This window comes from Rhinatrema bivittatum, chromosome 12 (assembly GCF_901001135.1).
Source record: "Rhinatrema bivittatum chromosome 12, aRhiBiv1.1, whole genome shotgun sequence".
Taxonomy (NCBI): domain Eukaryota; kingdom Metazoa; phylum Chordata; class Amphibia; order Gymnophiona; family Rhinatrematidae; genus Rhinatrema; species Rhinatrema bivittatum.
Genome location: NC_042626.1, coordinates 30,151,123 through 30,276,677, shown reverse-complemented (window position 1 = coordinate 30,276,677; position 125,555 = coordinate 30,151,123). Strand labels below are relative to the sequence as shown.

The 125,555-nt window shown below is 44.7% G+C and overlaps 1 protein-coding gene across 1 annotated transcript; it reads left to right on the top strand.

The window, feature by feature from the left end:
* The first annotated feature begins 34,515 nt into the window (after positions 1 to 34,515).
* On the top strand, positions 34,516 to 118,858 carry SIK2 (salt inducible kinase 2). Its single transcript, XM_029572825.1, is given in 17 exon segments — positions 34,516 to 34,708; positions 34,710 to 34,808; positions 48,861 to 48,977; positions 51,846 to 51,909; positions 75,806 to 75,967; positions 88,476 to 88,600; positions 91,715 to 91,838; positions 93,586 to 93,806; positions 97,379 to 97,531; positions 103,333 to 103,497; positions 110,057 to 110,176; positions 110,178 to 110,301; positions 111,479 to 111,763; positions 112,682 to 112,833; positions 113,964 to 114,059; positions 115,488 to 115,579; positions 116,712 to 118,858. Coding segments are annotated over 17 exon segments (2,706 nt in total). The 5' UTR covers positions 34,516 to 34,672; the 3' UTR covers positions 117,283 to 118,858.
* Positions 118,859 to 125,555: the final 6,697 nt, after the last annotated feature.

Sequence of the window (125,555 nt, the reverse complement as noted above, 5' to 3'; positions counted from 1 at the left end):
TGCAAGTTCTATGCTCTTAGGGTTTCTCTGTCTGTGTCTACTTTTTCACGACAAATTGTTCCTGACCCATTGTCCTGTGCTCAATGCTTTCTTTAATGTCGTTGTCCAGCTGAGGTTGCCACAAAGGGGAAGCTGGAGCTGAGGATCTGCAGCTATCTAATGGTTAACAGTGGCTTTCAGAAATCGGCCTTTAGATTTATTCATGTTTCTGTTGGCTGACCTTACATTAGCTGAGTCAACTGTGCGCATACATCAGCAAACTGAGCTGGTTACCTACTGTGTGTACTTAAGAGTTAATGTGCAACCTGTCCAGGAGATTATCTAACCTTTAGAAGCCTTTCTGGTGACCAAGGACACTGGACACAAAGAGACAGAGCAGTGCTTGGAAAATAAGCTTACAGGACAGCAGGTTTTTATGCCTTTACGGCCCCACACCACTTTATTCATGTTTATACGTAATTATGTTTAGGGTCTCAAGTCAGCCCCCTTTGTACTACAAAGGTTTGTGCCTGCCCTGGAAAAGCTGATTTGCATTCGCTCAAAACGTTTGCTCCAGATCCCCTCTCAATGAGTCCTCGTTGTAAATTTCCATCGGTATAATAATAGCCAGAGTGAGGAGATTTCACGCCAGTATGGTGCCTCTTGTGGGCAATGTTTGTGTAGTTTGCAGACCAGGATGCCTTGGGAATGCTTGGGATGGATAGAATGGCATGGTCGATGCTTGAATGATAATGATAAATAGGTAGGTTGGATTGACAGAAGTGGAAAGGATTAGGATAGGGTGAGAAAGTTGAGTTTGGATGGGATGAAGATAGGGTGGGAAAGCTGGGTTGAGGAGAAGGATACAGATAGGATGTGGTATGAGGGGATTATGTTATGAAGGGTTAGGAAGGAATGGTAAAACCGAATTGGGCTGCGATGGGTCCAAGTTCATATGGTCATGAGCAGTACTGAAGGCTTTTCTTTCCATTTCTACGTTAGCTAGCCTTCATTCTAAAGTATTTTACTTCCACGAAAATATTTTAAATCTTGAAAAAAAAATAGGAGAATAGAAATAATTTCTAAAACTACTTCTTTTCTTTAAATTATGAGGATCTTCATGCTGAATGCCAAGAATGGGGAACTTCGATTATAGACTGGACTCTTATCATCCCCAACTTCAGCTCTTGACTGAAGCCCTCTCCTGCCATATGGCTTCAGAAGAGTTGCAGTGCACTTCATAGGTGACAACTCCTGATGAATTTTTGATAAGGTCATGGGTCTTTGCTTATATGAAAATAGAAATTTTACTTCTGCCAGTTCTCAGCAGGAACCTGGGGAGGCTATAAATATTTCAGACAATACTAATGGAAAAAAAACAGGTAGCAAGGCTTATGATAACCCTTCCTGGAGAGGACCAATAAGGTAAGCTTTGGTTTTAGAACGGTCCTACAGGTCTGCTAAGAAGTGAAAAGTAGCAAATACACAAGAAATCTGTTGTACGTCCTTCTGGATTACCAGTCACACAGGACAAAAGTAATAAGAATTCTTACCCACTTTTTCATGTCACTTTAGTGTTTTGATAATTTTCTGCTGCTTGAATTCACACACACACACACACACACACACACACACACAAAGCAATCACTGAGTGTATGCAAATATCTTATGCATATTCATTGTAGCTATCCTGGAAGCCAGAACTGGGTCTATGGGCCTCAAAGAATAGATGACTAGAGAAATATTGTGATACTTTTTATTTTTTTATTTATTTAAAAACTCTTCTATACCGTCGTTAAGTTAATTCACCATCACCACAGTTTACAAAAAGGCACAATAAGGAAAAACTGTAATTGGTATAGATTACAAATTATACATGTGCCAACATAAAATGGTAACATATTTTAATAAGAGAAACTTATTATATACGATTTCTCTTTAGTTGTTGCCAGCTAAACGCTATGCCATCAAAAGCTTGTAGCCCGGTCTTGAATTCTCATTCCAGTGTTATCTAGTGCTTGTTTAACCATCAAGATAGGTTCTAAAACACAACCTCATCACAATGACATGAACTTTGACTTGGCAAAGATGCAGAGTACCAGGACGTCTTCAAAGTTAGCCCATTATCCTGAGGGACTGCAGGACCTCCGTCTGAAATGGGAGGCAAGCAGAGGTTTTAGGAAGTGAAGCAAAAGAAAACAGCAAAGATACCAAATGATCCCATTCAAGAAGGCATCATTTTGGCCATTGCTGGAGTTCTAACTAACCCCCGTCCTGGTTGCAAAGCTTGGTGGTAAGACAGAGGAGGGAGAAGATAGGTGTTAAGGCTGGGAACTTGTTTGCTTATTTAGCCCGAGGAACAATAGCCTGCGAGCGGCCAGGTTTCCACAGTTGGCAGAAATCCTTAGTAGTGGGGTTCAGAATAATAGGTCAGACTGGCTGGGCTAATTGGTCTTTTTTTCTGCCTTCACCAACTGTGGTCCTGTGCTATATTGAGGTATCTGTAACAGAGTAGTGATGGCAGAAAAAGAACAAATGGTTCACCCAGTCTGCCCAGCAAGTTTTCTTACATAAGAACATAAGAAATTGCCATGCTGGGTCAGAACAAGGGTCCATCAAGCCCAGCATCCTGTTTCCAACAGAGGCCAAACCAGGCCACAAGAACCTGGCAATTACCCAAATACCAATTACCCAAACAGCAAGAATTGCTACTGATGCAATTAATAGCAGTGGCTATTCCCTAAGTAAACTTAATTAATAGCAGTTAATGGACTTCTCCTCCAAGAACTTATCCAAACTTTTTTGAACCCAGCTACACTAACTGCACTAACTACATCCTCTGGCAACAAATTCCAGAGCTTTATTGTGCATTGAGTGAAAAATAATTTTCTCCGATTAGTCTTAAATGTGCTACTTGCTAACTTCATGGAATGCCCCCTAGTCCTTCTATTATTCAAAAGTGTAAATAACAGATTTACATCTACTCGTTCAAGACCTCTCATGATTTTAAAGACCTCTATCATATCCCCCCTCAGCCATCTCTTCTCCAAGCTGAACAGGCCTAATCTCTTCAGCCTTTCCTCATAGGGGAGCTGTTCCATCCCTTTTATCATTTTGGTTGCCCTTCTCTGTACCTTCTCCATCGCAACTATATCTTTTTTGAGATGCGGCGACCAGAATTGTACACAGTATTCAAGGTGCGGTCTCACCATGGAGCGATACAGAGGTATTATGACATTTTCCATTTTATTCACCATTCCCTTCCTAATAATTCCTAACATTCTGTTTGCTTTTTTGACTGCTGCAGCACACTGAGCCGGCGATTTTAAAGTATTATCCACTATGATACCTAGATCTTTTTCCTGGGTGGTAGTTCCTAATATGGAACCTAACATCGTGTAATTACAGCAAGGGTTATTTTTCCTTATATGCAACACCTTGCACTTGTCCACATTAAATTTCATCTGCCATTTGGATGCCCAATCTTCCAGTCTTGCAAGGTCCTCCTGTAATGTATCACAATCCGCTTGTGATTTAACTACTCTGAAGAATTTTGTATCGTCCGCAAATTTGACAACCTCACTCATCGTATTCCTTTCCAGATCATTTATATATATATATTGAAAAGCACCGGTCCAAGTACAGATCCCTGAGGCACTCCACTGTTTACCCTTTTCCACTGAGAAAATTGACCATTTAATCCTACTCTCTGTTTCCTGTCTTTGAACCAGTTTGTAATCCACGAAAGGACACTGCCTCCTATCCCATGACCTTTTAGATTTCTTAGAAACCTCTCATGAGGGACTTTGTCAAACGCCTTCTGAAAATCTAAATATACTACATCTACCAGTTCACCTTTATCCACATGTTTATTAACCCCTTCAAAAAAATGAAGCAGATTTGTTAGGCAAGACTTCCCTTGGATAAATCCATGTTGACTGTTCCATTAAACCATGTCTTTCTATATGCTCTACGATTTTGATCTTTAGAATAGTTTCCACTAATTTTCCCAGCTCTAAAGTCAAGCTCACTGGTCTATAGTTTCCTGGATCGCCCCTGGAGCCCTTTTTAGATATTGGAGTTACATTGGCCACATTGGTCTTCAGGTACAATGGATGATTTTAATGATAGGTTACAAATTTTAACTAATAGATCAGAAATTTCATTTTTTAGTTCCTTCAGTACCCTAGGATGCATACCATCCTAGGGTACGTCCAGGTGATTTGCTACTCTTTAGTTTGTCAATCTTGCCTACTACATCTTCCCTTGTTCACAGTGATTTGGTTCAGTTCGTCTGACTCATCACCCTTGAAAACCATCTCCAGAACTGGTATCTCCCCAACATCCTCATTAGTAAACACGGAAGCAAAGAATTCATTTAGTCTTTCTGCGATGGCCTTATCTTCCCTAAGAGCCCCTTTAACCCCTCGGTCATCTAATGGTCCAACCAACTCCCTCACAGGTTTCTTGCTTCGGATATATTTTTTAAAAGTTTTTATTATGAGTTTTTGCCTCTATGGCCAACTTCATTTCAAATTCTTTCTTCGCCTGTCTTATCAATGTTTTACACCTAACTTGACAATGCTTATGATTTATCCTATTTTCTTTTGAAGGATGATTTTTTGGCTAAAATAGCCTCTTTCACTTCACCTTTTACCATGACGGTAATCGTTTTGCCTTCCTTCCACCTTTCTTAATGCGTGGAATATATCTGGACTGCGCCTCTAGAATTGTATTTTTAAACAATGTCCCTGCCTGTTGAACATGTTTAACCTTTGCAGCTGCACCTTTCAGTTTTTTTTCTATTTTCCTCATTTTATCAAAGTTTCCCTTTTGAAAGTTTAGTGTTAGAGCTGCAGATTTACTTATTGTCCCCCTTCCAGTTATTAGTTTAAATTTGATCATGTTATGATCACTGTTGCCAAGTGGCCCCACCACCGTTACTTCTCTCACCAAATCTTGCGTTCCACTAAGAATTAAATCTAAAATAGCGCCCTCTCTTGTTGGTTCCTGAACCAATTGCTCCATGAAGCAGTCATTTATTACATCCAGGTACTTTATGTCTCTAGCAAGTCCTGATGTTACATTTACCCAGTCAATATTGGGGTAATTGAAATCTAGCACAGGAAATGTGGAACCCAAAAAACAATTTCAAAAATTGGCCTAAGAAGGTGTCAGCAAGCCTTGACATTATGTGTCACTCTCAAGCAGACACTAACCGGTCTTATCAATCATTCACCTTCATCATAATTTTAATGCAACAAACTTTTTTTTCTTTTTTCAATTATTATTAAAAATGTCCTCCATTCTTGATAAGCAAATGACTCTTTCAAATAACATTAATATGAAAAGCCCTACACGGGCCGGTGTTTCGCTGGGTAAGCTTCCTCAGGGGCACATAACACTTCAGTTGTAGAGCCACAATTCTAAAAAGAGAATAAGTAAAGAGAAATCGCACGTCAAATAAAATAAGAGGTGAATTCAATACTTATCTCATGACACCACGGCTACCATTTCAGACGGGACCAGACGTCTCAACCATCTTGGAAGGAAGAAAATGGAGGAACCCGAACCGAGGCTAGCGTTCCTTTAAATGATGTCAACCCTCAATCATGAATTTGAAACATCTGTCAGATGATCGTAATTTAAGTGACGTCAGCCATCAATCATGAATCGGTGTTGGGCAATCTATCAATCATGATTTGGAAAACAACCTAGAATTCAACCTAAAAAAACATGTAAGTCCAGCTCAGTGTTTAATCCTGATGGGTGAACAGTTTTTAAACGATAAATCCACCGCTGTTCAGACTGCAATAACATACGTTCCCGATTGCCTCCCCGCCAGTGTGCAGGAATGTGTTCAATGGCACAGAATCGTAAATCATCAAAAGTATGTCCAATCTCAGTACAGTGAGAAACTAAGGGTTCATTGACTCTAGCGGTTCTAATATTGCTGCGATGTTCTATCATCCTCGTCTTCAATAGGCGTTTCGTCTTGCCAATATAAATGAGGGAACAAGGACATTGTATCAAATATATCACCATGATAGATGCACAAGTGGTATGGTGTCGCAAAAATATTTTATAACCAGAGGGTACAGTAAATTGATCTGAGATTGTCATAGAGGATGAACAAACGGAGCAAGTATTGCAAGGCTTGTGTGACCTGATAACCTATGTGATGTATATGACATCATAGAACTGTCCGATTTCACCAAAAAAATTTTTAAATTCATGGCACGGGAAAAAGTAATTCGTGGGGGAGCATGAAAAATCGCATTAGTTTATAGCACATGCCAATTTTGTAGAATAGATTGACGAATTTTAAAAGCAACCGAAGAATATGGTAGAATACATGTATGGCGTGAGGATTCTTCATTGGATCGGGGAAGAAAAAGCCACTCGCGATGTGAGTACGTTTGCGTACTTATCGTTTAAAAACTGTTCACCCATCAGGATTAAACACTGAGCTGGACTTACATGTTTTTTTAGGTTGAATTCTAGGTTGTTTTCCAAATCATGATTGATAGATTGCCCAACACCGATTCATGATTGATGGCTGACGTCACTTAAATTACGATCATCTGACAGATGTTTCAAATTCATGATTGAGGGTTGACATCATTTAAAGGAACGCTAGCCTCGGTTCGGGTTCCTCCATTTTCTTCCTTCCAAGATGGTTGAGACGTCTGGTCCCGTCTGAAATGGTAGCCGTGGTGTCATGAGATAAGTATTGAATTCACCTCTTATTTTATTTGACGTGCGATTTCTCTTTACTTATTCTCTTTTTAGAATTGTGGCTCTACAACTGAAGTGTTATGTGCCCCTGAGGAAGCTTACCCAGCGAAACACCGGCCCGTGTAGGGCTTTTCATATTAATGTTATTTGAAAGAGTCATTTGCTTATCAAGAATGGAGGACATTTTTAATAATAATTGAAAAAAGAAAAAAAAAAAAAAAAAAAAAAAAAGTTTGTTGCATTAAAATTATGATGAAGGTGAATGATTGATAAGACCGGTTAGTGTCTGCTTGAGAGTGACACATAATGTCAAGGCTTGCTGACACCTTCTTAGGCCAATTTTTGAAATTGTTTTTTGGGTTCCACATTTCCTGTGCTAGATTATATGTTGTGGTTAACCGCTGACTCCCTTGTGTGAGTAGGGTAATTGAAATCTCCCATTATTACTGCACTGCCAAATTGGTTTGCTTCCCTGACTTCTCTTAGCATTTCGTCATCTGTCTGACCATTTTGTCCAGGTGGACGGTAGTATACTCCTATCACTAGGATGGTAGTAACTGCTGCTCCATGCAGGTTACCCAATGTTTCTATTAAGAGTAGAAACCGCTGCTCCGTGCAAGTTACCCCCAAGCCTTACGTTAAGGGTAGTAATATTTACCATCAAAATCAAGCAACTATCGTACCCACAACAAAATTGCTGCTAGCAACATTTTTACAGGGTGAGCAGCCTTCTTGATAATTCACACAATGCTGCAGCTTGAACGTGCTTTGCTTTTGGACTTGGCCATAGAAGCAGTCCTGCGCTTTGTCCCCCTAATGTCTGCGTATCAGTACCCTGGATCATAAAAGTCAGGGCCCTAACTTTTTTCCCCCTGCCGTCGAACTGGAGAGTGACGTTGCAGTTGCATCAAAATCATGAAAGCTAATTGGTTAAGGGTAGCAGCTGCCACTCCGTGCAGGATGCCCCCCCATGTTTCTTTTAAGAAACATGGGGGGGATTGGCCTATCGGGGGATCGGGCATCCCCCGGTGGGTCGATCGCTCCAGTCACGTGGTCTGCCGTGCACGGCCGTGACAGAGCTGTGCTCGGCAGACCACGTGATGCGTCCTGTGCCGGCCTAGGCGGCGAATACCCGGGCCGGTCCGACATCGCGAATCCGCCGCTGGTAGTAACCACCGCTCTGTGCCGGTTACCTCCAAGCCTTATGGTAAGAGTAGTAATATTAACAATCAAAACCAAGCAACTGTCCAACCCATAACAAATTACTGCTAGCAACATTTTCATGAGCTCAGCAGCCTTCTTGATAATTCAGACAACGCTGCTTGAATGTGCTTGGCTTTTGGACTTGGGCCGTAAAAGCAGGCCTGCGCTTATGTTGATTTCAAACAGTACAACCAGGGACTACACGTACCACCATGCACTGGGAGTTAAGTTCATAAACCAGAAGTCGTGAAAAGTCTCCCCTTGAACTGGGTTCCTCCCCAGCGCCCCAGGCCTCATTGCTCCAACATAATTTCAAGCACGAGGGTTCATCGCTTTCTTCAAACTATCAACTTGCTGGCTCTGTTGCTTTCTCTTTAGATTATTTTTTCCTGCATTTCCTTGTTTTCCTGTGATATATTTAATCACTTATGTCTTCACACATTTTTAAATAAAAGATGAGCACCTTCTACTATGTCCCAGTGTTAAAATAGAAAAAAAAAAAGGATTCCTTTTTTCCCCCCCTCCCTTTCTCTCCAGGGGCTACCACCTGGTTCTTCATGCCAGATTAGTACTTTACATGGATCGTGGGCTTGCTAATGAGAGTCGGCACAGTACCATGCCAATTTACTGAGCTTCAAAAGGCAGGAAAAACCTTACAAAACGAATGAGAAACCAAGTAAAACATAATAGCAAAATGATTTTAGGTCCCGGTTAATTAACTCATTTATTTTATTTATTTATTTATTTTTTAAAGTGTATACCACTTAAACAAACACATTGTACTAAGCGGTTTACAAATATAATGTACATCATCAAATGCATTAAAACAAATTTAAATTAGAATGAGTAAAAGCAAATAAAAATAGTATCATAAAATAGGTATACTGCTGTTATTACCAAAAGGCTCAACAAACAAAAGAGTTGGAAGCTGTTTACACTACAATTGAATATCAGCGGTGAAATGCAAATCTCGCGGAAGAAAGGTCCATAAAGCAGGGCCAGCAATTGAGAAAGCTCGTGATCAAGTCTTAACTAACCGGTTCTCTTTCAAGGATGGAATAACCACAACCGGTCAAACATCATTACAGCGCAGCCTTCTAGTAGGCTGATGCAGAGACAAACGCTCTGATAAATAAGGAGGGGCAATCCCTGTGCTGGCTTTAAAAATGAGAACCAAAAACCTCAGTTGTATTTGCTGTCCACTGGGAAGCAACGTAATCGAAACAGACTCAGGGAAATATGCTCGGCCCGCCACACTGACATTGTAAGACGGGCTGCAGCATTTTGAAGCAACTGGATAGCTCTCTGAGTTTTGGTTTTGTTTAGTTGTTTTCCTACTTCTGCTTTAAACTTGCATTGTTTATACGTTCAGGGGTTTTTCTGGTGAGTTCGCCATCACCGCACTTCTAGTGCGGTGATGGCGAACTCAGTCCTCGAGTGCCACATACAGGCCAGGTTATCAGGATCTCCACGCATGAAAAAGATTTGCATCAGTGCATGCAGGGCTCTCTCATGTGGAGATCCTGCAGGGGAGGTTAGACGGCAGTCCAGGCTTTCAGATTCCTTTCCTATTGACTTTAAACAGCCTGGATTTGTCCAGCCCCCCCCATCCACACCCCACAGCCGCTCCTGGTTCTCAGGCTCTCCCTAATAATTATACCTGAGATATATTCGCATACACGGACGCCGATGTACTGAACGACGGTAAAAGGTTTCAACAGCTTTGGCCTTTGCAATTAGTAATATTTTGCGCATAGTTTGCTACATGCAAATTTTAATTTAAATGGATGATTAATGAGCTGCTGTGATGCAATATCATGCAAAGCAGTTCATTAATTATGAATGTTGCAAAACCCGGCACGTGAATACGTCTTCATGGCTGATTTTTGCGGAAAAGATAAGTTTATCTCATGTGTAGTTAACTTTTCGTTTTTATCATCCCAGTAGAAAGTTTTTGCATGAAAGTTGTCTACCCAGTTCATTTGCGTGGGTAGCGTTTGCCAGAAAATAGCCAAAATTCTACAGATTAGTACATCGGCCTGATTGGATTTAGGAACCGAGTCAGTGTATACAAATATATCTTGGGCGTTTTCCATGAGGGGAGTTTGAAAACTGAACTGTGCTACAGCACAGTCTGGAGTGAGATAAGCAAGACGGGACTGCCATACTGCCAAGAAACTTATAACGTCTCTCTCTTAAAAGAATTGCATACCTTCATTCCTGAGGGAGGGAAAAAGATGTTTGTTTATATTCGATGTACTGACTAAAAAAGATCTAAAGCAGTTTATATAAAAAATACATCATCATAAATACCAAAATATAAAAAAATAATAGCAAATAAAAACATACACTCCAAACCATATGTAAAAAACATGCGGCAATCCACTTATCCATATTTCTAACAAGGAAGTCCATTACACTATCCTTTTCCTATAATTCTAAAGTTACAAGACTAATAGACCAGTATCATCTAATAAGACTCTGGGGAGATTTCCTGCATAACCATTCCCTCTGCCGCAGAACTAAGGTGCTGCTGGGCTGCTTGTCATTTGGAAGATACATGCATGGTATATCCAAGGTCTAAGTGGCTAATGAAATATTTACAGATGGTGTGTGGTCATAAAGGTACCCAAGACCTTTCTTCTGAAAAATAAAATCCCAGTGGCAAAAAAAACGAGACCCATGAATAGGATCAGCAGAGACAGGCCTAGAACCAGGAAGTTGGTAGTTTAGGGGCTGAAGGAGGTGCTGTCTCCTGACATATACTGCTACATTCTGTTTTCTAAATGCTTACGATTTTCATGGGACATTGCATGTCGGCTTCTTATTTTTATTTTTTTGAAGTGCACGGCAAAACGTAAAGTAATCAAACAACTGTTTCCTGCTTTAAAGTGCAGCAGATCTTGTGGAAAAAAATTCACCTCAAGCTCGGGAGAGACTTGCTAGCAGAGGCCCTGTGTACGGGTAAATATTGCTTAAAGACGTTTTGCCGGACTGCATGTGTGGTCCCTTTGTAGCTAGTTCTGCTTTCCCTGCCGTGCTTCTCTTTTTACGTCAGCAGATTCCTGTGAGTCCTCGTCACAATGCTGCTTTACACGTTCCGGAGCTGGTTTGTCCACGGTGCACTAATCTTTGATGCCTTTTTTTTTTTTTTTTTCTTTCACCTTGGTCACATTCCGCTGCCAGGGGCCTCAGATGCCCCTCCTGCCAAGAATGGCGCTGTGTGTCCGGACTGTGCCAGCCTCAGCTAGCGCACTGTGGGCAATGAAACCTTTCACGCCGGTGGCGTGGAAACCGGTTTTGGTGCCATCAAAGTGCCCTTTTGCAGATCCACCCTCCTTCCTGGTGACGAGTCTTCTTTGTACTGGGCCTACGGCCGATTGATCTTTTATGATGCCGGCCTGGCTATAAGGTAGCGCAGAGATGTAGTAACTCTATTGGCTCGGGAGAAAGTTGATGGAAGCAGTGTAAAAAGAGGCAGCACTACATGAGCCTTGGATACCTCGCCAGATACCTCATCGCCCCCTTCAGTTGGGATCTGCCATCTGCGAATTCATTTCTGGGCCCATAACTGCAACCCGCATGTTCCCTTACCCCAGACGGGCTGCCCGGATTCAAGCCCGACGGCAATCAACGCGCACATCGCGAGGAGCATTTCCGCCAACGCATGGCACAAGGGCAAGGTAGGTTGGAATCTCCCTCCAGCGATGCCGAGTCTGCGTTCCACGCTTGCAGTGAGGAGGTCATCTCAGCTTGACCTGCCCTCATCATGGAAAAAAATGGCGACAGATAAGGACCAAAAGGCCATTCTAGTCTTCCTAGTTTTCTTCCTGGTTCAATGCCGTAGACTCCAGTTGATCTCTGGCTTTTTTTTTTTTTTCCTCACTTCTTTTTATTTAGGAATCCTCTGTGCTGCTTAGCCCAGAGCCAAAACTAGGCACTTCGGCACCCGGGGCAGGTATGCGTATATGTGCTCTCCACTCAGCCCCGTGCCAATTCCCCTGACTTTAAATCTTCCATCATGCCTTTGCTGCCCTCAAGCTAAGCCTCTTCTTTGTTGGTTTTGGGTTTTTTTTTTTGTTCTCTTCTGCGTTCTGTCTGTTGTTCTTTGCTAGATTGTAAGTTCCAAGGAGCAGAGGAGCAGGGACTGTCCACCATGCATCTCTGTACGGCGCTGTGTACATCTGCTATGCACTATGCAAAGAATTAACAATCACAGGGATAATCATCATCACCCCCACTCCTCTCTTCCTCAACTAACTCGCCTGTGATTCCCAGCCTCTCTTTACCTCTCTTCCCCCCCACCTTCCCCATAACCCAGATGGTTGGAAAAGAGCAGCAGTTTCCTGGCTTTTCATCCACCTCTGCCTTCGCGATGCCTTTCCATGCATCCACCACCGTTCCCATGAAGCCCTATTTCTTGATGTCGCTCCTAAGTCTACGGCCCCTGGAGCTTCCTGCTCCAACCTCTGTTCTAGAGCATTCCTTCTTCTGCAAACGGTTTGCTTTTCTGCATTATTTATACTTTTGAGATATTTGATTGGCTCTGTCATGCCCCCGCCCCATCTCTCCTCTCTTCTAGGGTGCGCGCATATTTAGGTGCTCCCATTTCATCTCTTGGGTGTTTTGATGTGTAGACCCTGCACCATCGCGGTAGCCTCTCTCTGGACTGCTTTCAAGTTTGTCCGTATCCTTTTGCAGGGAGGGACTCCAGAACTGGGGATGAGAGGCAAGATAGACCCTGAGCCGCTATAGTCTCGCTTGTCGGCATACTGCGAGAGGGCTGAGTATCATAGATATTCAGTAGGACAAAACATCTGGAAACAGGCTAAAAGAAAGCCAACAGCTCCCAGACAGGCAGGCAGACATTTGGGGTGGATTGGCCTATCGGGGCTTCGGGCATTCCCCAGTGGGTCGATAGGCCCAGTCGCAGCAGCCCCATGCCTACGGAACCACTGTGCCCAACATCAGCCTGTATCAGACTGAGCCGCTGGCCGTTGCCAGAGACCAGGCCAGCAGGGCCGAAAACCAGAGCCGCTGGCTGTCGACAGAGACCAGGCTGGCAAGGCCAAAGACTGGAGCCACTGGATGCTGCCAGAGACCAGGCCGGCAGGGCCAGCAGAGACCAAACCAATGGGGGCAAAGATTGGAACCACTGGCCGCTGCTGGAGACCAGGCTGGTGGGGGCCGAAGACTGGAGCTCCTCGGCTGGGGACTGGTGTGTGTGTGTGTGAGCATGCTTCTGTTTGTTTGTGTGTGTGAGAGAGAGAGATGGAGCATGTTTCAGGCTGGCTGTGATTGTGAGAGAGAGAGAGAGCATGTGTGTGTGTGAGAAAAGGAGATTGCTTCTGTCAGGGTGTATATGGGAGCCTCCCTCGGCAGGGAGGAGAAAGTTTGTGCATCCACTCTCTCTTGCTAATGTATGACAATCTTAGGATGACTGGAAATCGAACATTCCCAGATATAGAAAGCACAAGATTTTTTATCCTTATTATTTTTAATTATTAGATGTTATTTGATGTGTCTTCCAAACACCAAAAACATTTCAAAACAATACATGTTTAAAAAGTTTTTAATTATTGGATCTTTTATTAATCAGCCGTTTTTAAATATTTGTTCATTATTTTAGTATGGTTTTACTATTATATTTTATATTTCTTAGTTTTATTGTTTGATGTTTTATGAGGAATGGTAATGTTTTTATTTTTCATATACAATGTTTGGCTAGTTGTGGTTTCCAGCTCAGTTTTTGTCTGCACATTTATTTATATTTTTTGGTGACTAGAATAAAAAATTCTCAGGTATGGAGAGTGGTGAATTTTTTTTTATTTTTATTAGTTGTTTGATCTGTCTGCTGTTTTGAAATATTTTATTGGTGTTTGGGAAATATTTTAAACATTCCCAATGAGTTTTTATTTATTAGATGTTCTATTTATCAGCTGTTTTGAAATATTTGTTCATTTCTTTAGTATGGTTTACTAATATATTTTATATTTCTTGATTTTATTATTTGAAGTCTTATGCGGAATGGTTAATGTTTATCCATTGTTGCACTGCATTCAGAATCTGGCTTGTTGCAGTTTCCAGTTCAGTTTTTGTCTGCGAATTTCTATTGCCTTTATTCTGGTGCCTTTATTCTGTATTTGATGAGGGCCTGTATCAGACCAAGGTGAGGTAAGCATATGAATGAGTCAGATACCCCGTGGGTTGCTTTTGAAAAAATTCCCCGGGCTGATATTTTCCTGCAATCCGCCCCTACAGACACTTATATCTGTCTGAACTACATGGCTGGTTATGTCATGTGTTCTTCTTGGTGTTTTTCCTGTATATATACATGGCAAAATAACAGTGATATGGTTTGCTAGAAAACCAGCGTATATATTACTATAGCAGATTTTCCCTTATTGTCTCAGTTACAAAGGAGTCTTGAAAGGATGTTTGTTTTCCTTGACTTCCAGGCCAGGTTCAGGGTTGCTTATGCCTTGGATCAGCAGAGGGCACCATGCGCTTCAGTTGTGACAGCCAGGCTCTGCCTTGGAATGCAATGTGTAGATTAAGGCACAACGCTTTCGTGGTTGAGTTTGCATCGAAAAATCAAAGTCTGTTGGGAAATATATGCTGTCTCTGATTGTCTTTTCCAAAATTGGAAGGGGTCATGGAGACCCTACCTCTCCCGAGCAGGCAGAAAGAATAAACCCTTCAGCTAATGATCTTGCATATACCATACAGGAACTGCCTTTGTTCAAAAGGAGATGAATTAACCCCCCAGTGCAGCTGTTTTGGTTTGACTGTAGCTGTCAGAGAGCCTCTGTAATGTCATCAACCACTATAGCAGCAGCTGACAACACATCGCAGTCACTCCTGATTGATACCTCGTTGCATCATCACAATAAGGGCTTGCACTTGTGGACTTCACTTCTAGCCCTGAGAATAAATTAGATAAACATATTCGCTGTTTCCAAGAAATGAACAAACATGACAGGAAGCAACGGCTGAACAGAAATCCAGATAAAATGAGCACAGAGTGTTTTGGCTACTGGTGCTAAGTCACTATTGAATAATCATTTGACACAGAGACAGTCAGAAAGGCACACGGATTGGAAGCATTCTCTCTGCCCTTGTGCAGCTATCCCAGCAGATGAGATTGATGAGGGCGTCAACAGTACCACACTGGGTCAAAAACGAATATGTGGATGTCATATATGGCTTTGGATAAGTGAGGAACTTGGTTGTGTACTAACCAATGTTCCAACTTGTGCAAACATTAGGAGAACACGGGCACCACGGGAGTTTTGGGGTGGAGGATGAAAGGGCAAGAGGTTTTATAAGTGGAGTAACCCCCACATCTGCATTTACTGCATTGCCAAGTAAATTTTCAAAGGGCTGTGTGCGTAAAAAAACCGGAGTTACGCGCATGTCTGGGCCTTACGCGCGCTGCACGCATTTTAGAACAGGCCCGGCCACGCACGTAACCCCTGTTACGCGCAGAAGTGCCAGGCCCTGAAAAAGAGGTGGGGTGAGGGACATGGTCTGGGCAGGGAGGGGCCGGGTGGGGTGGGACGGAGGCCAGCCAGGACAGCAACCATTAGCCGCTGTCCCGGGGAAGCATGTGCTGGCAGCCGACCCGGCCAGCATGCGGAAAATACTTCTGCTCCCGAGGAGCAGTAAGTAGTGAAATTAAAAAGATTGGGGTAGCTAGGTAGGGGGCTAGGGGTCAGGGTGGAGAGGGGCAAGGAAAGGAAGGTTAGGCAGGGGGGTAGGGAAGTTCCCTCCCAGTCCGCTCCTTAATTGGAGCACCAGCGCGCATGTTATAAAATTAGCGTGTCCATGTGCGCGCAGCAGGAACCGCACACGAGTGGTTTTGAAAATCGACCCCCAATGAGAACTTCCCAGCAGTACCCAGGAAAGGTCTTCAGAAGCTTTGTGTCTGAAGAAGGGCCTCCATGTAGCATCCAAACACCCACAAACCGTCACATTTGGCAATTCTTTTGTTGGCCAATACAAGATATCTCAGCCTACAGAGAATCTGGTTTTCTCCAGCATTATATCAGGGCCACTCGAACCTGCATTCTGCAGACATTACCAGCAAATGTCTTCCAGTGTGGAAGCTGAAAACTAAAGTATTCATTTTTTACTGCTTCCGAACAGACGCAGAGGAAGTCTACAACCACCGGACTTATGACTCCAGAATGATTCCACGGAGTGGGAGAACAGATTTGATTCAATGCAGACCCACTTGACTTCCTCCCGCCCCATATGGATCATTCTTAGCCTCCTTTTGAAGGGAAGCAGGCTTTCGAAATCACCATGTCTGTCTGTGTGTAGCTATCTCTAAAATCTTGTGTCTGTGGTGCTCTGTCCACACTGAATCGTCAGGGGAGGCTCAAGAGGATCCTGACAGGGATATATTTTTATTTTTGGCAGGGGTAGGAGGAATCCACACACACACACACACACGTGGACACATGCACGCATCCCAGAAAGCAGGATCCATTAGGTTCTGAGTGGAACTTTTTGTTTGTTTGTCTGTTTATTGGGGGGGGGGGGGGGGGAAGGAGTTCTACTCCAGTGAGATCCAAAAGGAGAAACAACTCTGGTGGAGTCAGCAGACCAGACCTGCTTCTCATTTGTAGGTAACAAACTGAAGCCTTTCAGGGGGAAAGTGCTACCCTCTGCTTATTCTGAATCAGAAGTGATATCAGACTGCTCAACCGTCCCAGGCTGCCACCTGCACTAATGTCTCACACACAGCATCAAGGCACTTGCACGTTTCCATCATCATTGCGATGAGCAAGCTGAGCTGACTTCAGTTTTTGCAGCTTGAGCTGTCATGGAATGATTCAGTTATGCAAACTGTGCCTTAACTACAGACCCTCACCACTCCCACAGCATTCACAGACCCTCACCACTCCCACACCATGCACTGTACTGTTTGAGCTCAGGGAGCATGACCATTGGTCTCTAGTAGGCACTGTCTGATCTCCTAACATAAGAACCTAAGAGATGCCTTGCTGAGTTAGACAAAAGGTCCTTCGAGCCCAGCATCCTGTCTCCAACCATGGCCAATCCAGGTCACAAATATCTGGCAGAATCCCAAAAAGTAGATCCATCTCTTGTTGCCCACTCCCAAGAATGAGCGGTGGCTTTCCTGGCTAATAATAGTTTATGGACTTTTCCTCCAGGAATTTGTACAAACCCCTTTGAAATCAAGTTATAACAGATCTCTTGACCACATCCTCTGGCAACAAACTCCACAGCTTGACTGCAAGCCTCCACCTACATGGGAGATAGGATGGTAGGAATGTGGTGGCTTACCACAGACATAATGTACATTGAATTACACAAACATACAATCAAATGGAAAAAAAAAAAAACAGATTTGGAATTGTGGCTACGACCTAAATAAAGGTTTGCAAAAACCTGTCCTAGTGGCCCCACAGTCAGTCAGGATATCCACAATAAATATGCCTGAGAGAAATTTGCATATACTGAGTCACCGGTGAGGACGGCTGTACCTCCTGCATATGCACTGTGCTGTCAGCACAAATGTGCATAATAAGATCATGGTTTTCTACCCAGTACACCGAATACACCCAGCCAGTCCATGGAGACAGTACATGCAAATCTATCTCATACATATTCATTGTGGATATCCTGAAAACCAGACTATCTGGGTGTGTCCTAAAGAGGGGGCTGAGAACCACTGAGATAGGTAACAGAGTCTGGGCCTTGGACTTTTACTGTATTAGGGCCTAGTTACTAAGGTTTTTCTCCCATTCTGTGATTCTGTGTCTATTGGGGGGGGGGGGGAGGAAAGCTTAGTAAATCAGGCCCTTGTAGTGGGTCTACAATTCCTGGCCTTCTCCTCATCTTGTGGTCCATGCTGGCTGTAGTGTCCACTACTGCTCCTGGCACCAGTAATTTCTTCAAGTGGCAGCGGTGCTTCCTGTCTGGATCTGCCCCCTTTGAGGCGCAGGAGCCGGCAGTGATTCCAGTGCTGATGCTCCATGATCCTCCTTGCCTTTAAGAAAGCTGACTTGGATGGGACACATTGCTGCCGCTACATTGCCTTGCCTCTCGCATGGGCTAGCATTGTTACTGTCTGGCTGACCAGCCCACCAGAGGATGCCTGATCCTCCAGAAAGCAGTGTTTCATGGGAGAATAGGCACAAAACATTATGAATGCACAATTTATCCTTACAAAGGACTTTTAAATAGGGTCACCAACTAATTCTATTTCTGCTGTTTAGGCTAAGCCAGTTCTGGTTTAATATTCTCCCCCACTCCCAAAAATGGATACATTTTTCTGATTGCTTAAGAAAAGCCCATGCAATGGGGCAAAGCTGACTCAAGCCTGAGCAGCAGAACTGAACCCAATGTTTAAGATCTAAAGCATGGGTTTAGGGTTCCCACTTCACTCCAGGTCAGCTGAAAAGGCTGATCCAGTCCTGGTTTTACCTCATTGCATGCATGGAGAAGTAGTCCTACATTTTTTTTTTTTTGAGGCAGCAGTTTCCTCCTGCTCCTATTGGCTTCCAGCTCATTTGGAACTGGGGCCAGGATCTGGCACCTTGAGCCTTCATTCACAACTACCTGGGGATTTGTTTTTGATCCTATTGTATATCCCTTCCCATTTACTTAAGTCTGATCATTGCAATGACTATCCTCGGCTGCAGCTCAGTCCTTCTGGAACCCCAAACCCAGTCACTGGGCATTGCCGTTGCACCAGGACTACGATGCCCTACTCCCCCAGGGCTGGGGATGCTGCTTCTGCCGCAGCCCTTTCCAAACCTGTCCTGGGGACCCCTGCAGCCAGTCGGGTTTTCAGGATATCCACAATGCATATGCATGAGAGAAATTAGCATACATTGGAAACCCAGTGCATAAAAGTCTCTCTCATGCATATGCATTGTGGATATCCTGAATATCTGACTGGCTGCGGGGTGCCCAGGACAAGTTTGAGAAGCTCTGCTGAAAAGGCAGCATCCCCAGCCCCTGGATAGCCTGGGAAGCAGAAAACATAAGCTAAGAAGGGAAGTCAAGTCCCTTCACATGGCAGTGCACTTCCAGGCCATATCCCCAGTCCAGCTTTTCTTAGGAAAATCCAAACTACAACTCTATGTATGTGTGTGAGGTAGGGGGGGAGAGCAAAACCAGGACTGGACCACCTCATAGTAAGGTGGCAACCCTAATTAGAAGGTGCAGTTTAGTGTGCCCTGATTTACCGTGCATGACTGGTTTAACCAAAATGGCGGTCTCACTGCACTAATCCTGCACTAAAAGATTGCACACTGCACCGATCACTAAAGAATACATAAAACCCCTCACTCTGTGAATATTTTTGTAAGAGTTCTGTACTTCTTGCCCGATTGCAAAAACATGACGCAGGCTTGAATGTCGGATCTTTTATGCACGCAGTGAAGTCCTGCTATCGGTTTCTCACAACATTCATCGGGAAATGTCTAGGAGGAACCAGAGGGGTACAGTAGGTAGGGATGTGCTTTCATTTAAAATGACGATCGTTTCATTTTGAGGCGAAAGAAAACTGAACAAAATTGTCTTTGTTTTTCCTTTTGGTCCATGGGTAGCCTGCTGGGGTCACTGATTATATTTTAAAACTCCCCCCTCCCTTAGGATTCTCCTTTATCCCTCCTAGCCCACCCACTTAACTTTATCCAATTCCCGGAGTCCGAATGGGGCAGGAGCAATCTCCAGTTGCTCTTACCTTGTCAGTGCATCCTAAAGATGGAAAACAAAACAAAACAACATTTTTAAAAAAAACTGTCATAAAAAAAAACAAAACCCCACCTTAAACCAGAACTTCCCAAACCTGTCCTGGGGACTCCACAGCTAATCGAGTTTTCAGGATATCCGCAATGAATATGCATGAGATGAATGTGCCTACCACGGAGATTCAGTATATGCAAATTTATCTCATGCATATTCATTGCGGATATCCTGAAAACTCGATTAGCTGTGGGGTCCCCAGGACAGGTTCAGGAAGCTCTGCCCTAAACAAAACCAAAGGCACATTTTCAGCATACAACCCCTAAGGGTAAATTCTTGGGAACAATAACCTAAAAAAAAAAAAAGGGGGTACCTGTATTTTGCTTCTCTGAGCTTGTGGCAGAAAAGTTAAAAAAAAACCCCGATTATTTTGTCAAAAGTAATTCATGAGGGGTGAAGGCTCCAGTTTTGGCCCTTATTTGCTCCTTGGTGTAACTATTTTTGTTCCTGCTTCAGCCTGCTAAGGGTTAAAACTCACCACTTCCATGCGATTCAGGACAGTCTTCCTTCTGACCGCATGCCACTGAGTCAGCGGGTACGTTTACTAACCACAGTGAGCCAGCACAGATTTGGGGGGAAAAAAAGAAAGAAAATGTAAAATAAAACGCAGGCGGGAAAGCACCGCACACGTGCACAAAGTTAGTTTTGCCTGTCAGAAACGCACCAAGGGCAAACATTTTTTCTGGCATTGGCTCCCGGTACATACCAGAACACTTTCCCGCTGTAAATCTTTGTGGGAAACACAGTTAAAGTGGTCCGCGCATAAATCAAATCCCGTTGCTTTGTTTTCGAAAGTCCTTAGGTCTGTGGCCTGGGACTTGCGTTGGCCCCGAGCTTGCGTTGAATGCTGTTCTTTCTGCACGAATTAGTTAGAAATATGCATAGGAGCAGATAATAGTATATAGATTTTATATCACCCGTCCTCTTGTGCTTCACAGATTCAAACCCCAGCTTAATCATTCATTCTTCTAAGGCACATAGTCTGTTTTGGGGTTTTTTTTCCCCTGTTCTGCATCTATGGGAATAAAGCATAGCAAATCACAGCCAAAACTGAAACGTGCATGCCAGTCTAGGGCAGAGTTGGAAAGCTCTGGACGAGGAAGGCCGCAAACAGGTTTGGTGTTTAGGGTGGCCACATTTTGCCTCATGGTAGCCTTGTCTTACATCTAATGCATGCAACCACTGCTCATTGTGGAAATCCTAAGCACCAAACCTGTTAGCATTAGTACTCAAGGATCGGAGTTTGCCATCCCTGGCCTTTTATCCAGTGGGTATTGAACCTGTTATAAGATAGTAGGATTTCTTTTTTTTTAATTTAGTTATAAACACAATCTTCTCCATTTTACAAAACAGAAGTCCCAGGGTGAGAAGTAAAAAATCAGTCTTAATCAAGAGTTATAGAGAGCAGTGTGGTAAAACCAGGGTGAGAGGAAGAGCAGGCTGGTTTAAATACAGGAACTTATATGCTCATCTAGCCAGAATGATTAAGGGCCAAAGAGAGGAAAACTGCAAAACTAACTTGGCGGGTGGTCAAATTTATACAGCTGACAGCTGGGAGATATCTTTAGCTTGAGCAGTGTAGATGGGAAGAAATGGGCAGGCTGGGTGGACCAATTGCTCCTTATCTGCCAACATCTACTATGTTTTATGTTGCTACGTAGCATAAGTTTAGCAAAATAAATTGCTTTAAAAAAAAATACAGTTAAATTTACAAATGCATACCAAATTCCAACCAGAGCTGGGATAAAATCTCAAAGTTAATTAACTACAAGAAGCTGGGCTTTCAGATAAAACATTGGATTGGCTCACATCCTTTCTCACTAATAGATCATATATAGTCAAATTAGGAACAGCAGAATCCAAGGTAGTGGACCTCCAAACGGGAGTACCTCAGGGTTCCTCCCTTTTGCCAACCCTATTTAATATTTACATGGCTCCACTCTGTAGATTTTTAGCAGGACTAGGTTTGGTATATTTTTTGTTTGCTGACGATATCCAGATTTTGATGCCTATAAAAGATTTCTTAACAGCTACCTTAAAACTATGGGATATTTATCTCAAGTCAATAAAACAACTGTTGACACATATGTCGTTAGCACTGAACAACTCCAAAACGGAAATATTGTTTATCTGTAATAAGGTTACTGAGAAAATAAAAGCAGAGATTTCAACCCATTCCTCGGTACACAAGATTCTATATGACACTAGAGATTTAGGCATTATCCTGGATTCCGAACTGAATATGAAATCATCAATAAAGGCAATCATAAAAGATGGCTTCTATAAATTAAGGGTGCTAAGAAAATTGAAACCACTATTACATACAAACGATTTTAGAATCGTGTTACAGGCCCTGATACTACCAAAAATAGATTACTGCAATGCCTTATTTCTTGGGGTCCCGTAATCAACTATTCGCCCGCTGCAATTATTGCAGAATGCTGCGGCCTGACTTTTGTCCAACACAAATAGATGTGATCATGTTTCTCCCGTATTGATGGAACTGCATTGGCTTCCTGTGCAGTTCCGTATTCATTACAAGTGTCTCACACTAATTCATAAGGCCGTATATGGCTCTAATACTGAATGGCTGAATGCTTCATTACGCATTCATGTTCCGGCTCGGAATTTAAGATCACTTGGACAGGCACTACTTACAATTCCATCACCCAAATTAGCCCATTTGGGATCAGTGAGAGAGAGGTCATTGGCCCTGGCAGGTCCTAAATTGTGGAATTCCCTCCCGGTTGACATTCGCTTAGAGGATAACATCAACAGTTTTAAGAAACTGATAAAGACCTGGTTATTTCAACAGGCGTTTACTCAAGGTAATTGATCGATTACCAGAAATATAAAGTTGAGGAGGGCTGAAGGAATAAGTACAACATCAAAATGGTTTCAAGGGTACATAAAGAGCAATAGGGATAAGGGAGGTTGGATAAGTTTAGTTAAGGGCTTGAACGTGGATGGGTTTTTATATACTTTTTAGAATTATTTTAAATTTAATTATATTTTTTTAAAGTGTTTTTTTAGTGTTTTAATTGTATATTTTATATTATTTTTCAGATTAATAGATTATTGAAAGTATGTAAAAGTTAAACTGACAAGTTGCTTATATATATTTTTGAATTTGCTACTGCAAACTCTATGAATGTAAACCGCCTTGACATGTATTTGAAAGTCGGTATATAAAGTTGAATAAATAAATAAAATAAATAAATGGAATAATGAGTTACAAATAGATCTATACATAGACAATTGGGTCATATACAGACTGGTGGAACGGCAGCTCATTCAAGTTCCACATGCTGCAGCTGGGTTGAACTGATGGTGCGGCTGTTGCATCAAATATAGAGCTACCTGAGCTTCTGTGCTCAGTTCTCTAGGGTGGCTTCATCCCAGTGCTGGAGGGGATGAGGGTTCCCTGGTCTGCTTGGCGGTCATACCCTGAGGTACAGGGATTCTGGGGTTAGTACTGAAAAGAAGATTAAAACAATATCATGATATGCACTTAACACCCATCATTTGTTTATTGGGATACCGGAAGGAAGTAAACTTATCCATAAGGGACATGAAACTTGTTTATCATCTAATCCAAGCAATTTGTTTATCATCTAATCCAAGCAGCTTGTTTATCATCTAATCCAAGCAACTAGCTTTACCAATGCTATGTTATGGAAAAAGGCTCCCAACAAGAATCCTTCCAGGTATATGTGGCCTGGATTGGCCGCTGTTGGAAATAGGATACTGGGCTTGATGGACCCTTGGTCTGACCCAGCATGGAAAACTTAGATTCTTAAGTTCTTATTTCATGTTGGAGGTGTTGGAAATTGCATTAATTGAGAAATTAACTTTCACCTTCAATGGTCAAGATATCTACAGTAAGATCTGGAATAAATATTGCTCTTATTTTAATAGTGGATCTAGGCAAATACAGTACAAGTTTCGGACCTCTTCACTGTACCAGTACAGGGATCGTTTCATAATACAAGTTGTACCTTTCCTGTCTGCTTGTAATGGCTAAGTTGTGTTGCCTGTCAAATTAAAGAAATAGTTAAAAAAAAACAAAACACAGTTAACACCCACCCCACTCACCACTACCCCCATCCCTCACCCTTGCCATGATTTCAAACACTGGATGTTAGTGAGTACCACGCTGCATTTTAATATTTACAGTAAAAAAGGGAAGATTAAATGTTTATGTTATTCCATGTATTTATTTAACCTCCTTTGATGACTTCCAGTTCCATTAAACAATATGGGGACTGTAGCTATTTGTGGCGAGTAGCTATGCGCACGGTGCTCTGTTCATGATCTCCTTTATATACATTACATGGCACGGATGCACTGAGTGCCACTATAAAAAGCAGCAGTCAGGCGGAACTAGGCAAACACCTAGGGGGCCGGGAGTGGACAGGACGCTGTAGGCGGACGCAGGGGCACCATTTTTTTCAAATATGCGAAGGAGGGATGAGCACGCTAGTGGCAGGCGAATGGAGGTTTATTGAGCGGGAGACAAGGAGACACTGGGCACAAGGGATGGAGATGTGAAGTTCGGGGTAGAAGAAATGAGAAAGCGAGAGAGAGAATACCACGTGACATGGTGACATCACTGCCTGGGGCAGCTGCAGACCATTGCCCCAGAGCTGCATCCACAGGAACTGTAGAATAAAAGGATGAAAGCTCATCCTTGGGGGAAAGTGAACCTAAGGGAAACCTAGCATCCGCAAATATTGGGGTTAATGCTCTGATGTTATAAATGCATTATACAATCAGGACTGAGTGTCGACTCTAGGAGGATGTTTGGGCCATGAATTTAATGGTTGAGAAAATAAAAGTCATAAGTTCCCTGTTGAGCTGCCCCTCTTCCTCTCCCTCCCTCCATTTAAATCATGGAATGTTAGAAAATGCAGAAATTGTGCACCTGCCTTTACCGTGGGTCTCAAGACATCTTATTTAACAAGAAGTTAAACAGTGGTCAATCCAAGCTACAAGTACCTGACAAGTACCCAAACACTAAGTAGTTCCCATGTCAGTAATAGCAGAGGCTAATCCCTAAGTCAACTTGATTAATAGCAATTAATGGACTTCTCCTCCAAGAACTTATCCAAACCTTTTTTACAATCATGTCCCTTTTTTTTTTTCTTTTAAACTGACAGCTGGCAACTCTGGCTATGACTTTAAATATTCAGTAGATCTTATGGCAGAAAATGTTTGAAACTGTATTCTCCCTTTATTTAAAAAGTTGGTTGGAATGATAAATGTAAGCGTTTAATGATTTTTTTTTCCAGCTGAAAACTATACCAAGATATCTTGCATTAATAGCATACTAATGTTATGAGAATACATTCTCAAAGATCACTACATTTTTAAACAAACCTTTCAATAAAACTGAATCTTGCATTTTTCTTGAATCAAAAGCTAGAGCATATTTTGATGTAAAAGCAAATACTGTTCTAAGCTGGAAATACAACAATCAAAAGCACATGACCTCCACTACTACAAAATTAGGTTCATTTAATTTCCAAAGGCATGGACAGTATTTACCAGACTTGACTTTTTTTTTTTTTACTATTATTTTTAACATTTTCTATCATAAATACTGTGGTAGTATACAGTTTTCAACACAACTCAAAAGAAAAACTAAATATGCAAAGTTACTTACATTTATACTCGAAGCTGGTGTGTAAGTTACACACAAATGCTCATCTTTCACAGAAAGGAGTCAAAGTGTGCTAGCCTAAATTTGGTCTTTGCACAATACTAAACCCATTGTCCATATAGTACTTCAAACTACACTCAATTCTTGAGACATTCCTTCAGTAAGCCTATAAACTTTAAGATATATAAGAGTCCAGAGATTATGAGGTTGGACTGGCTTCAGTCCAAACCTTTTTTAAACCCAGCTACACTAACTGCACTAACCACATCCTCTGGCAACAAATTCCGGAGCTTAATTGTGTATTGAGTGAAAAATAAATTATCTGATTAGTCTTAAATGTGCTACTTGCTAACTTCATGGAGTGCCCTCAAGTCCTTCTATTATCCGAAGGAGAATTAACCAATTCACATTTACCCATTCTAGACCTCTCATGATTTTAAAGACCTCTATCATATCCCCCCTCAGCCGTCTCTTCTCCAAGCTGAACAGCCCTAACCTCTTCAGTCTTTCCTCATAGGGGAGCTGTTCCATCCCCTTTATCATTTTGGTTGCCCTTCTCTGTACCTTCTCCAGTGCAACTATATCTTTTCTGAGATGCGGCGAACAGAATTGTACACAGTATTCAAGGTGTGGTCTCACCATGGAGCGAAACAGAGGCATTATGACATTTTCCATTTTATTCACCATTCCCTTCCTAATAATTCCTAACATTCTGTTGCTTTTTAGACTGCCGCAACACACTGAGCCAATGGTTTCAATGTATTATCCACTAGGAAGCCTAGAACCTTTTCCTGGGTGGTAGCTCCTAATATGGAACTTAATATCGTGTAACTACTGCAAAGGTTATTTTTCCCTATATGCAACACCTTGCACTTGTCCATATTAAACTTCATCTGCCATTTGGATGCCCAATCTTCCAGTCTTGCAAGGTCCTTCTGCAATTTTATCACAATCTGCTTGTGATTTAACTACTCTGAATAATTTTGCATTATCTGCAAATTTGATAACCTCACTCGTCGTATTCCTTTCCAGATCATTTATAAATATATTGAAAAGCACCGGTCCAAGTACAGATCCCTGAGGCACTCCACTGTTTACCCTTTTCCACTGAGAAAATTGACCATTTAATCCTACTCTCTGTTTCCTGTCTTTTGACCAGTTTGTAGTCCATGAAAGGACATTGCCTCCTATCCCATGACCTTTTAGTTTTTGTAGAAGCCAGGTCTCGATCTTATGAAGATAATGTTGTTCCAGTCTAATACCAGCAGGTAATGAGTTCCATAGTTGTAAATTACTTGTAAATAGTTCCATAGTTGTAAATAGTTCCATAGTTGTAAATGACTTGTAAATAGTTCCTTCACTGTCTGTTTCATCTGTATTATATATCAGCTTTAGTTCTAGGTTAATTTACTAATTCCTCTATCCCTTCAAACTTGCATATTACATTCGCATCTCCAAGTTGTCGCTCCCTGTTTTATATAACTGATTTCTCTGTTCCCCCTGTTCGATGTAAACCAGCATGATGTCTCTGATGAATGTTGGTAAAGAAAAGCTTAAATAAATAAATAAATAAATAAATAGTGTCGGTGTCACTATTGAAAAATCCTCCTACCTGTGTTCTCTGCTCCTGCACCTGGAACATGGCTTTCTGCCTGCAGCTTGATGTCATCGAGAGGCACCTTGCGACCGGATAAAGAGAGGCGCCCTGCAGCTGAAGCCACGAGTCAAAGGGACATGCCTCTGGGTTTATTTCTGTGATTGGCTGCTCCTTCTGTCCTTTGAGATTTTTTTCCTTCTTTATCATTTCTCCTGGCATGGGGAAAAGGAGAGGATGGGATCTACCTTTCCATCTAACTCTTAGCAAGCTTCTATTCCCAGATGTTCTTAGGACACCAGGAATCTTTATACTCAGGTGAGCTTCTCGTTGGTGGCAGCATTAATGGGACCTCGAAGGACCAGCTTGAGACGGAAACATCCTTAAGCCCCGAGTTCCACGATCCCCCTTCTGCTCTGGGGGTTCGATCGAGTTTCTCAGCTTTCCAGTGGGTCCTGCTCTTGATACTGAAAGGGACCTAGTCCCTGGTATTTCATCACCTGGTCAGGCTGTGAAAACCCTCTCTGAGCCCATTTTGAAGATGTGTAGCGAGCTTTAGAGCTCTTGGAAAGTGCTGTGGCTAAGAAAATGGATTCTTTTCATCTTCGTTGGATTCTTGGAAGGCACAGTTCGTAGTTTCCCAAATAACATCTATAGAACATGATAAAAGGTTGAAATGCCTTGAACCTCATGATCTTAATAATCAGGAATTTAAATCAGCCTTAATTAGTGATTGTTCTTCTGTTAATCGACATCTCAGATTGTTTGACAACAGATGGAGGTCTTCTCAATATCTATCTGTTGAATTTTCTTTGTTCCCCCCTGATTGGTCCTAAAGAGTTAGCTAAAAAAATATTTAAAGGAGATTCTAGGCATGCCTGAAGATCATGTACCTAATTTTACTAAGCTGTATTATGTTCCTGTTAAAAGGGGGGGAAACATGTAGTTAATAGTAATTCTGATATGGTAGAACTTTCTTCAGGCTCTCTAAATTTGACTAATTTTTTTAGACCAATCTGAGGAAGTCATTCATGAACAGGCAACTCTTGATTTCTTGTTCCTCTGTATTAGACAAAGATCTGATCTTGAGATTGTTTTAAAATTTGGATTTCCCCATATGTCTCAAAGCAGACTCAAAACTGGCGAAAGGCCTTTCTCCAGCTGAGAGAAACTGTTCTTGGTCTTGGGGGAGAATTCTTTTTGTGTTATCCCTCAACGTGTCTAACCAATAGGGTCATTCTTTATTGTGTCATGTGCCGGTATCGCGGCAGTATTAAAATTAGGGGAAGGGGAGGAGAGTGGTCGGGGTTTGGGAGGAGTTATCTCCCGCCAGTGCTGCGGGCTACAATGTTTTTCACGTTATCGCCAGCAGCCCCGCGGGAAATAACTACACTTTCTCCCGTGGCGCTCTGGGGGCGAAGGTGTGCAGTGCGTCGGCTGCCCACTATCGGCTCCCTGCCCCTGAATCTAGGGGTAAGTTAAATGGAAACCGATATTCTTTCTTTGAACCTAATCAATTAAAATCCTTATTGGCTAGTAAGATCACTTGTAAACCCCTCATCTACTCCTTAGCTTTAAGATTGCTGGAATGTAGGTTTGGCTTTTTTTTTTTTGCAGTCATTCTTGATTGTTATTTACCTCTGAAGAGATAATGTCCCATTGGGTCCTTCACCTCACAGTTTTGTGGTTCTGTAATTGCCATTGCAGTTTAAGCTATTTTCCTTTATATCGTTCATTTTTTTCTTAGTCTTTGGAACCTGCAATGCCTTACTTGCTGTTCAAACAATATTGCTTGTAATTGTTTTGTGAAATGATATTAATAAAGGGAAGGAGGTAAAAAGCACTGGAGCATAACTTCTCTAAAGTTAACTGCTAATAGTGCCCCTTAACTATCATCCAGTTTTCTACTAAAATAATGAAGCCCCAAACCCCAACGATTACCGAAACATCAAGTCGAGAATCAAATTGGGCACGTGCTTTATTTGGTAACCAATGCAATGCACATAACACAATAATTAACCAAGGACTTGTGTTCTGGATCACTCTGACCCTTCTGCATTAGCAAAGGTCATAACATAAGCAGGTCCCCACATTATCATGCAGGTTACCAATCTCAGCCAAAAGACCAAGAAGAGACTGCCCTCACCTCATGGTTCGGATCTTAGCCAAAAAAGCCAAGAGGTCATGTTTCAAGAAACATATGAGCTACAGTGATATCAAATTCATGAGGTTGTGCGTTCAGTAATGCAGCTGCTTTACTCTCTCAGATGTAGGGGGTTGGTTTTGCTGTGACACCTGGAGACATGAGTTCCAATTCCACACTTACCACCCACCGTGTCACCTTCAGCAAGTGGCTTGACCTTTCCTGTCGCTCGGGCTCAGAAATGTGAGCTTTATGGGCCAGGGAGCCTGTTACCATGCAATAATGTAATTTGCAGGCCACCGAGCACACATTAGCAGCTCTGTGCAAACAGCAGATATTCTAATATGTTCCATGTCACCTCCTTCTATTCCCCTGGCACCATTCAGCTGCTTCTCAAACTCATGATTGGGCCTCATGGTCCAAAGCTGAAAAACACAAACACCATTTGCTTTGATATTTCTTGTCACAAGCATGTTGCATTCAGTAAGTTACTGAACTTTACATATAACACTAGAAAAAATCTATAGTTAGAAAAGGACTTTCAAGAACTCGATCGGTATATATTTAGCAGTAATGTTTCAGACTCTGATCCTCACTGCCTCCTGATATTCTGCAATGCACCTTCTCCCCTTCCCTTTCTGCCCTGTTGTTTGTGAATTCAGGTGTTTGCCTCATTTCTTGCTCAGCTGTTTAGACCTAAGCTTACCCAAGTCTGGATATTAGACATAAAGTCTATTAGGCCTATGTCTAGGGTGGCAAAATTTGGGGGAGCAGTACATTTCTGGTCCTTACCCCTGCCACCCCACAATCCTGCCCCAGGCCAATGAAGAGTCCCCCCAATCTCCGAACCTTGGCTTTGGCAATAATCTTCATAGGTCACTGAACACAGGGACTAAATGTGCTTACAGATCCCATCCCCTCTGAGCTTCTGTGGGAGGGGTAAGGACTGTAAACAGAGGCTTGGTCCTTGTGTTCTCTGACCTATGAGGATCACTGCCAGAGTCAAGATTTAGGGATTGGGGCCATGGGAGAATGGGATAGAGGTGCCACAGCTTGGACGTTTGCTGAGTAGGGTGGGGGGGGGGGGGGGCAGGCCTAGTGCAATCACACAGGCTGGCACACCAGAGGGGTCGGCAGTAACGGTGGAAGAGGGAGAGTACCGGTAGGCTGCTGGCAGGGTCCATCCAGCAATGACTGAAGAAAAGAAATAGGCCCATGGGGCCACTGGCAGACCCCATCCCACTGGCAGCCAAAGAGTAGAACAGGCTGCCTGCAGAGCCCATCCCACTGGGGCCGAAGACTGGAAGAGGCCTTCTGTGGAGACCATCCTACCAGTGGCTGAAAATTGGAAGAAGCCCCAGGGTCGTTGACGGAGCCCATCCTATCAGCAGCTGAAAAAGAGTAGGACAGACCCCGCATGATTGAGAATGAGGAAAAGAAAGAGAGGGAGTATGTGTTTATGTGTGTGAGAAAGAGAGTGAGAGACTGCATATTTGAGTGAAAGAGGAAAAGATCCTGTGTAAGAGAGAGTATGTGAGAGAGAGAGAGTGTGTGTGTGTGTGTGTGTGTATGTGTGTGAGAGAGAGAACATATGTTTGAACATGTGTGACAGTATGTTTGTGAGCATGAATATATGTGTGTTAGAGAGAGGGAGTATGTGAGTGAGCATGTGTTTCAGAAAATGAAAATGTGTATTAGAGAGTGTGTATGTGAGAGGAGAAAGACTGTGGGCCCCCTCCCCCCAATACATGACAATCTCAAAATGACCAGAAATCATAACTTCACAGAATGAAGAGCAAGGGATTTTTTTTATTCTTATTAATTTTAATTATTGGGATGATGATGGTGATGATGGTGTTATTTGATGTATCTGCTGTTTTGAAATATTTTATTGGTGTTTGGAAAACGTTTAAATGAGTTTTTAACTATTGAATGATCTATTTGTCAACTGTTTTGAAATATGTATTCTTTTTATTAGTATTTACTTTATTAGTATTTATTAGTATTTATGTTATTAGTTTTACTATTATGATTGATGTTTTATATTTCTTGATTTTATTATTTAATGTTATATGAGGACTGGTGGTGTTTCTTTTTTTCCAGTGTTGTACCACATACAGAGTCTGGTTTGTTACAGTTTCCAGTTCAGTTTTTGACTGCACATTTCTAGTTATATTTATGGTGAGGGTCTGTCTGTGTTCTGCATGTGTGACTGAGGTTAGGGATTCTACTAGTATGTAGATTCTATATAGCGATTTATAGCAACCTGACTTAATCTGTTTTCCTAATAGAAGGGGTATTGGTGTTTTAGGGCCTAGTGTAATATTTGCAATGTTACCTTTTCATAGGTAGGGTTGTTACTGTTCAAGGCAGATAGTGTTGTTTTGGTATGGGAGGTTTACTATTTTGTAATTGTAATTCAGGTTACTCTTGGTTTTCTGAGGGCCAAGCCCACACCCAACATGCTTTACAACAGGCCTAATGCTATAGAGGTTCCAAGTGCCCTTTTTGCTTTTTTTGTAGAGTTTTCTGGTGGGCACTACAGCAGGGCATGTAAATATAAATCTACATGTTGCTGTAATTGATATTTTTACCACAGAAAATTATACTTTGAAAGTCCTTTTTCATATAATATTTTATTAGGTATGAAGGGGGCAGGGGGAGGGGCCTGAACATTCTGTTGGGGCTCCTGGTATCCTTGCACTGGCTCTGGGTTCAGGGAATGGGGGTGAAGGGCCAGAGTTTGGATCGCTAGAGGGAGCTGGGCTTTTTTCAATGGACCCTGTCCAGAGACTGAATGAATGAATGGGGGGGGGGGGGGGGGGGATAGGGGTTGACAGCACAGTAATTGTTCACCCAGCTCAGCAAAAAAACATGAACACCTGCCCTGGTGGTGGGGTGGCATACCACAGCGCTGATCAGTGCCTAGGTCGTAATAGCAGATGAAATCCATCCCTGGGCTTAGCTCAGAAATCACACTACGGCCCTAGCCTGGCATAAATCGAAGGACTGCCATCCCCTGCAAGCTTTTTTGCTGCTCTATGCGAACATTTACTGTGCTCCCTCCCCCCTCTCCTTTTGTGCAGTGTCTCTATCCCGGGTCTTCCGATAAAAGCCCAGCTCCCTACAAGGATCTAGACTTTAAAAACCAGGGCCGGTGCAAGGGTAGTAGGTGCCCTTTCCTGACACATAGGGTTTGCTTTATTTCTTCAGTCTGGATGAACAGAAGTCTGTAAGAAACAAAACATCTTTCATGTGTGTGTGTGTGAGAGAGAGAGGGAGACAGGAATGCAAAAGCAAATGGATCATAAAAAAAAAAAATAACTTAAAAAAAATACTCCTTTCACAAAAAGGAGCATTGTCTTTTTTTTTTCTAACAGGAATTTCCATCCCCACCTCTTACATCAGTGCTTTGGCGTTTTAAGAATGACTTTGAAGCTCATCTGCCTCAGGAGAAAAAGTTGATGCAATTTAATAGAGAAGCAAACCAAATATTTACTTTTTAACACTTCATCAGGTGGCTGCCTTTTGAGATTTTTTTTTTTTAAAACAAAGTATAGCTGATTAAAGTTCAAGGGATTCATTTTGGTTTTTATATAAAACTAAATAACTGGCAGGTTATAAGTTTTACCTGCATCAGGAATCGCTAATGTCACTAATTCTGGTATTTTGTGGGATTCACTGAACAGAGAAAGATTCCAATATAGTTAAGAAAATCTCTGGAAAATAAGAAAAATGCTTATTGGTCCCTGTACAGTTCCTGTCCTCGTAACTCTATGTGCAGAGAGATCTGCATGTGCCTTTGTCTCTGGTAACTGTAACATACCTATGATTTTCTTTCTACACGACACATAAAGGCATTTTTGTTAAGCTTTGTAGAATGGGATACATTTTTTCTATTCCTTTGTTCGTTATGTCATCTCTTTGCTTAGGCTGTTCCAGATTCTCTTATCTTTCTTTGCTGTCTTTTTTTTTTTTTTTTTATAAATCTTGTAATGAAAAAAACAATCTGATGCTTGTAGAGGTCAGTGCAATGGCGGACACTTGTTTGCCCAGCCAAAATATGCAAATTGGGGCAACAGAAACTCTGGCTGGTCCAGTCCCATTGCTTCACTTTGCAAATGTATGGCTACTGCAGCCTGATTTTCAGATTCCCATTTTTTTTCTCCCTATAATATCTTTGCTAATATCTTCTTAAAGGAATTCACACGGACTCCTTTAGGATCCATATTCTCCCTCGGGAGGGCTGCTTGCAGCAGGAGTGCTGCTAATCACATGCCCCCCCTGGCATCAGGACCCAACACACTCTCCTTGTTTGCTGGTGAGAAGCTCTTAGCAGTCTCTCGCTTTCTCAACCTTCCAGTAAGTTATACGAACACACTGCATTAACATTATTACTATTACTACTATTTCTGCATTTGTAGGAATGAAATTGTAGAGATCTGTCTGGAGGTTCAGAATTTACAGTTTGTCCCTGTTCACTTGGTTATTTTTTATTTAAGGGTTCTCCCCACCCCCACACACCTATTTGGGGGAAAAGAAAGCCCCTACCCCCCACGACTTCCTCCCTGACTGTCACCACTGCGTCCTTCTGGCTAATAACAGTCAGTGGTTTCCTCCTCGATCCCCCCCCCCCCCCCCCCCCCCCCTCACAGGGGAGGCACTGAACCTCAAACCAGTTTGTGCTAATCCTTTGCTCAAGCAAAGCCAGCTACAAAGCACTCCGTCCTCAAAAATCGCTCGCTGCCATTGCAATATGCAAACACCACATGGCCATGTCACTCTCTTCTTGTTTTAAAGAAAGCTTTACTACTGCAGGCAGAGGCTAAAAGCAGCAGCAGGGATAGAACAACAACAAAAAAGCCAATTAAAAATAAATCAATCCAGCCAGGCGCCCCTTAGCTAATTTTGTGAGCGTTATGCATGAAAAGGAGAAAGGTGCACGTTTCTGGTTTACTTCTAAAGGTTCATTTAGAACGTTGGAGGTTTTGGAAAATATTGCACTGCTGTTTTTAAAGGTTCACACAGACTTCACAATACGTTCATTTTACTTTTCTTCAAAGGATCAGAGAAAGAAAATATTTTGCAGCTACTGGGCAGATGGTAACATCCCATGAAACCTCTTTTCAGCACAGCATAGGATGGGATGGAGCCTGCTCTCTGTGCCTTACCCTAATGCAGCAAAATTGCACGTGAAAGCAAGAGGGAAGGAGAAAGGCAAAGAAAAGAAAAGCTAAAAGCACCCCCAATCCCCAACCCCCTATCGTGCAAGTTGTTTGATTGACAGCCTGCCGCATGGCAGTGGCTGCCTGTTGACGTCAAAGGTGGCTCTGGTTGCCATGGGGACAAATTGGCAGCGAGCTGTGCAAGGCTCGGGTCCCCGCCTCCCTCCCCCCTCCGGGGCTCTGACGTCAATGGACGTCAGCGGCGGAGGCTGGGGCTGGCGGGTTCGGAGTGGCGCGCGGAGCTCGGAGCTGCCCGGCTCGCGCTTTCTTTCTCACTGTCTCTCACTGCCTCCGCCGCCGACGTCGCTGCCGCCCCGTTCCCCCCACCCCGGCTTCCAGCCATGGTCATGGCGGATGGTCAGAGGCACTTGCAGCGGGGGGCCCGTGCGGGTGGGCTTCTACGACATCGAGCGCACGCTGGGAAAGGGCAACTTCGCGGTGGTGAAGCTGGCCCGGCACCGCATCACCAAGACCGAGGCAAGTACCAGCGGCGGATCCTGGCACTAGGAAGGGGGAGGGGAGCAGGTCCTTCGTGCACAATGCTTCTTGCCATCGCTGGCTGGGAGGTGGGGGAATCTTTCTCCCGTCTCATTTCACTGGACAACTTCCCGGGGAGCAAATGCAAGTTCTCATTCTGGTGCGCCTTAAAAAAAAAAAGTTCATTTTTTTGGCATTCCTCTGCACCCCTCCTCCCCGAGGCTTTTTCTGGGTGATCTCTACTATTTATTGTGTGATGCATGGAGCGCGTTTCTTGCAGGTACATGCGTGGTCTCCCCCCTCCCCTAGTCCGGGGTCTTTTCTAAATCTAAATGCAGAATTGTGCAAGACGGATCCTATGCTAGGCAATAACCCCGCGATCTTGCAGTGAACACGTTCTCCAGTTTTATTATTTTCTGATTTGACAAGCAGAAATCGGCGCGTTCACGTTGCAAGGGTTGTTTTTTGTTTTTTCAGGGAAAAGATGCAAACATTTGTGAATTCACCTAATCTGTTTATTTTTAAATGCAATTTAACAGATAAGCCATAAGTGTTCTCCCCGATCCCTCCCGAAGGATGTAGGAGAGTCGTTTCCTCGTTAGAAGTGGACTCTACAGTGGGTTTGCACGTTTTCGGAATTTCGGGTTTTGTTTTGAACGGCTCGGGAAGGCTTTTTGGGGGAGGACGCTATCGCCTTTGCATGGTGACCCTTCACTGTAGCACATTTCGGAATTGGCCCAAGAGCTGCCGACTGCAGATGGTGCCGGGGTCCCCCCCGACCATCTCGGGGGGGACCCCGGCACCATCTCCTTTCCTCCCCACCTGTATGAGATCGGACTGTAGAGCCTCCCAAGCAGGTGAGATGTGGGCAGAAGGCACGGCAGACTTGCCCACAGCAGCTTGCTGGGTCCCTCCTGGGATGCCTGGGGGACTTCGGAAAGCAGAATGAGGGCTGTAGAGCAGGAGCCGAAGCGCTGCCTTTGTTGGACGTTGCTAACATCCAAGAGGTTCCTCGCGGAAATCCTTGCATGCATGCTCGTTTTTCCTGCAGGCTGCTGGTGGCTTTGAATTGTTGTAATGTAGCTCCCATCCCGGTGCATGCCTTGCTAGCTACGTATCAGGGGTGACTCCGCGGTCACCCGGGAGCCTCCGCACTCTAAACCTGGCCAGGGCTCTGCAAACTCTGCTCTCGTCTTCCTAGCCGAGTGGGGTGCATCCTGGCTGCTTACAGAGCAGCTGGTCTGAAGCTCCTGGTACTGGCTATATTTATGTTCACACTTGGGGCACATTTTACAGCAAAAGCCAGCGTGCTTCAGAATATAAAGTAGGCTGTGATGGGCTTCTGGGGCTTTTCTTTTTCTTTTCTCTCCCTCTTTCGCTGGCATCGCGCCGTAAACATACGGATCACGGGACCTTGATGTCAGGAAGTTATTCCGCCAACCAGCTAAACAATTAGAAGCTTTTCCTAACCTCCGGTCTCCAGATGTGCAGTCGGTCACAGTGAGTGGGGAACCTGTTGTAACTGACTAATGAACGCACGTCTAGCGGCTCCGAGAGTGCTTCAGCACCGAGATGCACAATGCCGGTCTTAAAGCACGGTTGTGCGTGTAGAGCTATGTCATTATTACATACACACTCATATATATATATATATATGTATGTGTGTATGTATGTATATATATATATATATATATATATACATACACACATACACACAACAGTTTTACCTGCAAGGATATTTCAGTAGTCCATGTATACTCGCTGAATCTTTGTTTTTCATTTTTGTAACATTTTTATTAAGCCATATATGTCAAATATATTTTGCAGCACTGTTACAGGTGCCTTGTGTTTATATGTAGTACTAATATATAGAATACATTGCAATATGTGTGTCTTACACACGTACACCTACCTTAGAAGGATTTTTTTTCTTATGGATACTATCTAAAGAATTAATCTAGAGGTTGACTGTTTACAAAAAGGGAGTAATCATGACTTTTTTGGGGGAGGGGTGGGGTTTGATATTCCCATAAATTAACATTTTAATCACCTATCATTTAAGATGTGATTTTAAAGTCCTTTTGCATGTATGTGATGGTGGGACTTTGGCTTTTGTTGTCACTGAAGGAATAAACAAAAGAAACTACCATTTTTAACACAATTTGTATTTCTATCATTGCAGCATCTTATAGCAAACAATTAGTGTTCATTTACAGTAATATTTAAAAAATATATATATATAAAATCTATGGCAGTCTGATTTGTCACTTGCATAGAATAAGAGAACTCCCTTTGGCACGTTAATCCTGGAAGTATTAGATAGCAAAGAAGCAGATGGGTTTTGAAGATCCTGTTCAAATCATGTCTCCCATTCTCTGCCTTTCCGGTATAAAGGTTTTATTTTTAAGGTGGGGCCCATCATTTTATTTTTGTTTTTCTGAAATAGCCACAGTTTTCTAGAAAATAAAACTTTATTTAGGGGGCTGTGTTCTATATATATTGCACGTTATACAAACTGCAGGCAAAACTTTTGCTAAACTTTTTTTCTTGTTTGTTTCAAGCAAAATACCTATTTGTTGAATAGGCCTCTTACAGAGAAGACGAGGGTTTCATGCGACTTACGCGGAACGTTTGTCAGATCCTGTAATCGGACACGCTCTTGCATTCCGCTTCCCGGGATTTGCAAAAGCAAATTGCTGTTTGTGCGTCTTCCTCGGAAGTCTGCCAGCTGTGAGGCAGCAGTTCATTGCAGAAAGACCATGCGGGATGCCTAACGTCAGCATCTTAGTGGAGATTGAAGGGTACAAACATCCAGTATTGGGAGTTGAAGAAAGCGTGGGATGTACACAGGGAGATCCTTGGAGGTGGGGAAGAGAGAGAGTAAAGCAGGCGATTTAAGCTGTGCAGGCAGATGGAGATAGGCCTGGAGGTCTTTATCAGCTGTCGATTTCTTTGTACCTTTTAACATTTCAGCAGTGAATATTCATTGATGGGTGTGAAAACTCTCAAGTCCTGTGGGACATGACTAGTGACTTATGCCATTTGACAAGTGATAGTCGTTTAATGTTCGCAGTCTGGGATTTTAAAAAGTAATGATTAGGGCAGATGTTTTATACAGAGCAAGTGATATGGACAAATGGAGGAGATCAAAGATGAGACATTGTTCAGTAGCCCCCATTAGGCAATGCCCTAAATTGGCAGTACAGATGTTGGGCATAGTGCAGCCAGCTGTGCCTTATTTTGATTAAAAATGTCCATTTTTATATCCAAATCTAAGCTATCGGAGTGCACTAGATAAATAGTGACGGGGACAAGCTGAGTTGTTCCTGGTTTTAGCCTGTTTCAAGGAGAGAGAATTCTGTTTTTTCTATTCTGTTCCTTAAGAAAAGCAGGGCTGCATCTCCCGGCATATAATGAAGTAAAACCAGAGCTGGCTTAGCTTTATTCCCCTGTACTTGAAGCCATAGGGTCACCTCAGTGATGCTCCCTGTTCCTTGGAGTCTCACGGTATGTCTCTTTTTCCACTACCCATGTCTCAAAATGCCTCTTGCTGTAGATTTTCAAAGTTGTCCATCATCTGGTTAGGATCTGTGCAGGCTTGGAGTAGTTAAGGGGCTATGGGAAAACCCAGGCAAGCTTCTTCTAGTTACTTGTCCAGTGGTCAAGCTGTTTCCTGTTTTTTAATTTTTATTTTTCCCAGACACTGTTTTTGAGTTTTGTGTCAGAATCTAAATGAGCCTTTTGATAGGCTATCCAAAAGGGGCAGACATGCAGATCGAAGTCAAGAACCTGATTGGCTAAGTTGTGCACAGTCAGGTTCTTGAGTTCAATCTGTGTAATGGTTCTTTTTTTATTGGGGTTTTTCAACATAACACATAGTTAACCCACTCCTGGGTTATGGTTCTTTTTAAGTCATTTTCATGTTGGACAGGACAAGAAAACTTAAAAATAAAGTCAATATTAGGAATGATCCCTGTATTTAAGGAGAATTTAGCTGGTACTCCTCATATCTATATATTTCCCATTGTGAATTTTTAAGATCAGGCAGGTGGGTTTTAGAGCCAGGCTGGGCTCAGACTTGTCCTTCTTAGGCCTCTGACTTTGCACAGCTTTCTGACATCTAGGAAGCGTTGCACTGCAGAAACGTCCTTCAGGGGACAACTCTTGGTGCTGACTTTAAATATAACAAGTTGTACTATAGTTTAGGAAAAATAAGAGCATTCTAAGGACACGCCTTTGCCTTGTCAAAAGGATGGCCTCTGAGAATAGGAATAGCTGCTTTCTAGAGGTATTTTTTGAAGAGGTTTCTCGTGCAATGCGTATGGCATTGCAACTGTGACCAGGCATGAAGTTGGGCAGATTAGATGAGCTTTCATGATCCTTATCTGCTGTCATGTTCTGTGTTACGTTTAGAGGGCCAACAAGGGGGGGATAGAAGCCAATGAGCGGAGCATGGTGATACGACCGCATCGGGCTTCCTGCAAGTTTGGGATAACTGGCACGGGAGCGGTAGTGGTTACAACCTACACTTCAGTATCACAGCTGCATTAGGCTTCCTGCCAGGCTGTGGGGAATCTGCACAGAGATGCTGTGGTTACAGACCTCGTACTGGTGCTACGGCTGCCTTTAGGGTTTCTGCAAGACCGGGGTAACTGTCGCAGAGTGGCCATGGTCGCAGCTCTACTGGCATGTTGGTGGGGGGGGGGGGGGCAGTGGTGGGAGTGGGTGTGAGGTGTTGGTTCAGGTATTGGGAATCCGTATGGCTCTCGACCAGCCGAGTAAGGCATGTCAAGGCAGACTCGATGGGGACAGTTGGTCTGTTTCCCTATATTACTGGGCTAGCACCTTTTTTTAGTGCTATCAATGCTGTGAATTCTTCTGTGGCACTCCATGTGTTGTGTCCCAACGTGTGCAAAGTGACAGAAGGAAGCTTGGTATGTGGCAAACGAAGACCTTCCAGAAAGGTTTCTCTCTCTCCTTTCCTTTACAGATGCCTGACTGTAAAGCCTCTTGGATTTTTTATTCTTAGAAGTAGGCTTCAGTAAGGGGCAGGCTAGAAGGTGATTTGCACCAATGGGACTGCTTCTAGTGACACAATGGACACCCTTAGAATTGGGTTGCAAAAGCCAAAACTATCCAGTGAATGTTTTTAATTCCTGTAAAAGTGAAACCCGCTCCAAGTGACATCCAGAGGTTTCCCCCCTTCTGTTTAATGTTGTAGTTGCTTTTTTTTTTTATTATTTTAAGTGCTCCATTACACGAGAGCGAGCGGCTGACCCAGTTAACCTTGATGTACTGGCAGAGGTAGCGGAGGTGATGGGAGCCAGGGTTATGCGGATTCCGAAGGCCCTCCGAGTTCTTCTCAGTTTGCACTTCCATAGTGGAGGGAAAGTCGCCCAGCTTTCACGACATTCATCGTGTCTTCAGTCCCCAAGATGGGGAAAAGTGCTTTGCTTACTGGGACCAAGGCAGCGAATTCATGTGAGCAATTGGTGTGGAAAAGAAGACTTAAAAAAAAAACCCTTTTTATTTTTCCTCACTGTTTTTGTCGGCAGTCACCCCTTGCATCATGGTTCTGCTTGCCCACGATTGTCTGTCTGCACTGTGCGTTGTATATTTCTGTAATTATAAATTTGCGTGGTTTGTGAGGCTAAGGCCCGAGTCCTTTTAAGGCTCTGCTTAACTGGTGTGAGCTCCTGCATGCTCATCCACAGTATGGTGGTGGTTTGACAGCAGCTTAATCCAGAGTGTGTGAGAAAACCACTTTAGTTTAGAACCAGAAACCTAATCTCGGACACTGTTTTTAAATATTACTAGCAAACCCTCTGTTTACTTAAAGGAGAACTTGTGTGTTTTTTTTCCTCCTCGGGATATGTATTTCTGGCTACTAGCTCCCTTATATATATTGATTTTTTTTTTTGTCTGCCTTTCCAAATAATGCTTAAGGCGGCTTACAGCATTAGTATTCAGGTACAATAAATCTTTGCTCAAAAGAGCTTACAATCTACGTGGGTGCTTGAGGCAACGGGGGGATAAAGTGACTTGCTCATAGTCACAAGGCGCGTCAGTGGGGGAAGTGCCATTTGAACCCAGGTTCTTGGCCCATTGATCTAACCGTTTGGTCACACCTTCCTAAAATGTTTCAGTTGGCATAATAATACCCCAGTCACCACCACCCCCCACCCCCCCCCAAAAAAAAAAAAAAAGGCAGACTGGGGCGTTGATGTGAGCAGACTCCCTGATAACAGAAAGCTGGTTACTCTAGTTGCAAAGATGCCTGTCGAATGCATAAGGAACAGGTGGAACCAGCCCTGGGTTTAACACCCCCCCCCCCCCCCCACCCCGTGGCTTCTAAGGATTTGTAGTGCCTGGATCTCCCACAAAAGCAGGGAACTTTAAGCCTCAGAGCTGCAGCAGCGTAAATCCAGGATTGGTTCACCCAGAGTCGGCACTGGCTGAAAAAACATTGCATATGGAGCCCTGTTCCTTGCACATGGTATTCTCTCTGTGGAGAGAGAAATCAAACCAAATACAAAAAAAAATCCACTGGCATTAAAGCAATAAATGTTTGCTAGTATGACCAGCATAGCTCTAGCTGCTGACTGTGCATAGATTCTGTGGCTCACGGCATTGGAGGTTATAATCCATGCCTCATAACCAGTCACATCTTTGTTTGAAATGTTTTTGATAATGCAAATCAAAGGCACTTATCTGAAGGCGTTAATCTGTAATCAAGGAAAAAAAAACAAATAAATGCAGCTAACAGTAGAGACACCACCATCTGCTTTTAGTTGCACCCCTGATTATAGCTCCACACCTCCGGTTAAGTACCTTTTATTTGCATAAACAAAAATATTTCCAAAAAAAAAAGTAATAGTGACTGGTTATGCACAATGATTATAACTTCCAGTGCTGTGAGGCAGACTTAAAACACAAAATCTGTGTGCAGTCAGCGGCTGGAGATATGAAGGTCATACTAATGAACATTAACTGTTAGATCTTTTGCTTAAATTCTACCAGTGGATTTTTTGGTTTCACGCGTTCAGCCTTGGCTAACATGCTAGATGGTAGCTTTCTCAGAGTAGAAACAAATCCCACCGTTACTGGGTCTCTCTTAGGGTAAATGCTGTGGATTGAATCGAATGGTACATTCTTGTAATTTTTTTTTTTTTTTTATAATTTTATTTTTTGTGCTCCCCCGTAACTTAGCTCAAGGCCTCCGTTTATGATGAGAGGCAGGGAGCGCAAGCTTGACTCTCTGTTCACTGGAGGGCAAGAGACTCCTCTCTATTAGCGGAAGGGCAGAGGGCACGGCTTCGGCTTAGGCACCCGTTCTGACTGGCGCTACCCGTGAACGAAGCCAGCTGCTTAATGAGGGCAGTGACCTCTAGTCGGGGATCTTCTCGGAGACATTAAACGGGAGACTTGGTAAATCAAACATCAGTGTGTTTTGGGGGGAGGATTTCTTTCAAGCAAGATGGTCCGGTCCAGAATCCGCATAATCAAGCAAGCACAAAAGGTGCAGGGGGGGGGGGGGGGGGGGGTGAGGGCTTTCCCTGCAGTTTACTGAGCTGACCTGTTTTGAAGGGCGAAAGGTGAAAAGAGGGAGGCCCAGCTGTGAGTGAAGCTGCAGGCCAAAATATCGGAAGATGCAGTTTTACAAGCCGTCCATCCTCCTCCAAAACAAAATCTAGCTCTGTCTGTGCTGGTTGCAGAAAATCACCAAATGCGTGCTTTCATTTGTAAAAGTTAGTTTTGTGTGTTTGGGGTTTGTTTTTTTTTGGGGGGGGGGTTTAGAGAGGGAAAATAAAGCTTTCTGGCACATTTCAGGCCTACTATCAGGAAGGACTTTAGATGGACAGATGGGGCTCAGTTGGAAGAATTGAGGGAATGGTCAATGGTATTATGTATATAATATGCTCTAATCCACTTAGCACGCCTGACGTTGCATTAGGTGGAATATGTGTTTTAAATAAATAATTAGGGGGGGGCCAGGTTATCTGTTTCAGTGAGATTTTTTATTTATTTTTTTATTTTTTTATTTTTTTTTTACATTACCTGCCAGTGCCAAAAATGGTCCTAAAGGCCCAGAGCAGCTATCATTTCGTGACCTTGGGCTCTTCCTATATGCTCTAGGAGGCAATTAAATGAAGACTATTTTTTAAAATAATTTTTAATGCATGTGGTGGTTAAAGCTGAGAGTTTCAGGAAGTTCTCTTAGCTGAAAGAACTTTTTTTTTTTTTTAACCTTATAATAATTTGCTTGGCGGAAAAGGATATTTTTCTTATAGAAATCTGTAGCAGGGTAGCTTTGACCGAGGAGGGAAGTGAGCAACATAGCAGAAGCAACTCGGAGTTGCATTAAAAAAAAAAAAAAAAGCTTCAAGCTCTGTGGTGGAAAGTCACTGATATATTACACTTGGGGCGGGGCAGGGGGGTCACCAGCAGACTCCAAAGTATGTTGGAGATCCTAAGCTTGGAAAAAGATCTGAGAATCTGTGGCGTCTGCTGGTGGCCCCCAAGTGACTATAGCTGTGAATGTCCATTTTTTTTCTTTTGTTTGTTCCTTAATGCATGTATCCCCCCCAACTTTTTTTTTTTTTTTTGACTGCCCACCTCCTCCTGAAGCATTCTGAGAAGCCACCGGTGTTTCTAAATGACATGTGGTTCATTGCTGCAATAATACCTTTTAAACAGAAGTATGGTAAGACGGCTCTCAGTTTCATAATACACACAGGGCCTAATCCTAACCTCAAACTGCTTCTTAAGGTGGGATTCCAGCTGGCCTCAAAGGCAACACTAGAAAGTCAGTTTTTCTTGAGCCACAGATCACCTACAGGTGCTGTTTCAGACCCAGTCAGACTTTGGCGCTTTGCTTAGCACCCGCTGTGTGACTAATGGTGGTGGTTAGTGCCTTTCAGCCAGGACTGAAAGCGCTGAAGCACTTTGTGTAGTCAGGGGGGGGAACGACACACGATAACTTCTATAAAAATTCACCAGGTGGTTGGGGGTGCAGCGTGGGCCTGCCACCTACACAGTCGAGAGCGACCTTGATCCGATAAGGTGATTTTGCAATACAGTCCTAATTGAGTAGGACTAGGAAAATCCACATAGAAGCGCATGGGTCTTCCTGCCTCCCTTGTTTAGTGATGTAGACAGCTGGCTTTGCACCAGCAAATACATCAGTCTCCAAAAAGCACCCCCCCCCCCCCCTTGTTTCTGAGACGCGGCACCAGCGTCCTGAGAAATGAATGCATCATCGCTGTTCTTCCCGGCCCCAACTCTCCAACACCGAGACGGCCCATCCCCGGTGGAATCCCTCTTCCCCCCTGCACCGCCCCGTCAATCGGGACATAATTTCACCTCCCCCCCCCCACCCCCTTAAGGCTTGTGAATACCTGGCATAGTGTTCCCTTAGCATGAGGTGTGCTAAAAGCTTTCAAGGCTGGTTGCTACTGAACAATGAGGCCGCGATGGCGATAGACTGGGGATTACAGCTTGTTCCAGAACCTTTGGGATTGTCCATTCTGTTAACTGAGATCTCTTAATATTTAACTCTGACACGTAAAAGTAATGCTCTGTTCCCTGTGTACATCCTAACTGAGGCAACCGCAGTGCATTCCACGCTGTGAACAAAGCAAGCCTTTGATAGGAGATTAATAGCATGACAATTGCTAAGATCAAATTTGAACTTTAGGTTGGCAGGCGTGGTAATGGGCCATCAGATCAGTGGGTGTCTGGGTGCCTGTTTACTGCCACTCCGAAGCATGGCTTATTTTTGCTTCGCGCCCACTGGCCATTGCCAGAGCGTGCTTTAAGGTGAACCGCGTGCAATGAACCAGATGATGGCTCTGGGATCAATAAACCCCCCGGGTTTTCTTCTGCTCCGAGATTTCCCCCATCCTCTCCTGGAGGCAGCCTCCTGACCAGTCTGGTTTTCAGGATATCCATAATGAGTCGGAGGGCGAAGAGATTTGCACACACTTGAAGACCCGTGGTGTGCAGATCTGTCTCATGCATGTTCATTGTGGCAGTCGTGTGCCTCCAGGCCCCAGATTATAATCTGCTCCCGACACTTGTTGAAGAAGTGGGACTGGTGTTTGGTGCTGGGGATGACAGGTTTGGAAACGATGGACCAAGACATGTGCTTTTTTTTTTTTTCCATGTATTTTGTTGTGTTATAGATCGATTTGCTTCATTTCCTTTGGTGCTGTGTTCCATGAGACACTGGTAGTGTAGATATTTTTGTTATATATATATATATATATATATACACAGAGAGAGAGAGAGAGAGCAACGTGTGCTCCGTCGGCTTCTTGCCAGCTCTGAGTCACCCCTTTTTTCTTAAATCGCTATTTTTAGTTCTCCATTTTCTTGTTGTGATGTTTCCTGGAGAAACCTCCGTGCCACCTGTCCACCCTGGCAGAGTCGGCTATGCTGTGCGCAGTCAGTGTCGTGTCCCCCCCCCCCCCCCCCCCCCAAGGCTTGGTGCACACTGCCTTAGGAACCCACCCGGACCTGATCGGCCAGCACACGTTCTCCCAGCGGTCCCGGCACTATCGCTGCCAGGCCTTTGGAACCCTTCCTGGGATAGATTTCTGCCACGGGTTGAGCAAGGCATAGGTTCTCTATTATGTAAGAGAGAACAGCAAATGGCAACAGATTCTTCCCCCCCCCCCCCCCCATTTTGAAAAGGTTTGCAAACCTAGGCGGGTTAGCAGCTGCCTTTTCCAGAACGACCGTGGACCTGAAAGTTGCTGACTTTGGCTCTCCTATGGAAGATGCAGCAGCCGTGACTCTTTCCCCCACCCTCCCCCGGTAATGGGCAGGAAAGAGCTGAGCCGGACTCCTTGTTCAGGTTTCACAAGCCACGGTTCCAGCTTCTCCTTTTCTGTAAGCAGCTGATGCTGACGGCACATGTCCGCTTACTGTTAGAGGGCAAGTCAGGGCAGCATACCAGCCCCCTTAAAGAAACAGTCGGCCCTGCTGATCCCTGTGCAGGTACGGCACTTGGGTGCGCCTTCTCACAAACATTTATAAGAAGACCCGGGCCTCGGTTCTAATCCCAGCTCTGGCACCAACTGGATGTGACCCTTAGGGGAAGTTACTTTTTATCTCCCTGGGCCTGGGTTCTTCTGAGTACAATTAAATAACTTTCCTCTCCATCCCAAAATATCCTTTCCTGAAAAAGGATGTTGATGCACAGAAGGAGGGTAGAGTCATAACATACCGTCGGTCTTTGTGCCCACTTTTCACCAGGCTCTGCTGTTGTTGGGCAGGTCAGAGGAACTCGCACAACTGCCTGGATTCCTCTAGCCACAGGGTAATGCAGGGTTGTTGTTATTGTAAAACATTTTTAATGTCACTGAATTTTTTTATTTTTTTTTGGGGGGGGGGGGGATATTATTTAGTCAGTGTTTACCATCCTAGTCAGAATTTATAAAGGGTTATGGGACGAGGGAGTGATCATCGGACATAGTTTGCTGGGAGCAGCTGGGACTTTGAGGAGGGGGTGAGTGTTCCAAAACTTGCCTGAATCGGGCATTGACTTTGAGGAGGACTCTTTGAAGCCTATGTAGGTCACGAAAGCCATTTTTAAAAGGACCAACAGAAAAAGATGTTGGACATGACCTTTTGAGACTTCTGAGGGCTCCTGAGTTCCCCAGGAAATTCTTGGGACTTTGTGGAAGGGACTGAGTGTTCCTGTAACATAGAATTGTAAAGAAGTGTTTGTACAATTAGGCACTGCTGGAAAAAAAAATAGGAGACTTTTTTTTTTTTTTAATTTTGAGTTTAGTTTTCCTGAGCACCAAGGGGAGACTTTCAATTTGTGAGCACTGTTTAAGCAACCGTTGTACAACCCCAAAACAATTGCGCACTTTCCTCCTGAGCGTCACTTCGGCCCCTATTACTGATCCAGTTGTCAGCTTCGCACAGGGCTTTACTTCAATGATCTGATGCCCATGGTTTTGATACTTTGGGGTTTTTTGGGGGGTTTTTTTGTTTTTTTTTGGAGGTTCTGCAGTTACTCTCCCTTTCGTGTAGGTTTTGAAACGATTCAGGAAAACGTGTTTTGACTCTGGCCGCGCAGGAGCACTGAGGATACAGACGGTCCTGTGGGCTCTTTCAAAACGTTTCTGTTTATCGCCAGGGTGAATGTGTTGCCACAGGAAAGGGAAAGCAGACTTTTTTTTTTTTTTCTCATCATGTGCCAGGGAGTTGATGTTTGTGTTCTCATGGCTTTCTGTTTTTTTTGAGATTCATTTAAGAACATAGGACACACCATGCCCTCTTGTCCATTGAACCCAGCATCCTGCCTGACAGTGGCCAATCCAGGTCACGTAATGGGAAGATCCCTTCCCTGTTGCTCATTCCCAGATGTAGGAGATGGTGATCCTACGCTTGCCTAGTTAATAACTGTTAATGGACATGTCCTCCAGAAACTTGTCCAAACCTTTTTTTTGTTTTTGTTTTATATAAATCAAGGTTTATTGAACCAGCATAAAGAAATCAATGCAAACATAAACACATTCATCAGGTATACAACAAAATATAAGAACCAATAGTTTTCGCAAGCTGTCCAAGCTTTTTTTTTTTTTTTTTTTAAACCCGGTTATGCTATTAACCTTGACTGTATCCTAAGGTGCCATGTTTATGTAAAAGCAGGCATGATGCAATTAAGCACAGTTGTCTCCTGATTGGACTTTTGATCTATTCTCTCCATTAATGTTTTGGTAAAACTGTTTTCGTGTGCTTCGGATATGCTGAAAACGCATGCACACGCCACCTGAAGCTTTGTACTGTTAGGAGCAGTATTTTATCCAAACCTTTTCTTTTGTGATTGGCGGGGGAGGTTTCAAGGGCTTTTGCTGCCAGCTGAAGTTATGACAGGTGGGGGGTGGGGAGGGATTTGCAATCCAGAGAACATTCCTCGGAAGTTTGCCAGTCCTCAGCTTTGCTGCCAATGATTTCACATCCCTTTGCTTGCTGGTCAGTCTATCTTCTGTGTTCTGTTTGTTGGGAAGACTCCCAAGCAAACTGGACCTTTCGCACTCCTGCACACACACACTTGCTATCGTGTTCCTTATCACTGGAATTGTTGCTCAAATATTTTTTTTCACCTAGTTTTCCATTTTATTTTGGCTACTGCAGCTGCTTCTCATTTCTCATCTCTTCTAGTTCTCGGACATATTTATCTTTAATGAAATATTTTAAAAAGGTGGCAGAATGATGTATCCTCATGTACGTTTTGTACAGTAAAAGGGACAGATTTATTTTTTCATTAAAACAGAAATTCCACGTTGGTGTATCCATTTGTTCTCCTGCCACCAAGATATCGCTTTATACGAATGCTTTAAAAGTCGTGAAGTCCTCAAACCTATACAGGGTCAGAGCTGTGTAATGTTCACTGCACGTGTGGTGTCGTGACAGGGCCTCGGACCTTCTGAAGGGGTGCAGGTATGAGGAAAAGGAGCTTGGGTAACTTGGTGGTTAAGCTGACCACTGGGTAAAGAGTTTGGATCCCGTGCTCTGTCATTACCATGCATTTCATTAAGCCTTTAGCTTTATATCCCTTCATCCCAAAAAGGACTGAGAGCGGCTTACGATTATAATATTAAAATACAATAAATCCCAATCAATATAACAAAAGGTATAAAATGTAATCACAAATTTATATAAAAAATAAAAATTCCCCATATCCCCACCCCAATCTCTTACAAAGGGACAGGGACAAAATCTGACATCCCACATTCATTCCTGGCCAAGAAATCCAGAGACTCTCCCAGTTCATAGCTACGGCAGCAAAATGCAGTGGCCTGAAAGACTGAATAGAGTGGCTTGGGGGAATCCTGGTTTATTCAGTGAAGGGAAATTTTACCCACAGAAATGGTAAGGAGTCATAAGTTCCTGCATTTTGAATAAAAATAAACCTTACAACTGTGTGCATTTTATTCAGTTTTGATAATAACCTGAGAGCAGAAATGCATTTTTTTTTCTGTACGTTTTTTTTCTTAATTTTATTTTTACATATTATCCTTCTCCATCTTGCAGGTTGCAATAAAAATTATTGACAAGTCTCAGCTGGATGCCGTGAACTTGGAGAAAATCTACAGGGAAGTGCAAATCATGAAGATGCTGGATCACCCCCATATTATTAAGCTCTACCAGGTACGGCACTGTGCGGACATGCAGCGATCCCTGACAGAGCCAGTACATAAGGGGTTTGCCATTGATCTCGTCACTGCTCACAGCCAAGAGGGGAATCTGTAATTCACAAGCAAACAGGAAGGATAGCATCTGCGCACTGTTCATTTTATATGTGAATGTCATTTTGGCTAAAATAAGTGTTTACAAAAAAAAAAAAAAAGTTGAGTCTTCTGTGCCAGAGAAGGTTTTGGTTTGAATCTAGAATGTCAAAAGTGCCTTTATGATGTCATCGACCCCCCCCCCCCCCCCCATGAGAGCAGCAGACTGTGATCTCAGCCACATCTGATTGGACATGAATGGTCAACTGCATCACTAGATTCCCAGTCAGAGCACTGGTTAAAAAGAGCCACCACTATGCACGTTTTGTTAAACATGTTACTGCACGCATCGGTCACTGATCCTAGGAGGTTAGATTATGAAAACCACATTCTCCCTTTTGCATGTTTTTTTTTTTTTATTGTGGTCCATGAAAACTGGACCCAGGAGCCCTGCAGCAGTGGGACCTTGATGTCTGACGTCCCTGCAGGAAATGCGACTCTGTATCCAGAGCTGCCATGACTTTGCCCCAGGAACGTGCATAGTTAAAGGACTCAATTTTAAGAATCGCTGTTTTCCCCAATCTGACCTCCGGTAAGGGACTGCGATGTTCACGTACAGTAATATTTGAAAGATTTGTGATGGCCTTGTGCTAAAGTGGGGGAGGTGGAGATTGCCACAATGGGCCTCTGCGGTCCTCTTTGATGGGGCAAAGAATTTCCAGCATTTGCACCTGAGTTTGTATTTCTCCAGGCCTGCTAAAGGCATAGTTGGTCAGATACTGTGGATAATATGTGGTTTTGTCCAATCAAAAGTGCCACAACCCTAAAAGACTCTGGTTTTCTCCAGGACTGACTTTGAATACTAGCTCCCTGCATCACAAAATCAATAATTACCCCCTAAACCCCCCCTCCAAACCTCGTTTTTTTTTTTAACCTAATTTATGCAAGAAAGGAGGCTTATGAGATTGCCATGTCTGTGTGTCCTTCCCTCCCTAATAATAACTTCTGTCTGATGTCCTGTTCACAGCAGACTTTCAGGATGTGTCAGGGACAAGAGGATCCTCGTGGGATATTATTTTGGGGATCCCCTTATGCCCGTGGGTGCATCTGCATGTGAACACATCCTGAAAAGTAGGCTCCATTACTTCTGCATGGAACTTCTTATTGCGTTTTCAGTCTTGGTGGTATTTTGCTTCAGCAATTATAAAATGCCTTGAGCCAGGGTGCATTAAAACAAATTTACATATAAATTCATTGTGCCTGTCATGGAGAGCTTATAGTCTATGGGTATCTGAGACAGTGAGAGGTAAAGGGTTGGAGGTACTAAGTACTTCCCTGTGTGGCCCCCCAGATAATAGGGGTGTACATGTGACCTTGGGCAAAGTCACCTTAGGGCCAGAATGCATGACAATGGCAGAAGCAGGATTTGAACCCTGATCTGGTTCCCCTGTCCATTGTTCTGACCACTAAACCACTCATTGTTTACTGGTGAACAGGAGATGGCATGGAGTAGTTTCTTAAGACAAATAAATGTGTGAAGTGCAGTAAATATTAAGCAACTCTAAGCAGAACTGTTAGAATACCTCGCAAGGAGCTCGGCATAGGCCGCACCTGTCAGGCAGTGGATTTAATGAGGTCTAATCTGCATCCTTCTCTCAGCGAGTTGGGGCTGCTGTACTGAATAAGGATGAAGGTTTGTTTTGTTTTTTTAACGTGGCTGCTCTTGATGGGTTTAACTTGAAGCAAGTGCCAGTTGAGTTGCAATTCTCACATTAAACAGTGCTGGACTTTCTTTTTTTTTTCTGCCATGCAAGAATACAAAACTGATCTTTTAACATCCAGTGGTGGTGGTGGTAGCCAGGAAGTTCAGACGTTCGTGAAAGGGGCTCCCCTGGATGCAGCGAGAAGGAATTTCACATAGGGTTAAGGAAACCGTGCTATGAAAAAAAAAAATATTTTAAATTGGTTTTATTTAGTAGTTGGAGCAGTCTGGAGCATCTGAGAGGCGCCCCCCCCCCCCCCTATTTATTAAAATGTGTTCCTGTAAAGAAATGTGAAGGGCAATTTTCAAAGTCATTTAGGTAAATTGGCCTGAATTAAACTGCTACCTCTTGCCCAGCTTAAAGCTCCATGCGGGCTTTCCCAGCACTCACGCTACCTGCTGGGTTAAAAGCAGGCATTTCTGGGTGTTTAACTGGGTGTATAGGTTGGGTTGGGAGGAACGACACACCCATGGGACTTTCATAAGTATGTGCACCATTTCCGACATCTCACTCTCTGCTTTTTATGCGAGGAATGCCTGTTTGCACCTGTAAACCCTCCTGATATTTTGTGTTTTGTTTCCTTGACAGTAGACTGTAGCCTTATGACAAGTAGCCATGTTCACTCTCTAGCAATTGTAAACAAAATGGGCCTGATTTTAAAAAGCATTTATGCGAGGAAAACAGGGTTTTCCTCGAGTAAATGCCCTTTACTTGAGTAAATGGCCTTTGAAAATTACCTCCAGTTACAGGCACATTTTTAAATTCATTCTATGCTCCTGCAATCCCCACTAAAGCCCTGTACACAGCCCATGCTGGGAAAACGTTATAGATTGCCCCACAATCGCCGGTCTGATTTGGTGCTGGTTAATCACTGTCACAAGTGACCTCTCATGCGTGCCCATGAGCAAGATGCATCTGCTTGTTGGGGCACGTGTGATGCTTTTTCCTAATTGAGATAGGGGTGACGGGAATGCTGATTTTAAAGATTTTTACTGGTTAACAAGTGGTTTTGCCTTCTGCATCAACAGGTGATGGAGACTGAAAACATGTTGTACCTTGTGACGGAGTACGCCAAAAACGGAGAAATTTTTGGTAAGTTCCATGATTTTGTTTTTCACACCATCTTTTGCCAGTGGCAGAAAGTTCTGGCAGTTGTACCTAACATGACGTTGACCTGTTGGTGTCATATTTCTTCTTGGAATACAGTGTAGACCTTCTAATCTTTCATTTTGCCATGGAAGAGATTGAGTTTCGAGGTCGATAAGTTGGGCAGAAAGGGACGAGGTTGACCATGAGTAGCTGTAGGAAGACGTGATTCTCTTCGCTCCCCCCTCGGTTCAGATGAGAGCAGTTGAAAGATGGGCATTGTTACAAAAGGAAGACCTTAGTTTAACAAAAAAAAATAAAAAAAACGTTGCCAGCCTTTGCCCAAAAAACTGAACCAGCTTCCCCCAATTACAAAGTGTAGGAACCCAACATCCAACCGGAGGAGTAGGGAATCCCAAGCCGATAATTGAATGCTTCCCTCAAGCCATCAGGCTAGCTCCATTGGTTCGGTTTAACTTTGTCCCATTTTCTACAATTTTTATTGCTTTCCCAGTCTTGTTTACATCGCCTTTGCTGGAAGAAGGGACATTATCATTGCAGTGCAATTTTTGACTTAGAAATTGTGAATCTCCTCTTCTCCCCCACCACTCCCCCCCCCCCCCCCCCAAAAAAAAGTGCAAACATGGAAAATCTACTGAAATCTTACTCCTCCCCACCCCCACCGTCAGCTTGCTGGGCCTATTTTTGTAATTTTATTTTTATCAATAAGCAGTGTAATCATTCGAGGGCTGATCTGAGAAAAATAAAAGAGTTTGCTTTGTGTGGGTGCTGGGCTTTTGTATGCAGTATGAGAAGAGCTTGGCTAGTTTGGCCATTGGCCAGGAAAAGACACCACGGTTCCTCAAGGCAGCTGTCCCATAAATTTTGGCTGATAAGTTGATTGCACAACTGGAACCACTAACTGTTTGCTTTTTTTTTTTTTTTTTACTTCATCCAACATTTCTCCGGAGGGCAATGTTCTGTGAGAAATCAGCGATGGTTAATGTGCGTTTGTTCGGGGAGTTCTCTTTCCTTGTGAATGGAGGACTTGTCTACGAGTTTGGTGGGCTTGGAGCAAGAAAAATATAAGCATGAAGGGGAAGGGGCTTGATCTGCTGGGGTCATTCTCAGTGCAGACAATGTTCTCTTCCGGATGTTAAGATGCCAGTATGAGCAGTGTTTCTCCTAAAGTTGCTCTCTAGGGCCTGATCCACTAAGCTTTCCCCCCCCCCCCCCCCCCCCCCCCCCCCAGTCAAGCCCTTAACGTCTCTTCGTACTTAGGCCACTGGAGGTGTACTTAAAAGTGTACACTTCTTCTTATAGTGAGCAGCATTATACGCCCTCTCCCCAGTTCAAATTGTATTTTTTTTTTTTTTGCATTGTACGTAAAAAAAGAAAATTAAGCACCAGAGAGCAATAATGGAAAGCATTTTGTAGATGATTTGTGGGTGTGTGCAATCCTTTAAATGTCACCAGATATTATTTCTAAGTTATGCAATTGTTTGCCATCTTCCTTCCCCCATTTATGCTTTGCTACTATGGTTCAGTTGTGTCCAGGACTATAGTTTTGTTTTGTTTTTTTGTTTTTCCCCCTTTTTCTGCAGCTTTCCATTTAAGTACTTACCATACTTTACCCCATTTTAACATCTGAGATTTCATGATATCTGAGCCAAGGGTGCCTGACTTCAGAGTTATATCCCAGATGCAGGCAATGCCTGAGATACTTTTTTTTTTTTTTATAATACAGAATTTTGTCACCTCTGGTAGGGCCCTAGCTGTAGTCAAATTATGAAAAAAAAAAACCCTCCAGGGTCTTCAGTTCAATTGGGATGCCTTTTATAAGTGAAATGCGAATAGCCCTTTCCGTTTTTAAAATCCAAAATCGAATCATCTGCTAATCTAATTGGTGCTGAAGTGCCTTTTAATAATGGAAATGACTGTGTCCAGTTCTGGAGAAAGAGAGACTCCTCGGCTCCGGCAGTTTTGTAAACGTGAGAAGCCATGGTGCCAGTTGGGCACGGTGCCATGCTCTTCTTTCCATAATGTAGGCGTCCTAACCCCAGTTCTAGATGGCTTGGTGCACTCCAGCATCCCTTGCTGTGACTTGTGTGCATCACAGAGAGTCAAAATCGAGCAATGATGTTTTCATCTCTGCCAGCAGTCCGTGCGGCACGGTTAATAGCACGCCGGTCTTTGCAGCTGTGAAATCAGCAATGTCCGCCAGTGTATCGTGGCAAAGATCAGGGAACCACATTTATCCCAAAGTGTGGTACGCTGCTGGTAACAGCCAGGGGGCCATAATTCTATGCATGGAAAAAATGAAGCCGTAAAAGGTGAATTTTAAAAGCCCTATGTGTGCCAAAGCCAGGAGAGATGCGACTATCTCGGGCTGGCGCGTGTCTCCCAGTGTGCACACAAATCGGGAAAAGCAAAAAAAGGGGCCAGGGCAGGGCCTGGGTGGTCCGGATATGTAACATGGATTGCGTGCTGGGGTCCCCTAGTGTGTAACTACTTCTGCTGTAAGTAATGGAACAAAACGAGCAAGGCTAGTTAGGCAGGGTTTAAGGGGAGGCACGTTAACTAGCGGGGTTAGGAAGTCCTATCCTTTAACCGGGGAAACTGGGAAATGCGACGACACACGTATCTAATAAAATCCCCCCCACTTACACGGTAGAACCGGCATTTGTGCTCACATGCGCATGTACATAGAAGATTATGCACACGTGTACGCATACGGCCGATTTTATGTCGTACCTGCCTATGTTATTGGGCGAAAGCCAGCATACACGTGTACATGTATGCCCGCGCAGCGTTATCTTCTAAGTGTTTTATTTTTGACGTCTGTGTTGATGGATAGCAGCCCTTAAGTACTAAAAGTCTATCATTCTTAAACTTTATAAGTGCAGGTAAAGTTGTAGGCGTTTCTTCTTGCTGTAGGCTGCAGAAGGCAGTGGAAAACTTCAGCAGCACTCTGACAGAAATCGCAGGTTAGTTAACTGTGGTCGGGCTGAGATCACCCAGCCCTGAACAGCATGCTACCTCTGAAATTAAATTGTCATAAGCAGGCATAGCAAGTGTTTGCGTCTATGTAATTTTTTTTTTTTTTTTTTTAAGGTAATTGGCTGAAACTAAACTGTATTCCTGTTAGGAGTGGATTTACTGGGTGGATGTAAAAAGACAAAGGGTGTTGCTTTGATTTTTGGTTCTGCTTGTTTGGCTAGATATTTTCTGGCCCAAGGTGTAGAGTAAATGCTGATAGGCTATTTCCCCTGTCTAGAAGCTGCTAGAAACAAGAGCTGGCTGTTTTTATATTTGAGGAGCTTGAAGAGCGAGACAGGAAAGTTCTGCCATGTGGGTGGAAAGTGGCAGGACTCTTTTTGTTTAGGGAATGGCCTTTTCCGGGATTCACTGTCCATCAAAGTTGGCGACAGTCTTTGTGGGATTCCCGATTTTGGTGAGAGAGCGCACACAGAGCTGGGGTCCCTGGCCTTCCCCTCTCTAGTCTCTGTGTGGTGACAGCAAAAGAGGTCTCAATGAATCCTCATTGCCCACATCACCTCACACTGGAAGGCATTCACTGTCTGGAATGATGCTCTAAACTCATGTAAGCAGGTTGTTGGGTGGCAGTCTTGACATGGGTGCCCGTGCAAACTGTTTTGGTGTGAAAGAAGAAAAAGTATTTTGTTCTAAATATTAAACAAAAGACAAGAATACAAAAATCGTTAACTTTCAGATGCCAAATATTTATTGGCGCCCCACCTTCTGGCTATGTGTTCATTTTGAGTGACTTGAGTTGTTCCCAAGGTAATGGGCTTGGGCTTCATTGAGAAGGGATACTGGCTAAATGACACTGTCGTTGCTGACAGGTTGAGCTAGTCCTGGTTCTTCCCTGTTGCCATCTGGAATCCCAAAATGACACTTGGTCAATTCTATTGTCGTTCGAGACTCCGGCTTCCAGTCAGAATACCAATGACACCCAGCATATTTGAGAAGTCCCAGTGGCACCTTCAGATGTTTGAAGACATCCGAACACCTCTCAGCTTATCCCTGACCAACAGGTACCTACCACTAAGCCCGCTCATCAAGCCTGCTAGCTTTGCATATGTTAATGATTCCCATGATTTGCTGACCTGGGATATTTTTTATAATGGCTTGGAAAACAAGCCCAATAACCAGAGTCTTGCATTAGCTTCACACCACTCTGAAGCCAGCCTCTTACTAGCAATAATCGGATTATATTCTCAAACAGGTCAAAACATGTCGGCATTGTAATACTATTCTCTTAGTCACTCAGTCTTGCTACCAAGAGTATGTTGTGCATAGCTGTTACTGAAACCAAGGTGTTTATTAAAAGGATCACAACTAGATAATGCACTTACACCCACATTTTTTTTTTTTGCCGGAAACAGTGCGGTATATTTAATATAAAAATAACGTGTAAAAAAAAAATGGGTGTCCGCCTTTAAACCATGAAATATTTTAGAATTGTGGCAGCAAATAGTAACTCGCACCCTGCATCATTTGCAAATATTGCTTTGTAAGCTGTTTCCAACCCTTCTTCAGGGTGTTTTCCCCTGGTAATTTGTGGGGGCAGTGCCCTGCCATTTGAAAGGTTCCACTGATCCGTATCAATGACATACCATGCGCCAATTGGCTGAGGTGGTCTTGGCTCTTGAATTCAACCCTTACTCAGGAGCACTACCTAAGAAATCGCAAAACTAAAGACCGTGTAGGGGGAAAAATTCTCAATACAACTGACCTCCAAATGTCAAACGCTGAGTTGATACAGGATGGGCGTTTCAACCTGATCTATGGATTTTTATAGAGCATATTGTGAACCTGCGAAGGTGAATCACAGTTGCTTGATCGCCGTCTGCAAACATGCAGTTTCTCCTTTGGATTTTTAGGCATGCTTCACGGGAAGTGCCGGAGGATGACTTGTGTCAATGCTGATTTTTTCCCTTCATGCCCTTTTTCATTTTACGTGGGTGACTTTTAAAATTGCACTAGCAAATGTTGCAGCATAGGTGCATATGTTGACTGTCAGATTCAACAAGATGGCAGTCACTCCCACGTGAGCGTGTATTGTTACGCCATGGAACTTGCCTATGTAATTTTGAAAAAAGCACACGGATGGAAATTGGCAGGAACAGGGCACACATACAGGCACATGCTCCACTTTCCAAAAATACCGTTGCCTCCTCTCTGGCATTCATAAATACTCTTCCTCCCCCCGTCACACACAGTGTAAAGAGTGCTTTTGGAATGGAGTATACCTTTCCAATCTTGTTGACCCTGCCTAGCAGTGTCTGTCTTTTCTTTTTGGAGGATTTTATTTGGGGTGATCTCTGGTAAACTCTGGGGATAGGGAAATACCTACAGTACCTGAATGTAATCCACTTTGAAGTGCTGAAAAAAGTGCGACAAGCGGAATATAAATCTAAATAAATAAAATAAACCTGTAGGCTCCTTTCTAACTCTGTAGGGTGTTCTCTCCTCCCTGTATCAAATGGCTTTCATGAGCTGGGTTTCCCCCATAAGCTGCTCATCTCTTCTGCTATATAGCAGCACAGGCCACTTGACGAGCTAAATAATCATTGCTCTGAAAAGTACAGCAAAGGTACATCAGATCCAGGAATGAACACCTGTACTGTAGCTTTGCAGGGGTTCTGAACACTGTTCACCTCTATCTCCCCTTTCTTACGTGGGTAACAGTAATACATATTTAAATGTAAGCCCTTCAGCAGAGGAATTGGATGGATTGCATTATGAAGCTATTTGGTGCCAGTATGTTCTAGAAAGATGATATACAGCCTCTTTTTATTGCTGAACTTTCTGCTGTATCCTAATGAGGGAAGAAGGCATATTAGGGCACTGACATGTCAGCTGCTTGAGACTTGCTTATTCAAATAAAGAGGCAAATGACATTTCTTTTCTGGAGAAAACAAAAAAAAATTTAAATACATTTTTTTTAAAAAATGTGACCGTCTGGGACACTGTACGCTATCCACACGACCTGTTGCATCACAGTGCATTCTTCAGTTTTGCTGCTCCAGCCTGATGCGAGGGGAGACATCTTACGGTGATGACATGCACAACCTTGACCCAGTTTGACGCACAAAGCGGCAGCTGGCATGCTTTGCACAATGCCGCCCTGCATATGTTTGGAGAGATTCCTTCTCTTAATCTGGTCTAGTCTGATTGGTAATGCCTGCATCCCTGGTGGCTTCCTTCATACAGGGATCCACGTGGGAGCATAATAACCCTGTCCCAAACTGCACTGGTTTCCATTTTATTTTGGCCGGGGGCTGTTTCCCAGTTAGTCTTTTTTTTTTTTTTTTTTTTTTTTTGGATATGGAGCGATGGACGGCAGAGTTTCATTGGTTTATTATATATGTGCAGTCCGTTGGTGAGGGCTGATGTCTATCGATTTGATCATACAAGGACACTGTAGCTTGCATACTTAAATGAGTAATTTCACCCTCCCAACTCAAAAGTTGGCAAGGTTGAAATACCACCCCAGACTAAAGATTTGCTTTAAAAAAAAAAAAAAAGTAGTTATGGAAGAATTTAGGATTTTTGGATTATTGCAAGAAAGTCTTCATGCTCTGGCCAATTTTTTGGCTATAGAATTTACTGGGAAATGTCTTGGAGGTGAAATCCTTGGAAGGGGTTTCTTTCCTTATTTTTTTTTCCCTAGCTGCATTTACGACTGCCTCTCCCCTCTCTGCCCATTTTTTCCTTCCTTATTATGAAATGTTGAGGAAATAGTAAATTTTGTGCGTGTCGCCTTTCATGCCGAAATCTTGTCCATTCGTGTTTGTGACAACTGTTTTCACAAATATGCCCATCTTTTATAGAACTGTAACAAAAAAGCATTTACCCTCATGGTTCTTTTCCAATTTAGGGTTGAGAGCAGCTAATGTGGTAAACCAAACATAATGTGAAGCTTTATATTTCATCACTCCATAGAGTTAATATTACTTTTTATGTTTCATTTCGGGAAGCAAGGAGTGTGTGCAGTATTATAGAAGGCATTAACTTCTGTATTTCTTCTCAGTACAAGTCACACACCATATTCATGTAAGTCTGAAATGCAGTCCAGAAATGTCATTTTACACTTCTAAACTGGTCTGAAACCATCTTCAAACTCCATTTGATGAAGAATTAAATGAGGGCCAATTCTGTAGACATGTCTGTGCAGGGAGACAGAGCAAATGATTAACACCAGTTAGAGGCCGAGCAGGTAACTGTGTCATATTCCAAAAGGGATTAGAAGCCTACGTAGGAGGACATGTCCTCGAGAATCTATGTATCCACCCTGTTTATGTTCTTTAAGTGGGTGATGTATTTTTTGAGTTCTGGGTTCTTTAGGACAGGAGAAGTGACGATGGCTGGTGAGAGTGCTCACAAGAACTGTGTGATGGCAAGAAAATATAGTATCAAGTTTTAACTTTCCTCCTGGCCTTGATGAGTATCTGTTTAAATTTGTAAATGACTTGGTTCCTGAAAGCAAAGCGGTATAGAAATTTTAATAAACTGAACTGAACTATTGCTTTATTTTAACCGGACTAATGTTGGAGGTGATGGGGTACATAGTGAACAATGGATCCTTCTTGTATGCGAGTTGTACTTTGGGTTCTTCAAACAAAAATATTCCTTTTAGAAATACAGGAAATTAGTCACATCCCTCTGCCTTTAAGAAAAAGAGCGAGAGAAGCATTCTTCCTAACTGTTAGCCATTCATTTCCTGCCATTCGGAGTACCCTAGAGGACACAAGTGTCATTTGGCTTGAGTGGATTGTTCAGAGTAAATCTGACCCTCGAGGACCTAAAACCAGCCTGGTTTTCAGGATCTCCATGTGCATGAGGCATTATTTGCATACCCTGGAGGTAGTGCGTACAAACCTCTCTCATGCATATCCATTTGGAAATCCTGAAACCTAGACTGGTTTGTCACTCTCGAGGATCAGATTTTGGGTCCCGTGGGTCAAAGTGTTTAATATAGTGCAGAATTAGTTCCTGAATTTGTTAAAATGCATTAATTTGGAATATTTCCTTGGACACAAATGTTTTATAACTGCTATAATTTGATGTTTAGCTAGGATCTCAAAAGACTGTGGAACTGTAGCACTTACGATGCACAGTCGTTGGATTGAGAAACTGAATTCCATAAGTGATTTTTTATATACTCGTGAGGCTGTGCTTCTGCTCCTTCTGAAAAACAGTGGTTGGAATCTGTCAAATTCATAAGCAATCACCCCCTTTCTTTTAAAGCACTCTCCTCCATAAACTTTATTGCTCTCCCTCTCTTGGTATCAGGAAGGATCAATTGTAACAATGCTGCTGTATTCATCGTGTCTGGAGAAAAAAAAAACACCTTTTCTAGCAGCTTGGCAAATCTGGTGGTTCTGAAGTATCTCTTAGAAAACTGCACCCTAGGAGTATCGGATATTTCAACCGTGTACAGAAGAGGGATGGCAAATTTTGTAAAGTTAAATTTAAAAAAAATCCTATTCAAAGTTCTTTCCTCCCTGTGGGGCATATAGTGCTACATTTTTGCACTCTACATCTTTGATGGTGTTTCAGCCCAGGAACAAATTCTGTGCCTCATTAGATATTCCAACACATTTTTTAGGTGCCATCATTGCACCAATATGTATCTAGCATCTGGGCCTTCCCTAAAAGAAGATGTAGTCTGGGAGACCCACTTCCTGCTTTAGAGGGCATGACAAAGCTCAACTTTCATAGTCACCTGCTAGGTAGCAATTCCATCACTTTGCTCGATCACAGTAGTGAAATGAGTGAGGTTAAAGTGGCTGCAGCAGCCCAAATGCTTCATGGAATTTCTGCAGGGCTGTAAATCTCCAGTGACAGCTAGTCAGAGTGATGTGATATAATATGTGACCACGGCAAATGCAGGAAAAAAAAAACATTAATCTGGTCTGCAGGTTATCACCTTCAAAAGCTTGGGAGCAGGATGAAATACAACGCTTTGGTTCATTATAGTTGTCCTTATTCCACTAGGGTTTCCTATTACAGTTCCCAGTGGTATTTTATATCTGTCCATAAACAACTGTTGGGGTGATTCATTGGTTTAGCCTTTAACTTTTGGTTTGAATTCTTCTAGAGGATTGTGTGTCGCTGTCTCGTCTCTCTATATTTTTTTTTTGCTATCAGGTGGACCTTTCGATAGTGACTTGTCCAGAGCATTGTTACAGGCTCACTTACAGTTCAGTGCAGTGGAGTGGAATTCAGTGGCCCTGTGATATTACCAGCTGCATCCTGAAGTGAGATTTGCCCAGAAGTTGCTTGGGCTACCTTTATTTGGTCTTCCCCCATATTATTTGTCTCATTGGCTTTTCACATATTGACATCAATATATGTCAATGCAAGGACGATAGTTTAATCCCAACATTGTCTTGATATTGTTCTGGTGCTGGAACTTGTGTTCACTCTACAAATTACTCCTTAGAAGGGCATCAGTTTATACACCATCAAGATCTTATACCCTGGATGTCCAAGAGTGGCAGAAGATTATGTATTGCAAAAGCTTCTCAAGCTTGCTCTACCGCCTGTACCACCAAGTAGTGGTCATGGCTTATTTGTGAGTTCCATGGGTTCTGCATGTAGGTTAGAGAGGGTTCTCTTTCAGTGCAATAGACCTTGTTGACTAGATGACAGGAACTCTGCATTCTAATCCAGTCTTCCAATTATTTTCTGTCATACCAGTTGAGCCTTTGGAGGCAGGTCTGAACCAGTAACAATTTCTGCCTGTCCCTGATAACGTTAACTCTGTCAAGTTCCCATGTGATGAACATTTGGGTGCTAATATTTAAGTATAACGTTTAAACCTAATTAATTGTTCTCTTCAAGAGGCCTCCAAATAGACAGGGTAATTTTTAAAGCATTGTTATGGCAAGCCTAGGTTTCTAGTTTGAAGATGGTAACAGCACAATATTTTTGTGTATGTCATAAGTTATTTTTTCTCTGGGGGCATGTTACTCAGTTGCAGGCATTTCCTTTGGTATACCACAAGCCCTTATGTTCGCCAACAGCTTTCTGCAGGCTCCATCAAACGAATTTATTTTTCTTTCATCAGGAGGTGAGGGCTCATGTTGTCTTCGTAAGGATTGCATTAGTAATTACATCATTTCAACATAGTGCAGTGCCAAGAACACTGAGTATCTCCAGTGTATACAATCTATGTTGATCCTATTAAAAAAAAAAAAAATGTAGGTTGGCTTGGGACGTAGTAAAGGCATGACTTGGGTGTTCACTTCTGGTAGAGAACTGGGGGCAAAATGCCCAATTGCAAGCTGAAGCAAATGTTGGTGATAACCAAAGAAAGAGCTCTTTCAACTTACCCCCATCTAGAGGATCAAGCTAGTCACCATCCTAACTTCCTCATTTTACTTCCGAGACATCAGCCTCACTAGCATCAGAATCTGCTCTACTCTTGGCCTGTCCATGTCCTTCCAAATGACTGGTCAATGCAGCACAATCTCATTGATGACGTGAATCGATGAGTATGCTGGAGTTTGCAGATGTTTTGTTTCAAGAATCCAACAGGATATAGCAAGAAATTCTACCCTCAGAATCAACAAACAAAACATATGGCCATCTAAGGCTCCCTGTAGCATCTGTAACCTATAGGTTGAAATAGGAGTCCATAGTAACATAGTAGATAGCAAAAAAAAAAAAAAAAAAATACCAGCTGGCCCTTCCAGTCTGCCCCCTTATCCTGTCCATACTGCAAAGGCTACATCTCGGCTACCAGCTACAGAGTGTCCACCTGCAGAATTTTCTCCTTATCCAAGAGATGACATCTGGAGAATTCACATCCTTGTACCCATGTTTCCCAGGACCTTTGTCCCTGTGCCATAGATTTGGGTACAGGTGGTTAATGCCTGGGGAAATGCAGTCGTGGAACACAAGCAGCTGACTTAAAAAAAAAACAAAACAGGAAATTGCAAAATTTTTGATAAATGGCCTTCAAGTCTGGACTCCACCTCTCTTGCCTGTGGTTTCCTTACCTCTGAAACTCTCTTGGAGGCAGACAGGGGCCTCTTACCCTTTGGTCTGTCACCCTTCCACTTTCTCAGTCTCTCAGCCCATGAGCTTGTCTTCTCTTCATGCTTTGCTTCTCACCTCTGTACCACCCTTTCATCCCAGCTCTCTAGCAGCACAGAGATAGTTGATCACAGTCTCCATCCCCAGACACTTCCCCCTTCTACAGTATCAATGGCGTACGAGTGCCATGGGGAGCAGAGGAGGGTTAGCCACTGATTTAGCAAACTCCAAGAGAAAGAGTTGAAGGATAAAAAGGGGCAGGTCTTCATTTCATTGAAATGCATTGGGAGGAGAAGGTGAAACTTTTGTATCGTCTTTTGCCAAGTGAGTGGGAGTCTCTCCTCTGAAGCGGAAGAGTCAACTTCTCTGGGAGAATGTTCTTCCAGCTTGGAAGCAGAAGCAGGAACACAATTCTTGGTTTCCTCCCAGAAGGCTTTAAATTGCTTTGCATTCGTTTGCTTGGAAAGGAATGATTTTACGTTCTCCTCAGGGGGAGTTAGAAGATAGAGTAAGAGAGCTCCAAACACAGGTAATGTGTACCAGAGGTTTTGCCATAACTTTATTGGATCTGCCTGCACTCTGCATCAGCACAGTCAAGAAACGCACAGGCTTCCATATTTAAAAACGAAATGGTCTTGGAGTGTGACAGGTTTGCCTTATCTTTTTGTTTCCGGGCATTTGAAACTAGTACAGCCGTGCTTTTTTTTTTTTTTTTAAACTTTTTCCTTTCATGCACCCTCCCATGTGTTTTACTCATCCCGATACGTAATAAACTGTTCATAACGACACAGGAAGTAGAATGGTTTCCAGGCTTCTAGCCTTGTTTATTCCAGGTATTGTTCAAGAAGCAAATCGCGGCAAATGTCCAATTTCTAGAAAGCGATTACAAGCATCTCTAACACACACACACATACACAGTCTGTGTTGCTCTCAATGTGTTAATAGGGACCTGTTGTGTTTCCTGGCCGGACTGATGGCATTTATTCGTGCATACATTTCCTGCTTCCCTGCTCCAGTTAGCAAAAACTGGTAACTGGCAAAAGGGATTTCCAGTCTGTCTGCCCTTACACCAGAGAGAGTTAGAGTGACTGCAGGGCTCTCGTGAAGACATGAGCTGGAGGTTAGAGTAGTTTTGAAAATACCGGAGACCATTTGTGTACACACACCATGGTTTCAGTTTTTTATTTTGGCATTGTGGCTTGTTGAACAGAAGTAATAGAAGCCTTGTAGGCAGAGCAGTGTCTTATCAGTTTCTGGGGGAAAAGGTGAAGATATGCAATTAGTGGGGCATGACTGTGGGATCCTGAAGCTAAGGAGACTTCTGCTTAGTGTTTTTCAACATTTTTCTAATGTAAATTTCGGTGAATAAACCTAAACACAGTGCGTTCATCCATTTCTTGTCCAAGAACCTTTTTATTTTATAGAAGATTATGTAGCATCTCTCAATTTTATAGAAATTCCTACTTGGTTTGCAGTAAGTTCCTAGGTAGGAAGAAAAACATATCCTTATGTTTTTGTTATGGAATTTGTTGCCAGAGGATGTGGTTAGTGCAGTTAGTATAGCTGTGTTTAAAAAAGGATTGGATAAGTTCTTGGAGGAGAAGTCCATTACCTGCTATTAAGTTCACTTAGAGAATAGCCACTGCCATTAGCAATGGTTACATGGAATAGACTTAGTTTTTGGGTACTTGCCAGGTTCTTATGGCCTGGATTGGCCACTGTTGGAAACAGGATGCTGGGCTTGATGGACCCTTGGTCTGACCCAGTATGGCATTTTCTTATGTTCTTATAATGCCTCTGTATCGTTCCATGGTGAGACCGTACCTTGAGTACTGTGTACAATTCTGGTCGCCGCATCTCAAAAAAGATATAGTTGCGATGGAGAAGGTACAGAGAAGGGCTATCAAAATAAGGGGAATGGAACAGCTCCCCTATGAAGAAAGACTAAAGAGGTTAGGACTTTTCAGCTTGGAGAAGAGACGACTGAGGGGGGATATGATAGAGGTGTTTAAAATCATGAGAGGTCTAGAACGGGTGGATGTGAATCGGTTATTTACTCTTTCGGATAATAGAAAGACTAGGGGGCACTCCATGAAGTTAGCATGGGGCACATTTAAAACTAATCGGAGAAAGTTCTTTTTTACTCAACGCACAATTAAACTCTGGAATTTGTTGCCAGAGGATGTGGTTAGTGCAGTTAGTATAGCTGTGTTTAAAAAAGGATTGGATAAGTTCTTGGAGGAGAAGTCCATTACCTGCTATTAAGTTCACTTAGAGAAAAGCCACTGCCATTAGCAATGGTTACATGGAATAGACTTAGTTTTTGGGTACTCGCCAGGTTCTTATGGCCTGGATTGGCCACTGTTGGAAACAAGATGCTGGGCTTGATGGACCCTTGGTCTGACCCAGTATGGCATGTTCTTATGTTCTTATGTGGGACTGAATGGTGGTCCCTGAGGCCTGGAGGCACAAATTTAATCGGTCTCCAGCCTGTTAAAAGCACTTCCATCTTTATTTTACAGCTTCTAATAAACAAAACAAGAGTAGACTGTTAGACTTCAGAACAGTGTACGCTCAGTACTTGCAGCTTCACACAATTCTTGTAGCTTCCTTTATAGCTCAGTGTTTGAATAGCAATTTTCTACAGGAGCTGCCTTCCTCCTGGAGACCTGGGCCTGATCTGTCTATCTGCACCTGGATCCCAGTTCTTATTACTCCCCTTCTGAGCCCCACCGACAGCTCTCGCTCTCTCTCAAACATGGGGCACGCCATCACACCTTGCTTTAAATGGGATCTTTTACTGGCTGTGATATTTTTTTGGGACCCGCACAGTACCTTTTTTTAGTTCAATAAATTGCATTGTACAATCTTATTTTTCCCTTGGACTGCCACATTTACTGGGCTTCTTTTCTGCATGAAGAGGTTTGGGGGGGGGGGGGGGGTGGAGAAACGCAGCTGCTTAGTTTTTGTTAAAATCTCATCCAGCTGATGTGAAGCATCCTTTATGGCATAAGAGAAGCCTTTTTGCTCGCTGTGCCTGTATTGCCTGCAGTGTTAATGCCCTTCAGTTCCCTATTCAGAAATAAGTTCCGAGCAGAAGTCTTCTGCTGTGGATGGAGGCTGAGGTGTTTTTGTGTAGTGTCCCTGCAATCAGGCATTACTGTGATTGTTGACACAGTGAGCAGGAAAAAAAAATGTTTTTAGTGCACGAGTCAGCTGAGCAGGGAGTGTGCTCGCCTTCCACAGCTGACGACATGTGAGTGAGGCAGAGAGGCTGGGTGGCCCCGCTGGTTTAGTTCAGTACAAGAGTGTGCACATCAAGGTACTGAAGCTGCCGCTCTTGCACCTTGAATGCACGGCATCAGTTGGGAAACTGGAAGTCGCATCGTAGCCCAGCTGAATCTTTATATTTCTGCTGATTTGGTGGGGTTACTTTTATGCTGTTTGACATTTTGATGCTTCATTGTCTGACATGTTGTGACTCGCCTTGCACACACACGTGGCAAGTGCATGAACTAAATAAAATTTACACTTTACCCCCGTAAAAAAAAAATCAGAGCAGGCAAAAGTATTTTTAACCTATGGAATTAAAGGTGCAAGTTTAGGTCGGGTGTGGGAGAGGAGCTGGAGGGGAAGGTATCCTCAGAATTTGTTTTGAAATCCCTGCGTGCACTTTTCAAGTGCGTGGCTTTGCATCCGTGGTAAGTAGATGAGACGAGCAGAGGGCTGTGCTCCTGCCAGCTTGGAGTTTTGAACATTTAACTCGCAGGCTGGGCAGTTTTTTAAAATAATTTTCAGCGAGGCACTGGCGGCTCGTTAAAGATGAACCTGGCAGGGTAGGCGTGTAGAAATAATCCGATTTTGCGCGTTCTTCTACGTGCGTGCCAGACTAGCATTCCGGGGGCCGGGTCGGGTGTGTAAATCCACCTTGCCCCTCGAGCCCGCTACAACTTTGTGTGCGTATGTCGTGGGGGGGTTCCACGCGCACCTGCGAATTTTCAATGCTGATTTCACACACACACACACACAAATCCGCTTTTGAAAATGGTGGCGAAGCTTGCAGGTAAAAAGTACCCGCAGACTTCAGCCAATGCAGGCTGTTTGAGACTTTACCTTTCTGCGTATATATTTATCTCTCGGGGGTTTCTGGACCTGCTGTGTACCCTGGTCTGCATAAGGAAAGAGGTACTGTGTGTTTGTAGCAAGAGAAGGAGGGGAGCCAGCTGGCAGCCTGAGATTTGCGCAGACCGTTTCTTCTCCCAAGCACAGCAAATTTTAGGGTAATGGAAGTGGTCAGTCAAAAGCGGAGAGTTTGTAGGCTTGTTTGAAGTTTGGCTGCTGGTTTGGCACAGCTCCTTTTGATTTTCTGTCGTCCTGCTTTTAGGAAAGTTTGGTATAGGTTAAGTCCTAAAACAATTCTTTGCTTCCTCCCCCCCCCCCCCCCCATGACCTTCAGACACAGTATTTGTAGGATTAATGCTTCAGGAGGCAGTGACACCCAGGTAGTGATGGCCTCAGCAGCATTAAAAAGGATGGACACTGGCCGGATGGCAGTGCTGTGGATTGCCATGCGGTGGACCTAGTTACAACTCCCAGGAAAACCGTGGCTGCCGCAATCCTAGCCACCACACAACAGGGACACAAAGTGGCCAGGCTCGTGCGCATGCAGACCGGCACTTGCAGGGAGCTGCATCCCGTGGCCCCTGCCTCTGAGGACTGTGGTTGCGGTGGCTGGACCAGAATGAAAAAGTGGAAGGAGAGCAGCCCTGGCTTAGTTACAAATGAAGCCTTTGTGGGGGAGGAAGGCCGGGAGAAAGGGTGGGTCTATTGGGCTTCCAGTTAAACTCGGACCCAGCTTCTATTTGGAAGGACTTGGTCGTTTTGTTCTGATTTTTCTGGGGGGGGGGGGGGTTTTCCTAAAATATATGAGTAATTATTTGGCAAGGACAGAAAATAAACTGAGACTATCTATCTGAATACCTCCACGGATTCATGGTGTGACCACGCCTCGAGTATTGTGTGCAGTTCTGACCGTCCCATCTCGAGACATAGCAGAACTAGCCAATGCGCAGAGTAGGGCCAGAAAAATAAAGAGATGGAACGGTTCCCTTTATGAAGAAAGGCTAAACAGAGTAGGGCTCCCAAATTGGAGAGGAGGTATGATAGAAGCTCATAAAATCATGAGAAGGGGTGGAACAGGTAAATAGGGGAGGGTTATTTCATGCTGTCAAATACTAAACTAAGGGGACACTCTCTGAAACTAACAACCAGCACATTTAAAACCAACCAAGTAGGGTGTTTTGTCACTTGCCGCTCAATCAAGCTGTGGAGTTTGTTACCGCATGATATGGTCAAGACATCTAGCACAGCAAGGTTTAAAAGGGGTTTGGACAAGTTCTTGGGGACAAAAAAAGAAGTCCATAAACCATTATTAGCCAGGTAGATCTTTTATCCTTGGAAGCAAGCAACAAGGAATGGATCTGCTGGGTGACTTGGGACCCGGATTGGCTCCTGTCTGAGACAGGCTGCTGGGCTCAGTGGGCCTCTTGTCGATCCGATTCCATCATGGCACATCTTATGTTCCCGCAGTGCTCCAACATACATGCGCCTAGGCCGAGAATCTGAAGCTTGAATGCAACCATGGCTGCCAAAACAAATGTCAGGTGCGCGTCTGTGTGCTCTCGCCGTGGATGGGCGGGGGCAGTGCTGCAGGTCGCAGTAACAGCTGAAATTTGTTACCTGTGGCAGGGCAGCCTTGGGAGATTTGTGCCCATGATGCTAAACACGATCTCTCTGCGCGGTCGGGATGGGGAGGCTCGCCGCCATGGCACTGGGACAGACCATGCGGCTGCACCCGTTAACCACTGCGGCCTGCTGAATAATTTTGTAGCACTAAGAGTTGCAAAAGGATAATCTGGGGTTTTTTTTTGGGGGGGGGGGGTTTACCTACGCCAAGATTAAGTCTGGCATCTGCTGTTCAAAGCATTAATTGACCAAAGCCTTGAATTTTTTTTGGTTGGGAGCTTTCCCATCTTAATTATCTTTATTTGAGTTTGCTAAGATGAAGCACTTCTGCAAGCTCAAATGGCATCGGATTCGTCCACGAAGGCCCAGGGTTGGGGGGGGGCGGGAAACGCCCCACTTCATAGGCGTCATCTGGGCGACGATTGCTCCTGATCGGATGGTATTTTAAAAACCATTAAACTGGAAGACAAAATGAAATGAAAACCCTCCGCAAGCTTTTAATTCTTGAAAGATGAGGGGGACCCTGTGCTTTTTATCTCGATTTTTGGTTTCCTCGTGGTCCTTGTTTTTCTCATGAGGTGATGTAGCATGTTGATGAGACTTGAGGAATGAGGGCAAGTCTTGGGAAGCGAGGCGGGGGCGGGTTCTTCCTTAGGGTGTGCGGGGCAGGCAGGGTAACGGTGTTCCCGTGCAGCTGTGGTTGAGGAGCTCACAGGGTAGTGTTTACGTGAATTGGCACGTCCCAGAGAAGAACCTATCTCATATTTGGTGTGGGTTTTTTTTTTCTTCAAGTGGCCTCTGAGCATTGAGGCAGTACAGGTAGGGCTTTGTGCTGAATGTGGTTATGAGTCAGGAGGGCTGTAACCAAGACTCGAATACCTTTAATCACCCGAGAGCTGCCGGTGGAACCAACCAAGCCCTGGCCTAGAGCGCTTTACGACCTTAATGAAATGCACTTCTGAAACGGTTCTGAAAACACAGCATGAATGGAATTTTTTTTTTTTTACAGCTTTAAAGGAACAGGTCACTTATAAGCAGCTCAAGAAGCGACCTGTGGAACCTGAAATGGCCCCAGGGAGATGAGGGAGGACGGATAGTCTGTATTACCACGGCATCCCCCCCAGACTCCGCTGAGTAAACTGAGCCACAGGAACCAATGTCCCACCGCCCCCGCCAGGTCCCATGGACAGTCCCTGCTAGGGCTGGGATTGGAACTGAGGCCAAGGGGGGGGGGGTCTGCACAGGGTCACCCCCCCCCCCAGAGTCCCAGGGGGAGGCAAAGCAGCTTGGTCAGAGAGCATCTCTCTGTCTTCCCTCTTCTGCTCCGAGGAGGCGGAAACTCTTGATGTCCAAATCTCATTACAGAGACTGCTCGCAGTTAAAACTGCGACTTTGCATTTGTTTACTCGGCTTCTAAGAGCTCACAAGAAAGCAAAGTAATCCTGAAGCCAATTATCTCTTTCAGCGATTTCATTTCCTTTATTGCTCAGGTGAAGAACTATGATGGATGGTGCAGAGGCAGATTTAGCCTGAGATAAGCCGGGTAGCCCTGTCAGTGTCCCCACAGCACATGGCATGATTAGACGTATTTCACGTGCTCTGTGATAGCCCCCCCCCCCCGAGCCCTTCTGCTGCTGGTACAGATGTGCTCATGCCGAGCGCGACGTGCACACGGAACGTGTTCTTCCAGCTGCAGTACACGGAGGGGGAGGGTCTCGTATGCACCCAACATGACCTTTCCAGTGTTCGTGTGGGGAAATAATTGTGACGGAGAGAGAGGTATTCTGAGCAGTCTTTTTCAGGGCACCATTTTGTTGTTCTCTTTCACCTTCCTCCTTGGGGAGGGGTAGGAAGTCAATCCTAATGCATTTGTATTTCTGGGGAAGGCGGTTGTGGAAGCCTGTGGGTACTTCAGCCTGCAGGCCTCCTGCAGGTACAGTCTTCAAAGGCAAGCCTCCCTGTGGATTTTTTTTCCTTTGAAAACTGGGGCCAGGCACTCAACCACGGAGTAGCTACAGGATCTGCATCTGCATGGAGGCAGGTTGCAAAGCTCAGTGCCAGGATTTAAATACAATGAAATCTCCCATGCGCAAATCCTCCAGTGCCGGCGTTTTCGGCACGACTAAAAGTATGCGTTTTGTTATCGTGCGTGCGTACTTATTCCCCCCGGGGAGGCAGCTGGAATTAAACGTTGTTTTTATGCGCATAAACATTTAATCATTTCTGCCCCCCCCATGGCTTTACGTGTTTTGGGGAAATAAAGGCATGTTTATCATTTTTATTATTACTGTGTTTTTCAGTTCGGTCTTCAGCTCCTCGTCTGGTTTTCCTGTCTCGCATGTTCTCTGCGTGGGGGGGGGAGGGGGGGGATGCCGGTGAGGGGTCGGTACAAAAGAACGGTCACTGGCTTAGATACAAGATGGCGGAAGCAGCAAAGTAGGGAAAGCATTGTGGGATGAAGAGCAGGGAAGCTTATCCGGACCCCCTCGATCTCTTCCGTCTACCAATCCACGTGCAAATGTGGCAGACCGCCCTCGCTGTCAGAGGTTCATCCTGCTGCCAGTAAACTAAATAGCAGGGGCAGGTGGGGGAGAGCCTGGCACCTTCTCCATGCATTGCTGCAGAAGCATTTGCCCACGGCCCTTTAAGGGGGAGGGAGCCTAGCTTATCGCAGGGTGGTGATGCCCTAGTGGCCAGGATCAAGGGGTGGCACCTACCAGGTCCTAAAGGGATTCACTGCCTAAGAACTGTCAAGGGGGGGAGAATGCCAAAAAAAAAAAAAAAATCAGCCCAAGAGTATTGGATTGGTTTTGAAAGGCAGTGGAAAAGGGATCTTGAGCAAGGCTGCAGTGCCCCAGCACACATTATAGGTTTCCCGGGAGCAGTATAACAGTGGGGAACCCTTAGTAAATCTCAGGGTGCACAGAGATTACTGCCTGCAGTCCCCCAGCCTGAGCACCATGGTCAGCTGTCACCGTGCTACAGCTCCCACTTTAGACTGATTTTTGGTCTGGAATGGAAATGAGTATCTGAGGCATTGGTCTTGGAGATTTCCCCCCCCCCCCACTGACCTGTGGGAGCAGCTGTGCAGTCTCTTCAAATGGATTACAAGGACCTTGAAAATGCTTTCAGGTTGGAGACTGCAATTTTCTAGGCTCATGGAAGCCTGGCAGTTCGAGCCACAGCGAATCCAAACGGCAGACCACAGGGAGTCTGCTGATGGCACAGGATGCTTGCCCCAGCAGCTCAGGAACCCCTAATGCCCATCACATTAACATTAAAAGAGCAGCATGTATGTAAATCATCTTCAGGGCCTAGCAGTCCTTGTGTTCAGATAGCGCTGAACAGGAGCCCTGATGCCATCTATTTGGATGGATCTTATATGGGTCCGATACCAGATATCGCAGCCTCGTGACAGAAAGCTCTGGTCACTGCGGTCTAGTTTTTCTAGCACTAGTCTTGCGCTATTAAGACACCTGAAAATACAACGGAGTGAGACAAAAGAATTTATTTCAACGAAAAAGGCAGATTACTACCAATTTATGAAAATAAAACTGCAGCAATTCACCTGGAACTGCTGCGGATGGAGCAGAGCAATAGATTTCCTCGGGCGAGGGAAGGCTGTATCCTTTCCCCCCCCAGACCTAAGATCTTAATTGCGTTGTTATGAATTCCGGAGGCTGAAGCATTCCTGTAAGCCCCTGGGGTAAGCGAGGCGACTTCCTTCTCCACCAGCCCCGCACTCTCAGGGCACCCCCCTCGCTTCTCTTCCCCCCTGATCGCAGAATCGTAACTCTGCAGCCCGAGAGCACTGCTCTCTTTCCTGTGAGGCCTACAAAGACCGGTCTCGTAAATAAACAGCTAAACTGTTCTAGAAGGCTTGTTAAATTAGGTTTGTCCTTTTAGTTAAAAAAAATACAATAAAATAAATAAAAACTCTGCGCCACTGAAATATTGCTGAAGGGAAAAGCTTAGTAATGTGTGTGAGTGCAGCGCTCTCTAGCAAGCTCCAGGGTGCAAAAAGGTTTCTCAGTCTGCTAATTCCCCCCCTCCCCCCCCCCCCCCCCACAGTCATAACGCCAGAATCGCAGCCAAATGCCAACAGATGTCTGCGTCATCCTCTACGCCCTGCAGACTTTCTGCTTTGTGTGTGCAAGTTAACAAGGTCTCATTTATCACCTCTTGGTGAGCAGTAACGCAAGGCCAGACATAAGCAAGAGAAATGAAGGTTAATGATACTGTTCAGAGCATGCATGGCATCTGGTTTTTTTTTGTTTTGGTTTTTTTTTCTTTTTCTTTTCCAAGAAGTTACTGTTGAAATGTCTTTAACTTTTTGCATTGAAGGCTGTCTTGTCTCGGAGAGCTATGCAGAAATGACAGCAGGTATATAGGGTTACAACCTGACACAGGCCAACTGAATGTGGCTGATCCTCGCCGGCTCCGCGCCATAGCTTGTCTGGATGGCTTGTTCTGCTTTTTCTTCAGGAAGGTGGAATTAAGAGTCCATGCGTGCAGTTTGAGGGAAGGAGCAAACCAAGCCTGGATTGGTTTTACTGGGGTTGACTCGAGTCTGCTGGCAATCTCCTGCAGGAGCTTTTCCTGATCCATATTCAAAGTATCTCTGTGGACACGTGGTCTCCGCCGTGACATTTTGGCATGAGCACAGAGTCGAGACACGGGCGTATGTGTTGTATCTTACATCCGACACTCTGTGATCTTGACGTACCAAAAATCTGGGTCCCCCTATCCAGTTATCCGTGCTCCCGTTTAATCTTCCTGGCAGACTGCTGATCGGAACCCAGCACAATCCTTATTTTGGGGGACCAGATCTTGTTGGCAGCCCTGTAGCACTGGGAAGATTTGTCATTTCAGCCTGGGGTTCACTAGTGTTTATGTTCATGTCGCATTTGATTTTTTTTTTTTTTTCAAGTTTAGGAAATCTTTAATTACTGTAGTTTCCTGGGGCTACCTCGAGAGACTTCTGGAACTCTGATGTCCCTGTCTCCAAGCTTTCCAGTGGATCTTAGTGCAGCTCTGCTCTTCTCCTAGACAGGTTACTAAAGTTGAAAGTCCCTTTATATTAGCAACGTTAGCAGGTCTGCATTTATTTACTTATAGTTTGAGTTACCTTACTTTAATAAAAGCTCTGGGGCAATGTACAAAAAAATAAATGCATGCAAACGAAGTAAAATGACAAGCACTCAAAAATGTCAAACTTACAATATGTTAAGTTTAATTCTGAAAAGGTAGGGCTTCATGTCATAAAGAACAAGCTAGGGCAGTCCTGTCCTGTTCGTGGCCTTGCCCTGCCTGCCTTAAGGAAACTAGAATTGAAAGTCCAGAGATGCAGTGGATTAAAACTCAGGGCAGGCTTACCTTGTTCCTTTTCACTGGGACCTTGATAGTGACCTTGAGAGCAGGGGAGAGATCATCTTCCTCAAATGTCAAAATATCCTGAGAGGAGCTCTAATGCAAAGACACTTTTTTAAATTTTTTTTAATTTTGTTTGCACGAGTGACTTTTCTTTGCTGCTTGCTGTATGAGGGTGACGCACTCTGATGTGCCATTTGTACATCCTGGGGAGACTGAACCCGGCCCCCTTCCTTTGCCATGGTCACGGCTAGTTCTCTGTGTTTCGGAGCCCTGGTTTAATTGGATGTGAGGGTGCTGTGCCTTTGTTCTGTAAAAAGCTCCTCGCCCGGGTGCATGTGGTGGGATAGATTTTTACAGCAGCACTCTTGTGTTCTCTGTGTTTTTCCAAAAAGATTCTGACCTTTCGAATGCTTTGTATAGTTCCTGATACAAGACCCTTGCAAGAAGAGGTTTGTCTGCGAGTAAAGCTCTTTTTTTTTTTTTTTGGTGAATCTGAAGAGCGATGGGGGCCATGCTTAAGAACTAGGGAAAGATGATTGACCTTTAGCTCGCACCTTGTTTTGTCGGTCTTAGGACCGACCCTTGGAAAGTTTACCGGGAGGGGCCTTGGTGCCTTTGCTTTCTAGGTCATGGAGATGCAGCATCCAGAAGGAAATTCTGGAACAGCTGCAGAGCTTCCAGGGCCGGTGGGGATATGGGTACGTTGCAGTCTCTGCTTCACGCATGTTAAAAATGAAACCCTCACGTTTCCTTTCCCTGCCTTTTAAATTCACGGGGTCTTATCTGCCTTGAGGAGGGGGGACATTCTCGTGCAATCTTTTTATTTGTTTTTTTTATGTGGTTTATGTGGTTATGTTTTGAAAATTACCTTCTTGGGTGACACCCCCCCCCCCCCCCCGTTTCAAAATTGCTCGCAAGATGTGTGCATAAACTTGTGTGCTTATCTCATGTCCGTGGAGGCGGAGCTGGGGGCGGGATATGTTCTTAACATGCATACTTTGAACAAGTGGATTTCATTGCTGCAATGAACTTTTCATTTCTTCACGGTCAGCAAAACTAGTCTAACCTCCCAGGGAAGCCTTTCCCACGTTTTTGTTTTTTTCACGAAAATTTTGTGCACACAAAAGTGGAAGTTGTGCAGAGCAGACTTGCGGGGCTAATTTTCAAAGCGGACTTGTGCTGCATAAGGTTCGCTTTGGAAATTGACATCACTCTCCAGGGTTAGCACAGCTAGCTGCTCTAAAATGGAAACGTTAGGTAAATTACCTTCATACTTTATTTTCGAATGATTTTCAGTTTTATTCCAGGAGAATTTCCTTGCTGTGAAATAGCAAAGCACTTTGTAGATCAGGCCGTTCTTGCAACAGAATCCTTCCTATAAAACTGTGGTGACTTTGTGGAAGGATTTTGAGTGTTGAATCAATCGCTCGGGTTTTCATAACTGCATGGGGGCAGAACCATAAACAACTGAATGCTCTTCTGGGATCAGGTCTGAAGTGCTTTGCATAATCCCGCTGTGGTGCATGAAAACTCAACTATGAAGAAGCAACATTTGGGAGATGCTTAATTGTGTTGTGTAGCCCTTTTGAAGTGTAGGGTGAAACAAGCTATTTCTGGGCACAGGGCGTTTTATATATGATAAGTTAAAGTGCTTCGGTTGCTCGTTGACTGCCTTGGTTGATTGTTTGCCACCCATCTTGACTCTCCACAGATTACCTGGCAAGCCATGGTCGACTGAGCGAAACGGAGGCAAGGCGGAAGTTCTGGCAGATCCTTTCCGCAGTAGACTACTGTCACAGCCGGAAAATCGTCCACCGGGACCTGAAGGCAGAAAACCTCTTGTTGGACAATCATATGAATATCAAGATAGCAGGTACCCGAGACAAAGAGGTGTCCTCCAAGCCACAACCAATGGCCTGTAACTTTCATTTGTTGCAGGGCTGCTCAGCTAGATGTCTGCATTGTGGAAGAGTACAGAATGTGATGTAATTGCTTATAGCACTTCTATACCTGGCCCTCATTTTATCTATGCTGGATCAGGCTATGCTGGGATTTGCGCCTGCTGGCACTGGCTCTAAGCATTGACAGTAGAACTACACCACCCTGTTCAGTTTTTAGCAGTTCATTTTCTTGCTAAGTAAGGCTATTTTATGCAAAGGAAGGTGACTTGCCTGTTGTATATCTTCTCTGGTTTGGCTTGCTGATGGTTTTTGCCCTGTGGTATGTGTGCTCTGTGGTTTTTGCACTTGCTCTGTGGTTGGAAACGATGAGGTACAGCAGCTGCACACTTGATACCTCTCTAGAGCGTCCTGCATAGACTTACACAAAAGGCTTCATGGCATTGAGGGACCTATGTTTTTAGGTTTTATAATATTTTTCCCTAGGAATTTTAAGTGTTTATTACCCCAAAAAAAACCCAAAATGATATTTACCTAGAAAAATGCTACATTGTTTTTTCCACTGATTTGTCCTGTTTTTTGTTGAAATAGATACTGAACATGGAAGGTCCCTGATGTAGTCATGCATGGGACCTGATGTGATCTGATTGATCAGATAGGTTCGTCATCTGGTGTGAGATTCATGGCTTCTGATAGGCTGATGAGTTGCACTCATCCTTGTATTATGCTGGTGGAGACCAAGGCTGAGTGGACTCCATATGAGGTTTTTGGTGGTTTGTTTTTTTTTTTGGTTTTTTTTAAATTGAACAAATTTTCCAAAAAATGCATTTATCCATTGCATTAAATCCTCCCATCCTATAGAATTGTATTTATGTAAAAATCGTTATATCCCGCACACGTCCAACATAATATGCATGAAATCGTACAAGGCACAAAACAGAATACAACCATAGACCAGACTTGTACCTTACAAGATGTGACGCAGGGTATCCCCTAGCATGAAACAGATGACACCAGAACCCGGGTTACCCCAAATCAGTAAAACGCATCAATAAACCACTGCTGGTGCTGACAAATCCCGCTGTATATCAAAGGTAAACTGAAGGCAATCCAGTCTGAAGTGCCTTGACAGGTGGAATATAAATCAAATAAATAATAAAATAAGTCCAGGTGACATAACCACACATTCTACAGCCGTAGTGCAGATGTATCCAGTGCAGGCTGCTGCTCGCCCTGTTGACCATTTTGAATTAAAGGCCTGGTCCAGCAAAAAAACCCATCCTTTTAAAAGATTTGGTGGAGGACACCAAATGCATACTTGTTTAATTCTTGTAAGTCGTCTTTCACATTTTGTATCCCATAGTAATCAGCCTGGAGGTTACACAGGGGACTGTGAACTAGGGAAACCAGAGTTCAAACCTCTCTGATATTTCTTGTGACCTTGGGCAAACCACTTTGTCTCCTGTTCCCTCAGATTCTACCTGAAAAAAACATTGTAAACCGCCTTGAACTAAAAATGGGAAGACTGTCTGTCTAGGCATACAAAATATTACTCTATATTATCAAGTAGTACCTTCAGAAACCTTTGCCAGCTTTTGGAGGGCTCTTGATTTAAGATCGAGCATTCCCAGCCTGTCATGAAGTGTTGATTGGATTCTCCAAGATACTGAGGATTTGTAACTGAGTAGTCTGTGTATATTTCTCTCCTGAAATGCTTGCTTTCGTCCTGGGAATTCCTCAAAATCACTTGTCTCCTACCAGGACCTGACGAATTGTAGTGTTTGTATATTTATAAAACTTACCGCCCGATCCAAATCTCTCACTAGGCAGATTACAACTAAAAAAAAAACAAACCCCTAACCCAGCAATCCACCAAAAAAAAAATAATTAAAAAAAAAAATATATATATATATGCATGCAGAAAATCAAATGAATACACTGCATTAATTAGATTTTCTAATATTATATAAATAACAACTTCAAATCTCTGCTGGCGAGGATGGTCACTGTTCCCATCAAAGCTTACTGACCTTTTCTGACTGCAAAGTGAAAATATTTTACTTGCTGCCAACTGATATGGCCAAGGGAAGAAGGTGCCCACTGTGCTGTCACGCAGTCTCCAGGTCTCTCCGACATTATCATCATCTACCATCCCTAGGCGATAGGGGACTTGGTCGGACTACTGCACATCCACGCGCTTCCAAACATCCCTTGTAAACATTACAGCGAAGTCTTTTTTTTTTAAATCCATTTTGTGCCAATAGAAAGCAGAGCAGTCGGTGAGGTCACAGGGCTCCCCCTCCCCCCCTCCGTTTCCCTGCTATTGGGTGTCTGCATTAACAAGTAGTCTGTCTTGTTCCAGAGTTGCTCTGCCCAGTCTGAGACTAATTGCTGTTGGAACCTCCACAACATTTATTTATTTGGGGAGGGAGGGGGTAAGTGGCTTGGATAAACCGGAGTCTGATCCATGCAGGGAATCCGAGACATCTTCTGACATGACGGACTCCTCTCTTCCCCTCCCCCCTTCCTTTTTCCTCTGTGTCCCATCTGCCCCTGCCCTCTATAGTTTTCCCCATCTTTCCTTTGGGGGGGGGGGCGGTTCTCTCTCTCCTCCTCCTCCCTTGAACGTGTGGAATATTTCAGAGAAGCTCTTTTCATACACATGCCTAGTGTTACCCCCCCCCGATCCACTCCATGTGGACCTCTTCAGGCAAAGAGGCTGCAGGCATGGGCTGTGCTCCAGAGAGCGCATGCTCCATTTAACTTTCAATTTTTATTTTCACTCCATCTTCAGAAGAAAGTGCCATTAAAAAAAAAAAAAAAAAAAGTAGCAGAGGAAACCTGGCCAGCACAATCTTGATGTAGACTTACTAGTGACATGAATTTGTTTTAATGGGTCCGGCCCGGTTAATTAGGGATGGCTTTGCCACCCACTTCCAAGGAGTTGCATGGGCCTAGTTTGTGTTTGTTTGCCTTCTTGTTGTAAATCGCCGTCTTAAATGCATTTGGGGTTCTGTAGCTTATCAGTAGAAAAATCAGGGCACCAAATCCCGATGTGCTTTGAAGAGAAATTGGACAACAGTGTGTCCTGAAATCATCTGTTACATTAGGTTGCCACCTCTGCCCCAGGTCCACGGAGCAGGTTGTGATCTAGTCCTGGCTTACCCCACTGCATGCATGGATTTGTAGTTCTGCATATTCCATTGATTTCTTTGAGACATCCAGAACTACAAATCCATGCATGCAATGGGGTACAACCAGGATTGGATACGCCTGTTTGCTTTATCTGGGGTGAGGTGGCAACCTTGGACTGATGACCCATATCAAATATTCTGGAATTCAGTTAATTCACTTAGCGGACCTATTGGGATTATTTCACCCTTTATGCAAATTAGAATTTCTGGTATTTCGAAGACATGCATGCAGCTGTTTCTGGCGTGATTTAGCTGGCATGTTGCTGGTACCTGACTTTGCAGGACAGCTTTTGAAGACAGGAAAGGGAACCAATTATTCTCATTGCCTAATTCCAGCCAAGTGAATGGAGCCATAGAGAGGCAGTGACGTGCTCAAGGACACACAGGGCGAGCAACCCATGCACTTCCTAGGTAATTTTGTGCATTTTGAAGGGACTGAAGTGAAATTTGATTCTCGACATGGAAAGTCATGGAAGAGAGCAAGGGGTCAAAAATGCCTGACCCAGATGCTCTTCTGCCTCAGAATTATTGACTGGTTGTGATATTTTTATATATTCAAGGTCATCCTCTTTTCATGAGTCCAGTTTATAAAATAGCAGAGTGATGAAAGTTATCGTTTAGTGGCTGCTGTGTGCAGCCGCGTGCAGGCAGTTCTGAAAGAGCACGTTCGGAGCAGCTGTGGCTCTCACAAGGAAGCAGCTCGGGCTGCTCCTGCTGCGGCGTTCTCCTTCCACACCGGTGCACTGATGTCTGGGATAGAGGAGGGCGCTGCTCGCTATTCACTTTCAGACCGATGCAATATGGGTGCGCTCATGATTGGGTGCTCGCTTTTCTATCGTGCGCCCATCCACTTCTCCCGGGCACGCGATGCAGTAGGCAAATGGGCCGCGGGGGGGGGGGGGGGAACTGTGCATCCCTAGCCCCTCCCCGGCATCGGACGCCCAGGAGAAATGGCTGTGCATGGGTTAGGAAAACGGACGCTCGTTAATTGCGCATCCGTTTTCCTAACCTGAACACTGGTAAGACTTTTTTTTTTTTTTAACCTTACTTCTTTTTTGGTTCCTCGGACTTAATATCGCCACAATATTAAATCTGAGGAACTACAGAAAAGCAGTATTTTCTGCTTTTCCTTTAAGTCTTGAGCTCCTCAAGGCTTAACGCCTGTTCCAGGGCAGGCATTAATTTTTGAGAGTAAAAATGTGCGTGTCGGGCACACATTTTATTTTTTACATAAGTGGGTAATAGCTGCTTCAGCATGGCATTTACATGTGATGAGCGCTATTAGCTACACACCGGTTTGTATGCGCGTTTTGGACACGCTAATCCCCTTATTGCATAAAGGGTTATGGACGTGCGTCAGCCAGTGCACTAGTCTGAGCGCACGGTATTGCATTGGCCTGTCTGTGAAATGGGTCAACTTGGGTAATTAGTGCTCTCAGCAGCTCTTCTGCCTACCTTTCTATCAGCGTCTCTTTCCAGCTAATTATCTCCTTCCTCTGCATTCCCTAGTCACTAATGAGGCAGGTTCCAGTGTGACTAGACCAGTCCAGTTATGTTGGAAATAAAGTGGGATTGTGTGCTTGTATGGGGAGATGGAGGGGGTGTGAGTGTGTATGTAATTATAGGTTAGAGTATGTACATTAGAGATCTCTCTCTCTCTCTCTCTCTCTATATATATATATATATATATATATATATATATATATATATATTTATATGAGTAGTTTCAGAAATCTAATCAATTACAAAAGGGAAAACCAGCGATCAACTGCTGTCTGTGGCAATGCAAAAGGAAATAAATGTTGTTCTGTATTTCATTTGCAAAGAGAAAGTAAAACCTTGTCCCTTCTTAAAGGGATTTTCTGTTCTCCTGTTGCCTCTCTGCGGCCCTGTTCTTCCATTGTCCCAGACACCGTGACCTTGGATTTTAGAATTACTCTTCTGTCCAAATCAAGCCTTAGGCAACTTACAGTCAGGTACAGTAGGGTATGTTCCTACCCCAGAGGGCTTAGTCTGAAGGCCTGATTTATTGAGCTTTTTTTTTCCCCCTATAGACTCAGAATGGCAGAAAAGCCTTAGTAAATCAGGCCTTAAGTTTATACCTAAAGCAGGGGAGGGTGAGGTGACTTCCCAGGGTCATAAAAGCGGATTTTTTAAGCTTAACACACTAAAGCGTATCAGACCTCTACTACACCCATACGACTTCCGCACGGTTCTACAAGCCACAATTCTATCAAAACTTGACTACTGCAATGCGTTGCTATTAGGACTACCAAAAAACACGTTGCAGCCATTACAAATGCTTCAAAATGCAGCGGCGCGCATCATCACCAACACGCACCGCTACGATCACATCACTCCTGTGCTTCAATCACTTCACTGGCTACCCGTAGCATCCAGGATCATATACAAATCGATTACGCTGATTCATAAGGCCATTTACAACCAAAACATGCAATGGGTTTCCCGAGCACCTGTATTTCAAAAAAACAAACCGTCCAATCAGATCTCAACATCAGGCCAGACTGCCGATCCCTTCTCCTAAACTAACCAAACTTACATCCACTAAAAAACGTTCCCTCATCATAGCAGGAACCAAAATGTGGAACAATATGCCCGCGGATCTTCGCCAAGAACCCTGCCACCGAAAATTTAAGCAGAACTTAAAAACATGGCTGTTTAGAAAGGCCTTCCTTTGAAGGATGTAAATTATGCAATTACATACTTCGCTTCTCAACTTACTCCTGATTCCTGTATACTGCCTTGCCTTTCCCTTTCCCACAGACTCCCATTCCTCCCTGATATGGGGAGGTGGGGAGGAGACAAGAGTCAGACTAGTAGTGCGGGTATGACTCCCTTCCCCCCTACTATGATTCCCCCTTTCCCTTACCCTTATTTTCCTTTACAAATAACTCCCTTCAAGTCAGACTTTTGTTAATATTATTACTCATATATATCTGATATGTATACTCCTATTTTTTCTGTTAGATTAGCACTTTGCTTATTCCACTTATGTTCATCGTAAAGCCTTTGGCTGAATTACTGTTTGCTGTAAACCGAGGTGATGTGCATTACGTGCCGCGGTATATAAAAAACTATAAATAAATAAATAAACAAGGAGCATGAGTGGGAGAGGTGGCATTGGAAACCTGGCGTCCTTGGCCTTCTGCTCTAAGACTTGGTGACTCCTCTACTCTTGAGCGAGCCGTGCTTGGTACGCCTGGAGCCTTTTTTTTTTTTTTTTTTTGGGGGGCGGTTTCTGTTGGCATTTTACAGTTACCTCCCTCGCTTTACTTTTTTCTTTTAATCCTCCGACTGTCTGGAATCCGTGTCCTGGATTTATGAACTCGCCGGGCTCCTTGAAGGTCAGACGTGGCTCGCATGCATTTCCACGACTCATAGGAGGTCTCCTGTCCCCTGTCTCTGCTCTGTCAGTGTCCTGTGGGCAAATCGCGTAACCTCGCTCCACTTCGGGCTCTGCAGCCACGACCGGATTAGAAATGTTGCTCTTGAGGTTTTGGGGATTTCATGAATCCCCTTGAGGGGCGGGGGCGGGTTCTTTGCACTTGTACAGCCCACGGATCCAGCGCTGCGAAGGACAGATCTCTGCTTAATATCCATCATTTCTCAGAAATGGACTGGAGTTGCTGAAGCTGTGCCAGAATTTCTGGGAAGATCTATGTGGTATTCGCTGCAGAAAGGAAGAGAATTATTTGAAAATGGGGTGGGTGGTTTTTTGTTTTTTTTTAAACACAAGTGTATTAAAAAGAGAAATACAAGTAGCAAAGGTTAAAAAAACAAAAAACCCTGTGGGCAGTTTGGATGTTTTAACCTGCATTTCTATAATGGGCAATGCCCTCCTGCTTCTCATTTTAATGCCTTTTTTATTTTGAACTGGCAACTTCCTCCTGCTCCCTCTTCTTTTTTTTTTTTTTTTTTTTTTACTTCCAGCTCAGTCTGAACCAGGGATGGGATCTGGTACCAGGAGTCTTCACTTTAACTACCAGAGGAATTTTTCCAGCCGTCCCCTCCCCTCCCCTCCCCCAAGCATACCTAGGCCCTGAATCCAGCCATCAGGTGTCACTCTTGAGCAATGATCAGGACTCCCAGCCCTACCCCCAACTGACCTGTGGAGCAGAAGACCCCACTTGAGAATTGAACTGGGGACCTTCTGCATGGTAGCGCCCTGCCCTTTTCGCTTTCAGAAGCTAGGGCATAGTTCATTTCTGTGCCCTAATCGCTCAGAAGTACCGTGGATGACTGACTTGGTACATCGGAGGCCACTGGTTTCCCAACAGTGAGAGGGGTGGCAGATCCTGGTCCAGCACCCTGGTTGCTTGATTTGTTTTGGGTTATTTGTTTTGTTTGGGGGTTTTTTCTGTGAAACGCTGAGAAGAGCATCTCCGCAGCAGTGTGACTGGCGGGCGTGGCTGTGTAAGCACAGGCGGGTGACCCAAAAGCACCTTGTGACTTGGCATTGCATTCCGTACACCTCCCTCAAGTAATCCTCCTAGACAAATAAAGAAGCGGGTGTCTTGTGTCCAGATGTGGTATTCGCTGCCAAAACTGGACTTCTGTGCCACACTGCAAGGGCATTCACTACGAAGGGCCAGAGAATGTGAAGAAGAGACAGGATGCTGTACCCATCTGTAGAATAGATCCTTAACTCTAGAATAAACCTTCATTCCAAGGGAAATATACTGATTGGAATTCTTCTGTTGGATAAAATGAAGTAGGAAAACAAACTAGATGCCATGAAAAGTGGCCTAATTGTTGCAGGTTAGAATACGCCACTTTTCTATTCTACAGCACAGAGACCGTGGGGGGGAAGTGCAATGGTTAAGGCTGTGATGGAATAAGCCAGCATTCTATACTGTGCGCAGACAGCGTGCTTCCAGTAATAATACTTAGGATGGCTACCAAGAAGTTAGCGCGATGATGTATCCCTAACCTGTTCCTCAGCAAAAGTAATATATATGCTTAGAATAATATACTAATTGCACATTTTGGCTTTAGCAGTATGCTTATCTCAATTAACTTAAACAACTGGGTGGCTTTTTTTTTTTTTCTTTTGAAGCTAGCTTCTTACAAAAGGCATCAGTAAAATCCAGCGCATGGATTTTATATATATATATTTTCCCCAACTCTGCCAGCATTCACAGCCCTAACCTGAGGAACACTGGTAGTGGTAGTGTCTCCCGTGCCACCCCCAAAAACCACTGCTACTGCACGTTTCCTGAACGACGTGATTTAAACCGTACCTGGTATCGTGCACAGCTTTCCCAGGGCTTAACCCCCTCTGCACCATCCCTAACAGTAAAGTGCTGTTTTTGGCTACTTGAAAGTTTGCGATCTAGTTTTTTTGGTTATTCATAATCTCGGAATTGGGGTAAAACCAGAAGGCGCTAATATTTAGCTAGGAGAGCAGGAACTGGCAGCTGGCGCTCTGTTTTGAGGTATTTACAGTCTGTCAGGTGGACCCCCTCCCCCATTCACAGCAACGCAGTAAAAATGATAGGGAAGTAGGATCTAAAAGTAAAATGAACAGACCTGTGAGGCAGCGAGGGGCTTCATAGATCCAACGAAGCCTTTCATTTGACTTCAAGGAGATCAAGAGTAGACATTTTTTTTATATCGGTGTATATCGCTTTGAATTTTTGGAAAGGTGGTATAACAAGCAAACTGAACGGTGGTGGGTAGGCAGGTGGCCGGACGCATCCGTTCATTCCTAGCGGCAGAGCCTTGATCTGTCCTGAGCAGGACAGGAGAGAGTCTGGCCGGGCTCTTGGACGCAGGAATGTGCGACTCCCTTTGGGGACTTGGCCTGAAGGTGCTTAGGGTGGCCAGAGAAAAAAGTCCAAACTGCAGGGAGCAAGAAAAGGAGATGAGGAATGACGACGCAGGGGGACTCGGGCAGGTATTGGGACAAAAAAGGGAGAAGGGATGGAGGGTGAGGAGGTGGGGTTGAGAGGGAAAGGGAGCGAGGATGGGTGGAGAAAAGGAAGGGAGAAGAGTGATTAAAAACTGGAAGAGAGCATGGCTAAGACTTCTTGATATTGTTAAATCTGCCACCTATAGAACAGATGTGACCTTGAAGGGTATTTACTAATAAATACAATGCTTTAAGTATATCTGCTACAAACATCAAACGATCAGTGAGGGCTTTATGGTTAATTAGAAAGCAAGCTGCCTGCCCCACTTGAGGTGGCGAATGCAGTTATATTCACACAGGGTCGGGTCTTTATTTCAATCTGCCTGCTCCCTCTTTTTCAGGGCCCTGCTGATGGTTTATTGAGAAATCATAGCAGCCTCCTCTGTGCATAGCAGAGGAAATGGCTCTTAAGCCTGCGGCTTTTGAATGCAACGCCTAAGTGTTTTTCTGTTGTCTGTTACTCTACATCTGATGAAACTGAAAACGCTGGCTGTGCGCTCTCGGCCTCTGGTTCACCCCCAGTTCGGTTGACCGTGAAGCCGTCCGTAGGGTGCGTTGACCGACGGGTGCCATGGTGGTGATGGAACTTCCTGGCTTGTGAGGAGAGGAAGGGGGGCAATCGTTGGCCAATCAGAACTCAGGATTCTTGTCTCGGCCTCCTAACCCCGCCCCCCCTCAAGTTTAGCAAAGGCTGTTTTCAAAGCCACTTACCTGGGTAAACTGGCCTGTTTGTCAGCTGCCATCCTCTGCCTGGCTGAAAGGCATGGGGGCTTTTAGTTGGGTTAAAAAAGAAGCGCTCCCGGGAATGTGTTTTGTCAGGAGGAAACCAGTGCACGTGCCGTTTTCACGCCCACTCGGCCATCCTTCCACACAAATAGCAACTGCAAAGCGTGCGTGCCTTTGCACGCACAGACCTTGTGGTAGCTACAGGGGGGTGATATCTCTGATACACAGGTTAAAGTGGCTGCAGCGAGGCGCGCACTCTAAGCCATGTGAAAAGGAGGTTGTTCCCATGGCCCTGTATAAGCCGGAGGTTGAAAATAACACGCGTGTGTGGAGATTTCCAGAAGTGGGTATGCTGCTAGGCACCCCCTCCTTCCCCAACCGCCCGCGCGAACAGATGCTGCACCTGCCTCTCATCAAAGGGAGCCGACCTGGGTTCTTTCCCTCTGAGAACTGGTGCAATGCACATGGGGGCTATAAGAGTGCACGTTTAGCAAGCTGATCAACTGTTGTGCGCTCATCCACCCGCTTGTGGTAGATCTGGTGCAGTAAAGTATGCTTTTTGTACTAGGAATAGTTTCAGTATCTCGTGCTGTTTTCCTGGAAGGGATGTGGCCATTTAGTCGCAGGCTAACTCCATTCTGCACAGCGGGGACCATTTTCCTAGTAGTGCGAAGTCTGGGGGTACTTTTTTTTTGGCCTGTGGACATGGCACCACTTTTCAAAGGGAGAGTATTGTTTACTTTATTTCCTTTTGAAAAATGCCTCCGGGGGGGGGGGGGGGGGGGGGGACAGAGATTTGCCCCTGCTTTTTCCACAGAAGCTGTTTCTTTGCAAACAATGCACATAGCTTTGGAAATGCAAAACTCTGCCCCCCACTCCCCCCGCTTCTGATCCCACTCTTGTCGATCCCCTGTATGCAGGCTTGGGTGCTTCTCAGACCTTGCTTATCTGGGTTTTCAAAACTGCCCTCCCTATTAACCCAGTTAAGTGTTTGTCTCAGTGTCACGATGTCGTGCAAGAACATAAGAAAGTGCCATGCTGGGTCAGACCAAGGGTCCATCAAGCCCAGCATCCTGTTTCCAACAGTGGCCAATCCAGGCCATAAGAACCTGGCAATTACCCAAAAGCTAAGTCTATTCCATGTTACCATTGCTAATGGCAGTGGCTATTCTCTAAGTGAACTTAATAGCAGGTAATGGACTTTTCCTCCAAGAACTTATCCAATCCTTTTTTAAACACAGCTACACTAACTGCACTAACCACATCCTCTGGCAACAAATTCCAGAGTTTAATTGTGCGTTGAGTAAAAAAGAACTTTCTCCGATTAGTTTTAAATGTGCCCCATGCTAACTTCATGGAGTGCCCCCTAGTCTTTCTATTATCCGAAAGGGTAAATAACCGATTCACATCTACCCGTTCTAGACCTCTCATGATTTTAAACACCTCTATCATATCCCCCCCTCAGCCGTCTCTTCTCCAAGCTGAAAAGTCCTAACCTCTTTAGTCTTTCCTCATAGGGGAGTTGTTCCATTCCCCTTATCATTTTGGTAGCCCTTCTCTGTACCTTCTCCATCGCAATTATATCTTTTTTGAGATGCAGCGACCAGAATTGTACACAGTATTCAAGGTGCGGTCTCACCATGGAGCGATACAGAGAAAAAGCAGATCACCTGTGATCCCCTCCCACCCCCCAATACATTTCCAGAGTGTGTTCATTCTAGGTAATGACCTCTGCACTGCTGCCTCCTGTGGCAAAGCAAGATAAGCAAGGGACCGATTTATTTATTTATTCGGCATGCCACTCGCCATCGGGGCACCAAGGGAGCAACTGCAGCATTAGAGTGAAGGAAGACAGACTTGTGATGAAAGAGAGATCGATCACTAATGGCGGTGTAATTCCTGTCCTCCCATTACCCCCCTCCAGCCTGCAGGAGTTAATGACAGGCCGGAGCTGCAAAGAAGTTGGAAATGCCTGAACCAGATTCTGCCCCTAGGAGATGACCCTCCCACCAGGGGCCATGGAGCTGGGGTGCGGTCAATCGGACTTGCCAACCTGAGGGCCTGCTTCCAAATCACGCACAGAAGTGCCCAGTCTGCTCTTTTTCTTTAACATATAGTAATAGCAGCATATTAAACGATGGCTGATAGAGACAAAAAAAGGGCCATCTGGTCTGTTTAGGGCTTTAATTCCTTGACCCCTGGATAAAAATGACCTTGCCGCCCCCACCTTCTGGGTCTCCACCACAGAACCAAGCTTCCCTGGCACCCACGGCTCTGCCACAGGACAGGCACAGCGCAAGCTTCTGACACACGCGCGCCCCCGCACACTGCCCCACCACAGAGCAGGCAGGTTGGCGTGGGAGGGATCTGTGAGCATGACGTGAAAGTTGGTTCCGTTTTTTAATTGTACAACTTGATTTTTTTTTTTGGATTCAGTAATGGCGTTCTTTCTTGCCTATGTGTCTTGGGCATCAGAGTCCCCAGAATATATCGCTGTGATTCTTGTTGGGTTGCCTTATCCTCCTGTAGAGACAATATCCGCACATTTGCTCCTGTGGTCTTTTCGTTGGTCTGCTTAGTTAAACGGCTCTTTGTGTGTTTTTGTTTTGTTTTTTTTTCCCCTCTGTACAGATTTTGGCTTTGGAAATTTCTATAAGACGGGAGAGCCCCTGGCGACCTGGTGTGGAAGTCCTCCCTACGCTGCCCCCGAAGTCTTTGAAGGCCACCAGTACGAGGGACCGCAGCTGGATATCTGGGTATCTGTCTTTTATTGGAATAAAAATGATACCTGGCAGGGGAGGACACAGAAGCAGGTCGGCTGATCAAACTGGGGAGGGGCTGTCGAGTCAAAGGCGCCTCCATGCTGAAGAGCCGCAGCCTCGTTGTAATGCAAGTTTCTTCTACTCTGGGTAGGGTGGGAAACTAAAATTTCCCCAGATAGAAAGAGGCAGCCCGCGGGACCATTTGCTACCAACAGACTTGGTCCAGCTGTAGGAAATTAGCCGCAGACCCCCACAGCACAGTCTGGAGGCCCTTGGTGGGTTTTTTTTTTTTGTTTGTTTTTTACCTCCCCCCTTCCCCTCTCCGTCGGGCCTCAGGCCTTTAAAGCTGCACCTCTCTAGTGGATGAGGGGCCATGATGGGAGAGAAGGGGGGAAGGGGAGGTAGAGGGCTTCTCCCTCTCTGTCTGAGCCACCACATTGGACGCTTGTCCCTGGTTCGTCCTTTGATGAATCCTTTTGAAGAAGAGCTCAGAGGGGGCGGTGCTGGTCCATTGGCAACGTTTTTGCTCTGGATCGTGCTCCTTCCTTATCCAGCTCCCACGCCCCTTCAGCTTCCACCTTGCGAAAGAATGATTTATTTATTTTTTTCACTATTGTTTATTTCCGACCTTGAGCTTTTGAAAATTCGGGGTGTCTGTAAAATTTGACGTAATTTGATGAGTAGTAGATGCAGTTTCTTATATTCACAGAGGGGCCAATGCAATAATCTGAGCATTAAAAACAGAAAGCTGTGTCCTGGATTCCAGTGCACATTTCTAAGGCTCAGGGGTTTTTTTTGAAACTCGCAATGCAGTAAGTTAATAGTATGCTAATGCATTGGGAGTTAAAAACTCATAAAAACTGTAAAATGGGCATTTGGCCCGTGCTGGATAAAACTGGGTCTTACTTGGTGAATGCAGTTTACGCGAGTAAATGGCTTTTGAAAATTGCTACGATAGTGTGTTACATTTACGCATGTAACTCCTTTGAAAATTACCTCCTAATGCACTAAAATTGACCACTTTGCTCTGTAAAGAAAAAAAAACCCCAATTTATCCAGCTCTCAGGCTCGGGTCACCGCTACATAGCCGGATAAAGTACTTTCTAAGGCTCGTGACGTGCCAGATAGACGGATAAGTTGGTATTTATCTGGCTAGATGGTGACGGCAGCTGCCACCACTTACCCGTCCAGACATTTTTTTCCCCTTTTGAGTTATTTTTTTCTGTAGTGCTGGAAACTTAGCCTTGACCCGGGCGGTAAGTTTCCGGAGCTAAAGAAAGGCGCGCTGGCCCGATGCAGTCTCTCTCTGCATCGGGAGGTAATTACCCCATGCCCTCGTTTGCAAGCATTACTCCTTAAGGTACGCGCAGAACTCCTTCCTGCATTGGGAGTACGGTTTTTTTGGCCGCGGAAAAGACGCGCACAAATGGAGGGTAAAAGGTGCAGTGAATGCACCTTTCTGCATCGGCCCCTTCCGTTAGCAACCCCGGTAGCTATTCTTTCTTTCTGCCTGCCTCCGAGTAAGGCTAGCCCAAAGCAGACGCACTTTGCTACATCAAATCCCGTCGTCTGCCTCTGACTTGGAGCAGTGAGGCTGGTGGGACACCGTGCTTTACAGACTGAATTCTCTTTCTCTCTGGTGAGGATGAGGAGAGCGGACTCGGTGATTCAGGGCCAGGGCTGGGTTCAGAGACAGGGTAATTAATGGATGCAGCGATAGCTTTTTTTTTTTCTCAGCTGTTCACATGGTCCCTGGCTCCTAAACAAAGCCTTCCCATTTTGGAGTACAGGTCCTCCCTCAGGCTGCCTAAATTGATCACATCGCCCTACCCTTATGCAAATCACCAGAAATCAATGGTGGTCATTTGCATAAGGGCTTTGGAAAGACAGCTTTATGGGGAGATTGTCTCCATCTGTCTGTCTGACCTCTTCTATCACAGGCAAAACCATGGGAGGTGAGGGCTGTTGTGCTTTTGGTATGATTTGAGAAGATGGGGCCGGATTTTCAAAGGGTTACGCTCATAAGTTATGCGCTAACCCTCTTAAATGGCCCCTGCGCGCCGCCGAGCCTATTTTGCATAGGCTCGGCGGCGCACACAAGCCCCGGGATGCGCGTAAGTCCCGGGGCTTTGCAAAGGGGGCGTGTCGGGTGGGCGGCGCGAATTTCAGGGCGGGGTGGGAGGCGTGTTGGCAGGCGTAAATCTGCCAAGTAGGGGGGGTTTGATAGGGCCGGGGGGGGGTGGGCAAGGGAGGGGAAGGTGAGGGGAGGCGGAGGGAACAGGCAGCTCGCGCCGGGCTCGGCACGCGCAGGTTGCATAAATGTGCACCCCCTTGCGCACCCCGACCCCGGATTTTATAAGATACGCGCGTATCTTATAAAATCCAGCGTACTTTTGTTCGCGCGTGTTTTTTAAAATGTTCCCCATGGTGTGATAGGATCCAATTACCGAGTTTTAGGCTGGTCGGACAGGCACCGCCAGATTAAGAATGACGCTCCATCTGTACACCTTTTGTGCTTGTTTTGCTTTATAATCGAGGCTTGCATGCATTTTACCATAGAAAATTGTTGGGGGGTTTTTCTTTACAGAGCAAAGTGGTCAATTTTAGTGCATTAGGAGGTAATTTTCAAAGGAGTTTTATATGCGTAAATGTAACATACTATCGTAGCAATTTTCAAAAGCCATTTACTCTTGTAAAGTGCACTTACATGAGTAAATTCTATGGACAATTCAATGGCGCATATTGTAGCAATTTTCAAAAGCCCACTTAAGTAAAGTGCATTTACCGTGTAAAATCCAGTTTTACATGGGTAAATGCTTTTTAAAATCAGGCCCTGCGTGTATTTGGAAGAGTCACATTAGCCCCTGCGGCTATAGGAAGGTTTTGGAAACAGAGGTTCCTGGGTGGTCTTCCCCTGTTTTCCCACAGCGAGTCGGATTGCCACCTTGCAATTGTTTCAGGAATACGTTGAGTCCAAGTATGTGACAAAATGGGCTCCTGTAGGAGGGCAGACTGATGGAACCAGAAGGCCTATGGTGAGATCAGAGTCTGGAATGAAAGTAGTCTGATGAAATAGCAAACCTGTCCCCTTTCTCTCTCTCTCTGCAGAGCATGGGTGTCGTCCTCTATGTCCTGGTCTGTGGCGCTTTACCATTCGATGGTCCAACGCTCCCTATCTTGCGGCAGAGAGTGCTTGAGGGAAGGTTCAGGATCCCATACTTCATGTCGGAAGGTAAACTGAACTAAGAGCTGCATAAACTGAACTAAGAGCTGCATAACTATTACCGTAATGTAAACCTATCCTAGTTTATTTTTTTCTGCTGTAAAATGGCACTGGCTTTTTTAGAGTGGCATTGTGCATCCCCCCTTAGGCAGAATAACTTTGTGGAACAGCTGGGCATTGCTAACTTTAATGCAGTCTGTGTTTTTTGTTTTGCAAAACATTATGTACAAAGGGAGAAGGTATGCAAGCAGTACTGCAGGCCTGCATGTCTCCTCTGTGACCTTGGGTCTACCATTGGCTCTGTATGACATTGGAGGGAGAAGAAGAGTTAATTTTATCTCCCTGTGCCTCAGTTGGCCAACGCAATATAGTGTGCATGGCTTTACACACGCTTGGATGCGCGTCCAAAACCCTTCATGCGTAGCTAATAGCGCTCATCACATGTAAATTCCTGTTGATGAGGCTATTAGCATTTAACCCCAATGCAAAAAAATTGCCGTGCGGCCATGGCACCCATTTTAACACTGCAAATTTAGTGCCTGCCCAGAAGCAGAAGTTAAAGCATGCGGCGCTCAAGGGCTGACGAAAAAAAACTCCACAGAAAGCATCCCCAAGGTCTAGCCCAATCGGAATCCCTGCTGGCAGTGAGAGAAGGGATGAATTTGTTAATGTTGTGTTGGGCACTTGATATTCATTTATTCACTCCTTCACTTCCTGCTGATTGGTCCATTCACTGTCACTTGTTGGTGAAAGGACCAATCAGGAGTAGTGTTGCTGGTGGTGGGGTGGGAGCTCTGACCAGGCTGTTCTAGACACGCAGCCACTTCTCCTGGGTGCCCGATGCAGATTGCCAAGGACGCACAAATTACCCATGGCACATCCCTTTTAGCGCTGCTGTTCATTTGCCTATTGCATCAAGCTCCCAGGCCAGGGCGCTCTGATATTGCATTGGCCTGATTGCCTTGGGGGTGACGACCTCTGTCCTTTACCCCCAGCCACCTTCTATTGGAAGCTTTGCATGCACTGCCAGGCCATCCACATCCGAGGGAAGCTGAGTTGGTTTCTCAAGCATTAAACCATAAGGCCTGTCAGAGGTCTCCCCATGTACAAAATTATTAATATCACTGAAGACTTCAAAGTATTTTAGTGTAGTTTTATAATGCAGACTTTACTGTGCACTGGCTGACTGACGACTGCAGCCCTACTGGGGATAAAGCGGGAGATGTGAAATGGCAGGCAAACACCTGCATAATTATACAGCACAAGCAATTTAATGCTTGGGAAAGTGGGGGGAAAAAAGGTCCATATGAGGCACCTGAAATTTCAGATCCTCATTGCTCATGCATTCACTCGGACTCTACAGACCTAGTAAAGAAACTGATTCTGTTCTTTGTGAGAAATGAAATCCTTAGATTGAGTATATTTGTATTGTAGTCTTTTAAGTTCCAAGAGGCTTCTGCAATCCTATTAGCTGACAGAGGTGAGCTTTGGTCAAGGCTCGAAAAGTGTCAGCCTGTACCTTTTCTTATTTCTTTGCCTTTGTATGAAACTTAAAATTTAGATTTATTATAAAAAAAAAAATATTTTTTTTTTTTGATGCATTTTTTTTATAATGCTTATCAGTGGAGTTTTTTTCTCCTGTTTGAGTCACTGGTTACAGTAAAGGGAATGAAAGCGCTGGCTGTGATCTTTCTGTCCCTGAGTGGATGTGCTTTTGTGACCTCCCCTCTCTGCCTCTTCTGTCCTTCGGTAACAGAGTGTGAACACCTGATCAGGAGAATGCTGGTCCTCGAGCCGGCCAAAAGACTGACCATCGGCCAGATCAAGGAGCACAAGTGGATGCTGGTGGAGGTTCCTGTGCAAAGGCCCATCCTATACCCCCAGGGGCAGGAGAACGAGCCATCCATTGGGGAATACAACGAGCAGGTCCTGCGGCTCATGCATAGCCTGGGTATTGATCAACAGAAGACCATAGAGGTAAGGGGAAAAAAGTAGGCATATAATACCCGTCCCTTCTCATATTTGGTTACGCAGCTCAGCAGGCATGCCACTGTCGAGTAGGTTATTTTGGAATCGAACACAGCAAGGGCCATGGCGATTACGCGCGCATGCACTGAAAGTAACTGGGAGTGCTTAATCCGCACAGCCCTGCCTCTACTCAACTGGAGGCATGGCAGAAGGAATTTGCTGCTCCTGCCTCCTCTGGTTAAGGTAAGGCATGGCCGTGCTGTATTACAAAGCTCTGCCAGCTGCTTTTATTGCACCTGTGTCTCACAGCCCTGAGGCCCAGTCAAGATGAAGTCCTTGCAGGGGATTTGGGGTTGGTCAAGCCCAGATTTATCTCTGGTAATTTGTGCTTCCTCCCCCCCCCCCCCCCCCCAGATGCCACCAAAGGGAAAAAGACAAATGCTGAAAAATTTCTAAGACTCGTAGATTGCGTTTAATCCTTCCAGAAATGTTTGCATGCTTGATTTGCTGTTCCCGGGATGTCTCACCTGCACAGAGTGAGCCAGGGCCTCTAGAGGTCAATTTTCAAAGGGGTTGGGATCCTAAATTGGCCTTCTGAAAACTTACGAGGGCCGACTTCCTAAATTTAGGCTCCTATTTTCACAAGACTCTTAAATTTAGGAGCCTAGAAAGTGGGTGGTTTCATGGGCGGAGTTGGGGCAGGATGGGTGGGAGGAGTTAGGTTCTGCATTGATTTTCCGTTTAATGTTTGTGAGTTTAGCTATTTCTATGAATGGAATCTTGTGAGCTGCTTAGGATAATTTGGCATATTAAATGTTTTTTTTGAATGAATTTTTGAAATGAATTTGAAAGCCGGTATATAAGGTTGAACGAATAAATAAATAAATAAATAAATAAATAAGCAAGCAAACTAGGCCCCTAACTTTGGAGCCTAACTCTAAGCAAATTAATTTAGGGTCCTCTGTGTTAGGTGCTTAAAGTTAGATGAATTTTCAACTGAAAAAATTTTGCTCCTGAATTTGGATGAAATTAAGATCCTAACGTAAGTGCCTAAATTTAAGCCTTTTACCCATTGAACGAGTGCTGTTCTCACCCAAGTATGAACCAGAATGGCTGCCCGGGATGCAGAACTTAATTTTTTCCCTATTGCCCGTGGCTGTGTTTCTGAGGAGAAGCTTGGGCAAGCTGCAGACTCCATGCACAGGGTCACGATGCATTCCCTGACCCCATCTCCTGCACAGTTCCAAAATCCCCTACCTCACACTCAGGCCCAATGGGGTTTGTAATCATAACTGAGGGGCAAAAAAAGGAAGCATATATTGTGGGAAGTAGATCATTGTATATAATGCTCTTGGCGCCCAGAATGTCCTAAGTCCCTCAGGCATGGTTTACCTGCAGTGGTTGCACATGGGAAGAAAAGAGATTTAAAGCCAGTGTAAACTAAGCAGACCTATGTCCTTCAAGTTGGAGAGCAGACACTTAGAAGCATTTTAAGGGTCTCACTTTTTAGCAAGTGACTTTGCACGGTCGGTGTCAACATTTTTCCTAGCCTTAGAAAAGGGCTTCTTGCCTCATGGAACCCGATCCATCGGACAGAATGTTCCCATGACATGAACGCTTGTAATAGCAAGAGACTCCGTTCTGTGACATCTGTTCCTCCCCTCCCCCCTCAAAATAGGCACCCACGAATAGACCCCAGAGAGGATCACTTCCTTCCGAGCCGCTGCTTATTTTTAGCCAATGGCGAAGGCTGCAGCCGAGGTGAAACGAGCTGACCTTTCTGCACGGCCCCGGCTGCAGCTGGGAGGCAGAGCGAGGAGAAGGCACGTTTCTGGCCCCCGGCCCCACCAGACGCAATCCATGCTGGGATGCCTGACTCCTCGTGGAAAAAGGGACAGAACTTCAGCTCCCGAGTCAGGGGCACCCGATATGCCTGGAGCTGTGGTGCTGACTCAGAAGCAGACCCAGGCAAAGACTGCTGACTCAGATGTGCTGCAGTTGGGATCCTCTCGCCTTCAGCCTTTGACTTATGGAGGACTGACTTTGCCCCTTCAGCTCATTTTGCACTGTGGAGCAGAATGCGAGTTTTAAATCTCTTCCCTTTTTATGGCAGCAATATTTGAAATACCTGTTTTTTGAAGTAGAACCATTGCTTGGGCTTCCAGTTAGAAAAGGAGATTTTGTGGAAGGGTATCCAGTTTGAGGAGACAGTGCTTGATTTGTTGGCCTTGAGCAAAGGTGCAAGGGAAAGACGTCCTGTCTCCTTCCGAGCCCGGCTAGGAGCGTACGCTATGAGCGGTTCATGAATCCTCATCATAGATATTTCTGACGTCCATGAAATGTTGCCATCGTGATGGCCAACAATAATTGGGGTGGCTCGATATCTCCAAGTCAAAGGGGACAGGCTAAGCCAAGCCTGATTTTTTTTGACCCAATGCATGCAGGGAGATTAGTTCTGATTTATTTAAAAAGCAGGACCATGTCATTCCCCTACCCCCCTCCCCTTTTACAGTGGGGCAAAACCTGGTCCGGCTCGGTGTTACTGGGTTGTAATTTGGAAGCTTGGTTCTTACCCAGATGGGAGAATGTGAATATACAAAAGGGATGCAGTCTCCTGGTTTTGCTCTTAGTACATTTGGCTGTTGTGTTTGTACGGCGAATACGTTGCCCCTCACCCCACCTGGAAGAGCAGTTTTAGAGCAGAGTCGCCAGAGTTACACTGCAGCAACGTTTCATGAATGTTCGCTAGGACCCCTACCTTCCAGGAGGATTCACTGCCCTGGTTTCCCTTGCTAACCTTTTGGAGTGTGAAATGTGGGGTTTTTTTAGTCTGCAGGAGGTCCAGAAACCTCCTGCTGACCCGCATCGCATTATTAAGGTCCAACTTTTTTTTTTTCTGTTCCGCTCCGCCTGCCCCTATCCCACCGGGGGGGGTTGGGGGGGGGGGTGACTCAGGACTTCAGCCTGCTTGTAAACTGAGGACTGGCCCTGATAGATTTTCTCCTTATTTCTTTCGCCCTGTCACATGGAAAGTACCTTCCGGCTGGCCTCAGCTCTTCATAAGCGGTGTGCGATATACAGGAGAAAGCTGTGCCCAATGAGGGGCACTATACAGCCTCAAACTTATCCCTAAGACAGACCGGCCCAGAGCAGGCTAGTGCCATGTATCGGAGAGGGAGGATTTTAAATTGAATCTGGCTGTGTCTTGCTAGATGGCAATTAAGGGCTCATGTGTTTGGCGGGGGAGGGGCTGTTGTGATCTACCAAACCCTCCGCCTGCAGCCTTCTGAATTGTAAAGGCCTCGGGTCTTAGGCAGGCCCGTTTTGTTGGAAGCATGCGAAAACCAGCGCAAGCAAAACAGACGGTGATGTAACCAGCGACGCCCTGGGCTCACGTAATAAGAGTGGTGCTTTAAGCCTGGGAAGGATTTTTTTTTTGCCCAGCGCGCATTGAGGCTACGAGCGTGTGTGCCAGCGCTGCTGCGTTGGCTGTGCTGGTGATTAGTTGCGATAAGCTGAGTGCCGTGGCGTGCCTGCGTCCTTTCTGCTTCAGCCTCTTTTTTTTCTTCCTTTCTCCACAGTCCCTGCAGGAGAAGAGTTACAACCATTTTGCTGCGATTTACTATCTGCTCGTGGAACGGCTGAAATCCCACCGGAGCAGCTTCCCGGTTGAGCCCAGGCTCGATGCCCGCCAGCGACGGCCCAGCACCATTGCAGAACAAACGCTCGCCAAGGTAATGCCCTACGAGCCCAGCTGATCCACTCCACTTGCGCTCTCCGTGATCACTCCTGGGTTTTCCAGCCCCTTCCCCCTTCTCAGAAAAAGAAATGGTGTGTGTGTGTGTGTGATATATATATAGTTTGTTTGTTTTTTTTACCAACTCAATAAAGGATCTGTGTCATGAACCCACAAAGTCACTAGGGTCCATAGCCCAGACCGGCCCAGCCTTTTTCTGTGACTCCGGTGCCGGCACTTGGTGTCACCTCCCCCGTGGCGACTGCATCGATGTGGCCTGTCATGGGGGTAACTGAATTCCAGTCTCAAAGAGGTTCTGTCGGTGAGGAGCCCAGCACATGTGGTTTTGAAAAGCAGCGTTTTAAGTTGGGGGGGAGATGGGGAACGGTTTCCATTAAGAAAGTGGCATCATTGCTTAAGGAAATCTTTAAAAAGCAGCAAGCAGAGGCAGGATGAGTTCTGCTTTTTGCCGCGCATCGCGGAGGCCCAGCGGCCTTCCTGGCACCGGCAGAACACCACGTTCGCTGCAGGATGTGATACCCAGCGTAAAAGAAGAAGCATCCAGAAACCGTGCAAAGTGAGCTCTTGAAAAGGAGAGACGGGGGGGGCTTCCTGCGAGAGATCAAACGCGACATCATTTGACTGTTGATCCAGTGAAAGATCTCAGCCTGCGGAGGATCCAGTTCTCTCTTTGTAAGGTCCTAATTCCCTCTCTAGTACATCACGTTGTAGACAACTGGTAGGATTTGTTTGCCCTGTGTGTGGTTTTTTTTTTTTGTTTTTTTTAATGATCTAAAACAGGAATGTGAGACCAGCGCCCCAGTTCCCCGTCGGGTATACAGATTTGCTCGGTTATGTAGTGGCTGCAGAACCTCAGAAAGCCCATGGCATGGATTTGTTCGGTGCTGTGAAGTAACTCCTTCCCGTGAGGTGGCACTTATGGTATAAGAACGCACGGCAATGTGGTGTAGAGGTTGCAGTACCACCACGGCAAACCTGAAGCTCCTGTTTGCCTCTCCTCCGCCACGTGTGTGACCTGGAGCAACCCCATTGGTCTCCATGTGCCGAAGCTTAAAGGAACATCACAGTTATGTAAAACACCTTGTGCACCTTGACGATGTGTACAGGGATAGACTTCAGCGAGATAATTGCAGTATCTGAATGCAAGAACAGAGTGGGTGGATATCTGAACAAGCTCAGGCCTGCGTTATTAAGGGCTGTGGAGATGGGAATGTAAACACTGCAACTGAAGTACAAAACAACAAAAAAAAAAACCGTGATTGAAAGATCCAACATGCAGATTTATTTTTATTTTTTTTAAACATCTTATTTTAACTATGCTGGGCTGTGTTTAAATACAGTTTTTAAGGGAGGAAAATGTACTTGGGAAGATGCACAGTTGAGTTGAAGCTGGGATTTGTTCTTCAGGCTTTTTAGGTCAGATGGGGGTCGCTGGTCATGCCCCATGTTTGCTGGTTTATGTGACGTAGTAGAGAGCCCCGCTCAGCTCCTGGAACATACAGGTACTACTTTGAAGCACCTCCGCTTACAGAGACTAACGCAGTTTCCGTTCCAGATGACGCTGTAGGAGGAGGTCACATCAGAATGTCTCAATGCATCTGGCACAGAAACCGCCTGGCATTTAATGACCTCGCGTTTTGCATTCCGGCTAAGTACTTGTGGTTTTGGTTACCCGGCGTCTTTGGAAACTGGGATTTTTGACCACGAAATGAACGGCAGCTGAAGATTCAGAACAAGTTGACGTGGCTTCCGCTGGGCCTCTGGCCTTTCTCATCACTGTAGGCTCGGTGACCAGCTTCTCTGCTCAGACATAGTGAGGATCAGCCACTGGCTAGGAGCACAGCCCAGAAAGCACATAAGTGGTGACACTGAATCTAAAATTAATTATCCTCCAAATAGTCGGAGAATCTTTTGGTTCATCTTCTGTCGAGCAATTCAACCCAGCTGGTTGATTTTCTAGCCAGTTATGTACCCCCCAGTCTGTTATCAGTGTCACATTAGCGTACACTAAAATATGCAAACTGGCAGTAGACCTGATGTACACTGAATTAACAACGGAGGAGGATTTTTGCTCCAGTTTGCCCTGGACAGAAATTCTAACACGTGCTTGTGTGACCAGCCTCAACTTCTTCAAACTAGCAAGTGGCAGTAGCAAATGAAATTCAGTATTCTCGCTCATCGTATTCCTCCTCCTCCCTGGTTCTTCTGTAGAACAAACCTTTTTCCCCCAACGCACCACCACTGACCCATGCTGGCCCCACTCCACCCATCTGGGCTTACCCCAGTTATCATGGGCACAGTAAAAACAGGAGTTTTCAATAATATCTGACATGTGGACAGACACTAGAAAGACAAGATTGTAATATCTGAGTTTCTTCTTGTAATTTTTGAATGACTTTTTTTTTGTTAAGGCGGAAAAGCCAGGGGCCATTGGTGCAGCAGCGTCGAATGGCCGCCGTACTCTTTTCACTTTTAATCTCTTGGCTCAACATATTCTTAGGATAAAATACTTTGAGGGAGCTTGGAGCTGAAATATAGCCCTCAGGAGGAGAAACTTACTTTTCGATTGTTAGCCATTTTCCCCTAGGTTCCCTTCCTGCTGAGCCTGTGAGAAAACCGCTGTAACCTTCATTGCTCCCTGGGAGGGAACTGATCTTGAGTCTCCCAGAGCAGGCACTCCAGAATAATTCCCCTGAAGGCCCTGGATTGTGGAGTTTTCGGAGCTTACTGCCGCTTACAGGCTCCTTTGCGCTTTCTTGAACCAAGCGCTGATCCGCAACTTGTTTGCCAGGCTAGGAATGTACTGGCCATGTGCAAAACTCCACTTCCCCTCCTCCTGCTGCTGCAGAACAAAACTGCCACCTCCTCTCCCTCTCAGCCAGGGCCAGGAGAGTGTGTGGCTTCCTCTTTTTTTTTTTTTTTTTCCTCCAGGCTGAAGACGTTGCCTTCCCCCAGCCCCCCACCCTATCAATCTGCCTGCCAGCTGTGAAAATCCTCTGGTGTGGGTGGAGTTTTGGAACTCTGGACAGGAGGGGTCATGTGACTGTCGTACTTCAGCGCGCAGAGCAACACGCAGGGCTTTGCCGGCATTTCGGGGCCTTACTGTTGGTCTAACTGATCTGAAATTTCAGTAGAGCAAACTCTCTCTAGAAGAAGAGTTGATCTGAAGGCATTTCAAGGGTGTGGATGTACACTCGAGTCTCTGTGCTCTGTAAGGGTCTTTAGTCCTTTTGAGGTTTTCTTTTAATACCCGCTGTTTTAATTGTATTTGATTTTTTATTTTCTCTTTTTTATTTAACTGCTTAATTTTAAGTATCTGTATTTATGGATTTTTTTTTTTTTTTTGTGAGCCGCTTAGGGTCCTTTAACATAAGCGGCATAGAAATAAAGAATAATATAACATAGCGCTTTGCGCATCACACAGTGGCATAGCGAGGAGGGGCCAGGGGCCCAAGGCTTCTGTGCTCCAGTCTGTAAGGAAGGCACCAAGGGGGCAGGAGATCCCATCCCTCTACCGCCACTGGGGGCTCCTATCCTGCCCAGCAGCAGAAGAGAGTTTTTGTTTGTTTTGTTTTTTAAATCCTTATTGATTTTAATTAATTGGGTGTTTGATGTGTGTGCTGTTTTGAAATAATTGTATTGGTGTTTGAGAAATTTAAAAAAAAATGGGTTTTTAATTATTGGATGTTATTCTGTTCATCTGCTGTTTTGAAATATTAATTCTTTTTATTAGTATGGTTTTACTATTATAATTGATGCTTTATATTTCTTGATTTTATTGTTTGTTTTCTGAGAAAGGATGATGCTTTAGTTTTTCCATACGTGCACTACATACTGAGTCTGACTTGTTGCGGTTTCCACTTCAGTTTATGTCTGTACTTTTCCATTTATATTTTATGGTCACTTTATTCTATATTAGGCGAGAGTTTGTCTGTGTTCTGCATTTGTGATTGAGGTTAAGTATTCTGCTAATGTGTCGTTTAAATGTAGGAATCTTAGAAGTTTGGTTTGTTCTGTTTTCCTAATAGGAGGTATATTGGTGTTTTAAGGCATAGTCTAAATGTTTGCAAGACCACCTTTTCATAGGGTGGTAACTGTTTGAGTGCTGGCAGTTAGTGCTGTTTTGGAATCAGAGGTTTATTATATTTTAATTGTAATTTAGCTTGCTCATGGCTTTCTGAGGACTAAGCCCACACACATGTGCTACACTAGTCCTAATATTTGTTCAAAGGGGTTTTTTTTTTTAGCTTTTTACGCAGGGTTTTCTGGTTGACACCACAGCAGTACATGTAAATATAATATTCATGCTGTTGTGATAGTTTTATTTCAAGACTGTACTTTGAGTGTCTTTTCTCATGTAAAATCTTTTATTATAAATGCATAATTTCAAATTGTGTGTGTAGAGAGGGCCGTGGAGGGGGGAAGGCTGGGCACAAAGCTGTAAGATTCACTTAGGGTGCCTGATACCCTTCCACTCACCCTGATTAGAAAAAGAATACAAATTAAATGCTAAACACAGGAGGAGGAGGGGCCAGCAATGTAATTGTTTGCACAGGGCTGCAAAAAAGTTAGCACTGGCCCTGCACGGCGGCACCATATGGTAACGTGCTGGCTGGGTTCCCGCCCTTCCCCAGTGAAAAAAGATCCCACACAGTTGTGCCATGCAGTGATGCGAGAGTGGGGGGCACAGGGGAGATGAAACAAATGCATTGGCCCCCGGACACTGGAGCCCCTGGCTGTGCTTTTGGCATCACAACATACTCAGCCGACATGCAAACCCTTAGTCTAAAGCACACCTGTGTGAGTGCGTTGCTAGCTTATTGGATATATCGGTTCTTTAGTAGTTCATACATATATCAGGACCACCCATTCGTGAGACCAAGGAAGTTCAAAATCCCTGGGTTTCAGTACACTGAAGTCCAAATTAAAAAAAAAAAAAAAGCTGAAATCCAATTCCCTTCTCTACTCAAGGGAGTACAAACGAGGAGAGTAAACAAGGGATAATTATAGCACAGAGCAACCTTTTTTTTTTTTTTTTCTAGCAAGTTCCATCTTGCGGAATGGTTCATCTGAGGCAAAAAAAAAACGTCTCCGTTTTTTCTGAGCAGATCAGAATTAAGCAAGACTGACATGGCAAGGCTTGTGTCATTGTGTAACGATGATCCACCTGCTGTAAGAGGTGTGCTAGGCAGCGGGCCAGAGGCCATTAACCACGCAGGGGTGTTTATCCACAGTGTAACATGTGCTGTAGCAAGATTGGGAAATGTTTTGTTTTGGGTCGTTCATACTGTAATTTTGTACCCTGTATGTTTATGCCTTCTGCACGTCCTAAAAGGGCAAGCATTTTAATTATTCCATCTGATTTTGTACCCCTGCATCATCCCCATTTTCTCTGAAATGGTGCTGGTTCTCCGTCACTTTCTCTACATGGTAGAAGCCCATTCTAGTTAATGGTTCATGTTGACTAGGATGAGCATTAATCAGCATGTTTGTTAATCTTCACAAAGGAAATCAACATAAAAAAGAGAAGAAAAAAACTCCCATCTCTCTCGTAGAGCAGTGTTTAGTTTTAATATCTTGTCAGATCTTACAAAAAATGAATGTTAGGATAGGGAAAAGTAAAAACATGCAGACTGGTCATGGACTGATGCACAGATCTTGAGTGAGCAAATGGCATCAAATGTTAGCAAATGAGCAGCAGCATTTGCAGACAGTGGGTACCAAGTTACTTCTCAGATTCCTTTTCTAAAGCCTCTCCCCTTTTCTTGAATGTTTTAGGCCAATGCTGGGGTGCTCCAGGTGAACTTGCTGTCTCAGGCAGCGAGGCTGATGAGGTCCCCGGCTCTCCCCCATGCCTCTACGGCAGAACCTTTCTCCTTCCCGTCATCCAGCTGCCAGCTGAAAACTCCATTTATGGAAGAAGAGAACGTCAACACACCTAAGGTATCCATCCCCCTGTCCTTTATAATGCAACTTAGTCGCGGAGGGTGAGCTTTTGCTGGTGGTAACTGTGAGATGCTTGCTTTTAGCGAGGGATATACGAGCCGCTCTGCTGGTCCTGGATGAAACTGGATTTTATAGCGGGGAACTGGGCAGTTTGGTTCCTGCTTTGTGCATCTAGGGATGCTGCAAATCATTTACGATAAATTGTATTTCTGTTAAACTGGAAAGCAGGTGACATGGTTTTTGAAATGCTGTTCGTGTAACTGGATGGTATTTTTGGGCTGTGTTGTTTTTTGGGTTTTTTTTATCTCTTGTTTAATGCCACAGACTAGCAGGCCAGAGAAGCCTGGAGCACCAAAGCCCAGTTCAGTCTCACGGCAGCAGGTAGCCTGCTCTAAAACACTAGAAAACTCCTACCCTTCCTGAAACCCAGAGCTAATGTCTTCCTTAGCAGGTACTGTCTGGTTATTCCAGTAAGAGCCACTGTGGGAAGCCCAGCAGATTTCAAGTTCCCTGGGGGCGTTGTATCGTGCCTTCCTCCCCCAGTGTGAGAATCAGAAATGGGCTTAGGGTGCTATGGATTGGCAGCAGCCGGTCTCCAGCATTCCCGCAGCAGTGGAGGATGCCATGAAACTGGCACGGCTTCTTGGTGGCAAGGTTGGGTAGGGAGGCTGTGGGACTTCTTTGCATCAGATACAAACCTAGCCCCCACCCCCATAAAACCCCTAGTGAAACATCACTGTGTAGTTTTCCCCAGTGCTACATCTCATTATTATAGTGAGGAATTTATAAAAGGGGCGTGCAACCCTGCTGTGCCGAGGACCCGCTGCTTGTGTTGGAAAGCAGTTTTGCGGTTGTGTCCATGGAAAAAAAAAAAAATTAGAAGGAGCTGCAGCGAGGGGGCATCCTAGGAAAACAGGTTTGGGGACCTTTCTAAGCATTCAGCCCTGCCTCTGAGCAGTGAGATTCCTGGGGGAGCTTCCTGCATTTGTGCTAATGAATTCTGCAAATCTGCTGCCATTCTGTGCGATTGCTGTTCTTTTTCTGCCTTTCTGTAAACATTCGCAAACTATTCTGCCAGGCCTGGAATGAAAGCTTGGCGTCCTCCGTTACAGCTGTCACTGGGGCCCACGTAGCAAGCAATGGGAAAGACGCCTTAGTACATCGGCCCCAGAATAATGGCGCGGGAGTCCAGGCAGGTGACTGATTGGGGATGTGTTAAGGAGGGGGAGGAGCAGAGGTCGTGATAGGTGGTGGGGAGTGCACAATATTTAGCACTGACCACAGGACGAGGACTGGAAACTGAACAGGATAAGTAGGAAGGGTGCTAAGTTGAAAAAGGAGAGATGCTCACAAAATGGACACTTTTGTTTTTAATAAGGGACAGTAACCAGCTGCACTGTACCGGGGCCCATCTGCACTCTCCTGCTGCTGGCCAGGCACAGACATGGTACACGCTCGCTTCTGTTTCTAAGTTTATGCAGAGAAAAGTATTCCCAAATAATGCAAAAATGACATTTGTGCAAGGGCTAAGAGTTCCTTTAAGGCAAGGCTGTTCCCGGCGTGCACGTTAGAAAGCAAATGCACATCTTCGGTTTGTTTCCAATTCCCCCCCTCCCCCCCTATATTTTCCATGACGGGAGTGTTTAATATGGGAGAAATATGGGCCTTTCGCACCTTGTTCTGTGCTATCTTGGCAAGGTAACGTAGGATTTCACGAGCACCGCTGAGAAGAGCAAAGAAAGCATTAGCCTGGAACACAATCCCAGGAGGAGAGGAGCACCCTGTATTTCTGGGTGGCGTCTTTGAAAGAAACGGAGGTGCCCTGATAATCTCCCCTCCCCATGCCAAAGGCAGATAGGAAAAGCTGCGACGTGCCCTTCCGCTCTCTTCTCTCAGCCCCAACAGAGCGGGAGCGCCTTATTGCACTACTGAGCCGGGTTGACCTCTGTCTCAGTGGATTACCAAAGATGAATCCATTCCTTGTCATCTTACCCGTGCAGTGCGTGCTCCTTTGCTCAATCGGCATCTTTTCATTGCGTCAGTACCGTGACGTGGGAAAACAGTTGTGTATCTTAATGGGTTTTTTCCAGGATTTTTTTTTTTTTGTTTAATGCTAACAGAATTAATGTAGAATTTGTAATATAGTTAACTAGGCAGAAAAAAAAGATCAGAGCTGAAGCTGGTGTAGCCTGTGTTCTGAGATTTGAATCGCCATTGAAATTTCAGTATATTTCTTAGTGTTGCCATTATGAGTTTTATTTTCATGCTTTTGAGGCTGAATTTTCAAAATCAGTTTTGTTTTGTATCCCTAAAATCCATTTTGTTTTGGTTTTTTTTGCGTGTAAATGGTCTTCTGAAAACTGCGCAGGGCTTGTCTGCATGAAAGTACATGTAGAAGCAATGCTGTGCGTACAGCAGTGAGGTGCTCCAGGGAGCAGAGATAGTATTTACAGGTCATAGTGGATTCCACACATGCCAACAAATTTGCAAAGCAGACATATGTGTATAAATTCACTTTGACAATTACTTTGTTTTTTGTTGGGTTTTTTTTTTTTTGGTGTGTTAGGGCCAAATCTCCTTCCTTAAATCTGTTATTCAGCTGTGTGTGCTGTATTCGTGCTTTACAGGCACAAAGGGGCAGGCTGGGCAGACCAAGTGGCTCTTACCTTCTGACCTCTTCCTTTTTTCTAGACGTGGGATCTCTGCATGGGTTCAGCTGTCCGTGCTGTATTCATGCTTTCACATGTAATAGTGGCAGGCTTGCATAGGGTTTGGATGAAGGTCCCTTGCTTCAGCTGTCCATGCTGTATTCCCACTTTACATGAACCTGTGTTTTCCTGTTGCCCCTTCATTTGCTTAGATCCATGAGGGTGGCATTAGCTGAGGAGAAGGTGCTTTCAAACTTGCAGACACAAATATCTGCTCAGGCCTTAGAAATTATAGTCCTGTGGGTTGCAACTACCAGATTAATTATTTAAAAAGCTCTCTTGCCAGCTCGGTTCCTTTTAATGATTTGTTCTTTTCTCCAGATGGATCTTGGTGCTCTGTTCACTTAAGGAGGGCATCTCAGCCTCCCTGATGCTGCTCTTTTTTTGAGGGACAGGAAGGAAAAGAACCGCGGAGACAGGAGGGGGGGGGGAGGGGAATTCTGCTTTCTGCTGGCAGCAGGCTAGGGTTTTTGAAGCCGTGGCCACGCTTGGCCCCAGATTGAGAATTTCCTTAGTAACTCAGACAGGAAACTTCGGCTGAGAGAGGCGGGAACAGCTGGGGTACATTTTAAGAACCCGCCCACCACCACCTTTTATTAAAATCCGAGCGCTACATGTGATCTCATTAGGAAAGAAGCCTGCAACAGCTGGATGGGCTGTTTAACCCTTGTGCAAATTATCCAGGCGCTGCCTGGCAGCATGTCGCCAGTATTAAGTGTGCTGGGCACTGCCCACCCGTACATGCAGGCATGCTTAGTCTGTGAAATCATTCCTTTTCAATAGGAGTTAAAGATTTCTTTACTTGAGGCATTAAGCATGGTTTTGCCTGACATTTAGACAAAGCTTAGTATGGTTATGTTTGTAAGAGATTTCAGTGTAGGACCTCTGCTGAAGTAGTTAAATTATACAACCAGAGAGCCTCAAATAGCCTATGAATAACTATCCAAACTACTGATAGCCCAGGCTTGTGGTTTCAAAAGATCCATTAAGGTCCGTGGCACGTTGGTTGGGGGATGCCGCCTTGCAGAAAGTTGGCCTGCTCTTTCCCGGAGGAAGCAGGGGGGGGGGGGGCGGCGGCTGGGAGGGACGGAGTTTGTGATTTCTTCCCAAGAAGTGACTCAGAGGTGCTTACGGCAAGAAACGGGAAACGTTAGCAGCTGCTCCCTGCCACTTGCGAACTTTTGGCCAGACGTCCTTACTATGGGACGGCGTGAATCTAAAACCTATTCCATTCACCTTCCTCTCGGACAGAGTAGTGGCAGGGCTCTACGGAAGGTGTTTTCCTAAAATCACTAGGATGTGATGCTGAGCTCTTCTGTTTGCAGGAGTTGCCGTGCAGGTGGTTCATTTTACCTGTAGGGGAGGTGTGGTCGGCGAGGGAGGAGTTAACTCCCACTGTGCGCACACGAGAAATCCCAATATTTGCATTGTACCGGCTCATGGCGCGCAATTTTGAACCCTGCCGATAACAAAAAGTCGCACGGAAGAAAATGTTTGCCCACGAGGCCTTTCAGAAATTAGAAGGAACTTTTGACTGTGAACCTACCCTACCTGCAGCAAGGCCTTTTCCCCCCGAGAAGACAGCCCGCGGGCACCCTGATCACAGCAGCAGGTCCCTGCAGACTTTGAGCAGCTCTGTCCCTCGGCTCATCATGTCCCCCCAAACACCGTCTCAGCACAGGAAAAGCGCACTTTGCCCTCATTCTGGCGCTGCCCTGCGTGCCAGACAAATCCGAGCGACCCTGGGGGTTCGCTCCCGCAGGCCCACGTGCAGTTTAGCCCGGAGCAGCTCTCGTGGCCTGGAGCCCAGCACTAGCGTGACAGGGAGCCTCTGATGTGGGACTTCGTACATCGTGCCCTGCAACCACCTCGTGTGACCAGGCGAGAGAGAAGGGTACAAGCAGCATGGGACTTGCCCTAGACCCGCTGTGAACTCAGATGGCATCACGCCTGTAGCAGCCCTCTGCTCTCCTAGTGCCTGGGGGCAGAGAGAAGGGAGAATGTGTGTGCGTTTGCACGGCGTGCCATGCTGACGTGAAGCCTGCAGAGCAGTTCAGTGTCTGCCTGTCTCCCTGCCCTGCCCCCACCCCACACCGTGTGTGTGTGTGTGTGTGAAGCAAAACTGGCGTTTAGCCATTCCAGTGAGGCCTGCTCAATGCATCGCAGGAGGGCAAAAATAACACAACTAGGAGAAGAACTTCTAAGATGGGAACAGCCTGCGAGGCAAACATGAATCAGGGCGGGTGACAGCAGTGCTGTGGAATTCTGGGGCAAGGCTGCTAAGACGCTAATCGTATCATTAGAGTGAATTAGAAAAATAAACAGCTGAGGATCACGAAGCAGGCCAGCGATGTCATAGAATGGATCCGGTGACGCTATTAAAGCCATGACCCTGGAGCGCAAGTAGTTTAACAGCGGCAAAAGATTTAGGGCTCCAAGAAACTCAAACAGGGCAGAGCCCTGCTTCCTTCCTAATGAAATACCTCAGAGACTTAACTCATCTCACACGCCCTCCCCTCCCCTCACTGTGCTTGGCCCAGGCTTTCATGAATCCCAGTACCAATTTTGCACCCACCCCCTAGCACTTGTATTATAAAGACTCTTCCATGCAGGTGTGAAAACGTTTTCGGCAAACTTGACCACCAAGCAAATTTTTAATAACCTTTTCTTTTTAAATTTTATGATGTTGTACCCACTTTTAAAAATTTTTTTTTTTTTTGCCTTTTGTCTTAACTTTCTTCCCCTGGGTTTTCCCCCGCTTCCCTTCTGTCCCCCTCCAGCCTCGCCTCTTGGGTGAGCAGCCCGCAATGGCTGCTCTCTCTGGTATAGGCCGACGTGCTTTTCCGTGTGACCCAGACCCCCTCATCTGCCTGCTAAACGCTGGCAAGTTCTTCCCTATCCACCCTGGCTCGGCGCTGCTCCCAGTGGTGACGCATCATTTTCCAGCTGGCAGGCACAGCAGCTCCCCTGTCCTGCCCAGCGGGGCCCTGGCTCTTCTTCTGCCAGCCGCCCAAAGCTCCTTTTCAGCCAAGTGCCAAATTTTTAGAAACCTAGATTTCTTCAGCCTTGGTTCCGAGCATTTATCTCCCTCTGTAATCCCTCCGACATAATAAACTTGCAAACCCCAAGGGGTTCATTTGCAGTACAGGCAGAAGGCTTTGCAATATAGGAAAGAGAGGATCTATAGGATACCTGATAAGTGCACTTTTGTGAAAAAAAAATTTAAATTATTAGAATTTAACAAATTCCTTTTTTGAAAGAAATGCACCTAAGGCAGGCAAGAGTGTAAGAGCACAACTTGAAATGGACAGAAACAGGAATGATAAATGAAGATGCATGGAATCATGTGAAAGGCAAAGAAGGTCGGACAGGATTGATAGTTTGTCATAAAACCAAAATAAATAAATGCACTGCTCTGATTAGATATTGGATCCTGGTGGTTTCTTTTAGTGTGAGTAAAATGTTTTTTGTCTTCTGATAAATATTGGCCTCAAAGCCAAGGTTGGTCACTTCCATTCCTTGAGGATAATTGATTTGTGTAAACCAAGCTCGTTTTAGACCAAACGCATGCAAATATATTTCAAGAGCATTCATTGTGAACATCTCCCAAAGGCCTGGCTTGTTTGCAGCCCTGGAGAAAACTGGTATTGCACATGAATCTGCTTCAGAATGGTGCAGACTTTTTAATCCCATTTTTTGCAAAAATTTCACATCCAAAGCATCCAACCTGCATTATTCATTGACTTTCCTCCCTTCTCACTGTTCTGCTGCAGAGGTTGAGAGAAAACAATGTGTTTCATCCAGCAGAGACCGACAGCTGCCTTTCTCATCCCCCCATGTCGTTTCAGGTGAACGGGTGTCTGCTGGATCCGTTGCCCCCCATCGTGATGAGGAAAGGGTGTCAGTCGCTCCCGGCCAACATGATGGAGACCTCAATCGATGAGGGCATTGAGACAGAGGACGAGTCGGGAAGATGACCCAGCGCAGGCGTTCGCAGCCTTCCAGGCAAACCGTTGTGGGCAGAGGCGTCACACCCTGGCAGAGCTGACAAACCAGCTTGTCCCAGTGCCCAGCCCGAGCACAGAATTAGAAGGTACGCACTACAATCGTGTCTTTGAAATTTGGTGCAAAATCTGTTGGGGAAATAGTACAGGGGAACTTTGCAGCAAAATAGCCAGTTTGAAGAGTGTCCTTTAAATCGTTGCATTTCCTTTTTGGTGGGGGGGAGGGGATCTTGAAGAGGAAGCAATGAGGAAGATGGTCAGATTTGTAAATGACTCACGGTTATTCAAAGTAGTGAAAACACGAGCCAATGGTGAGGGAATGCAGGAGGGGGCCATGTTTGGACTGGGGAAGTGGGCATCTGAATGGCAGTCGAAATTTAATGTGGATAAAGTGCAAAGTGATGCACAAAGGGAAAATAAATCCCAATTTATATGTACAGGATGTTGGGGTACCGTTTTTATTTTTAGGAGTCAGCACCCAGGAGTTATTCTGGACAAGACATTGAAATCATCGGCTCAGTGCGCAGGAGCGATAGTCATCAAAAAAGCAAATAGAACTGTGTAGGAGTGATTTTAGAGAGGAATGGAGAATAAAATGGAAAATATCCTCTGTATCGATCCATGATGCAACCGCACCTTGTGTGCAGTTCTGGTCGCCCTCATCTCAAAAGTAAAAGTGGAACGAGAAAAGAAGCAGAGGAGGACAACAAAAGTGATAAAGGGGATGGAACAGTTTCCTTGTGAAGAAAGATTAAACAGGTTGGAGAAGGGGATATGAGAGAAGTTTATAAAATCATGAGTGGGGTAGGGTAGAACAACCAAATAGAGGATGGTTATTTACTATTTCAAATAGTACTGAAATAGGGACACTCCGTGAAACTAACGCACATACAAACTGGAGAAAATGTTTGGGGTTGTGGTTTTTTGTTTTGTTTTGTTTTTTTCATTCAATGCATAATTAAGTTATGGAATTTGTTGCAGGAGGATGTAGTCAAGGCATCTAGCATTGTGGTGTTTTAAAAGGGGTTTTGACAGGTTCTGGAGGAAACTTCCATGACCCCCATTATTAGCCGCCATTACCCCTGGGAGTGAACAGGATCTGCCAGGTGCTTGTGTCTGAGGCAGGACGCCGGGCTCGTTGAACCTTGTCCTTTAGAAATATCATTATCCATGAAAGGAGAAGCGCGCACTGCATTGATAACTGCAACCGTGAGAAACCGTTTGGTTAAACTGATCCTGTGCTTGCCTGGTTCTGCCTTTTTCCAGGGAAGCTCTACAACGTGGGCACCGACCCCTCTCTGGGGAGCGTGGACTCCAGCTACGATGTGGGATCCATGCAGAGTGACCTGCACTTCCTGGAGGACAACTCTTCCTTGAAGGAAGTCCTGCTGGCCAACCAACCAGTCACCAGAATGACGCCTCCCTTCGTTGGGCTAAGGCCCGCCAACCCGGCCATGCAGGCCCTGACATCCCAGAAGCGCGAGGCCCACAACAGGTCGCCCGTCAGCTTCCGTGAAGGAAGGAGGGCCTCCGACACCTCCCTGACGCAAGGTAAAACTTCACCTTCCTTCCTTTCCCTGAGATCAGTAATGAAGCTCTGAGTCCCTTGGTTTTAAGTGGTTTGGGTTTTTTGTAGTAACTATCAGAGGACCCTTTACCAGTCCACCAGTAGTGTTCTCTCAAAAAGTTTGGCTTTAAAAAATACATACATACTAGTTTTGTTTTTATTTGGAGTTTGTATTTTTGGTATTTTTTTCCTGCCCGTCAGATTGTCTGAGAAGCTTTAAGCACGGGTTTGGAAAGAAGAGGCAGTTAAATCTAAAAACCAAATCAAAGAACTGGTCGTAGCCTGGTGATCGCGCAGTTATAGAGCCTGCAGTACTGTCACAGGGGATGAATACTGGTCCCTTAGAAGGGAATATTACCCTTGGCCTTTACCCATTTGGATCTGGCAGGGAGAGGTTCAGAGGAAGCATGAGGAGCTACTGCTTTTACTGAGGAGGAGGCAAATGGCCAGAAATAGCCAGGCTGCCAGCAGGGGTCCTAGCACCCCAAACAGCCAACGAATTCCAGCATGCTGGGTGCAAAATAGGACCCAGGAGGGAGAGCTGAGGTCCTTATCTGCTGCCGACTAGCATGTTATGGGCACAGGTTTTCCCCCCCGCTTGGTGTCCTCATCAGGCTGTAGCTGCATCTTCTACAGCTCCGATTAGATATTAGGCACTAAAGAGGGTTGGGCTGGGCTAGTACCTTGCCAAGTGCTATGCCACCTACGTCGGGTGGGCACAGGGGAGCGCAGCTTTCCAGCAGCTAGTCACAAGTGTGTTACATTAGTCCAGGGCAAGAGGTACCTCCTACAGCTGAAGCTTGATTTCTACAGCATTTGGCTGATGTCTTTGCAGGATAAACCAGCCAGGTCCTCCAGGTCCTGGTTGCAGAACCCTCACTTTTTTCTTTTTAACCCCATAGGCATCGTGGCGTTCCGGCAGCACCTACAGAACCTGGCAAGAACCAAGGGCATCCTGGAGCTCCATAAGGTGCAGATGTTGTACGAGCAGATGGGAACAGCTGCCGATCCAAACCTAGTCTCCACCTCCCCCCACCTCCAGGATCTGATTCTGGTACGTCTGTCTGTCTGCCGTTAGCCACCTGGGTCAGGGAGGGTGAGCGGTGTCTAATCGGGCCCTTTATGGAAGGTAGAGCACAGGAAAGCAACGTGCCCCGAGCTAAGAACCTGCCCAAGGGTCAGGGTAAGTCTTTAGGTTTCTGATCGAGCTGGGACCGGCGTTATGGCTCATTATAGAGTAGCAGCATCTCGCCCTGCTGCACCCGGCTCCCGCTTAGATTGAGGTTTGTACCCAAGTGAGTCTGAGCGACGTCGCTGGGAATCCCGACCAAAGAGACAGCGCCCTGGAGGGGACGACGATAGCGACAGCCAGATACCTCAAAGCAAGCGTTCCTCAAATTAGGGGGGACTTCTTCATTTACGCATTTCTTACTTTTGCTTACCTGCTTTCCAGTTGGAAAAACGAGCCTTGAAGCGGGGCTACCAATAAAACGTAATCAAGCATTTGCAGCTCAGACGCTCCTGAATCAGAGAGATAAACAGCCCTGCGGCTACCATGAGTAGACTTCTTATTTTGGAAAAAAATAAATGTGAGGCTGAGAAGCCAACTTATTTCAGAAATATTTGGGGAGCAAGGGGACAAGGCCCAAAAAAAAAAAAAAAAAAAGTATCCAAATTCAACTCGGTCTGGGCTACGGCGAGGATCCTTTAGTTGTAAGGAAGAGAAAACTGCGGGTTAGTTGGGTTCTGCACTAGTGCAGCAGAAAGGGGAAGACTAGAGGGGGCCTCACGGTCTTTGTCTGCCCTCTGTGTGTTTATGAATCAGCCATCATTTAAAATTGAATTTTCTGCTTAAAAAGAGGGAAACGGTAGTTTTGCGTACCTAGGACTGCCACATTTACAAATTCTATGCATACATAGGAGTTATACTTAATGTGTACATTCAGTCAGTATGGCCAGCAAGCTCAACTGTACGTCAGTCGTTTCTCCTGAAATGTAAAAAAAAAAAGGTTTGTTTTCAATTTATTAGCAAGTAACTGCTGCAGAGATTTCAGGGGGGATTTCCCAAAATGTTCCCTCTTTATGTTGAGAGATGCATTCAGACATTTCTGCAGGTTTAACATCTCTCAGCTTTTCTCCCTTCTGCTCCCAAGATCTGACCCAAGGTTCTTTTCCTGTTCGTAGGACGAGGTCTCCCTGCAGCAGGACCCTTTGTCTGCCTTTCCCAGTGGAATCCACCCTCAGCTGCTGTCCCACCAGCAGTACGTACAGCATCAGCAGGTACTGGCAGACGCCTTCCCGCTACCCCCCCCAAACATTTACATTCGAGGTCACCCATTCAGTAACGCTATCTGGTATCAAACTTTTTCATCATTGCACTTCAGAAGCTGGCAGCAAAGTTTGGACTGCAGGTGTTTCCAAAGGGGGAGGGGAGATGAAAAGGGGGAGGGGGTTGTAATTAACTAGCGATGTGAGGTAAACAGCTATAGGGAGATACAGTTCCTTAACCAAGGTCGCAAAGGGCCAGTGACAGAACTGGGATTTGCACCAAGCCCTCCTGGATCTTCTCTAGTCAGACATTTTGACCTTGACAACCTGAGCCTGAAAATTGCTAACTCCCAGTCCCTGAGGGATGCTGTTAGGGCAGGGATGTTCAACTTCGGTCCTCGGGGTGGGGGGGGGGGATGCAGAGCAGTCTGGTTTTCAGGATCTCCCTAATGAATATGCATGAGAGAAACCTGTATATAACTGAAGCAGCGTGCATGCAAACTTCTCATTGCATATTTGTTCGGGTTACCCTAAAAGCTTGACTGGAGGACACCTGTTTTAACGCGTCCTGCATTTTAAATTCCTTTCTCCAAGGATTCGGTAGGGGGGAGGGGGTTGTTAGCATACAGATGTTTGGGGGGGGGGGGGGAGAAAGATTAAGAACCTGAATTGGATCAGTGGCCCTCATGACATGGAGTTAGTTGGGTGACTCTGTTTCCAGCAGAGCTTGTACTATTTTTTTTGCCAAATATTTACTGCAGCCAGCAGCACCAGTTGTTCCTCTTGTGCTTTTCTTTGTTTGGTTTTTTTTGGGGGTTTTTTTTTGGCACAAGTGTAAAAATAAAATGAGACCCTTGGAGGAAGGGAGCTCCTGCAGCCAGTCTCTCCCATTCACTTAATGCCTCTCTTCATGTGATGGATTCCTTTTGCTGATACTTAAGAAGCTCTTCAGCTAAGATACGCCAATTGGCATAAGTAAAATAGAAGCCGTTTCTGAGAGGGCCGCACTCCAAGGAGATTCAAAATATTTTAATCAGTGGCTGTTCTCAACTCGGTTTTTTTTTCTTCTCTGTGTAACGTCCTCCGAGGGACTGGCATCCTTGACGCTTCTCCTAGAGAGGCTGCAGCTCTTGAAAAGACGCAGGTTTGGAGGAAGCCTGGGAGCGATGCCCTTGCAGAGGGAGATTTTTTTTTGTTGTTGTTGTAAAACCGAGGCTTTGGGGCCCAGCCATGGCTCTCCAAGGTTCCTTACATGCAGAGTCAATATCTGACTCCAGCTTGTCCGCAACTGTAAGGAACAGGTTAGGCCAGTCCTAGCGTTTGCCCCCCCCCCCCAGTAAAGGCAGGCACTTGCAGTTCTGGACTTGCCTCGGTAAAGCACGGCTGCTGATCTTGAAGTGCACGGGCTGTGGCATTCACCGTCGTCTTCTGTCATTACAGAATGTGAATCTGTTAGCAAAAGCCCAGAAGAGCTGCCAGCTATACGGTAAAGATACACCCAGGAGCCTGGAACAGCAGCTACAAGAACACAGGTGAGGGGAACTGTGTAATGAGACTGTCAAGCTGGTCAGACTCATTGGCCAATGAGATGGCTTTATGTTCCTATGTGGGAGCTCTTCCAGGCATAGGACAACTACATAGGAAAACCATGGCCCCAGTGACAAGGAGTGGGTGCAGAATATGGAAAATGCTTCAGTATAATTGTGTAGCCATCGGGCTAGCAATTCTAAAACAGAATTTGCCCATGAGAAATCTCTTGGTGGAGCTGTTTAACATCATTTAAGCCACCTTGGGTTTCCTGAGACCACGTGGGCACTGGCCATGAAAAACTGGATTTTAAACCCACCACTGTGTGTAAATATGGAGGGATATCATGTGGAGATATGTTTCTGTAGGAGGAAGAGTGTGTTGGCAAAAGGCTAGCAAAGCTTCTTGGGCCCAATTATTGAAGTGTATTTAGTGCTAGATAGGTCTTATCCGGCTAAGTGGTGGCTGTTGAATATCCGGCTATGTTCAGCAGCTACCACTTAAGCAAATAACCGATATTCAATGGGAGGGGAATGAGTGGATCAGGGTGGCACTACTTAACTGATTATCTTAACGGGATAAGTGCCCATATTTGGCCTTATCCTGGTTAAGTTAACCAAATAAATTAGGCATGCTCAATAGCAGGTCTAAAGTTATCCAGATATAATTTATCCGGATAACTAGAACTTATCTGGTTATATGCAGCAGCATAGCTGTGCTGCTGAATATCCCTTCTAAGTTATCCAGATAACTCAGATAACCAAATATCTTTAAATGTTGGACCCCTTATCTCTAGGTCACTGGTTCAGACACAGCTTGGTCAGAACCGACAATAGTCATTGCTATCTGATCTTGGTCTGGATTGAAATGGATGGGTGTCTATGGGAGAAAACACCATCATCGTAGAGGCCAAGGACTGAATGGGCATAAAGAATTAATTACTCTCTTGCCCTTCGAGAATGTCCCTCTAGAGCAGGGTGGAGGCATATTGACAGTAGCAGTCGTGTAAGCTATCCTACTCTGCCCTGCTAATCTGCCACTTTTCACCAGCTCTAAATTCACTAAAAATATCTCTAGAGCCATGTAAATTTCCAGTAAAGTGTACTGCAAGGTATTAAATTATTGTTATCTATTTAGGCTACACCAGAAGCGCCTCGTCCTTCAAAAGCAATCACAGCTTCAAGCCCACTTTACCCAGATGCACATTGGTGAAGGGGCCTATCCTCGTCCCACCCAGCAGTTGCCGCTCACATCCCAGGAAGTTCAGCAGCAGCCAACCCAGTTCAGCTTGGTACAGCCTTTGAGCCCAGTCATGGAGCCCACCTCTGATGACATGCAAGTTGACCCTTTCCTTGGTCAGTATCACAAGCTCCAGTTCCAGACTCAGCAGATCCAGAGCCTTCCAGGCCAGCCTCAGATACCGGCGCAGATGCATGTCCAGCAACAGCAACTACCTTATCCATACCAGAGCTGTGAGTTAGCCATAATCACCTCTCCTGAGCCAGACTATCAGAACCAGTGCCAGTATTCCATGGACCCATCCCAGCAGAGCAACGTAGCCATGCCTGATAGCCAAAGTAGCTCATTAACCCATGATTCACAGCCTGCCTATGAGACATTAATCCTTTCTGAGCTACCCGGACTGTTTGACTGCGAAATGATGGAGACTGTTGACCCCCAGCACACTGGTTACGTCCTTGTCAACTAGCTGAACAGTATTGAAAGTGTTAATTTTCCAATAATGGAAAGCAAGGCAGATGACATGAAGGAGAAAAGGAAAAGAAGTGTGTGAATTTTATTTCTGTTTTATTCAGATATAAAAAATTCATGGCTTATTTTTCCCATACTTGACTCAGTGGCAAGTTGGGGCTGTGAAGTCCATCACTAGGGTGAGTAGGACTTGGCTAGAACATGGGTGACTGTTGGCCCCATCCCCTTCTTCTCAGTCTTTAATGCTGGGAGGCAGGAGCCCTGGAAGCAGAGATCAAGGGAAGAGGGGAGAGCTTTGCACTTTCTGTAAAGCACCAGCTGGTACAAGAAGCACCACCAACCAACTAATTTATAGGAAAACAAAAGTTGATGGACCTTCCCAACCTTCATTGTGTGCACCAACCATTCCACAATACGTGCAAAACCCATTGCCAAGTGGAGAATGGGGAAAAAACACCTAGACTAGAGAACAAACTTGCAGTGGGAAGATCTACCTTAACCTTGGCAATAAAGCAATATAGTTTTTGGAGTACTTCTGTAGACATTCTAACAGACAAAGATGCCTAGAAAACCTTGTATGTCAGGATTTGTGCATTCTAAGCTACCTGCTAACTTGCCCATCCTGCAAAATACACTGGACCTCTCTACAACTGACCAGTTCCTGCCTCTCTATACTGTAATTCCATTTGCACTGTTGTAGACTATTAGCAAGATGCGAGGAACTCTGGAAAGAGAAACTGAATAAACTCCAAACCAGCCAACAGGAAATCACCTCAAAATGTTGGACAAAGTGTTTGCATTACCCGGCTTAAACAATCAACAATGAAAAAGTACGGGAGACAGAGAGGAACGCTACAGTTGCTTAGAAAGGAGATTGATTTGTAATTTACAATGAAATGGGTTTTTTAAAACATAGAATGAAGGCTCTTGATACTCCAAAGATTAAATAGTATAAAGTTTCTCTATTGCAAAAAGAACAGGATCAGATAATAGGAAGTCTAGAATTGCAGGAAGTGACATCACAATGGTCAGAGTTGATGTCATGAAATAGGGGTTGGTTTTTTTTCCAGAAAGGAGCCTCTTGTGGAGGTTCTCTATATTTGGAGGCATCATGGTTGCCATGATTTCAAAGTGAGAAAAATAGTAACAGATTTTTAATTTACAGTATATGTTGCTGGTTGTTTAATATTAAGCTTTGTATATTTGGACTATTAGGATTTTAGAAGTTGAAAGGACAAAGCGAGCTAAAACTATAAAATATTAGTGCTGTGCCTTTTTTGGGTTTTTTTTGTTTGTTTTGTTTTTTAAAGACCGTTCTATTCTAAGCTTCTCCTTTTTTTTTTTTCTGAAGAAAAGGTAGGATGTTCCCCCATTTATATTGCTGCTATTACATCCAAAGTCCCTTCAGCATTTGTGTTCCACTGTGTGGAATTACTGTGTGTTTACTGATATTTCTCTGTGTAGTGTTTCAATTGCTCCTGTATGTGTAAAAAAAAAAAAAAAATTAAGTATTACAGCAATATTTAATAATATTTAATGTTGAGAACTGTTAATACATTCACAGGTGGGAGGGTATCCATGCTTGTGAGGAAGACTAATTGCCTCTCATGATATTCTCAAACACAACTTGTTATCCAAATCACATTGCAGCGGGGAGAGTTGATTTTTATATTTTGCTTCAAGTCCGTTAATCAAAGTATTAGGAATTCCATGGGCATTAAAGAAACGGTACTATAACCATCCCCCTGCTCCAAAACCCCCTCCCTCCCCCAAAGAAATCATCTTTTTGCCTTTTTGGTAGCCCCTCCTTTTATTTCTCTCTTAATACAGTTTTGTTTTGGGGGGTTTTTTAATCCCACCCTGTTATATTCTTTGATCTGAACTAGGCCTGAATGCACCTTGCACGTGCCCACAGCCTCGGCTTTGAAAACTCTCCAGCTAGAGTGTAGGCGGAAGCTTTTCCTGCTAACACTTCCCAGTGCTCAGTGGGATTGGGGGTAGGTGGGCAAAGAGCACTCTCCTGAGGCTCTTCTGGGAGAAGGGGAGTAGGGAGTGTGGAAAAAGTAGGTGACTCTCAAGGACATCCAGCTCTCCCTTTGCATAGGAGGAGACAGGGAATCAATAGCTCAATAGGCGTGTTAGACCCAGCCAAGGGAGACTCACAGTGGCTTGGGTTATGTGCAACCTCTGCTCATGTCCATCCTTTGGAGAGGGGAGGGGGTGACCTTATAGAAGGTGTTGACTTTGTACTGACATTCACTGGAGCAAAAAACAGCATAGGCCGCCTAGGTTTTTCTTTTAGGAAATGTTTCAAAGAATTGGTTATGGGGGCTTTCTGAAACATTGGCTAGAGGTGAAGGCCTGGGACAGGTCTGGAGCTAAGGAGTGGTAAAATAACGGAAGGAGAAGGGGGTCAGGTTAACGGATTTGTTACTTCACTGCTGTCTGTTTAAAAAATGTTTGTATAGTACTGTGGGCCACAACTGATTAGAAGTAATTATTCATAGCCATTTGCAAAGGATCTGGTATTCTGAAAGCACAATAAAGACGTATTCAAGCACAAGGAAGCATAGTCTGCTGCTTGAAACTGCACTGACCCATGTTGCACAGGAAAACAATTTTTTGTTTGTTCTCATCTGTTCTACCTTTAAGCCAGTGTGCAAAGCGTGCCGCTGGTTACACACACACACACTTACACTTAGGGGTATTCAACCAATTCAGCTAAGATAATTAGCTAAACATCTGCAGATTATTTTTATTATATAGATAAAAATATTGCAAGCTGTGTGCAAATGGAAAATCGGTAACTAGTCCAGAGACTACAACCAAACCTACAGCTATCTGCATACCAGCTCTGCTTTTGGGATGCTATATTTGCTCACAGATTGGAAGAGAATAACTGTTTGCTGGCTTTGTATTGTATTTCACTGCTGATTTTTGGAGGTTTTTCTTAGTAGAATAATGGCAAGCCAATGAGGCTTTCCACTAGCATTATCTAGCAAAATAAACTATTCATCAACCAGAAACTACTGTGGCAAAAAAAAAAAATTGGTATATATTAGATGTACCATGCCATGACACCACCCATACATGCTGCATGATCATTGCTCACATGTGAAGAGGACAAGTCATGGGTAAGAACATAAGAAAATGCCATACTGGGTCAGACCAAGGGTCCATCAAGCCCTGCATCCTGTTTCCAACAGTGGCCAATCCAGGCCATAAGAACCTGGCAAGTACCCAAAAACTAAGTCTATTCCATGTAACCATTGCTAATGGCAGTGGCATCTGAAACAAACATGTAACTGCCTGAAGTGATACCTAACACAAGAAGGGGAGATATTTTTCAGATGTGATTTTACTACAGTGCAGTAAATGAGGTATTCATGAAGTGTGCATTTTCTTTCCCTTATCATGCTGCAACACATTTTCCTATGGCTGATACACAGCTAAGGATCTTGACTTTAGTTGCCAGGGAAGACCCAATGATCCAACTGGGCAGATTTATTTTATTTAAGGTTTTTATATACCAGCATTCATGAAATGATCACATCATGCTGGTTTGTCTTCTCAGATTGTCTTCCCTGCCAAAGAAGGCTGGGAAGACCTGAATTTAGTCCTCTGATGAAAGCTTTTTAATATATCAAATCAGTGTGCCTTAAAAAAAAAAAAAAAGGAGGTGGTTACTTAATGTAAGTATCTCTTGGAATGTTTTAGTACATACGTGCTTCACTTAAAGCAAAATGTCATAACTTTCCTCATGGTACTAAACAGACTGGAACTAACAATGTTATCACATCAGTTTCACTCTACTAATTGTCAGCAAGTCCGTGAATACATCTGGTCCTCAAAGGCCACTGCCACTCTTCTCTGTAGTGCACCCTATCACAATATTAGAGATTGTAAAGAAAAATGTCTGTTCAGATAGTTCATGATCATCAAACCAATACCCTATAAAAAGAAATTCCATGTGCACGTATGTATGTACCCTTGGTACATATGTGCATATGGAATTTCTTCAACTAGTGACTGAGGTATGACCAGACTTGACAGCCATTCTGACCAATGAGCATAGATTCTGTGCCAGCTGGGCTATCTTTTATTGGACTAACCTAAGACACCAACAATAAAGTACCTGAGCTTTCAAGCCCCTATGGGACCCAGCTCCTCTCAGCAGCTCACCTATGTTGTCATCCCTGGATTCTTATGCTGAGCCACTAAAAATGACCAGAACCTGCAGAGTATTCAAGTGCTGCCAGGATTCTGGCTGGTGTATTAGTCTCTGAAACATCCTGGTCAATATGCTTAACCATGCTGCTGGAGTGTAAAAAGCAAAGAGGACATTACTACAGATATCCTTGTGGCTCAAAAGAACAAGCAGCCACCATTCTTAGTGATGACATAAGGAGCAGGCTCCACAAAATCCCAAAATAAAAATGCAGGCTCTCAAAAGCTGGAAAAATATCTTCAGGGTTTTTTTTTCTATTTGTGTGCATGGGTAAATTGCTTTTTACCTATTTCACTTCCTGTAGTCCAATTCTTGGTTCTGAAAGCTGCGGAGGTAGGGCAGAGTGGTGTCGTGGACCTGTCCTGAGGACTCCACAGCCTATTGGCTTTTCAGGGTAGCTGCAGTGCATATGCATATTTGCATAGACTGGGTCTCCAATGTAGACAAACTTCTCATGCATATTTATTGTGATTATCCTGAAATTGTACCTGGTTGTGAGATTACCAGGACAGGTTTGGGAAGCCCTGTTAACTATGTCTGCAGCCCACAGCGAGACCAGTATTAACCTGACTACTGGCACTATTGATTATTGCATCAACATAACTTTTTTTTTTGTAGGCTTATGTTAGATGTGGCAGTTAAGCAAGCAAAGTCACCTTGCAGTATAGTAAGCTTAATTCAAACAGATTAACAAATGGTACTCCTAGAAGCTACTAGAGTCCTGCTTTTCTTAAAGTCCAGAGTCAGAGCACATTAATTTTTTTTTTTAATTAATTACTATTATTTATATTTGCTTTCTGTAAGGTTGTAGAGAAGAGTGTTTGGTGTCAGGTACCCTACTGGTTTGGTGGAGGTTTTGACCATTCTGAACTCCCTTACTGACAAAACACAGTCCCAGAATACAAGAAGGAAACCAAATGCCACCTTTGATCTAAATGGGATTGCAATGTGCTGTACAAATTATAACACATGGGCTGTATATGTATGCAAGAGAAGGTGCTGGAGAGACACAACCCAAAAAAATCAGCTATAGGAAATGAACATTAATTTGTATGAAAATTGTTTAAAAAAAATTAGTTATGAAATTAATTAAAAACAGAACAGATAAATTATACAAGATACAGTAATTTTGAGTACATATATATGCTAAGCACAACTAATCCAAGCAACACAGAAACTGTGGTATAACCAAATATGTAGCTTCCTAATCCCTAATACACATTTTATATTTTGGAAGGACTGGAGGAGCGCAGTCTGGGAGGCCCGCGGTAATGTGGGTGCCAGGCTGTCTCCGACCGGCGAGTGGGTGTGGTGGAGAGGGGGGTTCGGGGTAGGACCATTGGCCTTTCCTCTGACCCCCTCCCCTTCGGAGTGGCTGCAGAGTCAATCTTATTGGTGCCTGGGGCTGACCCTTTAAGACCTGCTGCTCGGGTTGGCTGGCCCCGGTGCACCAGGGGAAATCGTGATGTCATCGGGGGAGGGAAATAAAAGGGGGCAGGGCCTTCCTCCCTGCCTCCTTTCTGCTGTGCAGCTGGCAATCCCCTCCCTAAAATTATGTTGTGGGATATTATTGTTGTTGCAGCTTGGGGGGGGGGGGTTCAGCGGCATACCAGAGCCATGACTAATAGGGGGGGCAGAGTTTAGAGCAAGGAACTGCTAGGTGGCAGGTCTCCTTGTCTCTGGCTTATGTCATGTGATGGAGGTCAGCCACTTGGCAGGGACCCCTTGCTGGGGGCTGTGGTGGAGATCCTGGTTAGCGGCGGGAGGCCGCTGGATATTCCAGGGTGGGGCAGATGGGTCGGGGGGGGGGGGGGGAAATAATAATTGTTCTTGATCATTTGGCTCTGGTGTGTTTGTTGTTGAATGTTATGAATAAAGCTGCGGCCTTGTTTTAAATTCCAATCTGGTTGATGAGTGTTCTTGATAATACGAGCCTGTGAGGAGCCGGGGGGAGGGGACATTAGTCCTGGCTGCACGTATTAGTAGCAGCAGTAGCTCTAACTGTTAAATGGATACAATGTATAGGTATTAAGAATAGCTAAGATGAACAAAGCAAAAGATTACAATGTTGCTAATAGTAAAGTAACACAGGTAATTCTAGCTGACAACAATGTATCCCTGCCAAAAAACAATGCACGTAGACAAGATGTGAATATACAATGGCGCTGTACTAGGATAGACACAAGTGCCTTCTACCAAACAAACCACAACACTTCTTGTACATGCATTCCATCCACTCACTGGAGTGCCCACTTCTTGTACATGCATTCCATCCACTCACTGGAGTGCCCACTTCTTGTACATGCATTCCATCCACTCACTGAAGTGCACAAACACTTATTGCAGCTCTCACACAAAGAAGTTACAGCCTTGAAATCATGTGCTAGAACCTCTACTTGAACTCAGCGTATGTTTCCAAATGTTGTCAACATATAATGGTTCATACAACTAGCAGAACAATCCACATTGTATCTGCACCAAACAATGCTATGTCAAATCCTGGAACAGGTTCGGGGGAAAAAAAATCTACGGTTCTTAAGTGTGCCAGAACAATTCACATAGGCAAATCCACCAGTCTGTGGTCTTTCAGATCCCAATGAGGGCCTTGTTTTACCGGAAAGGGGAGACCACCTTGGATGTAAAAAGTGGCAGAATCAGGGTTAGCGAGTGTACCAATTCACCGCTGGCTCGTAGGAAGGTGACCACTACACTCTACATGGATCCCTTCCATGCATTCACGAAAAACTTTGCCACAGTGGGGTGCAAAGATTCTCAGATGTCTCAAGGAAAATGGTGTCGGCAAAAACTTTGAGCAGGACTGCCCTGTGTTTGCAGAAGTGAGAACAGAACAGATATAGCTGCAGAAGATGGGGCAGCATTCTTCCAATGCCCCAAAAGAAAAGGCGAGGGCACAACCTTCAGCAGAACTGCCATGCATGGTAGAAATTGAAACGGCTTACATTTAAAGAAAAGACAGAGGTAGCTGAGACAATGCTGACCTTTGCTAACTGACTAGGAGCAGAAACAGTTTACACATATACATATGTACTAGGCTAGCCCTTAAGCCCGTAACAACGGGCTACATTAACTTTTTTTTTTTTTTGATCCATTTCCTTACCCCTCATTCTCCCTCACCCTCTAGTCTCCCTTCTCCCTCCCTCCTCCCCCCACTCTCCTCCCTTCCCCCTCCCCTCAGTCACTCCCCCCTCTCTCAATCCCCTCCCCTCTCAGCTTATTCACAACCCCTTCGGATGACGCAGACGGAAGATCAGGGAGGTCCCTCCCTCACGCCGCCGCCGCTCCTGCTCCTCACCGCGTTACAGGCAAGCTCTGACCGATGTGCTGCCCGTGCATGCGCGGTAGAGTTGCTCTCTACTGCGCATTTGCGGCACGTCGGTTAAGCTTCATTTATCTAGTAGATATATCCAATAGATGGTTGGGCAGCAGATTAGGGTTACCTAGATTGCACCAACCAAATGAGTGCACCTGGGCTGAGGTAATCCAAAAGAGCTGTATGTGATGGTGGGTGAAAGGCTGACGTGCACAGACCAGGGGTGGGAGCTTGGGGTGATAGTGACTAGTGATGTGAAGGTGGGGAAGCACTGTGACAAGGAAAAAGTTAAAGCCAGAAGAATGCTGGGCTGCATAGAGAGAGGAATAAGTAGTAAGAAAAAGATGATAATGCCTTTATATAGATCCTTGGTGCAGCCTAACCTGGTGGTACCATGTTCAGGGCTGGAGTCTGTATCTCTAAAAGGGTAGAGACCGGATGGAGGCGGTCCAGAGAAGGGTGACCAAAATGGTGTGAGGTCAAATAATGGAAGACTCATGATGAGAGGCTGAAACATCTAAATCTGTATACCCTGGAAGTGCATGGGAGATATGATACAGGCTTTCAGATTCCTGAAAGGTTTTAATGATACATGAACTTCAAACCTTTTCCATTGTGCAAAAATCAGTAGAACTAGGGCTCATGAAATGAAACTCCAGGGGTACGACTCAGAACCACCGTCAGGACATATTTCTTCACGGAGAGGGTAGTG